General features: G+C 51.9%; 6 protein-coding genes across 10 annotated transcripts; 3 read left to right on the forward strand and 3 right to left on the reverse strand.

The window, feature by feature from the left end:
• Positions 1–12,590: 12,590 nt before the first annotated feature.
• On the forward strand, positions 12,591–26,767 carry HROB (homologous recombination factor with OB-fold; the record flags this gene model as incomplete). The annotated part of the gene is given in 11 exon segments (XM_079725489.1): positions 12,591–12,692; positions 14,371–14,421; positions 17,627–18,225; positions 18,227–18,794; positions 20,022–20,105; positions 21,109–21,249; positions 21,851–21,959; positions 22,148–22,233; positions 22,611–22,736; positions 24,594–24,711; positions 26,676–26,767. Coding segments are annotated over 11 exon segments (2,076 nt in total).
• A 4,649-nt stretch (positions 26,768–31,416) lies between these two features.
• On the forward strand, positions 31,417–39,378 carry ASB16 (ankyrin repeat and SOCS box containing 16; the record flags this gene model as incomplete). Its single annotated transcript, XM_079726136.1, has 5 exons — positions 31,417–31,717; positions 33,746–34,013; positions 37,319–37,811; positions 38,560–38,673; positions 39,193–39,378. The coding sequence occupies 5 exons, from the start codon at positions 31,417–31,419 to the stop codon at positions 39,376–39,378; spliced, it is 1,362 nt and encodes a 453-aa protein (XP_079582262.1).
• Positions 39,379–48,433: 9,055 nt separating this feature from the next.
• On the forward strand, positions 48,434–51,415 carry TMUB2 (transmembrane and ubiquitin like domain containing 2; the record flags this gene model as incomplete). 4 transcript variants are annotated; one of them, XM_079726377.1, is made up of 3 exons in its annotated part: positions 48,434–48,528; positions 50,244–50,792; positions 51,049–51,415. In XM_079726377.1, the coding sequence occupies 2 exons, from the start codon at positions 50,269–50,271 to the stop codon at positions 51,413–51,415; spliced, it is 891 nt and encodes a 296-aa protein (XP_079582503.1). The 4 variants fall into 4 exon arrangements, with proteins under 4 accessions (XP_079582503.1, XP_079582504.1, XP_079582505.1 ...); XM_079726378.1 differs by lacking the exon at positions 48,434–48,528 and adding an exon at positions 48,898–48,932; XM_079726379.1 differs by lacking the exon at positions 48,434–48,528 and adding an exon at positions 48,898–48,932 and having other exon boundaries at positions 50,244–50,521; positions 51,049–51,080.
• Positions 51,416–54,854: 3,439 nt separating this feature from the next.
• On the reverse strand, positions 54,855–59,864 carry ATXN7L3 (ataxin 7 like 3; the record flags this gene model as incomplete). 2 transcript variants are annotated; one of them, XM_079725110.1, is made up of 13 exons in its annotated part: positions 59,799–59,864; positions 58,332–58,442; positions 57,901–58,033; positions 57,526–57,697; positions 57,237–57,334; positions 57,029–57,051; positions 56,657–56,702; positions 56,419–56,447; positions 56,028–56,096; positions 55,715–55,758; positions 55,370–55,441; positions 55,119–55,276; positions 54,855–55,003 (listed from the first exon to the last, which is right to left on the reverse strand). In XM_079725110.1, exons 2-13 carry the CDS (start codon positions 58,380–58,382, stop codon positions 54,855–54,857), a joined length of 1,044 nt encoding a protein of 347 aa, XP_079581236.1. In that variant the 5' UTR covers positions 58,383–58,442; positions 59,799–59,864. The 2 variants fall into 2 exon arrangements, with proteins under 2 accessions (XP_079581236.1, XP_079581235.1); XM_079725109.1 differs by lacking the exon at positions 59,799–59,864 and having other exon boundaries at positions 56,419–56,504; positions 56,657–56,723; positions 58,332–58,542.
• Positions 59,865–67,900: 8,036 nt separating this feature from the next.
• On the reverse strand, positions 67,901–82,110 carry UBTF (upstream binding transcription factor). The gene is made up of 21 exons (XM_079724791.1): positions 81,566–82,110; positions 78,463–78,587; positions 76,939–77,114; positions 76,289–76,372; positions 76,036–76,191; positions 73,595–73,659; positions 73,197–73,317; positions 72,712–72,822; positions 72,236–72,369; positions 71,940–72,081; positions 71,604–71,645; positions 71,359–71,472; positions 71,101–71,256; positions 70,620–70,754; positions 70,244–70,354; positions 69,739–69,827; positions 69,446–69,635; positions 68,657–68,704; positions 68,475–68,546; positions 68,235–68,378; positions 67,901–68,149 (listed from the first exon to the last, which is right to left on the reverse strand). Exons 2-21 carry the CDS (start codon positions 78,518–78,520, stop codon positions 68,024–68,026), a joined length of 2,274 nt encoding a protein of 757 aa, XP_079580917.1. The 5' UTR covers positions 78,521–78,587; positions 81,566–82,110; the 3' UTR covers positions 67,901–68,023.
• Positions 82,111–99,446: 17,336 nt separating this feature from the next.
• On the reverse strand, positions 99,447–111,506 carry SLC4A1 (solute carrier family 4 member 1 (Diego blood group); the record flags this gene model as incomplete). Its single annotated transcript, XM_079725490.1, has 21 exons — positions 99,447–99,527; positions 100,223–100,399; positions 100,495–100,664; positions 101,702–101,955; positions 102,449–102,615; positions 103,114–103,203; positions 103,649–103,822; positions 104,828–105,022; positions 105,137–105,285; positions 105,461–105,667; positions 105,914–106,124; positions 106,627–106,823; positions 106,974–107,058; positions 107,214–107,337; positions 107,786–107,921; positions 108,030–108,210; positions 109,071–109,138; positions 110,124–110,238; positions 110,314–110,396; positions 110,674–110,799; positions 111,488–111,506. 21 exons carry the CDS (start codon positions 111,504–111,506, stop codon positions 99,447–99,449), a joined length of 3,009 nt encoding a protein of 1,002 aa, XP_079581616.1.
• Between the last annotated feature and the right edge of the window lie 28,401 nt (positions 111,507–139,907).

Here is a 139,907-nt window from a genome sequence, read left to right on the forward strand (position 1 = left end):
GAACCCAGTGGTGAATTTGGCCTCTTGGTAGAAGGATATCAATCTCGGAGGAGAGCCAGGTGTTTAACCTATAGCCTGACAGGTTGGCAGCACCGTTGGACTGTGAGAAGGAGGCATCAGGGCTGGGGAGAAAAACGAGGAGTGGTGAGCAGCAGTGCCAGGGGCTCTGGGTGCGGCTACTCCTATCTAAAATCATGAGAAATGTCCTGGCCAGTTCTTGGAGCAGGACAGAGAGCAACCTTCCTCCCTGCTCGGTGAATGCTGCGGAACTAACAGCTACACCCATCTCCCTCCACATCCCTCTCACTCACACAGCATCTAAAGTTAGCATTAGGGACTTCCTTGGTGGCGCAGTGGTTGGGAGTCCGCCTGCCAATGCAGGGGACACGGGTTCAATCCCTGGACCGGGAGGATCCCGCATGCCGCGGAGCAACTAAGCCCGTGTGCCACACTACTGAGCCCACGCGCCACAACTACTGAGCCCGCGCGCCTAGAGCCCGTGCTCCACAGCAGGAGAAGCCACCGCAATGAGAAGCCCACGCACTGCAACGAAGAGTGGCCCCTGCTCGCCGCAACTAGAGAGAGCCCACGTGCAGCAATGAAGACCCAATGAAGCCAAAAATAGATAAATAAATGAATTTTAAAAATAAATAAATAAATAAAGTTAGCATTACCTGGGGAACAGACAGGGCACCCAGTGCCAATGTGCCCTTACCTGCAAACTCTCACCCAGAATCTCTCCTGGGGTAGAAAGCCTCAGATCCATGGATAGAATTCCAGAGGCTCTGGGGTGGCCCTTGTCAGAGTGGTCCAGCCCACAGCTCTGGTCCCCGGTGGAGCAACACTTTTTAGGTGGCCCTGCCGGCCTCCAAAGGGTGCCTGGTGTGGAAATAGTCCAGCTGTGCCTAAATACAGCCTCGGGTGGAAAATATTTAATATAGAACAAGGAAGAACTGAGCTGATAAACTCATGCAACACGGATTTACTGGATATTTATCAAAGGAAATACGCATTCTTTAAAGCCTTTATCAATTACCAAGGGCAACTTGTACCTAGAGGCATGTTGTTTCTAGTCCATTCAGCAAGAATTTATCAAGCTCATTGAAAAATGATCAGGCTAGCACAATACTAGGTACTTTGGGGACTGCAAAATAAATAAATAAATGAATGAATGAATGAATGAATGAATGAATAAGAAAACAGGACAGGAGATGAGAAAACCTATGTCCTAGGATCAGCTCCATCCTGGTGTGCTATTGGATGAGTCCATCTGGGCCTTGGTGTCCTTATCTGGGGAACAGGACTGGACTTCTGTTCTCCAAGGTTCCTTTCAGTTCTGACCCTCTGAGAATCCCAAATTAGATGTGATGACAACATCCGGTGTAGTGCTAGGCTTCAGAGTTCAGGCCGGACCTTCATTCCTTCAGCGTGCTCTAAGGTCCAGTCCTGCCCATGGGCGGTTTACAATACATTCAAGAGTCAAGAGAGTTTATTTCAGGGCAAATAATTCATGTGCCCCAAGGCACAAAGCAAAGGAGGTCACTGAGGACTGAGCTATGCAGAGGGTAATGAAAACTGCCCCTGGGATGCCTGAGTTTGGCCAGGCCTCCCAGCGTGACCCTGGACAAGTCCCTTCCTCTCTGTGGGCCTCTGTTTCTTTACCTGTAGGATGAGAGGGTTGGACTGGATTTTCTCCCTTCCAGCTGGAGACATTTCTGGAGGGTCCAACAGGTGAAGTTGAAAAGGAAAGATGGAAAAACAGTTTCCTCCTCCCCTCCCTCTCCTGCCTTCCTCCCAGGACCCCCTCCTCCAGGCTTGGGGCAGAAGGAAACCTGTTTCAGGCCAGCATCCAGGATAGAGTCATGCTTGACTATTTGAGATGTTTGGAGGAAGAGCAACATACAGGTGCCTGGGAAGGCTGCTACCCGCTGGACCTCACTTTCCTCATCTGTAAAATGGTATAATTGAACGGATGACTTCTGAGGATTTTTCCAGCTCTGTGAGCTAACAATTCTACAGCTGTAGCTCTAAAAAACCAAAAACAAAACAAGTGGCTAGAGGTGAGGGCCTCAGTCATGGCTCACTTGAAAGCCTTACCTAGCCCTCGACACTTTCTGTCCTTTCCCATGCCTCCTACCTCCTACCTTCCTGGCCCAGAGATTGGAAGCGGGTCACTGTCTCTTCACTCGGCAGTGGCCGAGCCTTGAGAAAGCCAGCACTGTGGCCCCTGGAATAAGCTGTGAATTTGTTTAAAAACAAAGACAATTCTGGGTGCAGCTACCACCATTTGTCATGGTACCTTTAATATATATGTTATGTAGAGAGAGAAAGCAGAAAAAAGCTGCCAGTATATCAACCAAGAGCCTCGCATAGCAGCTAGCTACCTGCTAAAGGACAGCTGGTGACCAGGAGGCCTGGGACAGAGGTGGGAAAAAGCTTCTCAGCCTAACTCCACCCCCCCTACCCGCCAGGACCCAGAGTGACCCACACTGAGGCTTCTTACCCCTCTAGCAGCAAAAAGAGCAGGAGGCCCAGGGCACTGTAGCTGGAAAGGAAACCTACCCTCTCCCCCACCGCCCTGCCGGGACCTGGAAGTGAGGCCCAGGGTTTCCTGGACTATACGGGGTTCCTGTCTGCCCGCTCAGGAGTCAAGGCCACACGAGCACAACAGTGCAAGGGCGGTTATGGCCAGTCACATTCCGAATGTCTGCAGGTCCCTCCAGGGTATCTTCTCTGGGCGGGGCATGTATGTCGGGAAGAGGACAGAGGGTGCAAACGTGCCTTCCCTCTGGGAGCTTATGATCCTGTGGAAACAACAGAGCCCCAAGAAGCAGAGTGAAGCAGTGGTGAAGGAGGGAACCTGGGAGACACAGGCCAGCTCTGCCTATAGAAGCTCAGGCAAATCATTTGCCCTCTCTGAGCCTCAGTTTCCCCTCTGTGATCGGAGGATTGGACACTGTGATTTTGGAAGGCCCTCTTGGCCCTGAGGTCATGAAACCATAGAGAACAAGACACAGTGGACTGATGCTACACGGAGGGGCATGGGCCACAGCCACACCAAACTGGCCCAGTTTGTGTCCCTCCAGCAAGTTGTCTTCGGTTGACAAACTTTTTTGTTGTTGTTGTTGGCTGCATTGGGTCTTTGTGCTGCACACAGGCCTTCTCTAGTTGCGGTGAACAGGGGCTACTCTTCATTGTGGTGCATGGGCTTCTCATTGAGGTGGCTTCTCTTGTTGTGGAGCACGGGCTCTAGGTATGTGGGCTTCAGTAGTTGTGGCATGTGGGCTCTACAGCACAGGCTCAGGAGTTGGTGGCACGCAGGCTAAATTGCTCCGTGGCATGTGGGATCTTCCCGGACAAGGGATCGAACCCGTGTCCCCTGCATTGGTAGGCAGGTTCTTAACCACTGAGCCACCAGGGAAGTCCTGACATACATTTAGCCCCCTTTCTGCTAAACATTTATTGAGCAACTTCCTTTTGACAGGCCCCATCACATGTATTACCATTCTCACAATTCTACAAGGTAGATGCTATGTATTCCATCTTATAGATAAGGAGACAGAGGCCCAGTGAGGTTAAGCAATCAGTAAGTGTCAGGACCAGGGCAGAACCCAGGCTCTGTGGGTACAGTGCCAGGTGAGGTCTCCCCAGGTTTGAAGGGTCATCCCGGTGTCATCTTTCTCCTGGGAACTCCTTGTGGACCCAGGACAACCCAATGAGAAGGCCTTGATTTACATGTCTGGAAAGGACATTCCATCATCCTCAAGCAGTAGGGCCTCTCTAGCACACCCACTGAGGACTCGTCCTGCCCAGCAGACAGACAGAGCAGCAGGCAACAGACTTTACCTGCACCATTTCACTTCATCCTCCCAACTCCACAAATGAGTGTCGTGTTGCTATTATTATTATTGTTGTTATTATTATTATTGCCCCCACTTTATTACTTTATTTTATTTTTGCGGTACGCGGGCCTCTCACTGTTGTGGCCTCTCCCGTTGTGGAGCACAGGCTCCGGACGCACAGGCTCAGCAGGCATGGCTCACGGGCCTAGCCGTTCCACAGCATGTGGGATCTTCCCGGACCGGGGCACGAACCCGTGTCCCCTGCATCAGCAGGCGGACTCTCAACCACTGCGCCACCAGGGAAGCCCTGCCCCCCACTTTAAAGATGAAGGATCTGAGGCTCAGGAGACTTAAGGAACTTGCCGAAAGCGACAGACTCAGTAAGTAAGGATACAGGGATCTGACCCCAGGTTCTCAGAGCCCAGAGCACGATCAGTTTAACCACTGGACCCAGCCCCAATGAAAGGGTAAAGACCTAGACCTGAACTGACGCTCTGCCACTTACCAGCTATGTGAACTTGGAAATTTACTTTATCTCTTAGAATTTCCTCACTCATAAGAAAGGACAATGACCTCCTCCTCCCTGGGTTGCTAGAGCAGGACGTGGGGTACCTGTGTGAAGAGCTAGCACAGGGCATGGCAAAGGGTAAGCCCGACCCTCACCTCCAGCCTGGTGTTACCACCCCTTGGTTCAGGGCCAGCTGTAATGCTACTGCCACTCCCATTCCCTGAGCAAGGAACTCACCTTCTACACTGGAAATGACCTCTGCCCCACCCTCTCTCACCCTGCCATTTCCAACTCCTGAGATCCCCATCCCACTCTCCCAGACTCAGTATCTACAGAATTGCCCTAGGGGTGGGTGGAGGTGCAAGCCCAGATGTCCACCCCAGGTCTGCTTCTCTGCCCCAGGGATGCTGTAGGAACAAGGATTCCAGACCAAGGTTGCCAGAATTGGATTGGGGGGTGGGGAGGATTCCCAGTTAAATTTACATTTCAGATAAACAAGGAATAATTTTGTATACTTACATAAAGAGCTCCTGACTTTTCATAACTTATTTATTTTTATACTTATATTTTAAAATTATTCCTTATCTGACACTCAAATTTAAGTGGCTGTCCTATGTCCTATATTTTATCTGGCATCCCTACTCCTAGACCTCAAGTTCAGGTTGGAAGACAGCCCAGCAAATGGCTTTTGTTAAGAGTTTTTAAACAAAAAGTTACCCGGGCTTCCCTGGTGGCACAGTGGTTGGGAGTCTGCCTGCCGATGCAGGGGACACGGGTTCGTGCCCCGGTCTGGGAGGATCCCACGTGCTGCGGAGCGGCTGGGTCCATGAGCTGTGGCCGCTGGGCCTGCACGTCCGGAGCCTGTGTTCCGCAACGGGAGAGGCCACAGCAGTGAGAGGCCCGCGTACCGAGGGGAAAAAAAAAAAAAAGTTACCCATTTAAGTATACAATTCAACTTTTTTTTTAGTAAATTTACCAATTTGTACAACCATCACATAATCCAATTTTAAAACATTTTCGTCACCCAATAAAATGCCCATTTACAGTTAATTCCCATTACCACCCTCACAAATGGCTTTTTAAAATATTGAATAATTATTTTTTTCTGTTGTAAAATGTCACAAACTCTTTTTTTCTTCTTTAACTTTTTTTTTTTTTTTTTTTTTTTTTTTTTTGGCCGCGTGGAGCAGCATACAGGATCTTAGTTCCCCGACCAGGGATCGAACCCATGTCCCCTTGCAGTGGAAGCACAGAGTCTTAACCACGGGACCGCCAGGGAGGTCCCAAAAATCACAAACTCTTAATGTAGAGGGAGATTAGAGAAGTACAAAGAAGAAAATAAAATCACTCCTAAGTGCATAATTCAATGAGAACAATTATTAGTAATTGGGTAAATGCTTTTCTAATCTTTTTCCTATGTTCATATTTTTTCAAGAAATGGGCTTCCCTGATGGCGCAGTTGTTAAGAATCCACCTGCCAATGTAGGGCACATGAGTTCGAGAAGATCCCATATGCCGCCAAGCAACTAAGCCCGTGTGCCACAACTACTGAGCCTGCCCTCTAGAGCCCGCGAGCCACAACTACTGAAGCCCGTGCGCCTAGAGCCCGTGCTCTGCAACAAGAGAAGCCACCACAATGAGAAGCCTGCGCACCGCAGTGAAGAGTAGCCCCCGCTCGCCACAACTACAGAAAGCCTGCGCGCAGCAACGAAGAGCCAACGCAGCCAAAAATAAATAAATAAAGTAAATAAATAAATTCAAAAAAAAGAAAAATTATATCACACAATATACAATATCTTTTTTTTTTTTTTTTTTTTGTGGTACGCGGGCCTCTCACTGTTGTGGCCTCTCCCGTTGCGGAGCACAGGCTCCGGATGCGCAGGCTCAGCAACCATGGCTCACGGGCCCAGCCGCTCCGCGGCATATGGGATCCTCCCAGACCGGGGCACGAACCCGTATCCCCTGCATCGGCAGGCGGACTCTCAACCACTGCGCCACCAGGGAGGCCCTACAATATCTTACTATCTAATTTTTTTATGTAATACATCATGAAAATATTCCCATGGCGTCAAATCTTCTTCCACAACATCATTTTTTTTTTTTTTTTTGGTACGCGGGCCTCTCACTGTTGTGGCCTCTCCCATTGCGGAGCACAGGCTCCGGATGCGCAGGCTCAGTGGCCATGGCTCACGGGCCCAGCCGCTCCGCGGCATGTGGGATCTTCCCGGACCGGGGCACGAACCCGTGTCCCCTGCATCGGCAGGCGGACTCTCAACCACTGCGCCACCAGGGAAGCCCCGCAACATCATTTTTAAAGGTTGCACAGCATTCCATTGTGTTGTTTTACCAGTTTCTTTATTCAATCCTTTTTTGATGGAAATTTGGGTTGTTTCAAATTTTTCACCATTTTAAATAATGCTGTGATGCACCTTCTTGTAGCTAAATCCTTGCACACGTCAGTTTTTATTTTCTTAGGATAAATTCTTAGAGGTAGAGCTGTTTTGTCAAAGGGTCTACACATTTTTAAGGTGTTTGATGATTTATTTCCGACCCTGTAAGGGACACCACCGTGGGACCAAGTTGTCCAAGCCCAGGTGACATTCAGCCCAAGAGAAGAAGGCTGATTGATGCTGGGTGGTGGGGTTCAGGCTGGGGGTTGGGGGAACAGGTAGAGGAGGGCAGATGAGAGAATCTACCAGGTTCTGAAGATTGTCAGGTACTGGGGAGACACTATGTGGGACCTCCCTGGAAACCAGAGGAATGTTGCTGCCCCTGCCCCATCCCCTCCTGACCACCAGCCACAGGTGCTCCAGGCAGCAAGCTTCACCAACTCCTTCCCTGCTGACCCCTGTGGGTCTTGATGCTCCAGGCAAGCTGGATGTCGGCTCGCAGAGACCCAGCCGGCTGCAGCCTGCCCTGAGCCCCGCCCACCCCCACGGTTCGGAGAGAGTCAGCCTCCCGTCCAAAGCCAGACCTTGGCGCCCCACCAGGTGTCCAGCCTCCTTGCCCCCACCTCCTCCCAACCTTGGAAGAAGACCGTCCACGAGAGGCTTGGGGGAGGTGGGTGTTGGACTGGATCTTGTGATGATTCACATGCCACCGGAGGGGAGAAAGGGGCTGGAGGATGAATGGATTGCAAACCAAAGGGAGGGGCCAAGGAGATGAGCTTTAGTGCCTTGATCCGCCCGCGTCAGTCTCTTCAACATCTGCAGTGCGTGGGGTTGAGCGATCCCACCGGGGGGTTGGGGGGTAGGACTGGGAGGCTGGCTGACGTTAGCTTCCCGCCTGCTGGGTCGGCCAGAGCGGTTCATGAATGACTCACCTCATTGTCAGGCTGATTCACTGCTCGCCTGGGGACTTGCGGGGGGTGGAAGGGGGAGCTGGCTGGGGGGAGGCGGTAGCAGCCCCCTCTGTACGTCTCACACGCGCGCACACGCGCATACACGCGCGGGCGGGGCTCCAGCGGGTCTATTTCCCTGCTGGGGTCGGGACACGATGGATGGGTTTCCATGATAAGAGGGAGGGGGAAGCACATCACTTGGTCATTGGAGAATAAGTTTGAGGTTTCTGTCAATAGTCTACCTGTGACTATTTACATTTAAATTAATTAAAATTAAATCCACTTAAAGCTTCAGTTCCTCAGTCTCACCAGCCACACTTTAAGTGTTCAATAGCCACATGTGCTCTTATTAATAGCTACTCTATTGGACAAGGCAGAAAGTTCTATGCGACAGTGCTGGTCTACACAGCCTTCACACACATAATGCCACACAAACAGACCAGCCCTTCCCCCACTCCCATACACTCAGACCCCCACCCTCGTAGGTAGCACACAACACACACTTAATTCCACACACATTCCACACACTCATTCAACATGCAACACCCACCCACCAACACAGCCACGCAAAGCTCTCAGTGTGTGTACACACTTCCAGTGTATGCCACTGTCCATACCAAGACAAACGTAAACACATAAACGCACATCATCACCCTGAATTGCATACAACTGTTCATATGATCAAAATACAAATTAGGAAGAAATGCATTTGCAAATATGCTGAAATAGATACAAACTCAAGCCATGTGGTTCCCATAACAAATCTCAGCACAGGTTTGCAAACTGAAGTAAGGGGGGAAGGGAACCCACATTGTTTAACCCCTGCCAATGTGCCAGGCATGGAGTTAGCCATTTCAATGCATTAATTCCTTTAATCTCACAGCAACCCTGTGAGGAAGATGCATTATTCCATTTTCATAGAGGGGACAACTAAGGTTCAGAGAGGGAAAGCAACTTAGTCAAGGTCACACAGGCAGTTAGCAGCAGGGTCAAATATGAACCAACATTTGCCTAACTCCATAGGCAGTGCGGCATGCTGTCTCCAAACACACACACATACACACACACACACACATACACACACACCACACCACACACACAAATACAGGTGTTCTCTCTCTTGTGTCTAAGAAGCTGAGGCTCCTCTTCCAGTAAGTACAGGTACTATACAGGGAAATGAGCATGGAGTTACCTAGACTCCTTTGCACGCCCTTCTGACAAAGGGCATTAGGTCCATTCAACAAACGCTTACTGAGTGTCTTCTGTGTGCCAGGTCCTATGCCAAGTGCTGGCTCACAAAAGTGAAACCCTATGGTCAATTGCCCTGAAAGAGTTCAAAGGCCAGCAGGGAGGTGTCAGGGAAATTTGAAGGCAATACAGGGCATACAAGGGACCTAAGCTATCATGGAGGTAGCGCCCAAGTGCAGAGAACCAAGAAGGAAACCTGGGTCTGCCTGGGGCAGTCAAGGAAGGCTTCTTGGGGGAGGCAGCATGTGACATGAGGCATGAAGAATGAGTGGGGTGGAGAGGGATTGGTATTGATTGGGATATTGGATGAGAGATGAGATAGGGCAGGGAATCAGATGCCAGGGCATTGCAGTCCCTGGGGGTTTTATATGTCATCCTCAGGTGACTGGGAGAGATTGAAGAATTTTTACGGTGGAAAAATAGTATGCCATTTGCATGTTCAAAGAGTGGGCAGAAAGGAGGAGAGCTTGGACTAGGGAGACCATGCAGGAGGCTATGGTGATAGTCCAGGCAGGAGATGGTGAGGTCTGATGTAGAGTGTAAGGCATCCAGACAAGATAAGGGATGGAGGGAGATGAGGGGTTAGGGTGTATCCTGGTCCTGAGACAGTGCAAGGCAAAGCCTTCTCACCCATGAAAATGTAATAAAAGCCATGATTTTCTTTCAGAACAAGGCATATGTGCATAGGCACATGATGTTTTGGGCAATTATAAGGGATTCATATTCCCTGAATCCCCAGGTTAAGAACCTAGTTCGTTGGAATTCTAAAAGGCAAAACAACATAGTGGGGACTTCCCTGGTGGTCCAGTGGTAAAGAATCCGCCTTCCAGTGCAGGGGATGCGGGTTCATCTCTGGTCGGGGAAATAAGATCCCACATGCCTCAGGGCAACTTGGCCCACGCACTGCAACTACTGAGCCCGTGTGCTCTAGAGCCTGTGGGTCACAACTAGAGAGAAGCCCCTGCGCGGCAACAAAAGATTGCACATGCTGCAGCAAAGATCCCGCATGCTGCAACTAAGATCCAGTGCAGCCAAACAAATAAATAAAAATAAAATCAGGGGCTTCCCTGATGGAGCAGTGGTTAAGAATCCACCTGCCAATGCAGGGGACACGGGTTCCAGCCCTGGTCCAGGAAGATCCTACATGCTGCGGAGCAACTAAGCCCGTGTGCCACAACTACTGAGCCTGCACTCTAGAGCCCATGAGCCACAACTACTGAGCCCACATGCCACGACTACTGAAGTCCACGCGCCGAGACCCCATGCTCCACAACAAGAGAAGCCACTGCAATGAGAAGCCCGCACACCACAACGAAGAGTAGCCCCCGCTCGCCACAACTAGAGAAAGCCCGCGGGCAGCAACGAAGACCCAACGCAGCCAAAAATAAATTAATTAAAATAAACAAATAAATAAAATAAAATTGGAAGATGGAAATTACGGTGTGAGTAGGAGTTGATATTATTCCTTTTGGCTTTTTGGGCTCTGTGGTGTCCCTTCAACTGGAGCTGACAGAGCCCAGATCCACAGGGAGCTCTGTAACTGGGTCTCTAGGACTATCGACAGTTGGGCACAGGGTGAGCTGTGCCTGGGATTCCTGGGAGGAGAGGGAGTCTGTAAATGGGAGGGTTGGGGTTTTGTCCTCTAGCTCAGAAGCACAGAGACCTTGAAGGAATTCCTAACTTGAATGAGAATTAGAGGTCCAGGTTTCCTCTCTCATCACCATTCTGGCCTCCATTCTGACATATGACAGGTTAGTTGGTCCACATGGAGTAATGATGGAAGCCATAGGCTGCCCAGAGGTCAGGCCAGACCAAGCAGGATACCCTAGGGAAGATCCATGGCTGGTTCAGATCAGATTGTTAAGAACTCGAGTCAGCTACCTTCCTCCTGCCTTCTGAGTCGTCAAAACTATGCAACCCTTGTGTTTCTGACTATCTCTCTTGTGACAAGCAAAAAGGGAAACTGAGGTTGGGCTGAATCAGTAACCACAGTAGGCTTTAGTGGTAAGAGCTGGCCTTCCCAGATCTCTGGGCCCCTGCCCATCTGTCTGCACAGCTCTCCTGGACTCTATCTTTTGATCTGTATCTCCCTGACTTGTTCATATTTTATTTATTTATTTTATATATTTTTTGGCCACAGCGCGGCTTGTGGGATCTTAGCTCCCGAACCAGGGACTGAACCCATGCCCATGGCAGTGAAAGCACATAGTCCTAACCACTGGACCGCCAGGGAATTCCCTCCCTGACTTGTTCATGAACTTGAGAGCACAAGGAGTCATTCATTTCTTTATCTCCAGTGTCAAGCACTGTGCCTGTTAAATAGTAGTCACCGTGTCATTCATTCAATAACTCTATGGGTCATTGTTCTAAGTGCTGGGATACAAAGTTGAACAAGCCAGACAAGGTCCCTACCCTCATGGTGCTCATACTCTAGTGAGGAAGACAGACAGTAAAGATGTAAATAATGGGACTTCCCTGGTGGTCCAGTGGTTAAGAATCTGCCCTGCAATGCACGGGACGCCGGTTCTATCCCTGGTTGGGGAATTAAGATCCCACATGCCACGGGGCAACTAAGCTTGTGCACGGCAACTACTGAGCCTGCGCCACAACTAGAGAGAGAAGCCCGTGCGACGCAATGAAGAGCCCATTGCACCACAACGAAAGATCCCGGGTGCCGCAACTAAGACCCAGTTCAGCCAAAAATGAATAAATAAGTATTTTGGGGCTTCCCTGGTGGCGCAGTGGTGGAGAGTCCACCTGCCGATGCAGGGGATGCGGGTTCGTGCCCCGGTCCAGGAAGATCCCACATGCCGCGGAGCGGCTGGGCCCTTGAGCCATGGCCGCTGAGCCTGCGCGTCCGGAGCCTGTGCTCCGCAACGGGAGAGACCACAGCAGTGAGAGGCCCAAGTACCGCAAAAATAAATAAATAAATAAATAAATATTTTTTAAAAGATGTAAACCATGACAATTATAAATAATGAAAAATGCAATGAAGGAAATTAAGCGTTGTGATGGGGGGAGGGATGTTACTTGAGAGATAAGGTGACAAGGAAGATCTGAGATCTAAGCTGAAACATGAAGGATGAAAAGAGCCCGACGGAGAATACCTTGCTTAATATACGCGTGGCAAGAATAGATGGATGGACGGATGGAGAGATGAACAGACAGACAAACCAACAGGGTAGATTCTGGTGTGAATGAGAGTCACGCTGTAGTACTCAGTCCCTAGTATGCTTAACACAAGAGAGGAGGGTGGGCAGGATGGGATGCAATGGGCCCCAAATTCCCAACCTTGCTCTCACCTGAGAGCGCATTGAACAAGCGGATTGGGCCCTAGGGGCCGCTGGGGGGCGACCGAGAGCTCATCCGTTTCCCTGTAAGGCCGGGGCGGAAGACTGCGGTGAAGGGCCTTTGTGTCGGCGGGATAGAAATAGACCTGCCCCTTTAAGAGGGCGGAGACGCTGAGTGGCGGCGGCTTCGAAAGCGGCCTAGGACGCCAGCGGTCAGCTTCCCGACCACCCACCTTCGGCCGCCATCTGGGTTGCAAAGACGCCTCTCTCCGAGCTCGCACCAGAGACTCTGTCGCCCGGACTCTGACACTGCCACCTTGGCCCCGGTGACCCCTAGAGTCGGGAGACTACCGGCCGTCGCCATGGTAATGGCCTGCATGGGACCACCCGGCCGCCCGGTCTCCAGGCCGCAAGGACCTGCCTTCCGGGTTCCAGCCCCTCCCCCGTGCGAGCTTCAGGGCCGGGTTAGGGTTTAGGGGAGAGCTTGGTGGGGTCGGGAGGCCTGGGCCCTAGTCAGGACTCGACATGGACACGCTCGGACCCCCAGGGAAGGTCTCTCCACTCACCTCCCTCTGGGCCTCAGTTTCCTGCCTCTTGCTTTCCTTTTTTTTTAATTTATTTATTTATTTTTGGCTGTGTTGGGTCTTCATTGCTGCGCGGGCTTATCTCTAGTTGCATCCAGCGGGGGCTACTCTGTGTTGCGGTGAGCAAGCTTCTTATTGCGGTGGCTTCTCTTGTTGAGGAGCACAGGCTCTAGGCGCGCAGGCTTCAGTAGTTGCTCCACAGCATGTGGCATCTTCCCGGACCAGGGCTCGAACCCATATCCCCTGCATTGGCAGGCGGATTCTTAACCACTGCGCCACCAGGGAAGCCCCCACTTCATCTTGGAGGACTCCTGTTCATCCTTCCCGGTGTGCTCAAACGTCACGCTTCTTGGGCCCTCCTTCTCCCCCTAACCCTTCCAGTCTGATCCTTGACGTTCCGGGATAGGTCTCCCTAACTATAGCTCTTGCTGCTCTGGCGTCTGAGTTTAGGCACAGCCCTTGACTCTAGGAGTGACACACTTTGTTTTTTGTTTTTTTTTTTTGCGGTACGCGGGCCTCTCACCGCCGTGGCCTCTCCCTCTGCGGAGCACAGGCTCCGGATGCGCAGGCCCAGCGGCCACGGCCCACGGGTCCAGCCGCTCCGCGGCATGCGGGATCCTCCCGGACCAGGGCACGAACCCGCGCCCCCTGCATCGGCAGGCGGACTCCCAACCACTGCACCACCAGGGAAGCCCAGAGTGACACACTTTTAATGTTGACCACAGCAGCCCTGCTGCCCAGAAAGAAGGAACTGAACTGTGGACTGGGAGGCACCCCACCCTTCTGGGACCCTAGCTTTTGGGTGTTGGATTAGATAAAAACCACTGGCTTGACTTTCAGAATCAAGGCCACTAGGCTGGGCATGCTTGGATTTATGGGAGTGTCCCTTATGTTTGACAAAGTTTCCAAACGCCAAACTTTTGGGATGTTGCAAAATCCTTAGGCCCACTGCACAGTGCTGGGTCTAAAGAATGACCAGGCTCCCGTGGGCAGTCTTCTCTTTGCTTCCTCCCTCTTATTACAAGATTATGCAGGGCTTCCCTGATGGTGCAGTGGTTAGGAATCCGCCTGCCAATGCAGAGGACACAGGTTCGAGCCCTGGTCTGGTAAGATCTCACGTGCCGCGGAGCAACTAAGCCCGCGTGCCACAACTACTGGAGCCCGCGTGCCTAGAGCCCGCGCTCCGCAACAAGAGAAGCCACCACAATGAGAAACCCGCGCACTGCAACGAAGAGTAGCCCCTGCTCGCCACAACTGGAGAAAGCCCATGCACAGCAATGAAGACCCAACACAGCCAAAAAAAAAAAAAAAAAGATTAATGCAAATGGACCTGAGTGAATTATTTTACAAGAAAGGATTCTAAGTCATCTAAGTCTTTAAGTAAATCCCATCTCTTCTCTCCTCATCCCTTATTCCTCCCCCCAACACTAGCAGAAAAACAAACAGAAAACAGTAAACCTGATGGTCTTGTTAGAATTGGGAAAAAGCAGAGAGAGGACAGAATGTACTTGCAAACGGTATTTCTCCTCCAACGTCAACTGCTTTGTTTTCCTTTCAGGCATGCAGTCTGCAGAAGCTGTTTGCTGTGGAAGAGGAGTTTGAAGATGAGGTAAGGAAGTGTTGGTGAACAGAGATGGCAGAGAAGGTCTTAAGATGTCAACACCCAGGCCCAGAACCCAAGTTTCCTTTTACTTGGCATGTATATCTTTTTTTGTCTGTGAGAGGCTGAGAAATGATGAGAAATGTAAACAACCCACTTAACTGTCTTAGAAACAAATGAAAAACCAGAAAGATGAGCTGCTTAATTGTCATACCTTTAAATTATAAGGGCCCTTGCCTGGAAGCTGTGTCACGTGGATGATTGGATTCACCTTCACGATGACATACTTTTTTTTTATATAAATTTGTTTATTTATTCATTTATTTTTTGGCTGCGTTGGGTCTTTGTTGCTGCAGGCGGGCTTTCTCTAGTTGCAGCGAACGGGGGCTGCTCTTTGTTGGGGTGTGTGGGCTTCTCATTGCGGTTGCTTCTCTTTGTTGTGGAGCACAGGCTCTAGGCATGCGGGCTCAGTAGTGGTGGCTCGCGGGCTCTAGAGCGCAGGCTCAGTAGTTGTGGCACCTGGGCTTAGTTGCTCCGCTGCATGTGGGATCTTCCTGGACCAGGGCTCGAACCCGTGTCCCCTGCATTGGCAGGCGGATTCTTAACCACTGAGCCACCAGGGAAGCCCCACGATGACGTACTTGATGTGGGAAGAAAGTTTAGGGAGAGTCAGAGACAGCACAGTTACTGGACAGCCGGAGGCGCGGGGTCACCAACTGGCTACCTGAGCCAGGGCAAAGTACTGCATTCTGTGGCCTTCCATTTTCTCTCCTATGACATGATGGCTGTTCTTCTGCCATAAACATTCTTCCCTTCCCCCTCTCTCCTCAGAAGATGACACGTTAGGCTAGATCTGAAGCTGGCATGTTAGAATCACCTCTGCCGAGGCCCTACCACACACCAGTTACATCAGAATTTCTGGGAATGGGCCCAGGCAGGGGTATTTCTAATCTCTGGGTGCAGCCAGAGACCACTGAAGTAGTGATCTGCACAGCTGTCTTCCCACTCAAATCTAACAGATATAGTTTCATCTAGGAGGCCCAAAATTGCTATCTCAAATCCTTTTCAGAAAGAAACAGGATTTAAGTGAGTAAATCTCCAAAAGGTAAATTAAATTGCTTAAGAATACAGCACCAGGGACTTCCCTGGGGGTGCAGTGGTTAAGAACCCACCTGCCAATGCAGGGGACACGGGTTCCATCCCTGGTCCAGGAAGATCCCACATGCCGCAGAGCAACTAAGCCCATGCGCCACAACTACTGAGCCTGCTCTCTGGAGCCCACGAGCCACAACTACTGAGCCTGCGTGCCACAAATACTGAAGCCCACGTGCCTAAAGCCCGAGCTCCGCAACAAGAGAAACCACTGCAATGAGAAGCCCGCGCACTGCAACGAAGAGTAGCCCCTGCTCAATGCAACCAGAGAAAGCCCGTGTGCAGCAACGAAGACCCAATGCAGCCAAATAAATAAATAAATAAAAAAGAAAGAATACAACAACAGCAGCCAGGATGGCCTCCTGACTCCAGTCTAATGTACATGGAAGCTATTAAACTACATTTATAGAATAGAGTCGCTCTAGTTTATCAGTGACAAGCCATTCAAATCTACTTTTTTGTCTCCCAGTGATTTGCTTTAAAAACCACGTTTAGAATTTGTCCGGCTGCCTAATTGGTGCCTAGTGAGATGGTGAATGCTGCACCAGGGACCCTTCTGGCAGCCACAGCCCCACGCTTCCCTTCCTTTGAGGCTTTTGGAACCCGAGGTTTGAAGGGAAAAACAGACCTTCCTCAGACCTCTTAAAATTCCATCTCTGGCTTGTCTCATTCATTGAGGCCCCAAGACATAGTGACAAAGGCACTTATGGGTTCCAGTCCTGGTTCTGTGAAGTTACTTAACCTCTCTGAGTCTCCGTTTCTGTATCCATAAAACAGGGACAATAACAGTACCTATTCATAGGGTCATCATGAGAACTCATGGAGAGAATTCTGGTAAAATGTTTACATGGTACCTGGCACCGAGTGAGGTTTTTCAAATGTTAGTTGTTTTGTTATCACTTGGGGACTTGATTTTTGTTTTTACAGATAATTCAAAACTGCCAGCTTTGTCAAGGAGATGTGCGTCCTTGTCTTTGTCTTTCAGCTTCGGAGATGTGTAATTACGGGCTGAAAAAAATGACCCTCCTGGGTCTTACCAGGTCATGGTAGGACTGCTAGGCTAGTAATGGAATTAAGAGTGAAGAACTCTGACAGCTCAAGTTTCTGTTCCATGACCAGTCCCTTTCCCCCTTCCCAAGACAGATGACATCATGTCTGAGAGTGAGCTCTCCAGCGGAAAAGGGCTCCATCAACTCCCAGGGTCATCAGGATTTTATTGCTGCTGTAATTACAATATTATTATTACTAAGTCCTAAGGTAGTCCTGTTAAGAGTATGCTACTCTCCTGATAATACACGAAGCAAGAAAGATCCTTTCTCTAGCCTGGACAGTCCAGTGCAGCAGCGGGGGGTGGGGATGGAGGGGGCCTTCCTGTCAGTTAAATCAGCAGTTCTGACACCTTCGGAGCAGGTCTGTTGCTCTTGAAGGTGTCAATCTCACCTTGCTTCCCAACCGGAATCCATACTTAATTTACCTTGCCTGAAAAGCTATATTTAACTTCTGTCTATTTTGCAGGCTCCAAGGACTCTCTGGCTTACTGAAGACTAAGCATGTGCGTGTGCGTGCGTGTGTGCGTGCATGTGTGTGTGTGTGTGTGTGTGTGTGTGTGTGTGTGTGTGGTGGGGGTGAGGAGTGGGTGGAGGACAGGCAGCAGGACCAGATGGTTAGATGCCTGGTGCACAGGCTCGACACCACAAAGCTAGTTTCCTTGAGATGGGTGTGTGACCTTGGATGATTTGTTTAACTCCTGGGTGACCTGGTTCCTTTGCTTCTCCTACTGCTCCCCCAACTGCCGCCACCACCCCTCCCCACCCCCCACCTGACACTGAAGAAAGAGAGAAGCTACCTGAAGACTTAGCCTTAGAATGCGTCTGGTAGAAGCCTCGTTATGGGCTCCTGGGCAAGGTCAAAGGTGGTGAGAGAGTCCACCACTGCCTTTCACACCTTGGTTTCTTGTTTGCGAGTATCTGCACACACAGACACACCACGTGCCCGAAACAGTAAAATCAGAGTGTTTCTTGATTTCCAGATGCCAAGACCCGCTGTCTCTGCTTCTTTGTAGGATTTCTTGTCGGCTGTGGAGGATGCAGAGAACCAGTTTGCTGGCTCACGGCCTGTAAATGCTGGGTGCCTGAGACCTGTCTCTTCCCGGCCACAGGAGGCCCAGCTACTGCCATGCCCCACTGCTCCTTCAGAGGCTGCGGGCCTGCCAGCCCTGCGACTCCGCCTTTCTACCTCCAGCATGCCCAGGGCCGTTGGAGGTCCACCTTCCACAGGAACAGCTCCCCTAAGGCCTGTCTCAACGTCCAGCAGCTGGACTGGCAATCAGGGAAGAGTGACACTGACAGAAGTGCTCAGTGAGACCCCAGTGAGACCCCAGTCCTCAGTCTCCCACCCCCAGCTCACCTTCAAGAGCAAACAGCAGGTGATTGGTGGCTTTGAGGGGCCTGAACAAGATGAATTTGATAAGGTCCTGGCAAGCATGGAGCTGGAGGGCCCCGTCATGGAGCTGGAACTTGGAGTTAGCGGTGAGGCCACAGGAATCCTGCCCACCTGGCGGCGGGAGGACTCAACCTTGGCTAAAAAGGCCCGGGCAGCTGATCTGAGCAGACCTTGCCAAAAGGGGCCCATGCCTGCAACCCACATAACTGGTGTCCTCAGCCCGGGATGTGCCCCCGGATCCTGTTGTCCGCTGTGGGACTCCACAGTCCCACTTGAGGCCTGGTGCCACAGGTAACCTTCCTGTCCCAACTGCCTCAATGGTTCGCGGTCAGCAGCCCCATTGGGGAGTCTCTCCCGGTGGTCCCCCTCCTCAAGCACCCCAGCCTCTCCAAGCTGCTGGCAGGCTCATTCAGAGCAGCCCTCAAAATCATTTCCCTGGTCGGCCATTCCAGTCTCCAAATGCCTGCTTAACTGGCAAACCTCATTTTCTTACACCACGAACTCCCAACTCAAGCTGTGCTACTCCCTCAAGGGCTATCTCTGGATTATTTCCTCGGGGGCCCTTCCAGCCCCGAGCTCCAGCATCTTCTGTCGAGTCTCCTGTCAGCACCCTGAAGGGCCCCCGTCCTTCCCCAGTCCCTCAAGCCGCTCTGCAGACGCCCATCGTCACGAACCACCTGGTGCAGCTCGTCACTGCTGCCAACCGGACACCCCAGCAGCCCACTTGCACCTCCACCCGTGCCAAAACGCGCCGCTTCCCCGGCCCAGCTGGGCTCCTGCCTCACCAGGTGAGTGACAGCTTCTCTCTGGCCAGAGCCGGAGCTCCCCAGGCTGCTGTGGGCCCAGGAGAGCAGCAGAGTCCCAGAGGATCTTCACGCCCCCCAGGAAGGAGAGGAAGGAAGTGCAGAGAGGGAGCGTTTCCAAAGCTGTGGAGGAAGTCAGAAGAAGTGGGAAGAATTGAATGCTCGAAAACCCACATGTGAGATGCTTAAGGCTTGAGAATGTCACAATTTCCATACATTCGTTGAACATCTACTGTTTCCTAGCACCAGGGCAGGAAGATTCATTCATTTATATTTGCTAAGGACTGGTATGTGTTGGGCATTGTGCTTGGACCTGAGAATACATAGATTAACATAGAAATAATTCCCGTCCTAAGGAGCTCCCAGGAGAGTGGAAGAAGCAGACACAAACAAACGATTACACATAAAAGGCACAGGGAGAGTAGAGGTCATTCCCTGGGTGCTGGGGAGACTCTGGGCTCCTTGGGCTTGCTGCGTGGGCTCTGGAGGGATGAGTAGGAGGTTTACGGAGGTGTGTGTCGGAAGGCTGTGTCCTGGAGGACATTTCAGCAGTGGAAAGACGGGAGAGCGTGTGCAAAGGCACAGATGCTCTGGGAGATCCACAGAATCACTCATAGCTGGTGTGGGGTCAACGTGGGGGAGTTGGGGCTGAGCTGCGTGTGTAGATTTCGGCATCAGTGGAGAGACAGGGTCCAGCAAACTACTCTTGGATCAGATCCCAGCTAATTGGACTCCGAGGATCTGGTCTGGTTGTGATAGGTTACCCCCTTTCCTCACATTTGAAGGGTGTTTGAAACGATTCCTACCTGTTAACTTGCTCTTCCCTGGCACTTTTAAGAGAAATCCAAGGAGATCATGTACATTCCTCCTGGGATGGATCTCTGTAGGGAAGGATGAGGTCCCTGAGCAGGGGTTTGGGGAAAGCTGCCTTTTACTCATCTCAGGCCTCTCTATTCGTCATCGCCCCCTTCAGGAAGCCCTGGGGTTTGTTCCTGGGCCAGCTCTAGCTTCCTCACACTCCCAAAACGATCCCCAAAGCATCTTTTTTGAGCTGCCAACTAGGCTCCTGAGACTTCGTTAGGAGAGATGTACTATGTGTTAATTGTCCCTGATAGTTTCCTGAACTCATTATGTAGCCCAGACAAGAAGCTGTACTTGTAAATAACAGCTGCTGAGCTTGCTCTCGCCTTCTCCTCCTCTCTCCCCTTGTAGCACAGTGGGAAAAATCTGGACGACATCATGGTTTCCACGCCCCAGACTCCGACTCATGGTGCTCTGGCTAAATTCCGGGCAGAGGTAACTAATTCCATGCAAATGTTAACTTCCTGGGGATCATTTAAGAGTGAGGGACATCCCTACATGTTTCAGTAGCTGAGAATCAGAGTCTGTGCTGCTCGGCCTGTTCCCTGGGGTCACACACCACAGGGCATATGGGGAGGTGGCAATTTTCCTGGCATAAAGTGAAGCCTATCCTGATGCCAGAGGGGTGTGTACCGATACCATGAGCCCAGCTTTCTTTCCCAGCTAAGAAAGAAAGGCCCAGCTAACTCCATCTTCCCTCAGAGGAGGAGAGTGCAATAGCTGTCGAAATTGTATCTCAGGAACCCTGCCTTTCAGGTTTCTGGGAATCAAGCTGGGAAGGATCTGGCTTCATCTTGCCTCTGGTGGGTTCCCTCTTGGTGGGTGAGACCCAGCCTCCCTCCTCCCTGGGATTCTGGTTGGCCTGCTCCGCTCCCAGACCCACTTTTGCTTTTAATTCTCTCTAGAAGTTTTTCTCTTTCTCTTTGCTGTAGCTCTGCAGATCCACCAGTCCATTTCAGCTCCAAAGCAATAAATACTCACCTGGATTCAAAGCACTTTTTAATATAAGAAGGTGAATAGTTAAAGCCAGAGGCATCCCAAATAAAATATAATTGGTTTCAAACTTGCCTGGAAGCCTATAAATGTATGTGGGGGCTCCCTAGCCCTAAGACTTTGCAAGTCCATTGTAAGAGACAAGCATAGATAGCCTTTTGCATTAATGTAATTAAAATCAGGGCCTGATTTAAAGTAAACAAATGCCTCAGTGAAAGTACCTTTGTTAGTGTACCTTTGCTATTGCTTCTCAGTGAAAGATGTGATATGCCACAAGGTTTCACACACCATTTTCTGAACTTGGAGATGCATAAAGGGAGAGAGTGTGGCCACCGTGCTGCAGGGAATTCGCCCTTGCTCTCCCACCCCTCCATCCCAGCTCAGTCAAGGCCTCTAGCAAAGCGGACCTGTTAATGCAGGCTCCCCTTGTGCTCTGTTGTGCCAGATCGTTACTAGTTCTCAGGCATCGGTGGAGGAGGACTTTGGACGAGGGCCCTGGCTGACCATGAAATCGGCTCTGGGCCTGGATGAGAGAGACCCTACCTGTTTCCTCTGTACCTACAGCATCATCATGGTGCTGCGGAAGGTAAGGATCCTGGGTGCTGAGACCCAAAGGGAAGACCATTTTTATCCCTTTCACCAACCTCCTGCCCTGTTCCACCTTAGGAAAGGGGCTCTCTGTTTGCTCCCTGCTACCCCAGGCCTGTCTCTGAGTGGCAACATGAAGCCCCTTTGGTCGTATCTTCCACTCACCTGCCTTTTCACAGTATCTGGCATAGGTGGAGGTGGGTTATGGGCATGTCTCTGCACATCTGGGCCCTGAATGGGGTAAGGTAAACACACTGCTACCCCTAGAGCTCCCTAGAGGTCAAAGGTCACGTGCAGACTCATGTTAGTCCACGTGCTGACGTATTCCTGCCTGTGGCCTGTGTGATGGAGCTCTATATGAATACATACACATAAACACACAAAAGAAAGGAGGCAGGGGAGACAGACGAAAGGCCCGCCAGCTTCGGGTCTGCCAGAGGGAGGTGGGATGAGCCCTTTAGACTGCCCCTGTGCCCTCTGAAAAGGAAGATCATCACCACACCAGTGGTCTGCCCCCACTCCCTGCGTGGCCCTGGCACACTTGGGAGCCTTACAGGTGGGACGTGGCTGGCTCAGCAAATGCCTCTCCTTGTAACCAGGCAGCCCTGAAGCAGCTGCCCAGGAACAAAGTCCCCAACATGGCAGTGATGATCAAGTCCCTGACTCGGAGCACAGTGGACGCCAGTGCGGTTTTCAAGGACCCCACGGGTGAGGAGTTAAGTCCTGGGAGTGTCTGACGAGTGGCCGCATTGAGGTCAGGAGATGAGGAGGAGCCACCCTCTCCATTTGCAGTTAGGAAAATTGAGGCAGTCTACAACCCCCTTCCCAGCCAGGGCCCAAACCAGTCGCTGTGCTGCCCTTGACCCTGATACTGATGGGCGGTGTGGTGTTTGCAGGAGAGATGCAGGGCACGGTGCACAGGTTGCTGCTGGAGACACGCCAGAATGAGCTGAAGCCTGGCTCAGTGCTGCTGCTAAAGCAGGTACGGGAGCTCCAGGTGGGGACCTGCTCTCCCGCCTCCTGCCCTGGAGAAAGCCCGGGGGTTGTCTCTCTGGCTCCCTGTCCTCCCAGGGCCCAGGCAGAGAGTGGCTGCCCTAGTGGAAGACCCTGGCTCACTGGAGCCGAGTAAAGACCTGACTGCCATCCTTCAGGGGGCAGATGGGGGTGGGGGTCGTGCTGTGAGGGGCCGAGGATGGGGTGCGCGGTTCTACTCTGGCAGCAGGGCTGCGGCAGGAGTGATTTCTGTGACCCTGGTGCAGAGGCTAGCAAGGGTGAGGCAGGCGGGACTGGGTGGCCGTCCGGCAGCACCTAGCGCTCTGTCAGGACACTGGACACCTTCCCCCCCTTTCTCTACTCCAGATTGGAGTGTTCTCTCCTTCACTCCGAAATCACTACCTCAACGTGACGCCCAACAACCTGGTCCACGTTTATAGCCCAGATTCTGGGGATGGGAACTTCCTCAAGCCATCTCAGCCCTTCCCCAAGGTAAGAGGAGCAAGATGGAGTGGGGGTGGGTAGAGCCGCTTTCCGCCTGGGTCTTCTGATCTCTTCCCCTCCTCTATCCTGGGGAGCAGGGATGTGAAGTGGACAGTTGCCCTGAGGTGAAAAGATGCCCTTTGGGGACAGGGCCATCTCCTCCTGTCCCTGGTCCAGCCACCTGCCAGATGGCACAGTAACAGGACCTAGAGGAGCAGCTGGCTTCTGGGTGGATCCCTGAGTGTCTGATGGCAGACCTGAACGTCGGAGAGCACGGGAGTCACTTGAGAACTAACCGAGTTGAGGGTGCACGATGGGGTGGGGCCCTCAGTGAGTGGCTGAGGGCTGGATTTGCCGCAGGTGGCCGTGCGGAGAGCAGACAGCTACAGGTGGTCTCAGGTGAGCCAGCGCTCGCTCTGCATCTTCCCTCCTGGTTCCCACCTCTGCTAGGTGAGGGGGCGCCGGCCCAGAACTCCTTTGGGAACCAAGGGAGGCTGGGTCCCAGGCAGCTCCACTCCAGGGTGAGGGTGCAGGGCCCGGCCTTGACTTGGCACACAGTGTCTGTGCCGTCTGTGGCCACCCCCACCTTCCTGGGATCCTGGGTTGTCGTCATGACCTGGCCTGGGGGTCAGGAGACCTAGGTCACGGCCCTGCTCTGCTGGAAATTTGTAACATGACCTTGGGCGAGTCCTGTCCCCTCCCCTGCTGTTGCTTTGTCTATAAAATGAGTGGGTTAGACGTGATGACATCTAGTCAAGTTACATGTTTAGTTCTAACTTGCTGCTTCTCATCTTTCTCCCTAACCTTCTTCATTCTCTCAATATCACCCCACTTCTAAAAAAAGCATCTTGATTTCCTTTTTTTATTTAAATTATTTTTTTGGCTGCGTTGGATCTTCGTTGCTGCACGTGGCTTTCTCTAGTTGCGGCGAGCAGGGACTACTCTTCACTGCAGTGCGCAGGCTTCTCATTGCAGTGGCTTCTAGTTGCGGAGCGCGGGCTCTAGGGCGCACGGGCTTCAGTAGTTGCAGCGCGTAGGCTCAGTAGTTGTGGCTCGCAGGCTCAGTAGTTGTGGCGCACGGGCTTAGTTGCTCCACGGCACGTGGGATCTTCCCCGACCAGGGCTCGAACCTGTGTCCCCTGCATTGGCAGGTGGATTCTTAACCACTGTGCCACCAGCGAAGTCCCATCTTGATTTCCTTTTAAATTTCAAGTCACCCCAGGTATTCCCTGGTGGTCCAGTGGTTAGGACTCTGTGCTTCCACTGCAGGGGGCATGGGTTCGATCCCTGGTCAGGGAACTAAGATCCCGCTCGCTGCAAGGTGCAGCCAAAAAAAAAAAAAAAAAAATTTTTTTCTAAGTCATCCATACTTGTTGAAAAAAATTGAAATAGTACAGAATAAAGCAATATGAAACTGACCCTTCTCCACTTCCATTCCCTAGGGCTAACCATGGTTAACAGCTTTAATTACTAATTTTAATTACCTGTTCATATATTAGCTAGTTTGGGGATTGTTAACAGCTCATTTTTAATTCCAGGCTAACTCCTCAGCATAATTCTGAATGGCGTCTTCACTCTCTGCTCCAGTTATAGAGATTCCCTAAAACATCAGATACCAGCAGAATTAGAAAAGAAAATCAGCCAGAAGTTTTCTGGTTTTCTTTTATTTTTTTAACTGTCTGCTGTTTGGCGTGTTTGGCGTTTCAGCTCCCTCCCCACAGCATGGGCCTGGGGGACTGGCCGCTGCCACGTTCCTCTCTCCCGTCTTTCCTGAGCCCCCACCTATTCCTCTGAGGTTGTTTGGGCAGAACTGTCCAGAGGGATTTCAGGGGCACAGGTATTGGTAACCAGATCCTCTGTCCCCAGGATCCAGGAAGCTTCCATGAAAGCCTCCAGCATGAGACCGAGAAGCCTGGGAAAGGCCTCAGAATAGCACAGAACCCAGAGGCAGGGGCATCACCTGAGAAAGAACTCCCAGAAGCAGGTAAGGCCGTCAGCCCACCCAGGAGCAAAAGAGATTCTCCTTCTATTTCCTCTTGAATAGCTCAGCCAGATTGTTCTGGCTGCGTCTTGTTCCTCCTCCTGTGAATCTTTGGATCTTACAGAATCTTAACAGAAATCAAATGTGGTGTGTTCTCTGGCGAGGCTGCAGGCCACAAACTAATTAACACAAAGAATGTGAACCGAAGCTCCCCATTTTCCAGGCCGTGTGCTGTTAGCCACAGGGGGAGATAGACTGGCACCATCCTTGAGTCTTCTGTGGGCTGATGGCCAGACCTCAGAGGCAGAATTCCCCATAGTGACTAAGCTCCAAGGCCCTCCAGGTGGTGCTGAGGGGTCAGACATCCATGTGGTTAGGGTGGGACCAGGATACAGACCTGAGAGGCCCAAATACAGACCTTTTAGGGCAGGGCCAGCTTGTTCCTCTGGAGGGAGCCTTACCCAGGTGAAGCTAAACACAGTCCAGGTCTGGTCCTTAGCTCTTTGATTCCATAAATTCAACCCTGTTTGGCCCCAGAGTTCGTGGGATTATGAATAGGTGTCTCGACGTTAACCAAATTCACAGTAGACCAATGGATACACCACAAAGCCCATTTCTTTATATTGTATGAAATAGCATCTACCCTGTATGCTGGAATCTTCTCTAGAATCTTGCGCTGTCTCCTTGTAAGTCAGCTTGATGACAAGCCGAACCATCATCAGAAGGTTGCTGGTGGTCATAGTATAAGAGTGAGGCAAGTTGCCTGTAGAAGGTGTGGTTGGTGTCATATCTCCACTGTAGGGACAGACCTGCCAGGCAGGCAGCTGCTGGTGGTGGCCGGGCGGCGCTAGGAGACACAAATGCGGATTCCTTCTATGATTCCCATTTTCCTAGGGTCACGCTGGCTGGCTCACTCCATTTAACCTAGTGTTTCTTCCGACGGTCACAGTGTAGCTAGTGAGAGGCAGCTTTTTTCGTTAGAATCAAATTCCAGTCCTGCTTCCCTGAGTACAGTGCTGGTCTCCCTAATTGAATCTGAATGCCCCAAACTGACGTCTGTCCTTCCAGCAGCAGTGTTTATTTTATCGGGTGCTCTGTGCCAGACTGGGAGCTGGGCTCTGCAGGTATCGTTTCCAGCCTGACTGACTCTGGGGCTGCCTGATCCCGTCCATTCAGCGGGCGTTTTCTAGTTGGAAGCTATGGCTGTGGTGTCAAAGGGATGCTACTTGGGGAAGTTGTTGACCTCTTTAAACCCTGTTCTCTCAGGTAAAGTGGGGATTATAACACGAACTACCACGAGATGCCCTCGAAAGGGGCCCGGTGAGCCCGAAATGAAGTGATGAGTATAATGTGTGCAGCCCTGTGCTGGCACCCAGCACGCCCCCGGCACGTGTTAGCTGCCCTTGTTAGCAGTCAGAGGAGCTTACTGAGGTCAGCTCTGTTTCCAAGTTCTCAGACAGAAGCACCCCATCCAAGAACTGTAGTCGGGGACAGTTACTTTTGTCCCCTCTGCCCACAAGGCACTTTGGGGGAGGGGACGATGATGTCTCCCACTCTGCAGATGAGAAACCAGGTTAATGAACTGTGTGATTCTGAACACATGTAATGACTCTTCTGGCCTTCTTTCTCCCTCTGTCCAGCGCAGAGGTTGCACTAGGGGACCTCTGAAGCCTTTCTGCTCGGGCACTGTACCTCTGGATGGAAAGAGGAGCCATGAAGGCCCCGGGGAGCCTCTTGCTTAGCAAAGTGGCCCGGGCGTTTGCCTCTGCCTTTGTTGTGTGTGGGTATGTGGGGGGCAGAGGGGAGGTGGAAGGCGGGCCGGCCTCAGGCCTGTCAGTGTGGGTGCTGGCGGTCGGGCGAGCCACCTTCCTGACAGCCCTCCCGAGGGGCGGGAGCCTTGGCTCTGAGTCACGTGGAGCCCTAATATTATCACTAAGTCTCCCCGCCCTCTCTTTCCCCCTCCGCAGATGACCTAGATGGACTCCTGAGCGAGCTCCCTGAGGACTTCTTCCGTGGCACCAGCAGTTGGGACTTCCCCAAGGCAGGGCACCCACCATGAGCCGGCAGCCTCTCAGCACCCAGGCAAAGCTCTGGTTGTGTCTGATCACGTCCGGGGAGAGAGGAAGACCAACACAATTGGAAAACAAGGTTCCGGGACTTCTCCTGCTTCTCCCACCCTGGACACTTACCCTGAGAACACCCTCATCCCTCGGATTCTTCAGTGCCGTCACTTTGGGTCTTCCTTTGGCAACCGGAACTCTGCCCAGGATCAACTCTCCAGCTCTACTGCCCTCCAAGCCCTCGGGTGCATATTCCTTCTCCTCCTCCAACAGGGAAGGTGTGCCATTCTCCCACCTCAGCTTGAATTTAGAGGATGCTGGGCCTGGTCCCTTTACTCCCTAGTCCGCGGGCAGCTGAGGAGCTAAGAGGAGCCGCACCACAGCAGTGGCGACCTGTCCCTCTGGACAAGGAAGGAACACTCAGACTTCCCTCTGCTTCGTCTCTTGAGGCCTGTAGCTGGCCAGCTCGCCTGTGCCCAGGGCTCCCAGGAGCGGGGGCAGGAGTATGGCTGAGGTGCCTTATTCTGAAATAAAGCAGCCGCCTGCTTCACCCACCTCCCTCTCGTTTCCAGCCTCGCCGCTCCTTGTTCGGTCGGCCCTGCCGGTGGTACCTTGGCCAGGGCAGAGCCAAGCCACTCGTTTTCTCTCTCTCTGCTTTTTTTTTTTTAACCATAAACTTTTTCTTGTAGACAGTTTTAGATTTATAGAATTGTTGCAAAGATGTTACAGGGAGTTCTCATATACCCCACACCCAGTCTCCCCTGTTGCTGCCATCTTACATTAGTGTGGTAGGTTTGTTGCAACTAAATAACCAGTATTGGTACATTACTGTTAACTGAATTCCATACTTTATTCACATTTCTCAGTTTCCCCCTGATGTCCTTTTTCTCTTCCAGGATCTCACATTACATTTAGTCATCATGTCCCTTTAGGTTCTTCTTGGCTGTGGTAGTTTCTCCAACTCTCCTTCTTTCTTAATGACCTTGACGGCTTCGAGGAGTGCAGGTTCGGCACGTTGTCGGATGTCCCTCTATGGGAATTTGTCTGGTGTGCCTCCATGATTAGACTGGGGAAGACCTCAGAGGTAAGGTGCTTTTCTCATCACATCATATCAAGGGTTGGTGTGGACCTTGATCACCTGGCTGACGTAGGGTTTGTCAGATTTGCCACATTTCTCCACTGTCAGGTTACTCTTTTTCCCCCTTTACGCACGATACCCTTTGGAAGGAATTCACTCTGCTGCCCACACTTAAGGGATGAGGAGTTATGTTCTACCTTCTTAAGGGCAGAATATCTACATGGATTATTTGGAATTCTTCTGCATGGGAGATCAGTCTGTTTTCCCTTATCTTTTGTTCAACCACCCATTTATATCAGTGTGGACTCATGGATATTTATTTTATACTTTGGGTTAGAGTCCACTACTACTTTATTTATTTTGTTGCCAAGCAACTCTTCACCTCTGTAGCTTCTCTGTACCGCTTTTCAGGCAAGAATTGGACAAGGGTCATGGGTGGGGTGTAAAAGGTCTAATTATACCAAGTTGCCAACCAACCTTGTTTTCCTTTCTGGAATGAAGGGAGGAAAGGAAGATTCTCTCAACACGTGGTGGAGGGGGTGTGGGTTAAAGACCCCAGTTTGACAGCCAGCCTCACCTGCCTCTGCCTCAGCCTTCACCAGGCAGCCGTGAGTCAGGACCTCCAATGGGCTTGGTACGGCTCTGGGAGAAGGTGTTAGTCTCCCTTTTTCCAAAGAAAAGCTGATCCCACGGATCCCAGTCTCAAAGCTGAAGTGAACAAATGGTTTAGGAACTCCATGTTCAGCTGGCTGCTGGTGGCAGTGGGGCTCTGTTCTAGAAGTCTTTTGTGGCCCAAGCCCAGGAACAAGAAGGGGCTAATTCACCAGCACGGCCCTTTCACACTCTCACTGGGTCTTCCTACCTGAGCACACCACACACTTCTTTCTCTTCCCCGTGCTGCTAACTCCCCAGCTCCGCCTCTGTAGCTTAGATCTGGGCCAGAGCCACCCATCTATGCCGGGTGGTCTTCCTGCACCTAAACCACCCCTGCCCCTGGCCTGCGGTGCCCATCTGCACTCAGCCCCCTTGAGCTCTGGTCTCTACTGCTCACGATCCTGACAGATGCCCTGGTTTCTTGTGTGCTTCATCCCCCCGACAGGCTCTGAGCTCCCAGAAGGCAGGCTGGGTATCCAGTTGCCTGGCACTGTTCCTGCCAGTAAAACTGGGCTCCCTGTGGGTTCATGTGCGGGTTGAAGTAAAGGCCTCAGGAAGTTAATGCTGAGGATAGTTTTTCTGCCCTCAGGAAGTTAAGGCTAAGGATAGGGGACAACATACGGTACCTCTGAGGACTGATCTGTAGTCAGAGCACCTTCAGGCCTGTGACAAGAAGGCTGCAGAGAGGCTGGGGAGGTCAGAACAGCCTCAGGCCCCACTGACCACGACTACCGTGGGCCTCGGGAGAAGGCCCCTCTTGGCCCCTCGCATTTTGCCAGCTCCCAACCCTGGGAACCCAGCTCTGGGTGCTCAGCTGGGCTGTGGGCAGGGCAGTTAAAACATCGAATGGGTGCCATTCTCTGAGGATAGAGGCGCCTTTCTCTGAGGATCTCCAAGCCCTCGCTGGGCATGATCTCATTCCTCCTCTGGGATCCCGCACCCTGGAATACCACCAAGAGGCTGGGGCCAGAGTGGGTGAACAGCAGGGTAAGGGCAGAGCTGGAAACAGCCCAGGCTGCTGCCACCCACTCGGGCAGGCAGATGAGTGTCTGCTCGGGCGGAGAACAGGGGCCCTCAGTCAACGTGCTACACATAAGAGGCCGGCCCACGACAAGCCAAGGGCTCCTCAGCACCACGACAAAATCTACTGTGCGCCAGGCCCCGCTGGGCACCAGAACCCCAACTGAATCCGTTCAGGTCCTGCTCTGGAGCCCACGTCCAGCGCAGCAGGCTGTGGTCCACGGTACATGGGGACAGGGGCTTGACAAAGCACACGGGAGGTCCTCCAGGAGCACGGATTGGGGAGCGGCTGGAACCGCAGGGGTGGGCGACCTGAGCAGGTGTCTCCCACCGCAGGTGATCTTTGAGGGATGAGTCAGAAGGGAATTCCAAGCAGAGGGAGCGGCAGGTAAAGGCGAGGATCCGTGCGGGGACAGCTGCCTGATGGGAGGCCAAACCAGGGCATGGGGCTTAGCGGGAAAGGGCAGGGCTTGGAAGTCAGCAGACGTTTTCAAGCTAGGAAATGAACTGTTTAGATAGATCCTTCCCTTTGGGCAGTGGAGCAGAGGGATTGTGGCCAGAGGAGGGAACGCCAGGTAGGAGGCAGGGCTGGTCCGGGTTAAAGGCCTTGAGATGGTAACTGAAAATGGGAGAATGGGAGCTGGAAAGAGTGTGTGTGTGTGTGTGTGTGTGCGTGCGTGTGTGGACCGGGGCAGCCATGGCCTGCAGCCAGGGCGGGATGGGGACAGGCGGACCCTGAGGGGCCAAGGGGCTGCCCGCCACCCCCCACTGGCTGAGGAGAGCTCGTGGGGCCAGGGCTGGCCCCCCTCTCCCGCCCTCCCCTTCGCTGCTCGCCAGCCACAGCGCCCAGTGCTGTTTCACGGGCTCATTCTCCCCCCTAGAGGCTCGTGGAAGCACAGCCACTTTGAGTGAGTGGGTTTGTGGCTTGCAGGTCTCCTTGGTCCCCAGAGTTGGGAGGTCAAGCCCTTGGTCCTCCTCGGGCAGGCATGTAAGCCCTTTTAGGAGCTGCGGGAAAAAAACAAAACAAAACCCCTAACCAAGACTCATGAAAGGCAGTGTTAGGGACCGTGCTGTCCTGCTTGGAAGGTGGGGAGAGGCTCTCTCACCAAAGTGCACCATCTACAGAGTCAGACCCACTGTGGTCCTCGTCTGGCTCCCCCGTCACGAGCTGTGACCTTGAGCAAGTGGTTTCACCTTGCTAAGCCTTAAGCTCCTCATCAGTAAAACAGAAATAAGACCACCCATCTCAGAGGTGTTCGAACTGTGATACTGAGCCTGATCGTACAATTTATTGTCAAAATCAAGCTTGCTGTTTACCCGGGCAAGCCAGAAAATATGTATGGTCACCTGAGTAAAGATGGATATAAAAGTGATTTAAGTACTGTTAAGCCCTGTGCCTATATGTGCAGAGTTATTGCTGTTAGTACAGATGCCAAGAAGAGGTGTTCAAACTCTGACTTGACCTGCCCTTATTTCCTGGGCAGCGGTCTGCCCTCCAGCCAACATCAGAGAGACCCTGCCCTGTCCATTTCCCTGATTGACTGTTTCACTCACCTCGGACCCTGCCAACCCAAGATGCTCACTCCAGAGAAGTGGGAGGATGTGGACCTGGAGCTCAGCTGAGGGCCGGCTCCCCAACTGGAGGGTATCTGCAGGGGCAGGGGCTGTCCCTAGCCGCGGGCTGGGGGTTGACCCAACACTTTCTCTGCACCAAGATCATGACTCTGGGCAAACTGTGTTTACCAGAACAGCAAAGGGCCTATTTATAGCCTCAGCTGCTCCTTCCTCTGGGTCATGGGTTGGGGGCAGGGTGGCTCCTCAGAGCACGGGTGGCAGTCGGGCCGAGGGAACCTGCTCTGCCCAGCTGCCACTGCCCAGACCCCTGGATCCCTCCCCATGGCAAGGGAGACCTTCCCCTTCACCTCCTCCACCCTGCGCTCTCTCCGCCTGCAGCGGGAGTGGCTGGAATGGGAGGACCGGCGGCGGGCCGCAGCCCAGCAGTGCCAGAGCCAAAGGTGCCCCCCAAGTTCCCGGGCCCAACTCACTAGGCCGCGCCGCTCCTGCCGGGACCCAGCTGTGCACAATGCCCTGTTCTCCGGTGACCTGCAACAGATCCAAGCCCTGTTCCAAGATGAAGACGCTGCCAACATGATTGTGGAGACAGTGAGCAACCAGCTGGCCTGGTCAGCTGAACAGGGTAGGGAGCACCCGGTGGGGGCAGAAGAGGAGGGAGAGGGAGGAGGGGAGGGTGGGGAGGGAGCCTGGGCCCCATCGCCCCCCTCCAGACCATAGACTAGACCATCCCTTCCCACTGCCGATTCTAACTCCGTCCTAAACAGAGGTGAGGCATACTTAGTGCTTTGTATGTCTTTTCAGAATTAAAGTTATAGTAACATGTTATATGACTTACACAGGAACACAGTTGTATTCGAATGCAGTTGTTTCTCTGGATGTATATCCACACGTGAATATTTTTTCTTTCATAGGATGAAATTATACTCCAGATGCTATTTATAGCCTGTTTTTTTCATGTAACATCTTTCTATGTCAATAACCATAAGTCCACATAATTTTTTTTTTTTTTTTGGCCATGCCGCACGGCTTGCGGGATCTTAGTTCCCCAACCAAGGACTGAACCTGGGCCCTTGGCACTGGACGCTCAGGGTCCTAACCACTGAACCGCCAGGGAATTCCCCACGTAATAATTTAAACAGGTGCATAAATTCTATTGTATGGGTGTGCCATGATTTATATAACTAGCCCCCAAATAGATTGGTTAGATTAGGCTTCTTTTTTGTTTTATTTATTTATTGTAAAGAATATTTATTTATTTATTATTTATCTATTAAGCCTGCACCGGGTCTTAGTTTCAGCATACAGACTTCTTAGCTGAGGCATCCGAACTCTTAGTTGCGACATGCGTGCAGGATCTAGTTCCCCATCGAGGGATCGAACCTAGGCCCCCTGCATTGGGAGCGTGGAGTCTTACCCCCTGGACCACCAGGGAAATCCCTAGGTTTCTTTTTTTAAAAAAAAACTCTTTTAAATAACAGTATGACCAACATCTTTGTGTACTTGTTGGATGATCTTCCTTAGGATCTATTCTGACCAGAAGGTTTGTCCATGTAAACCAAATGATTGCCCTGTTCTTAGGCAGGAGAAAAGAAACCACCCCCGCAAAAAAAAAAAAAAAAGATTGACAGGAGATTGCCTCAAACCCCACCCATGGATATGGGGGTTCACAATCCTTGGAGAGCTTATGCTCTCACGGTCACCACCGGGCCAAATTCCTTCAACTGTTAGAGATGTGACCCCACCCAGGGCACCCTGGTCTCCTCTTCCAGCATGTCCACCATCTCCATCTCCCAAATGGAACTTGGCCTTAATTTCAATCCTAATAAAAAACAAAACATGCTTTACCCAAGATTTAGGAAACCCGGGGATTTACTTAGCTACAATGCAAACAACTGACAGCAGGATGTTAGCCATCTGTGTCCTTCAAACAAGACCTTGGCTATTTCTACAATTCGGATTCAACACCAGTCCCATGATCGACCCCTCTTCCCACTCTTCTTTTCTCTACCTCCATCTCTTATCCACCCTCTCCGCCCTTCCCCCCATTTCCATGCCACCCTCCCCACCCCAGGAGCATCCTAGGACTTCTTCAGCTCTGCTCTGGCCACTCCCTGAGTCAGTTCCAGGCCCTCCTGTGTGTAACTCCCTCCCCTCCCCAACACCAGAGCGCCCAAGTTAACAAAAAGAGCCAAGGACTGCACCAGCAGCTCAAAGACCCAGAGGTTTCCCTAACAGAATTCACCCTCCTTAGCTGCCCTTGTGGTTTTAAAGAGCAATTAAGGGAATTCCCTGGCAGTCCAGTGGCTAGGACTCGGCGCTCTCACTGCCGGGGCCAGCGTTCGGTCCCTGGTCGAGGAGCTAAGATCCCACAAGCCTCTCAGTGTGGCCAAAAAAAAAAGAGCAATTAAATGTTTTTCCTATGACCCACGTATTACGTTTTGTTATAGACTGACAAGCTGTTCTAAAAGGCTGTTCCAATTTACACTCTCAGTTGGGGGCTTGAGCAAGCCCCTCTCCACAGGTACAGACGAGCACAGGGTTTGTGCTCAGCCAGGCGTACAGAGGGCAGGGCAGCGTCCGTTGTACGTGACAGCCTGCCCTGCCTGCCAGCCTCATACCCACCCCCCTTAACACTGCCTGCTCCCCCCAGGGTTCTGGGTGCTGACCCCCAAAGCCAAGCATACGGCACCGCTCACCATCGCTGCTGCCCGAGGCTACACCGACTGCGCCCGCTACCTGATCCGGCAGGGAGCTGAGCTGGACGCCCGGGTTGGGGGCCGGGCCGCCTTGCACGAGGCCTGTGCCCGGGCCCAGTCCGACTGTGTGCAGTTGCTGCTGACCTTTGGCGCCAAGGTCAATGTGTTGTCTGAGGAAGGCACGACCCCCTTGCACCTCTGCACAACCCCTGAGTCCTTACAGTAGGTGCCCAGGGGCTGAGATGGTTTGGGGAAGGGGTGTGTGTGTATGTGTGTGTGTTTCCAGCTCACATGCCAGAAACACATGTCCTCACAACATCATGGGAGACAGGTCTCATTCTCTTATTTTTCTTTGAATTTTATTTTAGTTATTTTTTTATACAGCAGGTTCTTATTAGTTATCTATTTTATACATATTAGTGTATACATGTCAATCCCAATCTCCCAATTCACCCCACCACCACCACCCCCGTCCCAGCCACTTTCCCCCCTTGGTATCCATACGTTTGTTCTCTACATCTGTGTCTCTATTTCTGCCCTGCAGACCGGTTCATCTGTACCATTTTTCTAGGTTCCACATATATGCGTTAATATACGATATTTGTTCTTCTCTTTCTGACTTACTTCACTCTGTATGACAGTCTCTAGATCCATCCACGTCTCTACAAATGACCCAATTTCGTTCCTTTTTATGGCTGAGTAATATTCCATTGTATATATGTACCACATCTTTATCCATTCGTCTGTCAATGGGCATTTAGGTTGCTTCCATGACCTGGCTATTGTATATAGAGCTGCTGCAGTGAACGTTGGGGTGCATGTGTCTTTCTTTATTTTTTGCATGTGTCTTTTTGAATTATGGTTTTCTCAGGGTATATGCCGAGTAGTGGTATTGCTGGGTCACGTGGTTATTCTATTTTTAGTTATTTAAGGAACCTCCATACTGTTCTCCATAGTGGCTGTATCAATTTACATTCCCACCAACAGTGCAAGAGGGTTCCCTTTTCTCCACACCCTCTCCAGCATTTGTTGTTTGTAGATTTTCTGATGATGCCCATTCTAACTGGTGTGAGGTGATACATCATTGTAGTTTTGATTTGCGTTTCTCTAATAATTAGTGATGTTGAGCAGCTTTTCATGTGCTTCTTGGCCATCTGTATGTCTTCTTTGGAGAAATGTCTATTTAGGTCTTCTGCCCATTTTTGGATTGGGTTGTTTGTTTTTTTAATATTGAGCTGCATGAGCTGTTTATATGTTTTGGAGATTAATCCTTTGTGCATTGATTTGTTTGCAAATATTTTCTCCCATTCTGAGGGTTGTCTTTTTGTCTTGTAGTTTCCTTTGCTTTGCAAAAGCTTTTAAGTTTCATTAGGTCCCATTTGTTTATTTTTGTTTTTATTTCCATTACTCTAGGAGGTGGATTAAAAAAGATCTTGCTGTGATTTATGTCAAAGAGTGTTCTTCCTATGTTTTCCTCTAAGAGTTTTATAGTGTCCGGTCTTACATTTAGGTCTCTAATCCATTTTGAGTTTATTTTTGTGTATGGTGTTAGGGAGTGTTCTAATTTCATTCTTTTACATGTAGCTGTCCAGTTTTCCCAGCGCCACTCATTGAAGAGACTGTCTTTTCTCCATTGTATACCCTTGCCTCCTTTGTCATAGATAAGTTGACCACAGGTACATGGGTTTATCTCTGGGCTTTCTATCCTGAGACAGGTCTCATTCTATGGTGATAAAACTGAGACTCAGAAAGGTTTAGTGACTTGTCCAAGGTCACATCAGCTAAGCACAGTAGGCAGAAGCCCTGTTGCTTTTTGGAAAAACCCTGTCCCAACTGCAGTCTCCTATTCCCTGGGAACCCTGTGCAGCCACATTCCTAGCTATTTTGAGGTAGGCATCAAGAAAGATTTAGCCCAGTGTTTCCCAATCTTAGTATGAAGCACACGTCCTCTTCCCACCTTTTTAAGGTCAACAGTTTCTTGGCCACCCCCTACATGAAGGTATTTGCACTTTGACAAGTCAGGTCCACAGACAAGGCTGGCGGGGGCAAGGAATCAAGGGCTCTTGAAAGGCATTCCAGAGCCCACGTGCTGGGAACATCTACCCGTGTAGATCTAGATCAGTGATGGACCCAGAAATGATCCAAAATTTCCAGTCCTTTCTTGAGGTCTTATGGGCATGTGGTGCACCTTCCAGCACACTTGATCCTTTTAAGTGAACTGAGAATGGTTTCACTTACTGGAACCCTACTGAGCGAGCTTCTTGGAGTTATTTAAATTTAGTATATAGAAACAGAAATTAGCCTATGATTAGAACTTACCAAGGTAATAAATTAAGTAGTTTGTGGCTGGCTGGCTGCTACTCAAAGCTTGGCCACTGAGCAAAGTGCCTACCGGACATGCGCACTGAAGGGAGCTGGAATGCTGGCCATTTTGGGGAAGGATATTTTTTCATCAGGGTTTCGATGGGGTTGATGGATCTGCTCCTGAGTTTCCAGTGGCTACTGTTCTGGCTTTTTTTTTTTTTTGCGGTACGTGGGCCTCTCACTGCTGTGGCCTCTCCCGTCGTGCAGCACAGGCTCCGGACGCGCAGGCCCAGCGGCCACGGCTCACAGGCCCAGCCTCTCCGTGGCACGTGGGATCTTCCCAGACCGGGGCACAAACCCGTGTCCCCTGCATCATCAGGCGGACTCTCAACCACTGCGCCCCCAGGGAAGCCCTTCTGGCTTTTTAAATTACTGTTAGTTTAGTGCCATCATTAATTTAGTTTGCAGCGTGTTTGGTTTACCCCGAGGTGGTTAATGATGCATATTTGCCTCAACAGTGTTCTGACCTATGAAACACCTGTGAAACACATGCTCCCTAAAATCTGGTTTTTGTTGTTTGGTTTTGTTTGTTTTCTCCAGGGGAAAGTGAAGTAAGCGGGACCCAAGTGCCTTCCTTTGCTGGAGTGGGTGTGGCTGGCTGAGAAATGTGGTCTTCATGTTTGGAGACAGGAAGAAAATACTAATTACGACTGGGTTTTTTTGGTTTTTTTTTTTTTTTACTAATTAGGACTTCTATTTCTGTTTTCTTTGGGGGTCATACCCCTTAATTTTCTGTGCTTCACAGTGTACACATTAATGGGTTTTCAAAACTTTTTGTGCTATCAAAATGTTAGGAGACCACTGACAAGTGATTCAGAACAAGGCCTTGGGGTCCCTATCTGATGGGGGAGTCAGGTTCGACTCTGGGAGGGACGGTCTGAGGCAGTGAGTATTAATTCCTCCGCAGTCACTAACTTGCTGTATGTCCTGGGCTGCACCACAACCTTTCTGGGCTGAAAACTGCAGTGCTCCCAGTGACTTGGATGGGCCTTCCAGCTCTGCTGTCTGTCATGGGGCTTCTGTGAGTCTGGCGGTGGGCACCAGGCTCGCTTGAGCCAAGAGAGGTGGGAAGAAGGGGTCAGGGATGACAGCAGGCTGAGGGGTTTCCAGGCCAGGCCTGGTCCCTCAGGATTTACCTCAGGGGCCTTGTACCCTGCCTCCAGGTGCGCCAAGCAGCTGCTGGAGGCGGGAGCAACCGTGAACTTGGCGGTGCAGGACAGCGAGGTGACGCCCCTGCACGTGGCGGCGGCACGAGGCCTGGAGCAGCACGTGGCTCTCTACCTGGAGCACGGCGCCGACGTGAACCTGCGCACCAGCCAGGGCGAGACGGCCTTGAACGCCGCGTGCGCGGGGGCCGAGGGCCCGGGCAGCAGTCGGAAGCACCAGGCCGCCGCGCGCCGGCTCCTGAAAGCCGGGGCAGATGCCCGGGCGGCAGGGCGCAAGCGCCACACGCCGCTGCACAACGCCTGTGCCAACGGCTGCGGGGGCCTGGCCGAGCTGCTGCTGCACCACGGGGCCTGCGCTGCAGTTCCCAACGGGGCGGGCCACACGCCCATGGACTGCGCGCTGCAGGCCGTCCAGGACGCCCCCAACTGGGAGCCCGAGATCCTCTTTGCTGCGCTGCTGGACTATGGGGCCCAGCCTGTGCGCCCTGAGGTGCGTAGGGAGGGCCTGTGAGAGAAGACTCCTGACGGGAGGGGGATGCCTGGAGCTGGAATTGCCCAGCCTCCGCGAATAGAGGCTAAGAGACAGAGAGCCCGCTCTCTGGGCCAGAGATCTGTCCCCGTCTTGGGAAGGACCAGTGAGGGCTATGGGAGAGGGTGTCTAAGGGAGAAAAACAGCCCCCAGGAAACTGGCTGGGGCCAGGAGGTTGGAGCACACTTGAAGGTGGGGTAAACTGAGGCTAGAAAAGGATGAGGAGAGACTCAGATCTTGGCCTCTCAAATTTGGATGTGGGACTTCCGTAGGAGTCTAGTGGTTAAGCCACTGCGCTTCCACTGCAGGGGTCACGGATTCGATTCCTGGTCGGGGAACTAAGATCCTGCATGGCACGTGGGCGGGCAAAAAAAAACACATTTGGATGTGAGTGGGGCTTTGGCCCGGGATGGTTGGTAGAGGCATGGTACCCCTGAGACCCTCTTGTTTTCTAGTCTGAGACTCTCTCTTTTTTTTTTTTTTTTTTTTTTTTGTGGTACACGGGCCTCTTACTGTTGTGGCCTCTCCCGTTGCGGAGCACAGGCTCCGGATGCGCAGGCTCAGTGGCCATGGCTCACGGGCCCAGCCACTCCGCGGCATGTGGGATCTTCCTGGACCGGGGCACGAACCCGTGTCCCCTGCATGGGCAGGCGGACTCTCAACCACTTGGGCCACCAGGGAAGCCCTGAGACTCTCTTTTGATTTCTAGATGCTGAGACACTGTGCCAACTTCCCTCGAGCCTTGGAAGTCCTGCTTAATGCCTACCCTTGTGTTCCATCCTGTGATACCTGGGTTGAGGCAGTGCTTCCAGAGCTGTGGCAGGTAAGTCCGCCCCATGAGCACAGCTCCTTCCTGGGCTGTGGGGGAGATAGAGAGGAAGGATGAGCCCCAGGCCTGTCCCTCCAGGGTGGGCTTCCTGGAGGCAGGAGCAAGAGGGACCCTGGGCTGGAGGAGGACGGGCAGAGTGAAACCTCTGGGTTCCAGGGTAACCCTGCCCCCGGAAGCTCAGAACAACCTTTAATTGCAAACAACTCTCTAGCCTCTCTCTTACCTGCATCAGTATAGACATTTATCAGGCATCTCTGACTGAGTGGGCACTGTGCCAGTATCTTTGGAGTCAGGGTGGGTGCAGACATGGCTGAGACCCTGCTCTGCAGTGTGGTCCCAGCTCCCATGACCCCTGCAGGGCCTTTGCTTCTGAATCTGATTCCTTCAAGATGAGCCAAACGCCCAGGTGGGTGCAGGTTGCAAAATCCCAGGGCCCCACCACTAGGTCACCCCCAGATGGAAGGGCAAAGTCAGGGCGTTGGGCCATCTGACCCTGTTCCACTCCCAATCTAGGAGCACGAAGCCTTCTACAGCTCGGCCCTGTGCATGGTGAATCAGCCGAGGCGGCTGCAGCACCTGGCCCGGCTGGCCGTACGTGCTCAGCTGGGTAGCCGCTGCCGACTGGCTGCCGCCCGCCTCCCCCTGCCCCCGCTCCTCAGGGACTACCTGCTGCTGCGTGTGGACGGGTGTATCCAGTGAGCCCCGTGCCCAGCTGCTCCCAGAGCTTGTCCTGCCCCCTCCATCAGTTGTCCCCCGCAACCCTGGAGGACCAGTCCCTGGCTTCTTATCCACACTCTGCATGTCCTCTGGGGCCAGCTCATCCCTCTACTGGCTTCTTAAGCCACCTGCTGACCTCCAGCTCGACCTGAACTTCAGCTCCTCTCCCCCGTGGGAAGGTCTGCAGACACCGCCTTTGCCCGCATCCTCCTCCTGTGCCTAAGTGGATGATGGCCCCTCCATCCAGGCAGGCCCCAAGCCAGGAGGAAGTGATCCTTGTTGTCCCCTCTCCCCTGCTGCCCATGTACCTGTTCAGACTCCTAAAGAGTGACAGACTCTGCCTCTAGCTGCACTGCCAATGCCCATCCTGCTTTTGTCACTTCAAGGGAGGATTTCATTGACTGGTCTTGAAACCCACACCCTGCAAGGATGTTGCAACGATCTTTGGAAATCAGAACTCTGATGATGCCCATCAGTGGCTCCACGCCACCTTCAGGCTAAAATAAAAACTTAACAAGGCAGACACACCTTCTAGCCCCTGCCTGCGCCAAGCTCTCTGGCATCCGGATCCTCCTCCTCCCTTCTGAGATGCCTGTAACTCAGCCTTAGCAAACTAGTTACCCATTGCTGGATATGACCTGCTCCCCTTTGCTTCCAGGCATCTGCATGTGCCGTTCCCTCTGCTTGGTCTACCCTTCCCACATTTTTTTGCCCTGGTTGAAGCTGATTTGATCCTCAAGACTTGGCCTAATAGCCCTCTCTCTGCAGAGCCTTCTCTGCACTGGCTGGTTGTTCCTCACCCCTCAGTGATGCACACTATCTTAAACTGTGGTCACCGCACTCATGGTCTTTGAGGGTCTGTGACAGGAGGACCAGCCACCAGCTTTCCCTTCTTTCCCTCTCACTTCCTCCTCTGGTCCCGGAGTCAAAAGTACCACCATTCACCTTTAAGAGGAAGCTTTTTAGGCCAAGCCAGTTTTTATGAACGCAAATAAATGATTTGTGCACAGAACCAAAGTGTGACTCTTAGGTTGAAATGTGGCTGAGATACCTATCGCTCCATGTTTATTCCTCCTCTTTGTACTCTTCGGTGGTTCCCAGGTTTTCTGCACTGAGCAGTTGTCACTCTTGTGATAGGAGAAAGAGTATAAGAACAACACAGGAACTCTCCCAGACCCTGAGCTTGTAGTACCCCCTGGAGGAGATGGCTCCCAGCAGCCTGTTTTCCTGTCCCTTTGCTGAGGTGAGGGACCCTGGGCTCTCCACTGTAATTACCACTTGGAGTCACATGGTAGAGATGTATCAGCAGTCCTGGGTCGGCCTCCTGCAGTTGTTGCCCAGCCTCCCCTCCTCTGTGGAAAGTTGTCTCTGCGGGTATTTCCTTTCACCAACATGAAGACAGTCTTTTACCTCGTTATGCAGAGCAGCACCATCTCCTTTCTAGGTGAAATTTTTGCTTTAATTTCACAGATCCAAAAAGCCCGAGAAAAGAGAAGGAAATCCTCTCTAGTCCTGGGGCCAAGCCAGGAGCCTCACTCTCAGGGGAGGATGTCAAGCTGTCTCCCCCTTTACAGCAGGCAGACCCTAGCGAGCATGGCCTTTTCTGTTATATTTACAATGATAAATATCTGCTTAAAGAAAACCCAAAAGATGCATGTGATTATGTATCTGATTTTGGGATAAGAGAAGATTTTCCAGGATAAAAGCATAAAAGAAAAGACTCATCGGTGTGGATACAGAAAAAATTTAAATTTGGTTATAAAAGCACCGAATCAAAAACACAAGTAAAAGGCAAAATGTTGAAAAAGTATCTGCCACTAAAAGATTTCACTTCTTTGATTTGTAAGGGCAGGAATGACATCTGTTTTATTCACCATTGCTGACTTGGTGCTTGTACAATGCCTTGCAGAGAGTGGACACTCAAATATCTGTCAAAGCAATGAATGGTCATGCTCAACCTCACCAGTCATTAGGGAAATGCAAATTAAAACAACAGTAAGATATAATTCTCCTACTAGATTGAGGGACATTTTGGCGGCTTGCAGGATCTTAGTTCCCTGACCAGGGATTGAACCCGGGCCACCGCAGTGAAAGCACCAAGTCCTAACCACTGGACTGCCAGGGAATTCCCAGGGGACATTTTAAAGATTGATAATATGCAGTGCCTGTGAAGATATGGAGACATAAGTTCTTGCTCATCCTGTGGGTCATAAAGGAAATTGCCTCTTCAGTGGGCAATAGCAGTGCCCTTAAATTGCTCCCCAGTTACACAAAAGGCTGGTACACACAGGAATATTCATCCCAGCCTTGCTAGCAACAACTCAACATGTGGGAAATGTCAAACAAATTCACACTATGGAATACAATTCAGTCCTTACAAAGGGTAGTACCCACAGCAGGAGAAAACGGGGGAGGGATTCCAAGTGACCAGCATATGTACTGCCTTGGAAAGATTACCAAGACTGTTACCAAGGTTGGAATACAACATGTACAGCAAACAAAACCAAGCCCCATGATTAGAGATGAATAGAAAAAGGCCTGGAAGGCAGGTTCCCAAATATTCCCCTCTGGGGAGGGGAAAGGGACTGTGCCAGTGGGGCTTTTTATGGTCTGCATTTAATTTTTTTACTAAGAGGTGTCCCCATGGATCCTTGTGAAATTAAAAAAAAAAAAAATTGAAGGGAAGAAAAGGCATGAGGCCTAAACTATTAATTTACAAGGTGGGTGACAGAACATGACAGATGTGCAAAAACTCACTAGTAATCCAATGAATGCAAATTAAAGGAACAGACACCTTTTTGCCTAGCAAATAGGCAAACATGAAACAAATAGCATCTAGCGGTTAGGGAAAGAGCACTTTTTGATTTTTTACAGGACGGATTTACTATAAACATTTAGTTAAGGCAACATCCAGGATTTACAGATACATTCACCACTCTATAGCCATCATAATTGCGCATAAAGGTATAAAAATACCCAAGTTCAATAGTTTAGGAAAAATAAACAGATAGGGAGCTAAGATCCCTTAAAATCCTCTGTTAATTTTAAATTATTATTATATGTAAGAGACCAGCTTTGGGCAGTGATATAGTCCCAGCTGCAGGCTTCTTTCTTTCCTCTCTTTTCCTCTCATAATTCCTCCACCCTCAAAAACCTAACCCTGAAGGCCCCTCTTTCAAAACACTTTTAACTCGACTGCATCCTGTCCTTTGCTGTACATACTCACAAAACGCATCCTTGTCAGACTCAGCCTCCACTTTTTCCACCCCTTCATCCCAGCTGCTGAGCATTCCAAGGATATTCCAAGCATATCCGCATCCCCAGCCAATTCTTCCTTCTTCCCTTCTATCCATTTTCCTCACTGCCATGGCTATCTTAAGACTTCACCTCTGGTGAGCTAACTAAACTTAAAAGCTTTTGCACAGAAAAGGAAACCATTGACAAAACGAAAAGACAAGCTACTGAATGGGAGAAAATATTTGCAAATGATTATGACTGATAAGGAGTTAATATCCAAAATATATAAACAGCTCATACAACTCAACATCAAAAAAAAAAAGAAAGAAACAACCTGATTAAAAAATGGGCAGAAGGGGCTTCCCTGGTGGCGCAGTGGTTGGGAGTCCGCCTGCCGATGCAGGGGACACGGGTTCGTGTCCCGGTCCGGGAAGATCCCACATGCCACGGAGCGGCTGGGCCCGTGAGCCATGGCCGCTGAGCCTGCGCGTCCGGAGCCTGTGCTTCGCAACGGGAGAGGCCACAACAGTGAGAGGCCCGCGTACCGCAAAAAAAAAAAAAAAAAAAAAATGGGCAGAAGACCTGAATAGACATTTTTCCAAAGAAGACATACAGACTGCCAACAGGCACATGAAAACATGCTCAACATCATTAATAATCAGAGAAATGTGAATCAGAACTACAGTGAGGTATCATCTCACACCTGTCAGAATGGCCATCATCAAAAAGATCAAAATAATAAATGTTGCTGAGGGTGTGGAGAAAAGGGAACCCTTGTGCACTGTTGGTGGGAATGTAAATTGGTGCTGCAGCTGTGGGAAACAGTATGGAGGGTCCTCAAAATTAAATATAGAACTGCCATATGATCCAGCAATTACACTTCTGGGTATATATCCAAAGAAAAGGAAAACACTAATTCAAGAGGATACATGCACCCCAGTGTTCACAGCAACATTATTTACAATAGCCGAGATAGGGAAGCAACCTGTGTCCATCAATAGATGAATGGATAAAGAAAATGTGATATATATATATATATATATATATATATATATATATATATATGGTATCAATTGTGTATATATATATTCAATCGTATATATACACAATTGAATATTCAATTGTACAGATATATATATATATTCAATTGTACATGTATACAATTGAATACTATTCAGCTGTAAAAAAGAATGAAATTTTGTCATTTGCAATAACATGGATGGACTTGGAGGGTATTATGCTTAGTGAAATAAGTCAGACAGAAAAAGACAAATACTGTACGATATCATTTATATGTGGAATCTAAAAAATAAAACAAACTAGTGAATATAGCAAAAAAGAAACAGACTCACAGATATAGAGAACAAACTAGTGGTCACCAGTGGGAAGAAGGGAAGGGGGAGTGGGGAGATAGGTGCAGGGGATTAAGAGGTACAAACTTCTGGGTATAAAATAAAAAAGCTACAAGGATATATTGTACAGCACAGGGATATAGCAAATATTTTATAGTAACTATAAATGGAATATAACCTTTAAAAATTGTGAAATGGGGCTTCCCTGCTGGCGCAGTTTTTAAGAATCCGCCTGCCAATGCAGGGGACATGGGTTCGAACCCTGGTCTGGGAAGATCCCACATGCTGCGGAGCAACTAAGCCTGTGCGCCACAACTACTGAGCCTGCACTCTAGAGCCTGCGAGCCACAGCTACTTAGCCTGTGCTCTAGAGCCCCTGTGAGCCACAACTACTGAGCCTGCATGCCACAACTACTGAGCCTGCGTGCTGCAACTACTGCAGCCTGCACGCCTAGAGCTCGTGCTCCGCAACAAGAGAAGCCACTGCACTGAGAAGTCTGTGCACTGCAACAAAGTGTAGCCCCCGCTCCCTGCAACTAGCCAAAGCCCACGCAGCAATGAAGACCTAAAGCAGCCAAAAATAAAAAAAATAATAAAATAAAAATTGTGAGTCACTATGTTGTACACCTGAAACATATAATAAATCAGCTATATCTCAATTAAAAAAAAAAAAAAAGACTTCACCTCTGGCCAGAAGACAACTCTCTCAAATTCCCTATCTCTTCCCCCAACTTCTCTGAATGCATCTATCATTCATTTAATAAATTTTTATCAAGTACTCGCTGCATGCAGGCATTGGATAGACTTTGGGAATACTGGAATAAAAACAAACAAAACACAGTTCCTGACTTCAAAGAATTTGGTAAGACAGAAAAATGAAAAATGACATGTAATATGGTAAATGTTATGGTAGAAGTCAATCCATGCAGCCTTGGGAACACAGAGTGTATGTTCCTAACCCCAGATGGATGGATCGGTACCTGGGGCAGGGGGCAAGCCAGATTTCCCACATCCTCTGCAGGGCAAGCCCAGCCCTCCCTGGCTCCAGAGGCCACTGCTCAGTCATTTTCCCTTCTCAGATTGCATTTATCTTCACTTCTCCCCTTCTCCTCTCCTCTTTCCTCTTGGCTTATAAACATCTTCAGGAGTCTCACACCTCTCAAGCTGCAGGGCCCCCCCCCAAATATTCCCTGCTCCTCTCTAGCCTCTACCCTGTTTTTGGGGAAGAGAACAGTAAGGGGTGCTCTTCACGCTGCTGATGGGAATGAAAATAGGTACAACGTTCTAGAGGACAATGTGGCACCGTGTACCAAAAATCTTAAAAATGTGAACATCCTTTGACCCAGTAATTCCAGTTTCTGGAATTTACCCTAGGGGAAAAAAAATCATGGATGTGTACAAATAACTGTCATAAAGATGTTTATTAAAATGTGGTTTAAAAACAAAGTACTGAAAACAATCTAAATGTCTATCCAAGTGAGATGATTAATTTTAAAAAGTATAGTGCAACATGGAAGGTAATACTGTTGAGCAGCTATTTAAAACTGTGCTCTGATGCTACAAAAATATTCACCAACATGTGAAATGCTTTATGGTAATAGCTAAGTGAAAATAGTAAGGGACCAAATATTGACAATAAGATTATATTATATTATATATATATATATTATATATATATAATACATAGAGAGGAGAAGAGAGAGAGAGGGAGGGAGAACTGGATAACTTTAGCTATACCACTAACTGCATAATTTGGACAATTATTTAGTCTCTCTGAGCCTCAGTTTCCAAATCTGTAAAGTGGATACAATATGAGGTACTTGGTAGGGCTCCATGAGATAATGTATGTGAAGTGCTTAGCACAGTACCTGGCATATAACAAACTCTCAAAAGCATTAACAGTGGTTCAACTCAGTGCTTTTTCATTCCCTCAAATATTTATTGAGAGCCCTTGAGCCTGCTGTTCTCTCTATTTGGAACTTCACTTGGTAAATCTGTACTCTTTCTTCAAAACTTTCTTTAACTGTACTATGATGCCCTGCCTTCTGTGTTCATCACAATAAAAACACTAAACTTTAAATCCAAAACATACATTTATGCAGAAATTGAAACAGTACCTTTTATCTCACAAACATAATGTTGATCAAAAGAAGTCAGACAAAAGAATTGAAAGCAGGGACTCAAACAGATACTTGTGCATCAGTGCTCACGGCAACATTATTTATAATACCCCAAAGGTGGAAACAACACAAATGTCCACTGATAGATAAATGGATAAAGAAAATGTGGTATATACACACAATGGAATATTACTCAGCCTTAAAAAGGAATGAAATGATATGGTCTATAACGTGGCTGATCCTTGAAAACATGCTAAGTGAAATAAACCAGACAAAAAAGGACAAATATTGTATGAGCCCACTTACATGAGATACCTAGAATAGGCAAATTCATAGAGACAGAAAGTAGAAATAAAGGGGGGAGGAGGGAAAGGAAATGGATAAATAAAGGAAATGGATAGTGGTGATGGGTGCACAACATTGTGAATTAATGCCACTGAATTAGCCACTTAAAAATGGTTAAAGTGGTAAATTTCATGTATATTTTACCACAATAAGAAAAGACTGAAAAAGAAGAAAAGAAGCCGGACACCAAAGAGTACATACTGTTTGATTCCACTTATACAAAATACAAAGACAGAAAACTATGGTGACAGAAATCATAGTAGTGACCACTCTTTGGAAGTTAGTGGCGAAGAGGACTGAAGGGCAGTTCTGGGGTCATTTTCTATTTCTTCCTTTATTTATTTTTGGCTGCGTTGGGTCTTTGTTGCTGTGCGTGGGCTTTCTCTAGTTGTGGCGAGCGGGGGCTACTCTTTGTTGTGGTGCGTGGGCTTCTCATTGCAGTGATTTCTCTTGTTGGGGAGCACGGGCTCTAGGCGCACGGGCTTCTGTAGTTGTGGCACTTGGGCTCTAGAGCACAGGCTCAGTAGTTGTGGCGCACGGGCTTAGTTGCTCCGCGGCAAGAGGCATCTTCCTGGACCAGGGCTCGAATCCGTGTCGCCTGCATTGGCAGGCGAATTCTTAACCACTGTGCCACCAGGGAAGCCCTCATTTTCTATTTCTTGATGTGAGTCCTGTTTCCACCGATGTGTTCAGTTGGTGAAAACTAACGAGCTCTTCGCTTCTGAGTTTTCCCGTCAGCATTATTTACACTTCAATCACTAGTTCACTGGGAGACAACAGCAAAACCCCCAGAACGTCTTTAGAACAATTTTTAATTTCAAAAATCCGGGTAAATTCTTGTAAGCTGAACCTTTTTTCCCTGTCTTTCTTGGGGCTCCTGCTTTTCCTGTGTCCTAAGCCTGCAATGAATCTGTGCCTTCTTTTTTTTTTTTTTTTTTTTTTTTTTTTGCGGTATGCGGGCCTCTCACTGTTGCGGCCTCTCCCGTTGCGGAGCACAGGCTCCGGACGCGCAGGCCCAGCGGCCATGGCTCGCGGGCCCAGCCGCTCCGTGGCACGTGGCATCTTCCCGGACCGGGGCACGCACGAACCCGTGTCCCCTGCATCGGCAGGCGGACTCTCAACCACTGCGCCACCAGGGAAGCCCTGTGCTTTCTTTTGAAATGCTTTCTTGCCTTATTTACCAAGGTTCCACACTACCTGGGGCCGCATTCTCGGAGCACCGGCTGGTGACTAAATTGTCTCCTTGTCTGTCATCTCGACTAGCCCTGAGTTGAACTCTTTGAGATCAGAAAGACCAGTCCCGGCTGATTCCGCTAACCCGGAGCTCAGTGCGCGTTGCAGAGCAGTAATAAATCCAATCAGCCCGGGAGGCTGGGAGCAAGGCCGGAAGAAAAAGGCTGCGAAGAGGAAAGCGCCGCTCTGGTCTGCCCAGCGGTGCCAGCCCGCTCGGACATCCAGACGCGAAGTCACACCCCTTGCCCAAGCACCTCCCCTAACTCCCTCCTGGGCCCGCCCCTCACCCATGGGCTCCTTAGGCTCCGCCCACCAGGCGTGGCCCTGCCCCGGGAGGGCCAGGATCCCGCCAACAATAACTCCGCCCCTCCTTCCGCTGAGAAACCTGTCCCTTTTATTTAAAGAATACGTTTACGTCAGCCCGCTTTACGTAGCTTGTCTTCATCAGTGCAAGGCGCGGAGGTGGAACTTCCTGTCTCTGGTTCTAACAGCTTCCGGTTGAAGCCGGAAGAGACCGGACCCTGGACAGAATCAGGGCTAGCCAGCCCCTCCCCCGGCCCCTACAGAAAGGTGAGTGCACGGGCCGTCTTGGCGAAGTCAAAACATTTAGTCTGGCCGTTTCAGGTGAGGATCTCCTTCCTTATCCAGGCACAGTACCGGTCCAGATCCCCTTTAATTTCCCATGTTCCCCCGCGTACTCAAGCCCCGCCCCCAGTCTCCCGGCCCCGCCCCGAAGTGTGAGGGGTGTGGATGGTTTGTGAACCCCTCACCTGAGTCCACCCGTCGCGGGCTGGGAGAAGCGGGTTTGGCCACGGCGGCCGGAACTAGGCAGCGTTTCGGCTTGGGTGGACCCACGGACTCCTCTCCAGCGCCGCGAGAATAGGACCGCCCAAACGCGGAGCCTTCGCGTCAGAAAAGGCAGGATCGGGGACCCGTCCTCACCGCGCCGTCAGGGTCGCTCACAGGTTGAGGAGCGAGCAAAGGCCTCTGAGAAGGGAGACCTGGGGTCCTGCCCAGTCCCTCCCCTCGAAAGTTCCCTGTGCCTGTGCCAATCGTTTTTGCCTCTGTTCGCCGCAGTTTCCTTTTCTTTAAATCAGGGTTAATGACGTTAACCTTACCATTAGGGGTTAGCTGTGGGAGTGATAAATAACTGCTGCTGTTTGTTTACTGAACAGTTGCAATGTGCCAGGCACTGTGCTAAGTATTTTGCTTCGATGATTTCCCGTCATCTTCAAAACAACCTTATGAGGTAGGTACTATTTTTAACCCCATTTTACCGATGAGAAAGCTGAGTCTCTGAGAAAATTGTTTGAGGTTACTGAGCTAGTAAGAGGCAAAGGGGGTTATAGTTAGTTTTGGGTTTTTTTGTTTTGGTTTTTTTCCTGATTCCAGGGCCCATGTACTAAATAAGGATGTGAAAAGTATTCAAATGTTGATATGTTCCGCAGTATTCTTTGAGCCGCTACTGTGGGGTTATGCTGGGCACTACGGTGCATAGAGAAATACACGTGAACCTTATCTTCCAGGAGTCTTAGTAGAGAGATGGACTGGTAGATAAGTATAATGAAGTTTTATAGGTGCTGTGAGAATAGTCTGGTAATGATAATCATCAGACTGGATTTGCCCAGGGACAGCTTTGAAAGCAGCAGATTCTCCAAGGGAAAGGGTAGGTACTCCAAGGAGCAAGCAGATATCCTTCCTACCTTTCTAAGAAACTGCCGAGGGAGAACACAGGACAAGAGGGGAGACTGCGATATGGATTGTGAGAGCCATTTTGGAATCTTGTCCGAATCAGTTCCATGGAGGTAGTGGTTTTGCATTTGTGAGCCTACAGTGACCCAGGAGGGTGGTGCTTCTGGTGTCTGTTCTGCTTTGCTGCCAGAAGAATTTCGGAGGAGGCGGACACAATGTCCGCTGCATAGTGTCTGTTGATGGCCCCTACTGAGCTGTCCCTTTGGGGTGGTCTGACTTTGCTTTTGATAAATTAATTTTCTTTGGCTCTTGACATCTGGACCTAGATCCATGACCATGAAAGAGACTGAGTTCAAATGACACAATCTGGCAAGAGTGGCTGCCCTGTGCCTCCAAAGGGGCCCCAAATAAAATATAAAATATTCCGGGCTTTTTTGGTTTCTCTGAAGCCACCTTAGAGGCATCTCAGGGGGGACATAGTTGCTTTACCAATAGATAAAAATCCTAGAGAAACTCAGGGCTCACAGAAGCAAATGTTTTCCCCACCACCTGCCAAAAAAGCAACGAACAGTAACAGCAGCAGCAGCAGCAACAAAGCTGTAAGGTTTTCCTGATGATCCATGCTTACTGGGGGGGTTGGAATGTGAGAGAGGAAGGGCGTGGAACCTGAAAGCCAGCGTTTCAGGTTAGAGGCAAGGGCTAAGTCCTTAGCTGTAGATCGGGGGTCCAGAGTTCGGAAGGTTTGTGTCTCTACAGGACACTGAACTCCATTTTCTTTCAGGGCTGGGTCAGTTAGAGCCTAAACAAACAGGACACCTGGTTGCCACCCCTCATGCCCTGCTGATGCTATCCCCCTTTGTTCCTGCAGTGTGGACCCAGTCAGCAGTCAGGCCATGGAGCTCTCTGATGTCACCCTTATTGAGGGTGTGGGTAATGAGGTGACTGTGGTGGCAGGTGTGGCGGTGCTGATTCTAGCCTTGGTCCTAGCTTGGCTCTCTACCTACGTAGCCGACAGCGGTAGCAGCCAGCTCCTGGGCACTATTGTGTCAGCTGGCGACACATCCGTCCTCCACCTGGGGCATGTGGACCATCTGGTGGCGGGCCAAGGCACCCCAGAGCCAACCGAACTCCCGCATCCATCAGAGGGTAATGATGAGAAGGCTGAAGAGGCTGGCGAAGGTGGGGGAGACTCCACAGGGGAACCCGGAGCTGGGGGTGGTATTGAGCCCAGCCTTGAGCATCTGCTTGACATCCAAGGCCTGCCCAAAAGACAAGCGGGCCCGGGGAGCAGCGGTCCAGAGGTGCCCCAGACATCTGAGGATAGCACCTGCCTCATCAATGTGCGGCTCAAATTCCTCAATGACACCGAGGAGCTGGCTGTGGCCAGGCCAGAGGATACTGTGGGTGCTCTGAAGAGGTAAGTGGGCTGGGAAGTGGGAGGTTGCTCGTACCCCATGCCCCCATCCCTTGGTCTTCTCGGAGGAGGCTGATACAGACGTGGGAGCAGCAGGGAAGCGTCAGGTGCGGCCCTTACAGGGCGGGTGGGGGAACACTTCCTTAGAAAGCCACCCTGCAGTTTCCCCCTCCCCGGTGCCTTGCTTTGTTGGTCCAGGCCTTTCGGCCTTCTCATACCTTGCCCTCTGTCTTTCCTTCTGTCTCTCTCATCCTTACAGTAAATACTTCCCTGGACAAGAAAGCCAGATGAAACTGATCTACCAGGGCCGCCTGCTCCAGGACCCAGGCCGCACACTGCGTTCCCTGAACATTACCGACAACTGTGTGATTCACTGTCACCACTCACCCCCTGGGTCAGCTGTTCCAGGCCCCTCGGCCTCCCTGGCCCCCTCTTCAGCCACTGAGCCGCCCAGCCTCGGCGTCAGTGTGGGCAGCCTCATGGTGCCTGTGTTTGTGGTGCTGTTGGGTGTGGTCTGGTACTTCCGTATCAATTACCGCCAGTTCTTCACAGCACCTGCCACTGTCTCCCTAGTGGGGGTCACTGTCTTCTTCAGCTTCCTAGTATTTGGGATGTATGGACGATAAGGACCGTAGAGAGAAAATGAAAGGCGTGGTCTTCCTCCTTTATGGCCTCCCCCCTTTCCTGGCCAGAGCTGGGCCCAAGGGCCTGGGAGGGAAGGGTGGAAAGGATGTGGTGGGTCCCCCTCCAGAGGGCCCAGGAGGCAGGCACGGGGCCTCCCCTTCACGTCCACGAGGGTACAGACAGCCCCTCTGTGCAAGCACAACTCAGGTAGAAATGAGGATGTCATCTTCCTTCACTTTTAAGGTCCTGAAGTTCAGAGCTGAGCTGGTGTTCCAGCTCAGTGGGGAGCCTGGGCTCTGAGGATTCCCTCCCAGCTGTGGCCCTAGCTCTTTGCATTACCCTGCATGTCTGCTCCTCAGCCCCCAGGGCTGCCTGTCAGGGCAGCTCAGCATGGCCCCAGCATACATCTATAGGGAGCCTGGAGTACCTTTCGGTTCCCTAGTGGAATATCCATCTTTTGAGACTGAAATCACGCGGGCAGGAGTCAAGTTTGTGTCAGCCTTCCCCGTAGGCACCTGGCCACCTCCACCTTCTCCCTCCACCCCGTAGCAGGAATAGGGTGTTCTCTGTGTTCTGGACGGTTTCCAGTGTTCTTTTTTTCAAAGCACTTTGCTTATATTCTTAAAAAAAAAAAAAAAAAAAGTCCCTCATAGAGCTCAGTCAGGAAGGGGATTGGGGCACAAAGCCAAGCCCCCAGCATTGGGAGAGGCCGGGCCACAGCTGCTGCTACCCTAGGCCTAAGGCCGTAAGCAAGAGGCAGCTCTGGCCCTCAGCCAGTGTCCTACTCTGCCCAGCTCCAAGGACGAGCTCTGGGTATGGAGCACTGGGCCCCAGGCCCTTGCCTCTGGGGCTCTTGGATGGAGGGCCAGTATCTGTGACTGAATAAAGTTCCATTTCGTGGCCGTGGCGTCTCCTGTGACATTAAGAGAATGCCGCTGCTCTGCCCCCAGCAACATGGGAATGAGGGTGGGTAGGCCGGGCTACCAACGGGAGATGCAGTTTATTTACACCAGCAGCCATGGGGGCAGGGGGAGTACACAGCGTTTACAAAGTTAGCTACCTGTACAGGATGGATTACATATGCAAAAATAAAAATCTCAAGACCACAGGACAGCGTGAGCCCCACCCCCCTCCCCCAATGACCCCAGCATGCGGTAATGCCAGGCGGGTGGCCCCTGGGCATGCGGGGGGGAGTGATGCATGGAAGGAAAAGCCACCGGCCATGGAAATTAGTACAGAACCCCCCCACACACACTCAGACACATGATAGAATACAGGGTGGACGACACCTAGCCGGGGTGGGAAGGATGGGAATTGAAACCCACACAGCCTGCTGTTAGAGGGAAGGGAGTGGGGAGCTCCTAGCCCCTGTTCAACTACATGGTAGGGGGGGGCACGCTCTCCCCGGAAGGAAAGGGGTTTGCTCCCTCAGGGTCTCTGCTGGACCAAGCCCATCTCTTACCCAGCCTGGGCAGGGGGCTCTGCCCTGAGGGCGGGCCAGGGAACAATGGGGAAGTGGATGTGGACAAACCAGTTCCCAAACTACTTCCCACTTCTCCCTCCTCCAACCAGAAGGGGGAAAGGGAGAGGCCAGAGGTGCAAGGGTGCGTTTCTTAGGGCCTGAGCTGCAGCTGCCTCTCAGGAGGAAGGGTGGCCGGCGGCCTTCCTCCCTTCACCTTCAACCTACTCCCAAGTCTTCGTTCGGGAGCAGGCTGGAGGCTGGCTGAGATCCTCCTTTCCCTCTGGCTTCCCTTGGAGGGAGAAGGCTGTGGAAGAGCGAGAACAGAGGAGCCCAGGCCCCAGGATTTATTCTAACTCCTGCCAAAATTTGGCTTTTTAAAAAATAATCAACAATTCTTGGGTTAAAAACCAGTTTGTAACCAGGCGTCAGCCACACTCAGAGCCACCCCAGGGGGAGACTGGGGTTCCAGACAGGGTACTACAGCCCTCTCTCTTGTTCCCTTAACCCTCTAGGGTCCCTAACCCAAATCAGTCCAACCAGTCCTGGGTACTAGCTACCCAAATGTGGGATGGCTCCTCCTGGGAGGAGGACGGGGGACACGTCCTGCAAGTGCCGGAGAACATGGCTCAGGGTCAACTCCCTGCCCAGACTGCAGTCCCCCAGCTCGGCTCCTGAGAGCGGTGGTGCCCGCGTGGACGTGGGACGATACATCTCTTCAGGATGTAGACCAGGCAGGTGGGCACACGGGCACCACAGTCCCACAGAGGGGCACTGTCTAGGCATGGCACCCCTTCCCCCTCCGCTGACAGCCCAGAGCACAGCGACCACCCTCTCTTCCTGCCGCACTCCTAGCGAGGGGGGAGAAGTGAAAGAGCAGGGTTTTCCTCAGAGCCCCAAACCACAAGTACAGAATAAATAACTTAAAAGCGGCCAAGGAAGAGGAAACAGGGCAGGCTTCGGAGGCAGGAGCATCGAGAGAGGAACTGGAGCTGGTCAAGGTGAAGGAGGGGGTGGCAAGCAGCAGTTGGGAGCTTGGGCTGCCCTGGTAGGGCAGGGGGGCAGGGTAGGCAGGAGGAACATGGGGCCACCCCAGGAGGGCGAGGCTGGGCCCCTTCCTGGGGCAGGGAATGAGGTAAGAAAACATTTCAAATAAAGCAGCACCGTTCCCTCTCACCTTGGGGCCCCACTCCTCGCCAGCCCTGGGTCAGGGAGGAGAGGTAGGGGGGAGTCATTTTGATACACAGCTCCCTCTTCCTACCCTCCCCCTGCCCTTGAAGCTGTAGAGGCTGGAGGCCCTTTCCTGGCACCCAACAAAAGGACAGCTCCTGCTGCCAAGGAGGCCCATGGGGACTGAGGGGAAAGGGCTGCCCCTGTGAGGGGCAGGGAAGGCGGCGGCAGTTCTGGACGCCTACCTCGGCAGACAGCTCGCTGTGCCTGCCTCCCCCTGGGATGGGGGCGTTCGATAGGCTGCTTCTGCACACACACAGGACACGCCCAGCCCTGCGCCTCAGCTGCAAGCACCGGACCCATTCACATTGCTGAGGGCAGCTGGGGGAGGCCCCCTCCAGGCTCAGCTTCCAACCCACCGCCTCCCGGGTAGCCACGATGCTCCTCGGCAGGGCTTAGTCCAGTTCCTGGGGTGGGGGGCGGCAGTGCCCTGGCACAGTGCCCAGGTCAGGCCCCTGGCCTAGCTGGACATCCAGTAACTCACAGAATAAATAGGAAAACCACCTCCCCACCGAACTTATGTCCAAGGCATAATATGTCCAGGTCTGAGTCCTGCACACCGAGGGCTCGTGCTCTATCGCAGAAGACCCTGACACCCCCCAGGGGTGCATAATTGGATCCTCTGCCTGCCTGGCCCACCAAACTTCCCAAGCCCAAACCCCCAGCAGCCGTCCATTTGCCAGGCTATGCCACCTGGGTGGGGGTCGGGAGGGAGGGCTCTGCTCAGCCAAAGGCTATCCCTTGCACCCAAGTCAGTTGATGTCATCGTAGATGCTGGGCGTCGGGGGTGCCGGAGGCTTTGGCTTTTTCTTCTTGTTGGAGCCCAGGCCAGAGGCAGTCCCTACCAGGCTCAGATGGGATTTCTTTTTCTTGGTTTTCCGTGACTCGGAGCTGTTGGTACCTGAAGAGAAAGAGGCGCGAGGGTTGAGGGGAAGGTCGTGGCAGGGGAACGCAACGTTCCCCGTTGAGGGTCGGCTTCGGGCAGAGAGCCCCTGGGGCCCAGCTGTATCACCTACCTAGACCCCATCCCTGATTCTCACTCGTCTTGGAGGAACCTGAATCAGAGGGTGAGAGATCAGAGGAGCCATCCCACTGAAGCCGGCTGATCAGGGCCTGGCTGTCAGTCATGTCAAAGCTGTCATTATCCAGGGAACTCTCGACCTCTGGAAGGACGCTGGAAAGGGAAGAGGCCAGAGAAGGGTTTCAAGGATACCAATCATCATCCTTATCCTCCACAACCCACCACCTTTCCTGGAGGGTCACTCACGCTGAGGGTCCAAGGAAATAAATCCGCACGGCTCGCCGCTGCTCATCCGTGTGCTGGGGGCAGCGCAGGGACCTGGTGGGGAGAGGATTATCAGACCCTGACAAGGCAGGAAGGGTCTGAGGAATACAGGTGAAGCCCCTCCCCTCAGCAGAGGTGGGAGGGATGGACACAGGCAGGGAAGGGATGAACGGAGAGCCCCCAGATTGTGGCCTAAGGCCTGACCATTAGAAGAGGGGAGGGGAAGGGTGGGAGTCCCGCTGCTCAAGTCCAGGGGTACTCCCGACCCGTGCCCAGGGTGAGTGTGCAGGAGGGACCCCTGGCCCTGCTCCTAGGTTCTGAGCTCACCTTGTGCACATCTTCTTGGTGTGTTCAGAAATCACCCCACATTGCTGGAAGAGGAATATAAGCTGAAAGGAGGGATGGAGGAAAGCCTACTCTAGACACTAGACATTCTCTTCTGTACAAACGCTAGACTGTGAGCAGAAATGGCCCCAGGGTGTCCACAGCAGACGGCCCCAGACCACCAATGGCCAGGAAACCTGATTCCAGAGAGAGACCTAGGCGCCCTCACTGCTACGTCAGCAGCCTCTTTCAGGGCCTCAACCACTGCCTGTGGCTCAGCTCGCTCCCGAGGGCCTCCCCTTCCCTGGTCCCTCACCGTGGTGAGCAGGCTACGCAGCTCCTCCGGCCCCAGGGTCTCGTAGCTGATCCCAGTTGAGTTGTTATACTGGGCAAGAACCAGAGGTACAGGTTAGAGAAGGGGCAGCCAACGGGAGGTTGGGGGGGTGCGGGGGCAGAATCAGTCCCTCTCATCCCCTCCTAAGCGAGACGGCCTTAAGACTGCCCAGCGGTTTTCCAACAATCCCTTCCATCCCACCTGCACAGGGGTTAAGGGGTTGGGACCTACAAAGAACAACATACACATGCAAGACCTAAATGCCCCATCTAGTGCTTCTGGCTGCCAGCATTCTGATCCCCACTGGTCCAATCCCACCCAACTCACGACAAGGACAATGAGAGGGAACCTACAAGGGGCAGCCCCTACTCACCTTAAAAGGATCCGAATTGCTAAGTTCCCCTGAAGAAGAAAAAAGAAGGGGAAGGGTGTTTGATGCAGAGGTACAGACAGAGAACCCTGAAAATAACCAGAGAGGAAGTGGGGGTGACAGAAGGATCACAGGCCCTCCCTCGATACCCCGGCCCGCCCCCCGCGCCCCCCTCTGCCCTCCAGCAATGAGTCCCAGAAGACACAGCTAGAATCACTCCCGTTGTTCCAGCCCCACTTACCATTTTTGTGTTTTAAAGACTTGGATCTTCGAGGGGAATTGGGGTTCTGGAATGGGAGATACCATAGCTTTGGGGAAAGGGTAACGATAAGGGGGAGCCGAGAACCCAGGGAAGGAAAAAAGATTTGACAAAGAAACATCCTCAAATTCCTACTCTTCCCCATCAGTAAGAGGCCCGTCTACCCATATTCCCTCCTCCCACCTTCCCCCACGGCCTCTGCTGCCCTCCTGCCCACCAGACACCCTCATCCCAGAACCCAGAGAGGTACCCAACGACCTCAGACTTGAGTCAAGACACCCGAGGACTCCCTACCCAAAGGGGAGGGTATGTGTCCTTCGCCCAAATCTCCCTCATGCTTGTCCCCGCTCTCACCTTGTCTGATTTCCTCTTCTTGGCTGTGTAGGACAAAAGGATAAAAGGTAGGGTCACTTTAAGTTCCCAAGCTAAGGGCACCTAAAGCAAAGTACAAAGCTACACTCTCCCCCCTCATCCAGGATATCAACTCGTGACCGTTCCATACCCAACTCCTGCGTGCCCGCCTCACCCCAATGGCCCCCAAGTTCCCCAGATCCCCAAACACCTTTCTTCTCTGAGCCATAGGACCAGTCGTTGTCATTGATGTCATCGTTATCCTCTTGGTCACTCTCAGACTTGTTCATGTTGTTGCTATTGGCAATCCTGCCAAGGGTAGGGAAGAGGAAGGGTCAAGGCTGCCACCTCTCTGCCCCTGACTTCACAGGTATAGTGGAGCATCTGGGGCCAAGCATGACCCACCCTCTGTCCCCTACAAATGCCCCTGGGGGGCTACACCATGGGACGGGCTGCAAAACATGAGCCGCTCTGGTTCTAGCAGGGGGAGAAGCCCTCACCGGCGGTTGGCGATTCGACTGCTGTTCCGACCCATTCCCAGGCACTTCTCCAGATGGGGAGCAAAACGGGAGGCGGCAATGCTGCGGCTGCAATTAGGGCAAACGCACTCCTTGCTCTTCCACTGGTTGAAAACCTGTCCAAAGATGTCCAACCCCGGCTGGTCCACGATCTCTGGGGACAGGAGAGGCGTGTCGATCAGGGCGGGCAGGGGACCCTCACCTCTCGTTCCCACCCATGGCGCCATGGCCGCTTCAAAGCCCCTGCCTAAGCTCACAGGAGCTCCACGTTCTACATGTGGTGCGGTTGCCAGAGAAGGACCCTCCAAGCACTCCCAGGACAGGGCTAGACTGCTCTCCTTCAACCCTGAAGCTCACCAAAATCCTTCATGCTATCAGGGTCCGTGTCGTCCAGGAAGAAATAGCCACACTTGACAGCCCGGTGTACCTCAAAGCAGAATCCCAAACAAGAATCCTCGACCAGGTCCGCGTATATCTCCTGAGCGATGGCCTGGGCCCAGGGGAGAACATCCAGGGTCACAAGAGTCATAGTCCCATGGACTGAGAGCAACTCTCACCAACCAAATCTCCTGCCAATTCGCCCTGGTCAAAAACAATGCTTTCCTTGCCATTTTCCCCATCTTGACTTCGAGTTCTTTCTTCTTCTGGATCCTCGGGCCTTCTTAGCTGGCTATTCCCTTTAAGGAACAAGGCTGACTACCCAAATTCCTCTCTGGTACGGATGCCAGAGAAAGTGACGAAGAAACATCAAGGGAAAGAACTGGAGGCACACGTGGGGGAGCCCTCACCTCTAGTTTGCTGTTATCCAGGCCAGACAAAGACATTTCCTCCATTTTCATTTGTAAACTCTTGTGGAGACGGCGCTCTGACTGCTCATAGCACAGCGGGCGGCAACACGGCTGCACACATGGGGGTGGGGGTGTTGGTGTGAGTCCAAGGCACCTCTGATGACTGCCACCTCCCCTCCGCACCTCGCTGCCCAGAGCTCAGTGGTGGCATCAGGATCTACCTCTCCCTAAAGCCTAGGCTCACTAAGTCTGGATGGTCCTTCAGGGCCTGAAACCCAAGGGCGGCCTAGTCCTTTCCAAGCCTGAACTCGGGCCCTGGACTCTACTGCCAATCAGAGTCTGGGTCTACAGGAGGCAGCAGCTCCCCCCAGGTCCCCAAAACTCAAACCCCTCTTCGATACCCATGGTGCAATGCAGCAGGGGGAGGAGAAGGAACTCTAAGGCCTCAAAGCAAACCCACAGGGTGTGGCAAAGAACTGCACAGACTCCTGAATACACTCCCCTCCCTTCGCTAGGCTCTCCTCAGAGCCACCTCTGCTTTCAGCCAGGATGTCCACTTGGGGGGGTACTGCTACCAGAAGTAGAAATGGCCCTAGGACCCTTCAACCTTCACCCCACTCTATCTTCCCTTGAAATGAGCCTGCCACTACAGAAGGGGAGCACGGCCCACAGAAATCTAGAGCTAAAGGGGCACTGCTAGCCACCATGAGCAAGAGGAGGTACAGTCCGGTGGGATGGCAGGCCAAGAGTGGGCACTGCCCTTACCTGTTCTTCTTTTACATACCCACCCTCCCTCCCTCAGGACCAGCCCGGAAGTCTCTCCAAGAGCCCCAAAGTCCAGGAATCCCCACCAAAGGATTCAGAAACAGCGCCCACAGTCCGGGGCCCCTCTGTACGGTGGGTACGAGTTTAAGGAGCTGCCGGCCTAGAGTGGGGTGGGGACTGACAAATGAGCCGGGGGCACTGGGGAGGGTAGGAGGCCGGGCCTCGGCTCTTCCCCCGTCCCTGCGGCACTGCTGCTGCATCATACCAACTGGGGGGAGGAGAGCCGAGCCGCCGGAGGCCGGCGCCGGTCCGGGACAGACCGACCCCTAGAGAGTGGGCAGAGTGGGACGCGTCCCGGCCCCTCTTCTTCCCCGCCCGCCGACAGCCCCGGCCGGCCGGGGAGAGGAGTCCGGGAGGGTGTCTCTATTGTCCCGGGGGCTGGGGCCTGGCTCCCTAACAAAGGCCCCGCGCCCCCTCCCCGGCCGGCCCTGCCCCGCCCAGGGGGGACCCAGACAGGGGGAGAGCGGGGGGCCCCGGCCGGGCCGGGAAGCCGGGGGAAGCCGGGCGTTTCCGCGTCGGCCCGGGGGGAGGGGAAGGGGCGCTGACCCAGACCTGGGGGGAGGGGGCCCAAGCCCCGCCTCGGGCCCCGCCCCCCGCCCCCCGCAGGCCCCTCCCCCGTCCCCGTCTCCGTCCCGTACTCACCCCGCCCGGGGGGCCGCGCCGGGGCCCGGCGGCCTCTCAGGGCCGCGTCCTCCGGCGGCGGCGGCGGCGGCGGCTGCTCCGGAGCCCCATGTCCGTCGGTCCGTCCTCGCCTCTCCCCGGGGCCCAGGGCCCGGGGCCGGGGGGTCGGGCCGCCCCCCCGCCTCGCCGCCTCACCGGGCGGCCATGGCCCCTTCCCCTCCCTTCTCGTCCCGTCGCCGCCTCCTCCTCCTCACCTCACCCCGCCCGCGCGCAGTCCGCGCGCCGTCCGCGCGCCCCTCCCCCCGCCCCCCACTCCAGCCCGCCTCTCCCGGGCGGGGGGTGCGGCGCGAGCCCGGAGCGCGCGCGCGTGCCGCGACCGGAGGATGGATGGATGGAGCGAGCGAGAACGCGAGCGTGCGCGCGCGCGCCCCTCTCCCCCCTCCCTTCGCGCGGGCGCGAGGCCAAGCGCGAGCGCGCTCCAACCTCCTCCTCTTCCTCCTCCCGCCCCTCCTCAACACCCCGCCCCCGCCCTCCCTTCCTCTTCCTTCTTTCGCTTTCGCGCGCCCAGCGACTGCTCGCGCCTGCTAGAAGGGCCCGAGCGCGTGCATCTGCCCCGCGGCCGCAGCTCGGCAGCATTTGCTCCAGGGGGCGGGGACCGGGCGGGGAGGAGGGGCGCCACGCCGCCGTCCAAAGTACCGGCGGACGGGGACGGGGGCGGGGAGATGGGCGGGGCCTTCGGGAGTCACCTCGGCCAATTGCCGTCTCGCCTCGGCCCGGCCGGCCCAATAGGATGGCGGTGGGTGGAGCGGCGTTCAAGGTGAGGTGCGCGGTGCGCTGGGGGCGGAGACGTTGTGCCGTCCCGGCCGGCTCCGGGGCGGGGGCAGCGGGTGGCGTCGAAAGAGAGCGCCGGCTCCCAGCCGAGCCTGGGACGCCTTCCGGCCCAGGCTCCCCCGCCCTTCCCTCCGGGCTCCCGGCTCTTTTTCCCCCCAGCGCCCCCACCCCGGAGTTCACCCCGAAGCGTGCAGCCGCTTCTGTGAAGAGGCCAGAGTTGAAGTGGGACTCAGCAACTCAGGCCAGAAAACCTCAAGGGGGCTCTTCCGAGCCTCGGTTCCCCGTGTTCCTGGGCGGGTCCCAGCCCACTCCAGGCCTGAGGACCAACAGACGCCCGAGATGAGGGTCCTCCGCTGAGGGCGGAGGCCGAGCTGTGCCAGTCTGAGCGGAGCGCCCTCCCCGCCCTCATCCTAATTTAGATCCCACACCTGCTCGCCTTTCCTGCTTCCGGAACCCACGCTGGACCCCCCCCCCCCCCACAGACACACACACACCTCTCTCCACAGCTTGCCAGTCAGTGGCCAGACCCTTACTCCGACCCAGTTCTGCTCCCCGGTGTGTGCCCATATCCGCGCGCTCTCACAGTTCCTCTTCTGGAGCAAAGGGCCTTTCCCAGCCGCAGTAGATGCTTAGACTGGCGCTTCCATCTCAGTTACTCTCTGTGTCTGGAGTCCTGGAACGGGTATATGACAGCCCTCTTCAGAAGATGAGATTAAATGAGGAAAGTCTTAAATCATGTACTTTGGGATCATCACTGGTTCTTTAGTCTTCAGCAAGCATTTATAGAGGCAGTAGTCCTAAGTGGTTAAGACCAGGAATCATCTGAATTTAAATCTGTGGACTTGACAAACGAACTTGAGCAAACGAGCTCTCTGTTGCCCCAGTTTACACTGTTGTCACCGGCTATAATGATAGTACCTATCTCATTAGGGGATTGACAAGTCAGTGCCTGAGAAAGTCAGCTCAGTATGTTTGATAAATCTTAGCTGTTACTCTTACGGTGCGCTGTAAGAATTCTTATGGTTCATCCGTGCTGGGATGCAAAAATAAAATAAGACAGTTATACTTCCTCAAGAAGTTCACAATTTGTGGGGTAAACAGACCTGTAGGAAAATAATTGCCAGTGTAATAAGAATAAGAGAGCTAGGGACTTCCTGGCGGTCCAGTGGTTAAGACTCTGCGCTTCCACTGCAGGGGCACGGGTTCCACCCGTGGTTGGAGCTAACCATAGGGGACAGAGGTGGCCAGGCGAAGGAATCAAATGATGTAAAAGGGTTGGTCAGGAAAGGCTGCTTTTAGTGGGAGAGGAGCCAGGTCAAGGCAGGCCAGGAAGGCACTAGATATCTCACACAGAAGCTTCAGAAGTGAAGTGCCCAGGGACTTCCCTGGTGGCACAGTGGTTAAGAATCCGCCTGCCAATGCAGGGGACACAGCTTCGAGCCCTGGTCCGGGAAGATTTCACATGCTGTGGAGCAACTAAGCCCGTGCGCCACAACTACTGAGCCTGTGCTCTAGAGCCCGCGAGCCACAACTACTGAAGCCCGCCCGCCTAGAGCCCGTGCTCCGCAACAAGAGAGAAGCCCGCGCACTGCAACTAGAGAAAGCCTGCGTGCAGCAACGAAGACCCAACGCATCCAAAAATAAATAAATAAACAAATTTATTAAAAAAAAAAAAAAAAAAAAGTGAAGTGCCCAGAAGTCTGGACACTGGCTGGAACATAGGAATGGATGGGGAAATAGCAGGAAGTAAGCAGGGCAGACCATGCAGGACTAAGGGTGTGCTGAGCATTCTGTGGGCTTTAACCCTACAGGCTGTGAGGAGTCCTCAAGGGGAACTGTTTGACTTGCATTTTAAGTAGATCACTCTGGAATGTGGAGTCTGGATAGCTTAGAAGTAGTAGGTTTTTGTTATAGCTTGAGATGTGTGGGGTAAAGGAGAGAGAGACCCTGAATACATCATTAACCAAGATGGGGAACTCTGAGGAGGAGATGTGAGGATACAGGACAATGACAAGTTCAGTTTGAGATATGTTGGAGTTACTGTGGAATCAGCTGGTGGAGACTCTCAGAAGGTGTTTGAACTTGAGTCTAGAGCAAATTAGTGAGGCCAGGACTTCAGGTGTCTCCACAGTGTGAATCAGGAATTCTCCACTCCGATGACTGATCTGTTTCTTAGTCTCGGAATATGTGCAATACGTCCTGCCCTAAGGAATTTACATATGCCCAGGAAGCCTCCCTATCTCCTCCCTGTTTACCTAAATCCTTCCTCACTTCTCCACCCCTGGCCACCCTCACAAGAAACTCCTTTAAAACTGGATTGTACTATTCATTTGGCACTTGGCCTGAGCAGTCTGTGGTGGTGACCTCTTTGGGCACGTGCCCGGTCTCCACAGTTAGCACCAGTCAATAAACACTAAGGACTACACTGGTCCAGGCTCTGGGCGAAGTGCAGTGAGCCAGAGAGACACACAGACCTTGTCCTAGTGGGGCTTACAGCCCAGCAAAGCCTGATGTGGAAGAAAGATTGAATGTGAAGGCATCCAGGCTGCCGAAGAAACAAATACATAGAGATCTTTTAGTCAGGGGGTCAGGGGAGGCTCCCTGGAGGAAGTGGTCTTTTAAGTGGAGCCCTGAATTAACTAGGAAGAGAGGTGAAGAGGAGCATTCTAGGCAGAGGGAACGGTTATGTGTACAGGCAGATTGTGTAGAGGCCTGGGGAGAGAGTATGGTGTGTTTGAATCTTGGAGGGCTTGTGTAGCTGGAGTTGGGCAGAGAGGCCAGCAAGGGCACCAGATCCCCCAGGGCATTGTGGGCCCTATTTATTCCCTCATTCAACAAATATTTCCTTTTTTTTTTTTTTTCTTTTGGCTGCATTGCACAGCATGTGAGATCTTAGTTCCCGGACCAGAGATTGAACCTGCGTCCCCTGCAGTACAAGCACAGAATCTTAACCACTGGACCACCAGGGGAGTCCCTCAACAAATAATTCTTGACTGTAAAATGTATGCCAGGCACTTTTAGGTGCTGGGATTACTGTAATGAATGAACAGATACGTTGCCTTCTACTTGGAGAGATAGACAATGAACAAGTAAACAGATACAGAAACAAGGAGATGTAGAAGAAGGCCTCTCTAGAGAGGGTGGTCAGGGAAGGCCTGTGAGGTGACATTTGAGCTTAAGTCTGAAGGATGGGAAAAACAAGCTATCTGTAGTGTTGGGGGAATTGCATTTTGGGCAGAGAAAACAAGTGCAAAGGTCCTATGGTAGGCATATTTGAGTAACAAAAGACAGATCCCTTGGCTCGATCCTTGTGAGTGATTAGGAAGAGTGGAGTGAGAGAAGAGAGGGGGGAAACAAGGGGTAGGCCTTTTAGGGTCATTGTAAGACAAGGAGTCGTAAGTGTAAGGTCATCAGGTTTGTTTTAAAAAGATAGTTTTGGTTGCTGTGTGCAGAATGGACTGTAGGGGGCGAGAGAGCAAGCAGGAAGACCAGTTTTAGGTCTTTGCAGAAGTTGAGCAATGGTGATGGCCTGAAGAGGATGGGGATGGAAGCAGGTAGACAGATTTGAGAGAGATACGGGAAATGGAATGGACGGGTCTAGGTGAGCGAATTTCACCTCCTTTCACTAAGAGATGAAATAGGGAGCGAGGACTTAAGGATGATACGCTGATTTCTAGATTGAATGACCAGATAGTTAGTGATCATCTGGCGTCTTGAGGTATGAGGTGCCTGCAAGATATCCCAAAGGATACATTGAAGTCTGTACGGGTCTGTAGCTTGGAAGAGCAGTCTCTATAGAGACCACCTTTTGGAATGGTTACTATGGGTGATAACTGGGGGTTCATAGAGTGACTTGAACACCTAGGATAGAATGAGTAGGAGGTGGGACTTCCCCTGGTGGCACAGTGGATAAGACTCCATGCTCCCAATGCAGGGGGCCTGGGTTCGATCCCTGGTTAGGGAACTGGATCCCACATGCATGCTGCAGCTAAGTGTTCACATGCCTCAACTAAGGAGCCCATGTGTCACAACGAAGGAGCCCATGTGCTGCAACTAAAGAGCCCACGTGTCACAACGAAGGAGCCCATGTGCTGCAACTAAGGAGCCCACGTGCCTCAACTAAGCAGCCCATGAGCGGCAACTAAGGAGCCCACCTGCCGCAGCTAAGACCCCACACAACCAAATAAGTAAATAAAATAAATATTTTAAAAAAGAAATAAAATCAATCCCTTATTTATTAAAAAAAAAAAAGGAGGAGGAGCGGATGCCAGCAGAATAGACCAAGAAGTCAAGAGACAGACAAGTGGGACTTCCCTGGTGGTCCAGTGGTTAAGGCTCCACACTCCCAATGCACGGGGCCCAGGTTCAATCCCTGGTCAGGGAACTAGATCCCACATGCCGCAACTAAGAATCCACGTGCCACAACTAAAAGATCCCTTGTGCCGCACCTAAGACCCAGAGCAGCCAAATTAATTTTTAAAAAAGAGAGACAGACAAGTGTCCACTGGGTGTAACTGATGAACATGTTGGTGACCTCAGCGAGTCACCTCAGAGGAATAGTGGGTGGGAGGTGAGGAAATAGGAGACCACGAGGGGCAAGGAGCTTTTCAGAAGTTTGGCCAAGAGTGAGAGGGGTGTGGGGTGAAGGGAGAGGTCTTAGATGGCCCTGGGTCGTTAGCCCTTGGTGGTTGCAGGAACCCAGCCAAGGCTTGTGGAGGGAAGGCTCTCTTCCTTAACATCAGCGAGCAAGTCACCTCAGCCCAGCCCACTTCCCATCAGAGGTCTGGATCATTAGGAAAGTCATTCCTAACCCTGGTGAGGCTGAGGGCTCAAGGTGGGAGGGTTACCCCAACTCCCAAAGATAAGCCCTTGCATGACCATGGTGAACACCCCTGACCCTAATGGTTCATTCATCACCTCCGTTTTTCAAGGCAGTGCATTCCGGGAGAAAATAATGTATCTGTTTCCCAAATTCTCAGGCCTTAGTGGTCTGACAACCCGAGGTGAACAAACTGAATTGAGAAAGTGCAAGAACAGTAGCACGAAACAATGTGAAGGCAGGTTGCCTACGGAATCGTCAGGAATGAGGAAGATGGTTCTAGAAAGAAGGGGCAAACAAGCTGGCTTCAAGGGTCTTTCCACATTGAGACTGTCCGGTCACCCCTGTCATTGAGTCCAGTGATCAGACAGCAGTCAAACCTTTTTTACTTTATTGTACAAAAAAAGGGAAAACAAAACTTCCACAGTTGGCCTTCAGCTTAGGCAGACACCTCTAAGCCATTCCCTCCCACCTCCCATGATGCAAATTCAAGTTGCAGTTGTTGAAACCTACAAAAACACTTCTTAAATATTAGGGAAAAAAACTGGGGGGGGGGGGGAGTGAGGGTCCTCCCACCCCAGCCGTCCAATCCCAGTGCCAAAATGCACCGAGTCACCTCTCACAGCACTAACTCCCCCACCACCACAGCCCTGTTCGTACTGTAAGAATTTTTCAATTTTTAAAACAGGAAAAAAAAAGTGCCCCATTCAAAGTTGTTTTTAAATGAAAACACATTCCGCTAAAACACAACAGCGCAGGGGCACTCAGGGTAATGGGGTTCTTTGCAGGGGCTCTTGGGAAGAAATAGAACCTACGGACCCCAGTACCTAATTCCAGGATCAGGACAAAGGGGAGTAGGAGTGGGGAGTGTCCCTCCCTAGCCGCACCCCCCCTCCCCAGCACCATGGCTAAGGCAAAGCAGATGGTCTGCCTTCCTCTGGGAAGGGGACCTACCTTTCCTATCCCACCTCCTAGGTAGAGTTCCCATTCTTCCCCATCCCTTGGCTTTCATTCAGAGGGGAAGGTGGAAATGCACAAAGCCCCAATTAAATAGGTCACTGACGTGATTGTTTTTTTTTTTTTAAAAAAGAGAGAAGCCAAAATTTAATAAAAAACAAACCAACAAAAATTAAACCCAGAGAGGCAAGGTGGCTTGGCTTATGAAGAATCTAGGAATCAAGGTACCAAAATGAGGGGCATGGCTGGGAAGGTTTAGGACAGCTTGCAAAAGCAGCTTTTGCAGACCTCTTCCCCAGCTGTGGATTTGGGGAGGTGGGGTGGGGAAGGGAGCACACCTGAGAAATCAAAGGAAACAGGCGTGGGGTACCTGGAGGATATGCGGGGGGAAAGACAGGACGGATGTGTAAGTTAAGAGCTTCCAACACATTTCTTGAAGGCCAGGTTCAGAGCCCAGGGTGGCTGGGTGACCCCTCAGATGAGCTGCAGGGGCCTTTCCCACCAAATCAAAGCTTTAAGCTTCACCTGGTCTGTTCCCCCTCCCCACAGTCCTGCTGGATATTGGAGACTAGCAGTAGCTCCAATGACCCTGACAGAGGGAAACCAGTATAGGAAACATCGGAGTGGCTTCAGTACACCCCCCAAATTGAATTAGAGACGAAGCAAAGCAGAAGATATGGAGAAAGGGGCCACCCCGGCCTATCCCCACCAGGATCAATGTCTCCCTGGCCCTCACCAACCCTTTTACCAGCTTCACAGACTGAGGTGGGCGCCCCCTTCTCTCTTACACGCACAAATGCACATGTGTCTTTGCACACATCCACAGGTGCACCCATGCTATGTACAGGCCACACACGCGCGCGCACGCGCACACACACACACACGTGCGCACATACACTGTTCCATACACATCAAGACCGTTTTAGAAAAGTCCCAAACCTACCCTCTAAACCCTCCCTCTCCCAGAAATGACAACAGAGACGGCAGCCGAGGTCGGTAGGAAACGTCTCGTTGACAGCTCAGAGCTTAAAAAAAAAAAATATATACACATATATAAAAAAGACATCTGCCCCTCCCCCCCGCGCGTGGGTCCAGGCAGCTCCTTCCCGCAGGGGGCAGGAGAGGGCCATGGGGCAGCGCCTATGTTCCCATAGGCGCCCCCCCTCCTCTCCCATGTTCCCTGCCTCCAGTTCCAATGTAGGGGTCCAGGTCGCAAGCCCCTCTGGAAAGAAAGGGGTCTTCCCCAAGCTTCCACCCTCCCTTGGGTCGGGCTGCAGGTGTAGGGGGCCTCACTGAACTCTTTGGGACCCCCACCCCATCCCACTCCCAGGTCCATTGTCCATGCCGGAACCGCAAGTGCAGAGGGGGGTGGGCTGGGCCGGTCCAGTGGTGGCTCAGTCTGAAGGTTGTGCTCCCTGGAGGGTCCCCCAGGGCTGATGTCTCTGAGGCCGAAGAGTTCTGGCCTGGGCGCCTCCAGTGCCTCCCCCCACCGTATTTTGTTTAAAAAAAAAAAAAAAAGAAGAAGAAGAAAAAAAAAAGGAAAGAAAGAAAGTGGGGGAGGCCAAGGGGCAGGGGACAGAACATGGGGGAGAAACAAAGGTGGTGAGTCGGGGAGGGGAGCCCCGGGTGGGGCTGAGCCTCAGTTGGAGTCAGAGTCCGAGGAGTCCCCCGAGGAGGAGGAGCTGGAGCTGCTGCCCTCGGACTCGTTGTCCTCGTCCTCGTCATCGTCCTCGTCCTCGTCCTCGTCGTCGTCATCCTCCTCATTCTGCGAGGCAAGGAATGTGCCGTCACCGGGTGGCCGTCCCGGCAGGGCCTCGCTCGCCCCTCCCACCGGGCGCCATCCATCCCACCTCATCCCCATCCTCGCTCTCATCCTCGCTGCTGGATTCGGAGGAGTCCCCGCCGTCCTCAGAGGAGTCCCCGTTCTCATCATCTTCCTCCTCATCATCCTCGTCATCCTCATCTTCATCCTCTTCATCGTCATCCTCAGACTCCTGGGAGGGATGGAAGCACATGAGTGGTCCCTGCCACACCACTCCAGGCACCTCGGACCCCCGCTCCTGGTCCCCCTTCTGAGAGGGGCTCCTTACCGACTTAGACTGCAGGGTAGTCCGGCTGGACTTGGGGTTCGGGCCTCGCAGCTTGGTCATGCTCTTACGTTTCTGTAGGAGAGGGTGGGGACGTGGGCAAAGGGAGCAGCCATGAGTTCCAAACATCCCCCCCGACCCCAAGTTCCCTCCTTATCCCAACACCAGCCCGCTCCCAGACTCACATTAGAGATATACTCTTTATATGCTGCACGGTCCTGGGGAGACAGACTCTGGGGGAGACAGAGAAGGAGGTGAGGGTTGGAACACGACCCAAACCACTGCTGACTGAGCATGCTGGCCAAGTGCCAGGCAGTGGGCTGAGCACTGACCGCCATCCCACCTTCGCCCGTCCCAGTCTCCCCATACCTTGGGTCTCTGCAGAGAACCCCAGGGACCTGAGACCACAGCTCAGTGTTTTCTGCTTAAGATGTCCTGAAGCCTTTTCCAAATGGAGGCTCCAGATTCAGGGCCTTCCTCAACTCAGAGAAGCCCCACACGATGACTTCCATAGCCTGGCTGCATCACTCCTCCCCGGAAGCCAAGTCCAGAGCCACTGCCAACGCAGTGAGGCTCACCAAACTTCTGAAACACTTAAACCCTGCTCATTCCCTAGGTCCTTGGCCAACCTGCCTGGGTGGCTGGGGAGGACATCAGTGACTCTCCCCGCTTTACAGATCTGACTGCTCAAGCAAGGCACAGAAAGGAAGCTCAGAGGCTAGGGGCTGAGCCAGAGTCTAGGAGAGGTCCCCTGGTCCCAGCTGGAGGGAGGAAAAGGCAGTCTGATTTGGATTTTCCCACTCACTAGCTGTGCGACCTTGGCTAAGTTACTTAACCCCTCTGAGCCTTGGTTTCCTTATCTTTGATAGTAATCATTACCCTGAAGGGCTGCTGGGACACTGAATGAAATCATGAATGCAGACCAGCCACCACGATGTTTCCGTCGTCCTTCCTAGGGTCCCCGGCCCTCTCACCTTGACCCAGAGGTCCAGGTGCACTTTGTACTGCTTCTGCTGCTCCTCGGCCTGCTTTTTGTAGTGCTCCTTCTGGCTCTGGGAGATGCGCTGCCAGCGGCTGCCAATCTCCACCATGCGCTCCTTCAGTGGCAGGTGGTTCAGCTGCCCGTTGGACAGAAGCTCCTGGGAGAACTTCTGGTAACCGTTCCTGGGAGGCGGGGGTGTTGCAGGGAAGGTCAGGAGACCAACCAAGCAGCCGTCCTGCCCTGACCCTCCCCATCCCTAGGGTGAACTCCAGCCCCCAGACTCACATGGGAGGCTTCTTGGGTTCTCCCTGGAACTTCATCTTCTTGGATGAGTTTGCAGCAGCCGGGGGTGCCCGCCTCTCACTCAGCTCTCTCTATGGGGACACCCGGAAAGGTCACACTCATCCTCCCGCCTGCCCCATGCCGTCAGTCCTTAGCTGACTCTCCTTTTATGTACCAGGAAGGAGGAAGAAACTGAGGCACAGCCAGGGAGCAACTTCCTAACAACTCACACCTGTGTCAGACAGGCACTGCCGTCTGAAAGTGCTCTCATAATTGCACTCACACGACTAGTATCATTGCCCTCGTTTTAGTGATGCATCACTGAGGCTCACAGAAGGAAGTTAAGAGACTTACTTAGGGTCACACAACCCAAGCTGGGACTTCTGGCTCCAAGTCCCACGCAGTGAGGAAAGCTGCCCACCCAGGAGGGTGCTCCTGAGTTTTAAGTGGAGAGAGGTGGCCCCAGCTCCATCCTGCCCCACCGTGCTAACCAGAAGCCCTTTTCTACCTCATATCGCTTTTGGTCTTCGGCCGCCTTCTTAATCCACATTAGTTTCTCCTTCTTTTCCATGTTGTTCCAAGTCATCTCCATGGCTTTCAAGGCCTTCTCCCGGTCGTTCTGGGGACAGACAGGGGTGTCAGCTGTGGGAAGGGTCACCTGGGGCTGGAGCGGGTCTGCATGGGCGGTGGCAGAACCACCCCTTTCCTATGAAATTAATAATAAAGCAACTACTTATCGAGAAAAAGAAGAGAAACAAAAAGGAAACGGAAAAATAAAGCAGAAAAACAACAACAACACACACACACACACAAACCAAAAGAAAGAAAAAGAAAAGAAAGAAAGAAAAAAAAAACCAAACAACCCCTTTCCCACTGCCTGCCACCTTGAAGCGGGCCAGGTAGTCGCCGATGACACTCTGTTGCCAGATCTCCTCGGCTCTTTTGGGCGACTCCGGCAGCTTGCCTGGCTTCCTCTCTGACTGGGCCTTCAGTGCGGCCTCCCGGGCCTTGTACTTGGCCTGCAGAGGGGCGGCAGAGGCGTCAGCCTTCCGGCCACCCCCAGGGGGCGCACGTGGCTCGTCCAGCAGTTGAAGGCGGCAAGGGTGGGGTGAGCAGCGGCGTGGGCCGGTGCGGCCAGGGGCTCAAGCTGCCCAGCGGCCCTGCTCCCCAGGGAGCCCACAGCCCACAGCTGACAGCTTCCCGCCTTCCGGCTCGCTGGGTTCCCAGCCCCACCATCTGCGCCCAGGCACCCTTGCGGCTCACACCCCACACACACCTGGGGCAGGGTGAGGAAGTACAGCTAGCCCCCAGGGGAGAAGCAGCCCAGACCCTGCCCGGCAGCCCCTCCGGTCTGGCAGGCCTGACCTTTTTCTTCTCTGACAGGTCATTCCACATGCGGGCCAGCAGGCGGGTCAGCTCGCTCTCTGAAAGCTCAGGCCGCTCTTCCTGCAGCTGCCGCCGCTTTTCTTCCGAGAAGATGAACATGGCTGACACGGGCCTCTTGGGCTTCTCCGAGCCACCCTTGTAGATGTGCAAAGAGGGTCGGCGTCCACGGGGTGCTCACGGGGAGGAGCCCCGCCTCCCCCCGCCCCCAGGACCTGCCTGGTCGTGCCCCCTGCCCACCTTGCCCCCTTCCTGGGAGGGCTTCTTGGAGGCTGGGCTGGTGGCTTGCTTCTTGTTGATGTTCAACATCTTCTCCTCGCCCAGGACCCGCTGCTGCTCCTCCTCAGGCAGGCTCTGGTTGGGGAGAAGGGCCAGCACAGGGCTGAAGGTCTGGTCCCCAGGCTGCTTCCTGGCTGTCTTAAGGGCGTTGCTCACCAATGCCCCGGCCTCCCTCTGCCCACTGCCCTCCCGAAAGGAACACTCACCTCTAGAAAACGGAGCAGTTCTACCTCATAATCTTTCTTTTTCTGGGAAAGGAAGCAGAGTCAGGGTCAGCACGGGGGCAGCCTCACTGGAGACCCTCCCGTGCTCGGGGGACAAACAGTAGCCCTCAGCAGACCTTCCAGAGCCTGGACAGGGCCTAGTCTCCCTCCACAGATGGTAAGCGCGAGGCCCGAGAATCTGCCTGCATCAGCCCAGATGCTAAACCTAGTACAACACCGTGTCTGAAGCAGGTGCCCAGGGGTCAGACCTCATGCTTCAAAACCCCAAGGCTCTCCAGGAGTCCTCCCTCTCCAGGGCTGGCTCCTGCCGCGGCTCACCTGGTCGCACTTCTTGTGGTAGGCATCCTTCTCCTTCTGGGAGAGCAGCTTCCACTGCTGGCTGCACAGCACCATGCGCTCTGTGCTGGGCACGTCCTTCATGTTGGCCATCAGCTCTGCGCAGTACAGCGAGTAGCTGTTCCTGTCACAACCGGCAGCAAGGGAGGAGCGGCCCTGTGAGCGACCTGGGAGGCCCAGGGCGGCAGCCCCCTCACTTCCAGAGCCTGGGCTGAGGCCCTTCCCCAGCCCGGCTCCCTAGCTGCCCGCTCGCCCACCCGCCCCAGGGCAGCGCTCACGGAGGTGGCTTGGTGGGTCGCCCGTCAAACTTGTCCTTGAGCTGGCGCTCGGCCTTGGTGAGGGTGGACTTGGTGATGCCCTCCTCGCTGATGTTGAGCTCGGGGTGCTTCTGGATATAGTCACGCATAATCTCCTGCAGAGTGAGGCGGGGGGGATGGAGGGCAACGGGGTGTGGGGTTAGCCGGGGCCGGGGGGGTGGGGGAGAGCCGCTGGGAAGGGGAGGCAGGGAGCAAAGCTGGGGGGTGGCCGTGTGTCTGCTGTGTCACACGAGACGTGGTGCCCTGCCCTGCCCTAGCCTGAGATCTCATGGGGGGGCGGGGCGGGGAAGGTAGGGGCAGAGGTGAGGGGCCCAGAAGGCCCCTCCCTCAGCGGTAGGACGGGGAGAGACTGCCTGCCGCAGAGTGCGGAGGCCGCAGAGTCAGAGGGCAGAGGCTCGTGAAGAGCCGGGCGGGGAGGAGCGCAGCGGAAGCCTAACCTCGTACTCCTTCCGCTGCTCCAGGGCCTTATGAATCCATTTCAGCCTCTTTTTGTCCGAGAGCTGAGACCACTGCTTCCCCAGGGAGTCCTTCACCTCCTTCGTAGTGGCCTGCAAACCAAAAGCCGTCAGACACACGCAGGCAGCCAGGGGCAGGGGGGGGAGGGGAAGGGGAGGGGGACACAGAGGCCCCCGCCCCCTCAGGCCACAGGAGGTCACGAGAGTGTCCCCCACAGGCCAGGAGGGGAAGGCAGAGAGGCGGCGGGGGGGCGGGGGGCGGGGCCCGCCTGGGTGCAAGGGGACAGGCTCACACACGCACACATGCACACACTCGCACGCCAGCTGGCCCAGGCCCTGTCCATGCAGCCCACCCCTGGGGAGGGGCCTCCTCTCCTGCACCCCTGCACCGTGCCCGGCCGATCTGGCGCGGCTCCCCCTTGCCACTACCGTGCGCCCTCCCTGCCACCCCTTGGCCGGACACTCACATCTGGCCGCACTTTGAGGTACACCTTCTTCTCGTGGGTGTACCACAGCTGCTGGGGGGTTTTGGGCTTCTCAGGGATGTCCGACTTCTTGGCATTCTGGATTAGGTCTGGGTGATCCTCCCTAGCCGGGGCACGGGGAGCAACAGTCAATGGGGGGAGGGGGACCCTGCCAGGGCAGACCCAAGCTAGCTGCCCCACCCACCACGGCTCCTTGGCCTATCAGCTGGGGCCTAGTGGGACAGCGGTTGCCTGCCGGTCCCTCCCCTTGAGCCTAAGCCACTAGGGTCTACAGGTGACCCATCCATCTTCCGTGCCTCAAGTGCCAGGCTCTGGTCATTGCTACCCTCTCCTGCCGCACCCAGCGCCCTGTGGCCCTCCTCTGGGCTCCACTGCCTTACCTGAATCGGGCGAGGTTTCGCTCAAACTCCTGTTTCTCCCTCTGGAAGTCCTGAATATATTTCATCTGGGGGGAGGAGGTGACGGGTCATCCACAACCCAAGGCCTGAGCTACAAAACCCACCAAGCCCTCCTTGCTAGCTCTTTTGCCTCCCAGTTGGTGACGTATACAGAGGAGGTTGTGAGCAGGAAAGGGACGGCGTCTGCCTTCCAGTGGGCTGGGGGTGGGGGACTCAACCGTAGCCCAGACAGTGGGAGCTACAGGGGTCTCCCAGAACACATCCTGCATCCTATCCCCTCCCTTTAAGAAAGGGAAAGAGTCCCAGGAAGGGGACAGGGCATTATCCAGTCACGCAGTAAGCGGCGACAGGGCTGGGACTCCCCGCAACACTACCCCTCTGCCTTTCCCCAACGCCACGACACTCCCAGTGAGAGCCAGGAGAAGATGTAGGCCTTGCTCCTGTCGCGCTCTCCTCCTGTGTCTGTGGCAGCTAATACTAATCTGCCCCCTCAGAGGTGGCCCACAGGGCAAGTGGCAGGCCGAGTCCTGCTTCCAAAGGGAGATCGCATTGGAGGGAACCCAGAGTGAATTCTTGTATCTGGATTTTTCCCCCCATCTGCTACCTTTGGGTCCCTGTCTGTCCTTGGCGATCCTGACACCATCCCCGCTCCCTCCCCCTTCCTCGGCCATTGCCACCTTCCCTGCCTCTGATCCCTTCTTCCAGGCTCTTGGCTCTTTGGCTCCTTGAGCCCTCCCTCCCCCAGCCCCGTCATTCTCCTTTGCTGTTTGGCTTCCCTTCCTTCGACTGCACCGGCTTCTATCAGCCTGGTCCTCCCTTCCCACCATCCCACCTCCATCCCGGTATCCTTCCAGCCTCTCCACACCCCTCACTCTGACTTCCCTTCCAGCCTGTCTCTTTCCCTTCCTCATCTACATCCTGTCCTGGCTCCCACTCAATGTCCGTCTTTCCTTTATCCCTCTTCTTCCCAGATTCACAAATGAGTTAGCACTGGAGGAGGCCAGGGGCTCAAGCTGATTGAGCCCAACCCCTGCCTCTCATCAGGCGCAAGAAGCGAGGCAGCTCCACTTCCCTCCGAGGTTCCCGCAGAAAACCGGGAGCAGAACCCAGCCTGCTCAGCCCCAGTCGCAGCCCTCCTCACACAAAACAGCAGCTTTTAGAGCCGGAAGGCACCACCCAGATCAGGCTCACCCCCCACACCTCAGATCAAGACCAGGCCCGAAGGACTGAAGGAACTTACCGAAGGGCACATACACAGTGATTCAGTGGTAGCCAGAACAGGCCCAAGGCCTGTGTCCCCTAGGCCGGCACTCTGTCCACTCTACCACGGAGTTTCTTCTATCCCTCCCTGAACCTGAGACCCTTTGCCTCTCCCTCCCACCCTGCGGAAATGTCTCGGTGTTATGTGTACAGTCAGTTCTGTGACGGCCCCATCGTAGGGGTCAAGAATAGCTCCAGCGATTCATACTCCGGCTTGGCTCAAGCAGTAGTTGCAGACAGCCGGATCTACCCAGCCAAGCTAGCTCCTTTTCTGGGTACAGAACCAGGCCACGTGAGCCCAAAGCCAGGGTGTGCAGACCAGGAAGAGGGCTACCCCCAGTGCTGGTGCCCTCCCGAGAGCTGGCTGCCTGCAACTCTGTGTCCTCTCCCAGCAAATCAATGTGCCCCCTTGTCTCTCCTGCTGCCCCCTGCCAACATCTGTCCCTGGCTCCATCTCACCGTGTAGCATCTCCTGTGTGTGTGTGTGTGTGTCTCTCCCCACCCCACCTCACTCGTGTCCCAGCTGCAGTGCTTTGCTGTCTATCTCTGCAAGGTACCGCGTGATCTCACTGTGCTGTGTCCACCCCTGCCTGGCAGGCTGGGCAGCCCCTGCCCAAGGTTAACGGGCTTGAGGGTCTGGGAGAGCGTAAGGCCACAAGGGACAATGTGTGCAAGGGGAAGCCCACCCATGTAACCTGTGGACGTGGCAGTGAGAAAAGCACTAGGCGGGGAGCCTGAGCACTAAACCGGAGTCCTGGGACACGATACCGTCCTGCACCCCAGTTCGTTGCCCACAAAATCAGGATAAACCAGTCTCCCGGGGTTACCTCTACAAGCATCAAACGAGACCATGTGGGGAAATATCAGAAGTCAACAGCTCTGCAGGCCTAACAGTGAGGACGTGTGTGTGAAAGAACACTACGGGTTTTGGCTGCCTCAGTCAGGGTTACACCTGCAGCAGTGCCCACGCCGGACAGTGTGTGGGCCTGGGAGAGGGTGATCAGGTGTGGCTGCCCAAGGCCCTACTCTGCTCAGCTGACCCACCCACGCCCCTGATGCCAGGTCCCTTTGTCTAAGCCCTCACCACCCCTGACAGATGAGCTACACCATACCAGCTGCTCCCGGCCTTTTCCCTCCCCGCACCTTAGTCCCCCTCCCCCCACCTTCTTCTTCTCCGGCAGCTCTTTGTATTTCTTGGACAGAATCTTGGTCAGGTCCAGGTTGCTCATCTCGGGGTGGAGTTTTGCGTACTTGGCCCGCTTCTCCATGAAAAAGCGGAAATAAGGGGTCAGGGGCTTCTTTGGGAAGTCCGGGTGTTTCTGGAAGGAGGAACAAGGACATGGTCAAGGTGAGACACTGTCCGTTCTTTGGACCTTGTCTCTCCAAACCTTTGTGCTCCTCCTCCTGGCAACTCACCTTGAGTTTTTTGCCTTTGTAAGGATTTTTAACATGTTCCTGAGCATCGAGGATCAGTTCTGTCAACGTACGGAACTTCCTCACCTGGAGGAAGAAGGGAGGTGAGTGGAAGGGGAAGTTCCGAAAAGGGGGACACCACCCAGGCACGAAGCCTTGCTTCCCAATGGGCCTTCTCTACTTTCCACTAGACTGAAATTATCGAAGGAGGGGGGCAGGGGCCAACAGTGACACAACTCAGGCAGCCCTGACACCCAGGCAGACACCCAGGCACTGGTCTGTGCTTACTGCAGAGGCCCAGGCAGTCAGTACACAGCACAGGACAGCAACACGGCGACCACCTGACCTCGAAATGGTTGTCCATGTCAGCACCTCATTCAATCCCCAGAACAGCTCAGGCAACAGACGCTCTAAGACGGTAAGTATTCAAGGCCACACAGCTAGAAAGTGGCAAAACTGAGAAGTCTTGGCCAGTGCTGTCAACCGTGCCACCTCCCAAAATGCACAAGGGCGACCACAAGAGCACCTTGCCTAGTCTCTTTCCTTCCTGTTTATAGACTTCTGTTCCATCTCCTCCACCAGGAAGGTTGAGGCAAGGGTAAGTGTAGATGTGTGTTTGAATGTGTCAGGAAGCGGGTGGGGGGATCCGTTACCTCGTTAGAAATCTCCACCCATTTGAGCTTGCACATGTCTCCAGAAAAGTCTTTAAATGCTACTTTTTCCCAGTCCATATGTGACTCGGTGGTTTTGAACTTGGAGCTGTCATTGGATGGAAGGTTGTTCTTCATGCATTCCAGCAAAGTCAGCATGTCTTCCTGGGACCAGCGGTCTGGGGAAGGGTAAGAAAAGCCATCATGCCTGGCTCATGCCAGCCCCCATCTGCTCCCCAGTCCTTAAGCACTCAACCCTTCCTTCCCAGAGCATCCCAGACCCTGATTATTTCCCATCTGAAGGCAGCCTGACATGGGTTACAATTTACTGTAGCCAAGTGGGGGGAAAGGAGGCTACGGTGATTTGGGATACTGCTGGAGAACAGCTAGCTTATCGGAGAAGGAAGGCAAGGAGGGAGGCAACACATCTACACGTGAAGCTAAATTCAATCCAAGTTCTAGGTGGCTACCCTAAATGTGCAGACTGAGGAAGGGGTGTGGGCAGGAAGGAGAACCCATGCTGATGTCTCTCTCCAGCACAGCTAGAAACTAACATTAGAGGCATGAGTATTCCACCATCTTACCCCTCCTCTCAAAGAGGACCAAAGGAGAATTTGGGGTAAGTAAAACAATGGTAGAACCATATAGGGCAGCTGTGAGGCAAGGCAGGCAGGTGGGCAAACACTCCCAGGGCCCTGCTGCAGGGAGACACCCGCCCCCTCCCCTAGAATTCTGAGTTGTCTTCTCAGCCCAACTCCCCATGCAGGCAAAAAACGGAGTCTGGACCAGCTATTTCCAGCCACTGAAAGGTAGCTCCAGTGAGGCCTCTCTGGAGGGTGGCTTCCCTGGAAAGTGAGCTGGGAGGACAGCTATCCAAGGCTAGGAGTCAAAAGGGCTCTTGTATTTACATCTGGTAACCTGGGCCAGGGTTTCCACAGATGGGTCACATGAACCCATAATCCTCTCTCCTCTCAATGTCCCACAGGCATTGCCAGATGCTCAGATTCATCCTACCCCCTGCCACCCTACACACTGGATCCCCACTGGGTGGGGTAGGGTGTAGTTATTTATCTTTGAGGCCTCAAGCCATCAAAACACCCTTTCTCTCCAACCTGCCTCACCAAAAACTGTCCTCTTAATAACAATAAAGAACCTGAAAAGCCTCCCCAATCCCTCTTATCTCCCCCTTCCTCCACGTTCCTCATCTTCCCTCCCGTTCCAGGACACTGTTGGGGACACACTAGAGCTGACTGGGAACCCCAGAAGGAAGACTTGCATCCGCCTCCTACTCCCCCTCTGACGTGGGGGTAATGGAGTGTGAAAAATACAGTTTATAGGTTCAAGGCCAAATAATTTGGGTTTAGCCAAACCCCCAGTGTAAGGGATGTTTGACACTCAAGCCGCTCCCTCCCATATCATTTCAGAGAATGCAGACTGCAGAAAACCTTTAGAAGGGGAGTGGGCCTTGCAGACCTACGTGAGAAAAGAGGATTTAAGTTAAAGAGGCCTGAGGGTCGGGGCTCCTACCTTGGCCTTTGGGGGCGGCCATTTCCAGGTCTGTGGGGCAGTCGGCTTCTCCGTTCATTCTCCAGCCGTCCAGCCACCTCCTCGGTCGTGCTGGCCAGGCAAGCCGGGGTCAAAGCCACCTCACCCTTTAGAAGAGACACCAGTCCCCACTCAGGAGGGCTGAGAGGTGGGGGACTGTCTATCCCTCCCTCCCCCAAAGGGGAGGGGGACACAAGCCCACACTCTCAGAGAGATCCAGCCAAGACTCTAGGAGGCTTAATGAGTTGGTGGGGGTGGGAGTGCGCTCTTCCTCTACCTCCTAACCACACACACCCCCGCCCCCCAGCCCCTACAGCCCCGCTCCTCGGCGTGCGCCCTCCCCTGCCCACGCGAGAGACTGCTCCCCGCTCCCGCGTGCAGCTATAGCACCCGCCCTCCGCCCTCCGCCCTCCTTCCCCAACCCCGGCCAAAAAAAAAAAAAAAACACAAAACTCCTCCTCTTCTGTACGCCCCGCCCCGGGGAGGCCCCAGGCTGGAGGGCGGGGGAGGAGGAAGGGCGGGTAAAGGGCGCGCGCGGCCGCGGAAGCGGGCACGCGCTGCAGTCTCCTCCTCCCGCTCCCCCCCGGCCGGTTCCCCCCGCCTCCGCAACCCGGCGGGGACCCGGACGCAGCGCAGCCGCCGCCGGCCCCGGAGCGCAGCGGCCGCATCGCCCCCGGGGACCGGATCCGGATTCCCGCCGCCCTCCCCCTCGGGCTCCCGACGCCGTCCCCGCCCGCCTGGGCGGGCGAGCAGCCGGAGAGAAGCGGCCTGGCCTGCCCCCCGCCCCCGAGCCACCCACCCCGGCCAGAGGCGCCGCCACCGCCCAGCCACCCCGACGCGCACGGAGGAGCCCGGCGCAGAGGCGCGACCACGGCGGGAACCGCCGCCTCCTCCCCCGAGCCTGCGGCCCAGCCCCGCCGGCGCCCCCGCCCCGGCCTCCGGGGAGCCGAGCCAAGGAGAGGGCGGGAGGACGGCGGCCGGGAGGCGGGGGAGCAGCGCTCACCGGCCCCGCCGCCCCCTCCGGCGGCCGGAGAGAACTGCGCCTGCCGGCTCGGAGAAGCGCGGGCTCCTCCGCCTGCGGCCGGGGCTCGGCTCGGGCCTCGCTTCCTGCCCTCCCCTCCCCCGGTTCTCGGCGTCCTCTCCAGTGCCCTGGTCCTCTCTCGCCCAGTCCCCTGCCCGGAGGTCGCCCCGGGTCTCCTCCGGGTGTCCACCGCACCCACGGCTCGCTCCCCGCCGCCCGGCCCCGACCCCGGCGCGCGTCCTCAGCCGCCTCGGTTACCCGGCGCAGCGCGGCCTCCGGGCTTCCCGCTCCGGCGGCTCCCTCCCCGGCTCTGAGCGGCGGCGCCCTCCCCCGCTCGGCCGGGCACAGCCGCAGCTCCCTCCCGCGGCGGCAGCGGCTCCTCCTCCGGGCGCGGCGGCGGCGGCGGCGGCTGTGGGGCGGCGGCTGCTGCTGCTGCTGTGGCGGCGGCGGCTGTGGCTGCTGCCTGCTGCTCCTCGCGGCGAAAAGCACAAAGCACAGCGCCCTCCGCCTGCAGGCAGCCCGCCCGCCGCCCGCCCGCCGGCCCCGGCCTCAGCTCGCACACCCCCCGCCGCCGCCGCAGCCTCCGCCGCCGGAGCGGGGAGGAGGAGGGAGAAAGGAGGAGGAGCGGGAGGGGGGGCGGGAGAAGCGGGGCAGCGAGCGCGTCCTTCCCCGTAGAGCGCACACCGACCCCCGGGGAGCGAGCGCCAGCCCGCCCGCCTCGCCGGCTCCGCTCCCTCCCACAGCCTGCCCGGGCGGGCTCCGCGGGGGGCAGCTGGGAGGAGGGGCGGGAGCTGGGGGGACCCGGGCGGCCGAGGCGGAGGGAAGGAAGGAGGGGAGGGGGGTGGTGGTGGTGGTGGTGGTGGTGGTGGTGGTGGTGGTAGTGGTGGTGGTGGTGGCGGCGGCGGTGGCTGCCGCCGGGGAGGGGGGGGGCCGGGGCAGGGAGACACGCAGCCGCCCGGATGGCGGCGGGGCTCGGAGCCGAGGCAGGCGGGCGGGCGGGCGCCGAGAGCGACCTCGCCAGACCCGCGGGGGAACTAGCAGGCTCGGCCGGCGCGGGAGGGAGGGCGCGAGGTGCGGCCGCAGAGAGGGTGCCCGGAGGGCCCCCAGGCGGCCGTGGAGGCTCAGGGGTCGGCTGCAGCCCTGCTCCGGAGCTCTCTCCCCACTCTCCCCAGCTCAGATTCGGGCTTCCACTCCAGCCCTCATACACTCCCCTCGCCCGCCTCGCTGAGCGGGCGGTCCGCGCCCACCCTTATCCCCGGAGCGTAGCCACCGGCTCGGGGCGCACGCACGCCGATCGCGGCGCCAGGCTTCGGCGCCTGCCTCGCGGTCGCCTAGCTGCCTCGCAGCACACACACGAAACTTTCAAAAAAATTATCCCTACAAAATATCCTTCTTGCAAATTAAAAAAAAAAAGTCTCCTTTGCTTCTTAAACCCCGCATACGGCGAGGGGGCGACGGGCTCCGGCGGAGGAGCCTCTCTGGGAGCTGGTTCAATCCAGCCCGGCATGGCTCCCCAGGCCTGCCCGGGCGCATGGAGATCAGCGCCGCCGCCACTCTCAGCAACCCCTCTCCCCCGAAATCGGCGGCGCCGGGGCTCACTTACCGAGCGTGTGAATGGGAGCGCGGGCCAGGGGCACCTTAGGGGTGCGGCGGGCCGAAGAGCCGAGCTGCAGCTCCGCCGCAGCCGACGCCGGGGCAGCAAGTCGCCAGACAAAGCCCGAGATGGCGAAGCGGAGCGACGGCTAATGGCGAGCCCCACGCGCCGCGCTCCGCCCGCCCCGCTCCGCCCGCCCGCCCGCCCGCCTCGGCGCAGCGCAGCGCCGCTCCGAGCGCTCGCCCGTCAGAGCCGCCTCGGCGCCGCCGCGCCTCCCGGGCCACCCGGGCCTCGCCTGGCCCCTCCGCCTCCTCCGGGCGGCTTAGCCTCACCCCTTCCCTCCCACCGCGCTGGGGGCTGCACGAAAATAAAAAAAAAAAGGAAAAGAAAAATGCTTTTTTTTTTTTTTTCCTTTGGTAGGGCGGGCGTGTTGAGACTTTCGGATCTTTTTGCCCCCAGCTCGCACTCACCTGCGGAACCGCCGGGAGGGCTGGGGGTGGGGGCGCGCGGGGCTGGAGCCGGCAAGCGCGGGTTGAAAGCTAGCCAAGCTCTGCAGCGCCCGACCCGGGCGTATACGCCGCCGCCAGTCCCCGCAGAGAAATCGTCCTCCTTCCCCCGCCTCCATCGCTCTGCGTTTCTCTTCCAATCAGCCGATCGCTTGGCGGCTCCTCCATTCTCCGGCCAAGCCCGCTGCCTAGAGCGAGCTCCACTCCTCCATCTGCTCGCCCGGCTCCTCGCTCCCCTGCCGCGGCCGGCGAGACGACGTGGGGACGGAGGGGGATTTGCGAGGGAACCTGCGGCTTCCCGGTCCCATTGCTCCCTCCCCGCTGCCTCCTGCCTCCTGCTTCTCTCCTGCGTCTTTCCAACTCTCCCCTGTCGCCACTGGTGTGTGTCTGAGTGTGTGCGCGCTTTTTTTTTTTTTTTTATTGCTCTTTGCTTTTGCAACCCTGGAGCCAAGTGGGGGGGGGATAGAAAGGGGGGGGGGTGTTACCAAAAAGAAAAAAAAAGAAAAAGCAAGCAAGAAGCTCTTCGGTTTGTAACACATTGGAAAACCGGGGGAGTACCCCGCCTCGTCCGATCTCGGTGCCCCGCGAGGGCCTTCCGGGTTTTAGAGCGAGCCTCACGCTACTCTCAATGCCCCTCACCTCCTTCGGGTTTAGGGTCCGAGGAGTCCGAGCAAATAATTCTCCCCCTGGGCCGTAGCAAGGGGGTGTCAGGGTGAGAGTTGGGGGTATTTCTCAAGAAGCAAAACCATCCCTCCCACCCCGGCTTCGGTAGCTGGGCCGGAGTACGGGTTGAGAGCAAAAATCCCGGTTGGTTTAGGCGAAGAGGATTCCGGGGCAAAGTCGGAGCCGCGAGACCGCGCTTCGAGCATCTCCCCTTCGGTCTCTGCTTCCTGTCCCCTGCCTGCTCCCCGTTTAATTTTTTTTTTTCCCCCTCTCCTTTAATCTAATTTCTTCCAACTCCACCTTTGTTGTTAACCGGCGTCACGCCCGGACTAGCCAATCCCCGCCACGCAATCAGCTTGTCAAAAAGGCTCGGCCAGCCCTGGGAAAACAGGCCGTGGGCACTGCCCCCCCAACCCTACCCCCCGCCCCCCGCACGGCGTCGGCGGCGGCGGCGGGGAGCCGCGAGGGGAGCCTTGCACCCGGGCCTCGCCACCCGAGCCGCAGCGGGGAAGCCTCCTCGTAGGTTTCCGCTCTCCACCATCCTGAGGGCCAGGGATTTTAGGGCCTGGGCGGGGATCGAAAGGCCTGGGCGGGACCACCATCTACCCTCCCACTGCCGTCGGCTGTGGTTGTCTGTCTCTGCCTCTCCTCCTCCGAGGAAGGTTCATCTGGACGCAGGAAACCAGAATACAGTCTGAAGAACGCCTGCTTCCAATAGGCGAGCCTACGGTTTGGGCCATCGCTCCGGGGGCAGAGCCATTGCTCCCGGGTCTCGGAATGCCAGTCTACCACACCAACACTGCTACGGCCCACATCTCGACCAGCTGGGTCACCGGCCCCTTTGGACTCTCCCCTGGCACACAGCCTTCTCCATCCTCACACAGCAGCCTCGCTGCTGCTGTAATTCCTCTTGTCTCCTGGGAGAAATGAGATTCCTTTCCCAGGACTTCCATAGCCCACATCTGCCACGTTTCACAAACAAGGAGGAAAATCCTGTCAAGATCTGGTGTGTCCGGATTTTTCAGTGGGTAGGGCATGTAGGAGGGGCCGATTTACCTTGATGCTAATGAAGCTTAAGCTTCAGGGCTCCTCATCGCAGGGCCTGTTCAAGGCCCTGTCCTTAATTTTGATTCATCATTTGGTATTATTTTTGAGTCTCCCCCTCCCCTCCAATTGTACAAGTTTCAGCCCCACAAACCCAGCTCTACCCTTGGAACCTACAGAGGGCATTTTGTGTAGGACCAAGACATCTCACACTGCACTTGGAGCCTGCAGGGACTGACTTTCTTGTTTTGACTGGGAAACAGCAAAGGGTTTGGAGTCAGAAGTCCCAGCTTCCGAGCTTCTCGGCTTCCCAAACTTCTTAACAGTGTGAGTTTGATTGAATCTCTTAACTTCATCTGATCCTGGTTTCCTTGTCTATAAAATTAAAATAGCAATCCTATGTTCTCTGCTTTCCTCGCCAGGGGCTGGAGGGTCGAGTGAGATGATGTATGTAAAACTGTAAAATACTCCACAATGTCACTTGCGATGTTTACAATGAGACTTAGACCCCAAGAAAGTTCCAAGTCTTCCACACACAGATCTGGAGTCCAGGTGTCCTGGCTCCTGGCCCTGAACTTCTTGGCTGGGCCAAGGGGCCTTTCGGTAAAGGGCTTTGGAATAAAACAGGATGAACATGAATCATAAGAATGATAATAATTATTTTTTTTAAATTAATTAATTAATTTTTTTATTTTGGCTGCATTGGGTGTTTGTTGCTGTGTGTGGGGCTTTCTCTAGTTGCGGTGAGTGGGGGCTACTCTTCGTTGCGTTGAGCGGGCTTCTCATTGCAGTGGCTTCTCTTGTTGCGTGCAGAGCACAGGCTCTAGGCACGCGGGCTTCAGTAGTTGTGACATGTGGGCTCAGTAGTTGTGGCTCGCGGGCTCTAGAGCACAGTCTCAGTAGTTGTGGCCCATGGGCTTAGTTGCTCCGAGGCATGTGGGATCTTCCCGGACCAGGGCTCGAACCCGTGTCCCCTGCATTGGCAGGCGAATTCTTAACCACTGCACCACCAGGGAAGCCCAAGAATGATAATTATTGATTTTTCATTTCTTGGGCAGCAAAAATCATAGCTGGCACGTTTCCCACTTGGAAACCAATTGGCTTGTTTTACATCTATTGTGTCTCTGGTGAGGTCAGGAGTCTAGGACTTGGGCTATGGGCCAGAGCATGAGGGAAGCTACCCTTGGTCTTTTTTCTATGCCGCCTCTCCCAATTCACTCCCCCCTCCCTCCCAGTTTTCTGCCCTGTGCCTTGAAACGGAGCCTCAGCATTCCACAACCTCAGCCAGGCTGGTGACAAGGCATAATCCTAGTTACTCATTCTCCACTTGGCCCCAGCCTTTCCTTGGGCTGCCAGTATCCCAGCACTAGCTCATATAAAACCCCTACTGTGCCTGGAATGCATTAACCAAAGTGTGGCACTTAAATGCCTAGTGTACATGGAGTAATTTTAGATAGTGTACAGATGAATATATTGTTTTCAAAGTTATGTATTATAATGTGTATTTGGAAATGCTTTTTTTTTTTTTAATTTAAGATAGTGACATAAACCTGCTTCTTTTTTGGGGGGGAGCTACTGTCCCTCATTTATTTTTTTCTTTTTTATTGAAGATAAAAGATATTTCTTTTTTATTTTCTTTTTTATTTTTCTTTTATATTATTCATTACAGATAATGAAGTGTACACATCTTAAGAGTACAGCTTGATGCATTTTTACCTATGTATACATAGTATACATGTTACATATATGTATGTATATATATACATACATACATATACATATATATATATAATGTAACTACCACCCTGATCAAGATATTGAATATTTCTAGCATTGAGCAAGCTCACTCAAAGTCAATATTCCCCTCCAAATGTCACCAGTATTCTGAGCTATTGCCATAAGATAAGTTTAGCCTGTTTTTGGAGTTCGTATGCATGGAATCATTCAGTATGTATTGTTTTACATCTAACCTCTTTCACTCAACATTATGTCTAAGATTAATTTATGATGTTGCACATAATACTGGTTCATGCCTTTTCATTGCTATGTAGTATTCCACTGTATAAATATACCACAATTTATTCTTTCTACTTCTAATGGGCATATGGGTTGTTTCCAGTTTTTGACTACTATGAATAAAGCAGCTTCAGACCTTCTTGTGCCTATATTTTGGTGGATATATGCATTCATTCCTCCTGGGTGTATTTCAAGGAGTGGATTCCTATATCATAGGATATAAATATATTGGACATTATTTGATACTGCCAAGTAGTGTTGTCAGTGTTTTTGGATTTTGGTCATTCTAATAAGTGTGTAGTGATATCTCATTGTTTTAATTTGCAATTCCTTAATGGCATATGATGTTGGATATCTTCTCATATGCTTAGTTGCCATCTGTATATCTTTTTTTGGTGAGATGTCTGTTCAGATCTTTTGCCCAGTTTTTCAATCAAGTTGCTTTCTTTTTTTTTTGGCTTGCCATGCAGCATGTGGGACCTTAGTTCCCCGACCAGGGATTGAACTGCCAGGGAAGTCCTGAGTTTGTTTGTTTTCTTATTGTTGGGTTTTAAGAGTTCTTTGTATATTTTGGCTAACAGTCCTTTATCAGAGGTGTCTTTTGCAAATATTTTCTCCCAGTTTGTGGCTTGTCTTCTCATCCTCTTGACATCGTCTTTCTCAGAGCAGAAGTTTTTTATTTTAATAAATTCCAGTCTATCAGTGATGTCTTTCATGCCTTTGGTGTTGTATCTGAAAAGCCACCACCATACCCAAGGTCACCTAGGTTTTTTTCCTGTGTTATCTTCTGGGAGTTTTATAGTTTTGTGATTTAGATTTAGGTATATGATCCATTTGGGGTTAATTTTTTGTGAAGGATATAAGATCTATATATAGATTGATTTTAAAATTTTTTGCATGTGGATGTCCAGTTGTTCCAGCAACTTTTTTTTTTTTTTTTTTTGGCTGTGCCACGCAGCTTGTGGGACCTTAGTTCCCCCGACCAGGCATTGAACCTGGGCCCACGGCAGAGAAGGTGCCCAGTCTTAACCACTGGACCACTAGGGAATTCCCCAGCACCATTTGTTGAAAAGACTGTCTTTGCCACATTGTATTGCCTTTGCTCCTGTGTCGAAGATCAGTTGATTATATGTATGTGGATCTATTTCTGGGCTCTCTATTATATTCCATTGATCTATTTGTCTATTCTGTCACCCATACCACACTGTCTTGATTACTGTAGCTTTATACACATCTTGAAGTTGAGTAGTGTCTTTCCTTGAACTTTGTTCTTCTCCTTCAATATTGTATTGCCTATTCTGGATCTTTTGCCTCTCCACGTAAACTTTAGAATCAGTTTGTTGATATCTACAAAATAACTTGATGGAATTTTGATTGGGATTGCTTTGAATCTGTAGATCAAAATGACAAGAACTGATGTCTTTTTTTTTTTTTTTTTTGGCTGCGTCGGGTCTCCGTTGCTACATGCGGGCTTTCTCTAGTTGCGGCGAGTGGTGCACGGGCTTCTCGTTGCAGTGGCTTCTCTTGTTGCGGAGCATGGGCTCTAGGCATGCGGGCTTCGGTAGTTGTGGCATGCGAGCTCAGTTGCTCCTTGGCATGTGGGATCTTCCTGGCCCAGGGATCGAACCTGTGTCCCCTGCATTGGCAGGCGGATTCTTAACCACTGCGCCACCAGGGAAGTCCAGAACTAATGCCCTGAAAATATTAAGTTTTCCTATTCATGAACATGGACATTTCTCCATTTATTTAGTTCTTCTTTGATATTTTTCATCAGAGTTTTGTAATGTTCCTCATATAGTTCTTATACATATTTTGTTAGATTTATACTTAAGTATTTCTTTTTTTTTTTTGAGTGCTAATGTAAATAACACTGTGTTTTTTATTTCAAATTCCTCTTGTTCATTGCTGATATATAGGAAAGCAATTGACCTTTGTACATTAACCTTGTGACCTCTAACCTTGCTATAATCATTTATTAATTCCAGGAGTGTTTTTTGGTTGATTCTTTCAGATTCTCTACATAGATGATTGCATCATCTGCAAAAAAAGACAGCCTTATTTCTTTCCTCCTAATCTGTGTTTCTTTCCTCCTAATCTTTCCTTTTCTTTTCCTTTCTTTTCTCCTTATTGTATTAGCTAGGATTTCCAGTACGAGGTTGAAAAGCAGTGGTGAGAGAGAACATACCTACCATGTTCCTGATCTTAGTGGGAAAGTGTCAAGATACTCACCATTAAGTATGTTAGCTGTACCTTGTTTGTTGATGTTCTTTATCAAATTGAGGAGCATACTCTATTCCTAGTATGCTGAGAGTTTTTATGATGAATGGGTATTGAATTTCGTCAAATGCTTTTTCTGCCTCGATTGATATAATCATGTGATTTTTCTTCTTTAGCCAGTTGATGTGATGGTTTACGTTAATTGATTTTCAAATATTGAACCAGCTTTGCATATCTGGAATAAATCCTACTTGGTTGTGGTGTAGAGTTCTTTTAATACGTTGTTGAATTTGATTAGCTAATATTTTGTTGAGAATTTTTGCATCTATATTCATGAGAGATATTGATCTGTAGTTTTTTTTTTCTTGTAATGTCTTTGGTTTTGGTATTAGGGTAATGCTGCTGGCCTCATAGAATTAGTTAGGAAGTACAGTTATCCCTTGGTAACCACAGGGGCTTGGTTCCAAGACCCCTGCAGATACCAAAATCCACAGATACCCAAGTCCCTTATATAAAATGGCTTAGTATTTGCATATATCCTATGTACATCCTCCCATATACTTTAAATCACCTCTAGATTACTTATAATACCTAATACAATGTAGCCGCTATGTAAATAGTTGAAAATACAATGTAAATGCTACATAAATATTTGCCAGCACACAGCAAATTCAAGTTTTGGTTTTGGGAGCTTTCTGGAGAAAAATTTTTTGGAATATTTTCGATCCACAGTTAGTTGAATCTGCAGATGTGGAACCTGAGGATACAAAGAGTTGACTGCTTCTATCTTCTGGAAGAGATTGTAGAGAATTGTTATAATTTCTTTCTTAAATGTTTGATAGAAATCGCCAGTGACCCATCTGGGCCTGGTGCTTCTTGTTTTGGGAGGTTACTAATTATCGATTCAATTTCTTTAATAGATAAAGACCCATACAGATTTCTTCTTGTGTGGATTTAGGCAGATTGTATTTTTTAAGGAATTGGTCCATTTCATCTAGGTTATCAAATTTGTAGGCATAGAGCTGTTTATAATATTTCTGTATTATCCTTTTAATGTATATGAGAGCTATAGTGATGTTCCCTCTTTTATTTCTGATATTAGCAATTTGTGTCTTCTCTCTTTTTCTTAGTTACCCTGGCTAGAAGCTTATCAATTTTGTTGATCTTTTCAAACAGCCCGCTTTTGGTTTTGTTGATTTTCTCTATTGATTTCCTGTTTTCAACTTCATTGATTTCAGCTCTGATTTTTATTATTTCTTTTCTTCTGTTTAATTTGCGTTTAATTTGCTCTTTTTGTTCTCGTTTCCTAAAGTGGAAGTTTAGATTATTGATTTAGATCTTTCTTCTTTCTGATACTATATGCACGCGGTGATATAAATTTCCCTGCAAGCAATGTTTCTGCTACATCTTACAAATTTTTTTTTTTTTTTTTTTTTTTTTTTTTTTTTTTTTGCGGTATGCGGGCCTCTCACTGTCGCGGCCTCTCCCGTTGCGAAGCACAGGCTCCGGGTGCGCAGGCTCAGCGGCCACGGCTCACGGGCCCAGCCGCCCCGCGGCACATGGGATCCTCCCGGACCGGGGCACGAACCCGTATCCCCTGCATCGGCAGGCGGACTCTCAACCACTGCGCCACCAGGGAGGCCCCCATCTTACAAATTTTGATAAGTAGTATTTTTGTTTTCATTTATTTCAAAATATTTTTAAATTTCTCTTGACATTTCTTCTTTGACCCATGTGTTATTTAGAAGTGTGCTGCTTTATTTCCAAGTATTTGGGGATTTTCAAGCTATCTTTCTGTTGTTGACTTTTACTTTAATTCCATTGTGTTCTGAGTGTAGACATTGTATGATTTCGTTTTTTTATTATAAATTTATTTATTTATTTTTTGTTTATTTTTGGCTGCATTGGGTCTTCGTTGCTGTGCGAGGGCTTTTTCTAGTTGTGGTGAGTGGGGGCTACTCTTTGTTGTGGTGCACGGGCTTCTCATTGTGGTGGCTTCTCTTGTTGCGGAGCACGGGCTCTAGGCGTGCAGGCTTCAGTAGTTGTGGCACGTGGGCTCAGTAGTTGTGGCTCAAGGGCTCTAGAGCGCAGGCTCGGTAGTTGTGGTGCATGAGCTTAGTTCCTCCGCGGCATGTGGGATCTTCCTGGACCAGGGCTCGAACCCGTGTCCCTTGCATTGGCAGGTGGATTCTTAACCACTGAGCCACCACGGAAGCCCCATTGTATGATTTCTAATCCTCTAAATTTGTTAAAGTGTGCTTTATGGCCCAGAATGTGGTATATCTTGGTAACTGTTCCACATGAGTTTGAGAAGAATGTGTTGTTGGATGAGTAGTCTATAGATGTCAATCATTTACAGTTTATTCACAGTGCTGTCGAGTTCAACCATGTTCTTACTGATTTTCTGCCTGCTGGATCTGTCCATTTCTGAGAGAGAGGTGTTGAAGTCTCCACTGTATGGAACTTCCCTGATGGAGCAGTGGTTAAGATTCCGCGCTCCCAGTGCAGGGGGCCTGGGTTCGATCCCTGGTCAGAGAATTAGATCCCACATGCATGCCACAACTAAGAGTTTGCATGCCACAACTAAGGAGGCTGCATGCTGCAACTAAGGAGCTCTCGAGCCTCAACTAAGGAGCCCATGTGCAGCAACTAAGCAGCCAGCGAGCCACAATAAGACCCAGCACAGGGGCTTCCCTGGTGGTGCAGTGGTTGAGAATCTGCCTGCCGGTGCAGGGGACACGGGTTCGAGCCCTGGTCTGGGAAGATCCCACATGCCACGGAGCGACTGGGCCCGTGAGCCACAACTACTGAGCCTGCACGTCTGGAGCCCGTGCTCCGCAGCAGGAGAGGCCGCGACGGTGAGAGGTCCACGCAGAGCGATGAAGAGTGGCCCCCGCTCGCTGCAACTAGAGAAAGCCCTCGCACAGAAACGAAGACCCAACGCAGCCAAATAAATAAATTAAATAAATTTATTAAAAAAAAAAAAAAAAAAGACCCGGCACAACCAAAAAAAAAAAAAAAGTCTCCAACTGTAATAGTGGAATCATCTATTTCTCCCTGCAGATCTATCAGTTTTTGCCTCATGTACTTTGACACTCTGTTGCTAGGCCCATACACATTAAGGATTGTTATGTCTTCTTGGAGTATTGACCTCTTTATCATTAAATAATGCCCTTTTTACCCCTGATTACTTTTCTTGCTCTGAAGTTGCCTTTGTCTGAAATTAATATATCTATCCCCACTTTTTTTGTGGGGGCCGTACTGTGTAGCTTGTGGAATCTCAGTTCCCCGACCAGGGATTGAACCCAGGCCACAGCAGTGAAAGCACTGAATCCTAACCACTAGACCTCCAGGGAACTGCCCCCACTTTCTTTTTTTTTTTTTTTTTTTTTTTTGCGGTACGCGGGTCTCTCACTGTTGTCGCCTCTCCCATTGCGGAGCACAGGCTCCGAACGCGCAGGCTCAGAGGCCATGGCTCACGGGCCCAGCCGCTCCGCGGCATGTGGGATCTTCCCGGACCGGGGCATGAACCCGCGTCCCCTGCATCGGCAGGCGGACTCTCAACCACTGTGCCACCAGGGAAGCCCCATCTTAACTATTTTTAAGTGTGCACTTCAGTGATATTAAGTACGTTCATAATATTGTGCTGCCGTCACTACCATCCATCTTTATAACTCTTTTCACTGTGTAAAACTGAAACTCTCTACCCATTAAACAGTTACTCCTTGTTCCTCCTCCCTCCAGCTTCTGGCAACCACCATTCCACTTTCAGTCTCCATGATTTTTTTTTTTTGAAATATAGTTGATTTACAATGTTGTGTTAATTTCAGGTGTACAGTAAAATGATTCAATTAGTCTTTATGTTTTTTGACTACTCTAAATACCTCATACATTTGTCTTTTTTGTGATCAGCTTATTTCACTCAGCATAATGTCCTCAAGGTTCATTCATTTTGTAGCATACGTCAGAATTTCCTTCCTTTTTTTTTTAAGATTTTTTTTGATGTGGACCATTTTAAAAGTCTTTATTGAATTTGTTACAATATTGCTTCTGTTTTATGTTTTGGTTTTTTGGCTGCGAGGCGTGTGGGATCTTAGCTCCCTGACCACAGGTCAAACCCACACCCCCTGCATCGGAAGGCGACATCTTAACCACCGGACCACCAGTGAAGTCCCAGAATTTCCTTCTTTTTTAAGGCTAAATAATATTCTGTTGTGCATGTGCATATATATATATATAGTCACATACCACATTTTGCTTATCAATCTACCCCATTGATGGACACTTGAGTTGCTTCCATGTTTTTAACACGAATAATGCTGCTATAAACATGGGTGTATAAATATCTCTTCACGATGTGGCTTTCAATTCTTTTGGGTATATATCCAGAAATGGAATTGCTAGATCATAAGGTAATTCTATTTTTCATTTTTTGAGGAACCACCATACTGTTTTCCATAGCATCAGTACCATTTTACGTTCCTACCAACAGTGCAAAAGGTCTAATTTTTCCACATCCTTACTAACACTTACTGTTTTCTGGGTTTTTTAAAAAAATAAATTTATTTATTTATTTTTGGCTGCATTGGGTCTTTGTTGCTGAGTGCAGGCTTTCTCTAGTTGGAGCAAGTGGAGGCTACTCTTCCTTGCAGTGCAGAGGCTTCTCATTGCAGTGGCTTCTCTTGTTGCGAAGCACAGGTTCTAGGCGCGTGGGCTTCAGTAGTTGTGGCGCACGTGTTTAGTTGTTCTGCAGCAGGTGGGATCAGGGCTCGAACCCGTGTCCCCTGCATTGGCAGGCAGATTCTTAACCACTGCGCCACCAAGGAAGTCCCTTTTTTTTTAAAATATCTATACAAGATGATGGATGCTCACTAAATTTATTGTGGTAATCATTTCATGATGGGGCTTCCCTGGTGGCGCAGTGGTTGAGAGTCTGCCTGCCGATGCAGGGGACACGGGTTCGTGCCCCGGTCCGGGAAGATCCCACATGCCGCGGAGCGGCTGGGCCCGTGAGCCATGGCCGCTGAGCCTGCGCGTCCGGAGCCTGTGCTCCAAAACGGGAGAGGCCACAACAGTGAGAGGCCTGCGTACCGCCAAAAAAAAAAAAAAAAAAAAAAAAAAAAATCATTTCATGATGCATGTAAGTCAAATCATTATACTGTACACTTCATCTTTGATATACGAGTTATTTAATTCTGTTACGGACATAAGTTATACTCTGTATGATTTCAGTTTTTTCCATTTGTTAAGGTTTTTTTATGGCTTAGAATATGATCTGTTTTGGTGAGTTATCCATGTGCAGTTGAAGAGAATGTGTATTTTGCTATTGTTGCTTGGAATGTTCTACAACTGTAAACTAGGTCAAGTAAGTTGATGGTGCTCTTCAGGGGTTCTGCATCCTTGATAATTTTCTCTCTACCTGTTCTGTGGATTATTGAGAGAGTAGTTGTAGTTTCCTACTGTAACTGAGGATTTATCTGTTTCTCCTTTCAGTCCCATCAGTTTTTGCTTCATGTATTTGAAGCTCTGTTAAAAAATTATATATGCTCTATTAAAAAAATTATATATGTGGAAACGAGTGTTCACATATATCTGGAGGAAAATACTCTAAATTATTAACAATGGTTACTGGGGTGGGGGGGTATTGGAGGCTTTTATTCTCTATGTTAAATAGTTCTGTAATTTTAAGTGTTTTATAGTATACATGTATTATTTTTGAAATTTGAAAATATACAGACATGTTTTAAGGGAAAGAGAAAGGTGATTGCATGCCTTCAAATGTGTCCCCCTAGCCTGGGCTATCTTGGAAAAAAGTCAGCTGGGTGCTCTCTGTCCCATTCCTGCCAAGCTCCCAGACCATGGCTTCTACCTCCTGCTTCTGCTTGCTTACCAGCCCTTCCTTCTCACTTCCTGTCATCTGGCTTTGGGCCCAGGTGCCTGGGAAAGAAACAATTTTTTGAGGTCACCATGTGGCCTGCCAACCCAGCAGGCTTTCCACCATGTGACTTGACTTTGCTGAGCAAATTTCACCCACTTTATCTTCAGATTATTTCTCAATGTTTTCCATTTTCCAGACTCTTATTCTCTCAAGATATTCCCCCTTTCTCATCACTGGGCCAGCTCTTACTTTTCCCTCAGGAATCAGAGTAAACGTCTCCAGGAATCCTTGCCAAACCTCAGCCGGCCTCTGCTCCCAGCATTCCCTGCAGAATACGCATCACTCTTGTTGAACGCCTGGCTCCCATGCAGACCGGAAGTCCTATGAGAATTGGGGCTATGTCCACCTGCCTCTGCTATTGACTCACCTACATAGAAAGATTCCCAAATTGCCTCTTTGCAGCCAACCTCTCCTGTATATAGCTCCCAAGTGAATCACTTTAATCATGTCATCCCCAGTTCTAGAACCTGCAGTGACTTGCTGGTGCCTATTGAATCAAATCCAAACTCTTCCTCTTGTGTATATTTAATTACATCAACTTTAAAGATTTCTGTTCAATGAGGTGGACAAAGTTAAGAGAGAGATGACAAAATGGGAGAATATTTTTGCAACGTCCAAAACCAACATAGATTCTTCCAGATCTCTTGCAAATCAACCTCCAAAAAAGCAACAATAGAAATATGATCCAATGATATAAAAAGACTTTATATAAGAGGAAACGTTAAAGACTAATCACCAAGTGCAGTGACGCTCAAACTCTTTGATGATCAGACAAATGCAAATAAAACAACAGTGAGATAATGCCTCAGTCGGGGTAGGAAAAATCAGACAGCTGGATAATATCAATCATATGGGAATATAGGAGCCTCCTGCTCTGCGTGTGGGAGTGTGGCCTGGTGCAGACATTGCGGAGAAAAATATGGCTGTACTTAGTCAAATGAAGACAGATATATTTATACCCTATGACCTAGCAAGTCCACTCCTGGCTTCTACATTTATAACCCAGAGAGATTCTCACTAGATCCATAAGAGGACAAGGCTGAGGATGTGCGTTGCAGCATTGCTTACTGGAGGGGAGTTGGGTGCAGTCGGATGTCCCTCCCTGGGAGAGTGGAGAGGCCAAAGGTGGGGGATGCCCCCATGGAGCACCCCACAGCAATTAAAGCAACTCAGTGTTCACAGGGCAACCTGGCTGGATCTTAAAGCCACAGTGCTGGGTGCAAAGAGGATGAACAGAGCCAGGCCTGGAACATAGTGCTGCTAATGTATAGAAACACACACACACTGTATGGTCAGGCCATTCAAGATGGCTGTTCTCTTGCTCTGTGTACACCCCTGCCCGACCAGTGCCTGCTTCACCTATACCCTACGCACATGACTGACCTTCCTATGTACTTGCCCCAGGCCCAGCTAGTGATAGCTTATCAAAGGGGTGGTGAGGGGCATGCCTCTCTGCTGCTTTCCTTGGTAACTAATGAGCCAACCTGATGTCAGTTCCCCCTATATGTGGCAGTCTCCCGTTCCCTTAGGGAGTGAAGACTGCCACCACGTCCTGTCTGCCGTATGTGGTGAGGCGTCACTCCAGGACCTTGCTTCACACATGTAAGCTCCCCCATCCATTAAACCATTGATGTGTCTATTGCTGACTCTGGGCTCTTTCTTCGGTCTCGAAGCTGGGCAAGCACAGGGCTTGTAGGCCTGTGGGGTACAGCCCAACACACACATAACCCCTGAAACCAACCAAAAAGAGACATTCTGAGAAAGTTGGTTATGGATTGAACGTTAGGTATTTTTTTTTGCTAATTTTGTTGGGTGTGACAATGGCACTGCCGTTGGGTTCAAAAATGATCAGTGCTGGGGGGGACGCATAGCTGAAAAGTATAAGGGTGAAATGGCATGACGTATGAAATTTACTTTCAAGTATTTAGTTCAGCAGAGGGGAAAAAAGAGAAATGTATTTTAGGCAAAGATTTAAGCAAGATTTTAAGGCAAAATCTTGGTAAGTTCTGCGTCTGGGAGATGAGTGTATGGTGGTTTGTTGTACTATTGTCTCTACTTTTGTGTATGTATTAAAATTCATAATAAAAGTTAAAACAATATCAATGATACATATTTTCAAGACTATGTTCACACAAAAAGATACACATTAAACATGTGAGAGTGACCGCCTATGGAGGGGAAAGAAAATAGGAGGGAATAGAAAATGAGGCCAAAGGGGAAGGAAGGAAATAAGAAGTCAACGAAAATCCACTCTGAACTCAGGAGGATGATTAACTTAACCCTTGGCACCTAAAGTCCAAAAGAAGGAGGAAAGAAATTGATATCCCCTATACCTCTACCACCGTGGCCTTTTAATTTTTTCCATCTAAGCCTCTAACCTTCATTCCTGTGCCCACCGTACTTTTCCACAAGGCTGTTACCATGACAGTCACATCACTGCATGCTTCCCTTAGGAATAAGAATGCACTTTTTCTTTTTTAATTAATTAATTAATTTACTTATTTTTAAATTTTTGGGGGGGCTGTGTTGGGTCTCGTTGCCGCGCAAGGGCTTTCTTTTTCTAGTTGGGGCAAGCAGGGGCTACTCTTCACTGTGGTGCCCAGGCTTCTCATTGCGGTGGCTTCTCTTGTTGCGAAGCACGGGCTCTAGGCGTGCAGGCTTCAGTAGTTGTGACACACAGGCTCAGTAGTTGTGGCGCACGGGCTTAGTTGCTCTGCGGCACGTGGGATCTTCCCGGACCAGGGATCAAACCCTTGTCCCCTGCATTGGCAGGTGGATTCTTAACCACTGCGCCACTAGGGAAATCCTAGGAATGCACTTTTGCTTACTCAGTGCCAGCACTGGGCTAGGACCCACTGGTGTGTGATCTCAATCCATCCTCTCAGTAATGTTATGAGGTAAGTACCGTGTCCTGATCTCCATTTTACAGATGCAGAAAACTGAGCTCAGGAATGTGGTTCTTAGCTGGAATTTCAAATATCTCGGCCTCAGATGCCCAGGATCAGGTGATTGCACCAAGCTGATCCAATCACTTCTTCATCATCATCATCATCATTTTTAGGGCCTGCCTAATGGTCCATTATGTTGGTGTCGGGTAATTCACTGTAATTACTAACTGCTCTCCTATTGCTGAGTATTTGGACTCTTTCTAGCTTTTTGCTTTCATAGACAGTCCTGCAAAGAATAGTTTCAGGTATAGAGATTTTTGATTCTGTTGAATTATTCCCTTACCAGGAGTGGGTTAGGGTTAGGTTGCTTTGTGTTCACACAAAAGGGTGTACCTCATTATGGCAGTGAATTCACGTTGAGGTAGTTTTCCTGACAGGAAATGTGGACGTCGGGGGCAGGGCATCTGCGAGGAGACAGGTCAGGAAATGTCGGGAGAGTAAGGTCTCGGGCCAGGCGGGAAGCTGGATCCTGATTGATTTTTGTGGTCTTCACATTTCCTTAACGCCTTCCCTGCTGGCTTAGGGTGTCCCTCTGTCAAGTCCTGGGGACTGGGACAACTCTGTGGGACATGAAGCTGCTGTGTGGGAGGTGAGTGGCTGAGACTACTATCCTGGGGCCACAGTAGCTCTCTGGCCCTTTGGCGGCCGCCCTGGCCAGCCTGGGAGGGGTCAGCTGGGGATAGGCAGCATGTAAATATAGATGCAGGGAAGGAAGCCAGGCGGCCCAACCCTGCACTGACCTCTCTTTGGAAGGTTGGGGTGGTGAGGGATGATGTCCTGCCACCTTCCTCACCAGGGTGGGTGACACCTGGCCCAGCAGCCCCCTAGAGTTGCTGGAAGTGGCTGGGGCTGGGAGTGGGGGGCAGGGCCTCCAAGGGCGTCGCAGTGGGGGCTGGTGGAAAGCTGGTCAAGAGATGCTGTTCCCGTGTGACCGATGGCAAATCGCCTTTTCTCTCTGACAACTTCTGTTAGCGGTGCTGCCCAGCCTGAGGTGTCCAGGCTAAGGGGCTAACTGGTCCTAAGGGATGTGGGGTTCACTGTGCAAGGGGCAGGGGGCGCCCCTCTCCCCACCTCCATGGGTCTTGCTTATTTTGGAGAGGAGGGATGTCCGGGGCATAAACTTGTCTTGCCTTGCTCTCCCACCCCCTCACTGGGTGCTGGCCCACTCCACCCTAGGGCTCTGGGCCACCAGCCCTGCCTCTCCCCCAACTCTAGTGCCACTCCCCTCCCCCAGCCTGACCCTTCCTGACCCCTAGGGCCGCAGCCCTGCACCAGCTCCACACCATACATTCCTTCTCCACCTGGTCCAGCCCAGACCCCTTGGACCCGCGACCCTGGGAAGGGAATTCCAGCCTGGTACTCACTCCACCACAGATGCATTTATTAGTAAAACCTATTCCCAAGCATCAAGGGGAAGGGTGCTAGCAGGGTGAGTGACTTTTTCCACTTGGCAGTGTTCACGGAGCAGAGGGTAGGAATGGGCAGGGGCATCCCAGTCAGAATGACGATACCAGCAGCTAACTTTATTGAACTCTTCTGAAGGGGTCTGAGGCCAGGCGCTGTGCTAAGCAATCACTTTATAGGCAATGTCTCCTTTAATCCTTGTAACAAACCTACGAAGTAGGTACCATTATCGTCCCCATTTTACAGATGAGGAAACTGAGGCATAGAACAGTGAAGTGGTGGGAAGCAGCTGTGAGCCTTCAGCAGGTACCCGAGAACCCTCTCTCTGCCTCCTTTTTTTCTGTCACACCCTGATTCTCAGTTTCAACCATCTCTCACCACTTCCAGTTCTTTCAACTCTTTTTATATTTTTCTTTTGTAAAAAAATAGATTTTGCCCATATTCTGCAGCTCCCACTGTCTCCTACCCCAACTGGTCAAATCTGGGTTCTCCCCAAGATTTGGTTCAAGTGGAGTTGAGGACAGTGTGTCTCTAATTGGGGCTCGCATGCGCGAGTGTGCCTGCGTGTAGCTGAAGTACAATGAAAGCTCTGAGGATACACAAGGTATAAATTACAAACTTCTCTCCCTCCCCCTCCCCATCTCCTCCCTATCTTCCCACCCTCCCCTACCCCCCATCCAAATCAAGAACAGACTGTACACTGCCCCCCGCTCCCAACCCCAAGGCAAGGTCTTGTCTCAGTCACCTCTGTGTCCACGGGGTCCAGGGCCTTAGATAAATGTTTGTGGAATGAATGGATGAGTGAATGAATGAGAGCATGGGGGAGGGAGCAGCACTTAGGAGTCCTGAGTCCCAGCACTGATTTTGTCCTCACCTGCACCTCGCCCTCACCAGGACACCTTCCTCCGCCCCAGAGAAGAGGGTCCCCAGTGGGAGCAGAGAGGGGGAAGAGAGGGGCCAGCAGGGGCATCTCTAAGCATGGAAAGGTGGGTGACTGAAGTAGACTCTGGCCTCAGAGGTCAAATCCCAGCTGTATGGCTCAGGAGCTATGTGACTTTGGGCAGGCTTGAAGAACAATGATTACTGTATAATAGTCCTTTCAGATTTTACGAAGCCCTTTTTTCACATTTATCTTTGGTCCTCAGAAACCATCCTGTAATGTGGGTGTGATTATCAATATACCCATTTTACAGACGAGGAAGCAGAGGCTGGAGAGATCCAGGGACTTGCCCAAGGTCACACAGAAAGCAGGAATTTGAATCCCCCCCACCCAACTCCCATCCTCTTCACTTCCCCTGTCTGTGTCATGAGGAGGTAGGGCTTGAATCTAAGTCTTCCAGGGCTGGACCCCCAGGTGGCAGTGTGGCCACAGGAGGGACTGCACAGCGAATCCCCTACTGTGGGCCCCACTGGCCTTTTCCATCCAGAAAAGCCAGTCTACCCTTCATACAAGGTTTCCTAGACACCTTTTCCTTCCCCCACCCGTGGCCCCAGGGCCTCGACTGCTGCCCCAGGAGGGACCTGGGAGTCCATAGGGTGCCCATGAACTTCTGCTTTTCCTGGGAGAGTGGGGAAGTCGAATGATGGAGGGGGCTCTGGGGCCTAGGCCCTCCCCTCACACAGGCATGGCCACCTCATCATATTCATCCTGACCATTCTCCTCATCGAAGTTCGGCTTGGAATTGTCAGCATCCAGCTGGTGGGGGGGGCAGGAAGGACATAGGGTGAGTGGCTGAGGGCCCAGGCGAGCCCTCCCCCCAGCGCTGAGGCACCTCCGGGGTCAGGAGAGCCTGTCTCTCTTTGAAGCTTGGACAAGTCTTGTCCTGTCCCTGCATCTCCTAGGGTTGGTCTAGATGAGAGGTTTCCTCAGGGTGGGGAGCCTGCAGGAATCTGGTGCCCTGGTAGGAGAGGGCCTCCCGAGGGCAGGCAGGAGACCCCTTCACCGGGGCAGCGCCACAGTGACCTGTGTCACATCGTGGAAAAATTCTACTGGAAGAGCCACTCTCCGGATGGTTTATAAGACCACAGGACTAGCCGCTCAGGGGTGGGGACCACCCACGTGGAACACACCTCAGTGAGCCTCTCAGTCCTCTCACCAACCCTGTCATTATTCCTCTCTTTACAGGTGAGGAAACCCGAGGCACAGAGAAACGAGGCCGCCAGCTCCAGGGCACACACTGGGGTGCGGCAGTGCCGGGATTTGGACGCAGGCCCCAACCTAGACCTTCATCACCAGGCTCTTCTGCCCTCCTTCGTTCCCAGACACACCTCTCACATTCTCTGAGCCCCACTGATGACCCCTCGCTGCCCTCTGCTCGGGAGTTGTGCCCTCTGGCCATAGGAAATGGGCGGGGGAGGGGCGCGGGCTGGGCGGTGGGAGAAGCAACTCACACACTGGAGCTCCAGGTTCTGGAAGATGAGTGGCAGCAGCAAGTGGCGTAGGGGCACCGTGAGGATGAGGACGAATGGCAGGGCCAGCGAGATGGTTTTGATGCTTCTCACCACCCACAGCACTACCAGGCAGATGATCTGAGTGCCCGTGAACAAGTGCATTCGCCAGGTTCTCACCTGCGGGCGGAGGCTGGGGTCATGGCCTGCCCTGCCCAGGCACCCAGCGACCCGCCCCCCCGCCCCTGACCTGGGCAGCCGGGAGGGCCCCGTACCTGCTTGGCGTAGGGCACATCCGGGTGGTACTTGCGCGGCTTGAACAGAAGCAAGATGCGGTCAAAAAGCTGGATGCCACTGAGGGATGTGACCCCCATGTAGAGGAAGATGCCAAACAGCACAGCCAAGGGGATGTGGGACAGGATGGGCCCCATGAGGATGGACAAGCCTGTGGGGAGAACCACGCCGTCTTAGCCCCAGCTGCCCCAGAGGATCGGCACAAGAAGAGGCTGGGGAATGAAGTCACAGGGACTATATGGAACTCTTTTTGTGGATCCTCTTTTTTTTTTTTTTTTTTCTGGCCGTGCCAGGAAACTTCTGGGATCTTATTTCCCCAACCAGGGATGGAGCCCGGGCCCACAGCAGTGCAAGCACCAAGTCTTAACCACTGGACCACCAGGGAATTCCCTGGATCCTCTTAGTAGATCTTACCCCCATTTTGCAGATGAGGAAGCAGACTCAGAGAGGTGAAGCAACTAACGTAAGGCCACACAGCTAGTAAGTGGCAGAGCAGGGAGTCAGACTCTTGCCTGCCTGACTTCAAAGCCTACTCCTCTAACCTAGGGAGTCACAGAGGGCAGAGAAGCCCACCTTTCCTCTTACCCTGGTCCAGAATGCCTCCACCTACCCAAATCCCAGCCCTCCTCCAGCTAGCATCAGCTTCGCCTCCTTTAGGAAACTTCCCTGGCCTCTCCATCAGCGACCATGGCACTGCCCTCACCAAGCCCAGCTGGACTCTCAGCTGCTCTGGAACTCAGATGAGTCTTCACCTCACACCCCCACCTAGGAGCACTGCCCTTTGTACGAGTCACAGAGCAGCTGAGCTAGAGAGAGCTCAGGCATCTAATGAACCCTCTAATGGTGCAGAGAGGGAAACTTGAGGTCCAGAGACAAGGTGGGATACCTAGTCAGCAGCGGGGCAGGGCTGGAACCCACAGCTCACTGAACTGTTGGGGAAGCTCAGAGTACAGGGTCTTGTCTAGAGAAGCTTCCAGTAATGGGGTGCCCCCCCATCCCCCTCAGATCCCATTTCAGTGCCTTGGGTATTTCCTCCAGAATTCCTTCATGTGAATAACTGACACTGGGGAGATGTGGGCAGTGGGTGTTTGGGGAGCCCTGGCTGCAGGGTGGGCAGGGCTGGAGGGGCACTGGATCCTGAGGGGCAGGGGCTGAGGGTGCTGGAAAGTGTGGCCAATCCTCACTCACCCACGAGCACAGAGACCAGGAGCCCGCTGATCCGCTGTTCCTTGACTTCCTGAATCTGGGCTGCAGCCCCTGGGGTGCTGGCCTTGCTCATGACCGTAAGGGCATTGGCGTGGGTGACAGAACGCACAGTGGTGGCACTGAGCCAGGGCAGCCCAAAGAGGGTGGCCAGCCCGCCCATGCCCATGACCAGCAGCAGGTCCAGGTGGAAGCCAGAGCCCTTGACCACCTTGCGCTCCGGTTTGCTGATGATCAGCCTGGGGGTGTGGAAGGTCAGGAGTAACCAGGGCTCTCCTTCACCCCAACCCCCTTTACCCTCTCTTTCCTGTCCTAGACTTGGCCCCTCTGTACTTTCGTTTATCCCTCTTTGCCCATCTCCCTTAGAGTTCCTTTCTCCCCTCCCCCCTGCACCATCTTGAGAATCGAGACTCTAAGAGCAGAAGTGTCTTCATCATCACCTAGAACACCCACCGGCAGATCTACACTGAAGCTAAAGAAGCATAAGCTTCAGGGAACCTCACGGGTACAGGCCCTTTCCAAGATCTAGCACCTAATTTTATAGTTCTCATTTTATATTCTTTTTATTCAAAAGGGCTCCCCAAAGAGTACCATGTCATGTCCCACAAAACCTGGACCTCCTGCCTGTCCATCATTCCTACTAGCGCTCAGTCCCCGGTGTCCTGCCTGCCTGGAACCTGTCCCTTTCTCTGCCTCGGACCCTCCCAGGCCCAGTGCCACCCTGGCTCTTACGTGGTGATCTGGGACTCAAGGAAAATGAGGATGAAGACCAGCAGGGCAGGCAGGACGGAGGCAAACATCATCCAGATGGGAAATGGCTTATATAAGCCCAGCGGGTGGATGAGCCAGCCTCGGGCCGAGGTGTTGGATACGGTGAGGCCTGTAGGTACACTGAGTTTCTGTGGGAGGGGGATGCTGGTGAGAACACCTGGGGGCAGGGGGATGGGGAAAGGTGGGGACAGGGAGAACCAGGGTCCTGGGCACTTGGGAACTTACTTATACTGAGCATCTACTTTGTACTCAGTCACTGCACTGAGCCCTTTACATACATTTTCTCATTCCCTACTTTATAGATGAGGAAACAGGATCAGGGAAGTTACGTAGCTGGCTCTGCATTGCACGGCTATTTGGTAGCAAAACTGAGATTCATACTCAGATCAACCCGGCTTCAAAGCGGATTCTTTCCTACTGCCCTGGATTAAGGAGTAAAAGGGGGCAAACTGACCCAGGCCCTTTCTTCAGCCAGAGGGGTCCTGAAGGGCTGTGGGAAGAACATGGGGCTGCTTGGAGAGACAGGACTGGGGAAGGGGTAGTTCTAGCTGGTTTCAGGTTTGGGAAGGCAGTTTGGGGGAGGGTGCACGCTGGGGGAATGAAATAAGGGTGGGGGAGAGGGTTACCTGGGTGTAGGTGTCCTGGATGAGGGCATCCACCATGACCATGATCAGGATAGAGATGGGAACCCCAAAGTCCCCAATGACTCGTCGCAGCTGAGGGCAGGTGAAGGGACCAATGGTCAGTGCCCAGTTGCTTCCCGCCTCTCACCTGCCATTTGCCCCCACTCCTGCCCCAACTTCACCAGGGGGTCCCACTCTCCCCAGGGGGAACATCTAATGCCCTGTCCTGCTTCTCAACATACCTGCCTCCTTTCTTGTTCACCTGGCCCAGCCCCACCCCCGGCCCCACAGCTTCTCCACTCCCTTCCAAGAACTGTCCTTGGTTCCCCACTGGGTTCTCAGCCTGGACGTGCCGAGAAAGGGAGATGCGCTTGTCTCAAGAGTAAAATCCTGCATGATGACGGGGGAGGGAGGCTTGGAATCGGAAATGGGAATCTAGGGTAAGAAAGGGAACTAATGGCACTGGGAAAGCTGAGGGGAGTGCTGGAGACTGGGATAGGGCAGTGTAGGCAAGGACAGGTTGGGGGGACGTGCTGACCTTGCCAGGGAAGTAGGAGCTGTTCTTGAACTTGCGCAGCATCATGGCGAACAAGAAGGTGCCAGCCATGAGCACAAGAGAGAGGAGGGCTGTGTTGGGCAGGGGGGCCTGAGGTTTGGGTATTCTTGTCACATTGTGGTCATAGTTCTCCAGCAGTGGGTGGTCCTGGAAGATCTGCAGCAGAAAACCAAGGCATCCTCTTCCCTCCCATCCATCCATCCTCCAGCCATCATGATACGTGCATCATGTATCATCTATCTATGCATCGTCCACCCATCCATTATCCATCTCTCTATTCAGCATCTCTCTCTCTATTCATCATCCATTCATCCATCCATTAGCCATCCATTCATCCATCCATCTGTCTATGCATCATCCATGCATCATGCATCTACCTATCTTCTTCCTCAGCTGACATAGTAACAGAGAGGCAATGGGATTCCACAGCTTGGTTTTCAGGACTGAGGACCAGGCTAGGCTTGGGCGGGGCAGGCCATGGAGGAAATGAGTGTGTGTGTGTGTGTGTGTGTGTGTGTGTGTGTGTGTGTGTGCACGCGCACACGAGCTTCCAGGGCCTGGGAGCCATGAGAAGGCTGGAGGGCAGGAAACAAATGCCAAGGAGGTTCCTAAAAAGACTTAGGCTCCAGAGACTTGGAAAACAGAGAAAGACCCACTGACCAACAGAATCAGGGGTGATGTACAGTATCCACCCTTCCTCCGTATAAAATGCAGACACAGAGGTAGGCATAGTTTAAGGTGACAGAGCTGAGGAGGCAGGGCATGCCCTCTGCAGGCCCTGCAGTTCCTAAGGGCAACTGCAGGAGAAGGAGTGGGGGACTTCAGAGTCTCCAGGACCCCTGCTACCCCGCCATGCCTGCAGTTTCCCGCATTCAGTCTCACACGTGCCCACTGGTTACTGCGTGTGGTTATACACACGGGCCTGTGCGGGCAGAGGGGAGCTCTCATGCACCGTCACCCCGCACAGCCATGGTGAGAATACCGGCCCACAGACAGGCGGCATCAACATGTATGTGGTCACAGTCCCATACCGTGAAAACACGGCCACATAAATGCTGTACAGACACATGTTCAATGACACCCGCAGTCACACAGCTTGTGCACAGTCACACACACACACATGCACGCACATGTGCCTCTTAACACTCCCACGGCCCTCACCTTGATCAGCTTGGAGAAGGTCTCATAGATGAAGATGAGGGAGATGAGGAAGGAGAAGATCTCCTGGGTGTAGCGGGAGATGAAGCGGACCAGGAAGCTGCCCTCGAAGGCCACCACCAGCACCACCAGCAGGATGAGCCAGAAGCCAATCCACACGCGGCCCACGATGTACTCCAGGCCGTTACTCTTGCAGAACTGTAGGGTGGTCAGAGGGAGCTGGGGTCAGATAAATGGTCCCAGGCCCCGTGCATTGAGCAGGTTGGGCCAGGGGCCAGTTACGGGGCGACAGTGGGGCCAGAACAGAGCTACCGAGAAGAAGGCTTCCTCAAACACGAGCAGGGGTCCTGAGAAGCCCACCACGAGCAGGGGCTGAGCCCCCAGCAGGGAGAAGAGGATGCCCTGTACTGCGGTGGAGATAAGCAGTTCCGACACACCCATCAGGTTATGGGTCTTTTCTCCTGTGGATGGAAGTGACAGTGCGATCAAGGTCAAGATCATTTCCAGAGGCCGATAAAGCATTTCATGGAAAAGGTGATGTAGGGGTCCAGAGTGTCAGATCGGGGCAAAGTCAGGGCTAATACAGAGGCCAGAGGGTCAGAGGTGAGGGTTAGTGGGACACACAGAGGCACTGACCCAGGAGGCCACCGAAGGTGATGGCGGGTGACAGGGCGGCAAAGTAGATGAAGATGATGGCAGACAGGACCTGGGGGTTCAATGCGTCTGTGATGTCACTCAAGTAGCGGGGGTAGCGGCGCCGGATGTCACGTACCATTCCCCCAAAGAGCCTGCCTGTCCGCTGCAGAGGGTCATCCTGGGTGTCCTCTAGACCCCCATTCAAATCTGTAGTGAAGGACAGGACCACCGTCACGGGGGGTGGAAGGGGGAAGTGTGGGGAAAAGGGAATCAAGAAGGGAATTGTCTGATGGGAATGGGGTGGTCCAGGAGGCTGGGAGGCATGAGGACAGGGAGAGGGGACATGGGAGATTTAATGGGAAGAGGGGAGGTAGGGGCTCACAGGGCTGTGCTGGGCTGTCTGAAGGTCTGGGGGCTCAGCAAGCCTAGGGCTGGGCAGGGCAGGGCAAGTACCTAGGCCCTTGAGGAAGCTGGGCTCTGGCTTGGCAGAGCTGGGCAGGTAGCGTCTTTTCAGCAGCTCTTTCTGCACGGGCACCAGACTGAGCAGGGCATCCTCAGAGGGCGTGTCCATGGGAGGCAACACCAGACTGCAGTCTAGGAAGCCCTCTAGGGAATGCACCAGCATCTCCTTGTTCTGGGCCAAGTATGCATCAGTGCGGAACACCTGGGAGCAGGAAGGAAGGTGAGAGCCACAAGGACCTGCTCAACAAAAGGATCCAAGAGGCCACAGCCAGGGCCTCTGGGGCCCGTCTCCCCCAGCTCCTGCTTGCTGGGAACTGCTTTTCCTTCCCCCCTGACCTTCCACCTTCTACTCTGAAAGGGCTTTGGGGAGGCAGACAGGGCCCTGAGTCGGGAAAGCAGAAAGAACTAAAGTGAACCAGGTGGCTTATAGCAAACCAGACGGAACGGGAGCAGATCAGGCCAGACCAGGCCAACCCTAACCAGACAGAACCAGAGCAGAGTGGGCCAGGCTAGACCAGGCCTGATCAGGCAGTGCTCGGCCAGACTACACGGGCCTGGACTCCCCCTGGCCAGACAGGACGGAAGCAGCTAGATCAGACTGAATGGGCCAAACTAGTGAAGTTAAAGTAACCGGGGCTGGGGACGAGGCCTCAGCTGCCACCCAGCCCCCTGGGCTCCCCCAGCCCTCGCCGGGCCCTCCTCACCCTCTCTGACATGAGGGTGGCAGCAGCCCGGCCCAGCTGGTTGTAGTCGATGTTGGGGGCCTCAGGTCCCAGCAACACAATGAGGAAGCGCACAGGGACTGCCGGCCCCTCTGGCTCCTGTGGCTTCTGCTCCATCTCCATAGGCTCCTTTAGTCGCACAAAGCCCAGCACTGGCCGCTCCAGGAACCTGGCACAGCCTGTTGGGGACAGATGAAGTGAAGTGGTCGGGCCAGGCCAAGGGGGGCGCGCTGCTGGGGTCCAGGGTTAGGGAGAGGCAGGCTGGGCCAGGGCAGGAGGCGGGAGCAGGGGACGTGCAGGGGTGAGGGATGGACGCTCTGCCCACTTACCCACCAGCACCAGGGTGGCCTCCCGGTCCTGGGGACTCTTTCCCAGCATTCCAGATGACGAGTGCCCTTCCGCGCTCCCCTCTGCCTGTCGGAAGGAGGGTGGTGAGGGGAGTCCTCCAGCCACTCTGGACCCTGGACACTGGAGTAGCCCACCCCGTCTGCCCTACCCATTCTCATTTCGAACCATGTTCAGGTTGGGAGCTTTCCGGGTCTCCTCACACATCCCTGGTACAGCCTCACCTGTTCACAGAAGAGCTCTGTCTCCAGCGAGGGATGCTGTGGGAGCAGAGGCTGTGAAGGGTCCCCAGAATGTGTCAGGACTGCAGGCTTCACACTCCCCAGGGCCTCCACATCTCTGGCGTGGCTGCAGGACGACACACAGGGGACATGGTCTGAGTAGGCTGCTCAGCCTGGGCTGTCAGCAGAGTGGAGACCGGTGGTGGGAGGGACATGGGACTTGCCAGTGACCAGACTAGAGAGGCCCAGGGCGGAAGGAGAATCAGCCTCCTCTGAAGGACACTGTGGATGGAAGTGGGTGGCCTCTGTCTGGAATGACTAGGTGGAGCCAGAAGAATGGATGGAGAGAGGGACCTTGAGAGTCCGCCCTCCTGGGGACCAGCGGCCCCCAACCCTGAGCGTGGAGACATGGTTACTGCTCGAGAGGTGCTGGAAGCACGAGACATTGTGGAAGAAAAGTGGGACCCAGCCTGGTAGGGAGGGACCATTTGGACCCGCAGGGAGAGCTTGGGGCAGGCGGGCCGGGGAGATGGGCCCTGTGGGTGTGGAATCCAGTGCCTGGCAGGGAGGGGCACCTGTGTTTGAGCAGCAGGACCCGGAACAGATTTTCTCGGTCCTCAGGCTGGATCTGCCACTCGAAGATAAACCTGTCCAGCAGCTGGCTGACCACCCCGGCCAGGGATTTCTCTGGCAGGTCCAGGAGGACAGTACCTGCAGGCAGGGGAGGGGTGAATGGGCTGGCTGGCCCTGGTCCTCCTCCTCCCTAGCAGCTTCACATGCAGGGGTCACACACAGAGGGGCACAGAGGGGCTCACTCACCCTTGGCAAAGGCTTTCTGCAGCTCCAAGAGGCTCCAGAAGGTGAGGTAAGACAGGTGTGGGCGGCCCCAGGTGCCGTCCTTCCCCAGGTTCTCCTCTAGCCGCACCCAGCGTGCTGTCTCCATCCATTGTAGCTCCTGGTTCTTTTCATCCATCACCAGTTCCCGCAGCTCCACGAGGACCTGCAGCCCCACAGGCCTGAATGAGTCCCTCGGGCCCCGGGCAGGGCTATGGGGAGGCTGGAAGCCCAGGGCACGGTGGGCACTTAGCAGGCTCTGAGAGATGTCTGTCCGAGGGCCAGGGGTCCTGGAGCACTCAGGGCAGAGCCTGAGCTCAGAAGGCACCGTCAGGAGCTACATCCTCAGGGTGTAGAGTGAGGTGTGACATGTGAGGAGATGATTGGGGGTCCCCCACCTCTGGCTCTGTTCCCCAACCTCCTGACCAGGCCCCTCACCCCATTTCAGAGGCATTTGAAGAAACTCTGGGCCAAAAGGGCTGCTAGAGTGGGCAGGAAAGGAAAGGAGAGGGAAGCCTTCGGGGTCACTGGGTCAGCCTCCTGCCTCCAAGATTGTCGTGTGGGCTCAGCATGCCCTTGGGGTTCCTTGGGGCCAGATGGCCAGTCCCAGGGATCTAGCTGAGGGCAGACCCGATTTTCTAACCAGCTAGACCATCTGGAGTCCAGCAAGGATGTGGGGGGCCTTGGGGGACCGGGCTGAGGAGAGCACGTATTTAATTCTGTGCTTCCCCAGGGAGTAACTGACAGCCCAGCCAGGGCCAACGGACCGGGTGGCTCAGACCTCCAGCTGTCAATTTATCTCTGTCCAGGGAGCTCCCCCATCAGTGGAAGGGGGCCCCGGGTCTCCCCCCTCACTGGGAGCTGTCCTTTCCCTATTTCCCAGGATGCCCATTCCTTCTCTCCCTGTCTGTGGGGTCTCCCCACTCTGAAGCTGTAGCTTTCCCTCTGCTGCTCTCCTCCCCTGGTAGAATGATGGATCCCAAGGGCAGCACAGGAAAGAGAATTGGGGGAGGCTGGGGTGCTCACCTCGAGGACGTCTGGGGGGCGGTGCGACGCGGTGTGGTAGTCTGTGGCTGTCGGCTCGGTGAGTTGAGCTGAAAATCAAGAGGCCGGTTTAGCACTGGCCCCAGAAAATTCCCGCAAGACTTTCCTCCACCACCCAGCATGAGCCTCGGACACCACACGGGATGATGCCGCTCTCCCTCTCCTTGCCCCTGGCTGGGACCCTGCCCCTGCTGCTCAGTGGGCTGTGGGCCCCCACACTTGTTCTTGGCCGCCCAGCCTGGCACTGTCACTCCCCATCTGAACGCTGTGGAGGACCCCTCAGAGGTGACGAGGAGAGTCATCTCCAAAGGGGTTGGGGGGTCCTGAGTGGCAATTCTCTTCGCTCTCCTTCTACCTTCTGGGACCAGATTCCCTTCTTTCTTCCCACCTGCCTCAACAATCCCACCAGCCAGTAGCTTCTTGCTGCCTCCAAGTGGAGCTTGGGTGCCCCGTGGGGTCTGCCCTTATATTATTGGCCCCTACACCCCCAGCCCTCATTTCCCAGAGGGGCCTCTTATCTCCAATACCAATTGCCAGCACTTAAGTCCTGTTGACAGTAAACAGGTCCCTTCCCCGGGCTCCCCACCCGAGACCTTGGGCAGGCCCAGGAAGGTTTCCTGATGTTTCTCCGCCCTGAGGGTCCCCACGGCCCCCCCATTTCTCAGGACTTCTGGACCCCCAAACAGAATGATGTTCCCAGAACAGGCCTAGTGCCTGGCCTGGAAGCTGGCATTGGATGGGCACGGGTGGCATGCGGGCTCATGCCCTCGTCCCCGACAGGCCTGGCTGCCCTCTTACAAATCTAAGGGGCACAGTGTTGGGTGACTGGTCCTGCCTCCAGCCCCCACCCCCAGTCCCCTCCTGTGATCATTTCAAACAAAACTCTGTTTATCCTTCAATCAGCCAGGATTGTGGGAGAACTGGCCCTGGGGCTGGGCCGGTGGGGAGCGCGGAGAAGGGGAGGACAAGTTCCCCACCTGTGTCTGATGGGGCTCAGCAGCTCATCCCAGCAGGACAGAGGGAGATGGGGCTCACCTTCTGCTTCCTCCACCTGGAGCGTGGGGAATCCAAGGTCTTCATATTCCTTCTGCTCTAGAAACTCCTCCAGCTTATCTTCATTCTCCTGTGAGAAGTTGCCATCAGGGCTGGGCTGTGGAGGGGGCTCCACAAACCTCCGTGAAGGTTGGAGTCCAGGGTTAGGAGCCCTATGCCACCCAAGACTCACCTGTGAATCCCCCATGGCGCTGTCCTGATTGTTCAATTGTCTGCAGCGATCTGAGCCCCCAGCATAACCCACACTGCAGGTCCCTGCAGGGGAAAGGCACAGGGCAGCCTGGGGTCTCCCATTCGTCCCCACAGGGGGCTGTATTTGAGCGAAGGGGGATCCCAGGTGTTGGGAGACAACGGGGTCAGAGGAAAGAAGTGTGAGTCGGGGGTTGGATTTGTAGGTCTGAGGGCAGGTGTGCAGGGGCCAGAGAGACAGGGCAGAGCAGGGAAGATGAAACTTAGCTGGCACCAGTTTGGGAGGATGGGAGGGGGGGGAGTTCTTCCAATCCGACTCCTTCCTCCATCCACCCGTCCTCACCTGGCTTCCTTTTCTGCCCGTCCCCAGGAATCACCAACTCCAGGAGCGTGAACTGTCCCTCCTTCAGGGAGCTTAGCTGAGAGTCTCCACAGAATACCCTCTTCTCCCAGAAATGGCTGCCTCCTCCTGGGCATGGGGCTGCAGTATCCTTAGGAGTGGCTCACAGGTCCTGGATGATATGGCCTTGCTTCTCTCCCCTTGAACTCCATCTTGAACTCCCTCTCTCTTGCTCTCTCACCACCTATTCCATTGGCCTCCTTACCAAGCCCTTTCCTGCCCCAGGGCCTTTGCACAGGTAGTTGGCCACATCCTGGATGCCCCTACTCCCACACTTCAGCCCTTCCCGCATCTCAGCTCATATGCTACCTCTTCAGAGTCCCTTCTTGACCACCCGAACAGTCACTAACCCAATCTGTCATTTTCTGGTTTCTTAATTCATTTGTGGATATAGGGTCTGAGGATGCCTCTAGAAAGGAAGCCACACGAGGGCTAAGATCCTGCGCGTCTCAATCCTCACTGGATCTCCCACTCCTAGCAGAGTGGTTGCCACATAGTAGGCGCTCAATAAATATGTGTTGAAAGAATGTAAGAATGGCTCCCCCTTGCAGGCTTGGGGCTCTGGGGCTGGGGAGCCAGGATGACTAGGAGCCAGCCAGGAGGCAGTGGAGCCCTGCGCCTCCGTTTTCTCAGTTGTGTCTCTAGTGGAGAGGAAGGATGCCCACCGCAGGAATGTGAGGACCAGCCCAAGGAGAGCACAGGGGTGCCCTGGCGTGGCTCCAGGCTGGGTGTGGAGGGACATCCTTCTCCACCTTACCCACAGCTGCAGAGCGCATTGTAGCAACAAGGCTTTGGGTCAGGTTGACAAACGTGCCCACTCTGTGCCTGGCAAGGAGCCTGGGAAACTGAGATGAACAAGAGACGGTTCTACTCTCCAGAAGCTCGCAACCTTGACTGGGGAGACAAGCTGGGAACACGTGACAGGCTAAGGCGTTCAGGAGAAAACACATGCCCCAGACAAACACAAGCAGTGAGCAGACCATGCTGGGTGCTGAGGATGCCTGTGGCAGGGGGAAGCAGCACTCGCGGTGGGGCCGCAGGCGGAGTGTCTCTGGCGGAGGGGACACTGGTGCTGGGTCCAGAAGCACCGGTGGGATGTGAAGGGCTGAGAGGTGGGGAGGGCTAGCCCGGGTGCCAGGAATGGTGGGCAAGATGCAGAGAGAGGACCATGCAAGACAGGGCTGGGCGCTGTGGGAGGGAACCGGGCAGGGAGCATATACGGAAAGAGCCATTCTGAGGAATGGATGGCCCTGAAGCCCTTAGAGATAGAGAGAGGGGTGTGAGTGAGCCCCTGACCTACACTGAGAAAGGCAGGGCTCCCTGCCTTGGGGGGTTGTAGGGCAAGTGACGGCCGTGGGGGGGGGCGGTTTCCAAAGCCTGAGGATGGGGTGTCCCTCCTGCAGGGGACTTGCCCTTTGAAGAGTCTGGTCATGCACCCTTTTTCTCTCCCTCTTCTGTCTCTCCGTGTCCCCGTCTCCCCAGGTTCCCCTGCCTTCCTCTTCTCCCATTTTGATTCTCTTTCTCCCTTCTCTGGCCTTGTTGCCTGAGGTGCTAAACATACGCCACGCCCCCCACCACGCCCTATGGGCTGGGACTGTGGTCTTAGTTTCCCATTTGAGAGGGGAGAGGGTCAGAAGGTCCCTTCGGAGCCCGAGAACCCGGACATCCAGGCTGCCTCTCTGCCACTGACTGGCAGCTCCCCGCCTCTCTCTAGGGCTCAGTCACCCCGTCTGTACAATGGGACGCCTTCCTACTGGGGTTCTGAGACATCAGTGAGAGAGGAGAGGGGAGAACAGAGGTGTCTCGAGCTCCGCTGGGGCCTCAGAGGGTGCACCCATGACCCAGATTGTAGCCGCCACCAGGCCCAGCCGCCCCCCCAGCTGCAGGCCTTGCTCTGCTGGCACTGATAAGGGCCTGGACCCTGATGGCACCGAACACCTGGAAGCGCACCAAACACCTGGCCAGCCCGCCAGCCAGGGCCAGGCAGATAAGGGGGAGCGGGGCATCTGGGGCCCAGGAAGTGGAGCACAGCTGGAAGAGGCTGGTGGGGGGGGTGTGTGGACCAGAAGGCAGGGAGGGCTCCCTGGTGGCACAGCACCAACTTTGTGTAATCGTCTCGACACCATACATGGCTGTGCCGTTTTATCTCTCCCCAAACCACTCTGTGAGGCGGGCGATGTCATTAGCCTCGCTTTACAGATGAGAAAGCTGAGGTTCAGAGAGGTTTACGGCTTCGGTGCCCTGGCAGGTAGGTAGCAGAGGCAGGATTAAACCCTGCCCTGTCTGACTCCAGCTACACCTCTAACCATTGCCCTGAGTTGTCTCCCAGAAGAGAAAATAGCTATTAGCTGGTTTTGTATCAGTGACTAAGAGCATGGACCCTGCAATCCGGCTGCCTGGCTTCAAATCCCAGCCCTGCCACTTACTGTGTGACCTTAGGCAAGTGACTCAACCTCTCTGTGCCTCAGTTTTCTCATCTGTAACATGGGGGTAATCATAATGACATCTACCTCATAGACCTGTCGTAGCGTTAAGTAAGTTCACGTATATAAAGCACTTAGACTAATGCCTGGCACAAAAGAGCTCTATGTAAAAGTCTGCTATCGTTATCACTGCTACTGGGTATCAAGTACAGACTTGCTATCTTCATACCCCTCTGATTTTCTTTCAATTCCCATGGAATTAACCTAAGTGTTTTTGAGATCCTCAGGTGGTGGGGGACTCCTCCTTTCCCTCCAAACACCCCCTAGGATGGGGACAGTGCCAGGTCTCCCTGGTTAGATTCCCTGGAAGTGTTTCAAAATGAGAAGCAGTGCCAGCCGAAAATTATTCTCTTAGGAGGGAGATGGGGTGGCCTGGGGATCCCCATACGCAGAGGCAAGAGGAGGCTGGGGGTTGAGACCCAAGCCTGTTCGATTCAGGGGCTGGTAAATAGGAGCCTGACAAGGACCCACACCTGGAGGGGAATCAGATTTGCCCCTCCACACACGCTCACCCGGCCAGCTCACCCACGTCTGCTGCCACGTGCCAGCCTTTCCTTCCTAATACCTGCCGCCCCATTCTTCCCAGCTGCAGGGGCCAGTGGGCCTGTGCCCTTAGGGGCAATAACACACATTGTAACGCTCTCATCCCACCCACCAGCACCCCTCTCGCAGGTCCAGCACCCATGCCCATGGGCACAGATTCAGGTTGGGCACCTGCAGAAACCCTCAGGACAGGCATCTCAGGGTCACCCCAGCCCCTCCCCGCCCTGCTCACCTGCTCACGAGCCTTCAGGTCCCTCGGCGAACTCCTGCAGCCGCTGGTGGCCTCTACGACCAGCTGAGCTCACACCCGCTCTAACCGCACTCGGTCCTCGCTCCCGCGCCCCTGGGGCAGCTCCCAAACCCCTGACTCATGCCCCCGCCTCCTAATCTGCCCGCCCCATGGGTCCTGGGAGCCCCTTCCACCCCCCTGCCCCGCTCCCGCTGGATGCCCAGTAAACAGAGTTATCTCTCACCCACATCTGGACAGCTGTGAGTCTGGCCCACCCCACCCAACCCCGGATGGCCAGCCTCCAAGGCCTCCCAAGGCCCTCCTGTCCCCTACGAGTCTCCTGGGGCTTCCTTCGTGGACTAACATTCGATGGCTGGGTTCCTGGAGCTCCCAGCCTCCCAGCGGGTCTGTCCCAACATCTGGATGCTCCTGTCCTGCCTCTGTCCATCCTATTCTGGCCAGGCCCCTCTGCTCAGGTCCCAAGATGCACGGGCGCTTGCTTTCTCCTGGTGCCGTCCCTCGGGACTCGCTCACTCTTCCTCTGTAGCCTTGCCCTCGGGGACCGGTGTTCATGGAGTGGGGGCACCCAGGCAGCCACTGCCCTTTCTTGCCCCAGACTAGGGCACCCCCTCCATCCTCTCCTCAAGACCCCAACCGGCTCCAAAGAACTGGCACCTGGGCGCTAAGACGCGGCCCTCCAGTCAACCTGAAACAATCTCAGGTCAACGAAAACAACGTCCCCACACGGAGCTCTGAGCTCACAAAGTCCCAATGTCTGGGCACACTGGCTTTTCTGTCGCCAGCCCGACCCAGGCCCCGGGGCCAGAGCAGCCGGCATTCTCAGCTCCCATCGCCACCCCCCAGCAGGGCAGTCTCTGCTCTTGGCGGGCACTGGGGCTGGTCGCCGGTTCCTGGGCTCTGGTTGCTAAAGAGGCAGAGACTGAAAGAGGAGTTCCGATGGGCACGAGTGAACAGAGGTTGGAAAGCGGACAGAAAGGGGCTTTTGTGGACACTGCATGGAGGAAGGAAGCCATCCCGGCCCAGCTCCGACCCTGCCTGGCTGCAGGACGCAGGGCAAGCGCTTGCCCCTCTCCGGGCTTCCGTGACCTCATCTGTAAAGGGAGAGTGTAGGTTCTGCGGCCGCCAGCTTGGGGATTTCCTGCTTCAGACTCAAACAATACAAACACAGAGACAAGGACAGAGAGGTGGCATATCCAGTAATTCCACAACCATTTCCCGGGGCTCACCACAAGCCCGCACGTGCCGAGCCCCGGCAGAGAGAGAAAGGGCATCCATCCATTCAGACCCGGAGCTGGAATCCTCCAGTTTGCGGAGGGTCTGTTCCAGGCACTGCGCTGGGGGCTTCACCTGATGGTCACACTTAATCCTTATAGCCTCCCCACTTTACAGAGGAGGAAACTATCACGGCAGAGAGGTAAAGTGGCTTCCCAGTAAAAAGAATAACCAATGAATGGGCACCGGCTCTGTGCCGGGTGCCATGCCCGGCGCTTCACATGCATCATGTCTCTGAGCTCTGCAAGCCCCTCTGAGGAAGGCGCTGTTTACTATTGCTCTTCCCCTCTTACAGATGAGGAAGCTGAGGGTGGAGAGGTAGGCGACTCCCCTCAGCTGGTGTCCTGCCTGAGGCCAAGCCCTGGGCTCCCTCCTGCCACCCTTGGCCTCCGTGTCAGTCAGGAGCAGAGGGCCGTGGCGAAGGGGGATGGGGACGCCTCCAGTGCTCCGCGTTGGTGCTCAGTCTCCCAGCTGCTGGCGTCTGTTCCAGGCCCTGGTTCAGACTGGACTCTTTTCTGCAGCTTGCGGCAGCGAATGCCAGATGCAGGCCCTGCCTTCCCACCACAGCCCAGAGGTCCCAGGCACCTTGCCCTCTGCCTGTCCCAGTGGCCGAGAGGCAGCTGAGTGCAGGAGACTGCCACACAGCACCTCTCCCAGGGCCCAGAAAGGACTGGCAGCCAGCTAGGTGAGAGGCGGGGAGAAGGGGGGATGACAAAGGAACATCTGGCTTAGAAGGAGAATCTACCCAGCTGTTCGGCTCTTCTGCAGGGGCCAGCCCCTGCCAGCCCACCAGTCACCCAAGCAGCAGCAGAGCGGATCGGCCTCTGGTCCTTCTGCTCACACCACGTGCTCTTGGTCATTCTTGTCACCTTGACTGGGTGTGGCTGTTTCCCCAAATCCACCCAATGTCGCACTTGGCTTGTTTATGATTCTCCAGGAGGAAGTGATGGCTCCTTTCACTCGTTTGATCCCAATTTGGACTTGGGTCAGTTCAATTTATTTGAAGGCTCCAGTGCCTCGCACTGCACAGGGCTCTGGGGAAATCAGACAAGAGAGGCCTGCCTCCCCTTAGCCATGCCCCTGGACTGGATGGAGATGGTCAGAAAGCCTGGGCTTTGGGGGAATTGAGCAGGGCCCCAGGATGCCCTGAGAGGGTATCCTGATTGGTCCTCCAGGGCCACACTCCCCCGCCCCCCCACCCCCTCATCCTCTTCACTTAGAGCCCCTCTTGCCATCCAGACCCCGCCATTTCCTAGAGCACTAGGGAGGCGCCTACCTGGTCCCCTCTCCAAGGTCCACGGATGCCCCTGTCCAAGTTCATGCTTGTAGAAGTTTGGGTGCCAAGTTCAAATGTCGGCAGGAACAAGGTGAGCCGAGGGTGGAGCCCCAAGCTGGGCCTGCGGAAACCCACCCTGAACTGGGATTTGGTTGCACCCCCATCTGATGTTATTCCAGACCACACAGCCCAGATCATGGGTTGGGACTGGTTGTCCCCGAGGGAGACCCTGTGGGCTAGGTGTGAAGTTGTCCTGAAGGGAGGAAACGTTTGTATTTTCAGTCAGCCTGGGACACGGTCAGTCCTCAATGAGAAGTGAGGATTTGGCAGTAGACCTTGAAAGGGAAGGCTGCCTTCTTTCTCTTGGCCTGAGGGAGCTGAGGGGGGTGGGGTCATGGTGAGTTGCCCCTTGCAATGGGCTTGACAGTGAAGTGTTAGGTGGGCTGGTGACCACTGAAGGTAGACCCATCTGGCAGTCTCACACCTACTCTTTGGTGCCCAGTGGGTGATCCTCTTCTGCTCTTCCCAGACCCTTAGCAAAGCCTTGCTGGACAGTTCCCTTGTGGGAACGGAAGGGAGGGTCTGGGCCCAAGTTCAGTGCAAAGTGGTCCACAGTGTGCAGTGGCAGCTAAGGTGAGTGGAGGTCCAGATAGCATGGGATGACCCATCAAAGGGAGCCAGGAGCCTGGCAGAGGGGACCGGGTCTGGCCAGGTGATCTGGAGAGACCCATGGGTATTCCTTGTGAAGATGTGACTTACTGTGCCCTCCTGGACTGGGGACTCAAACCACTGGGATTTTGCACTAAAGGCACGCGCGCCACAGCTGGGGCATTTAGGTTCAGTGTGAACTGCTGGGGCAGGTGGCTCTCCCCTTCGCTAGGTGATCTTGAGCTGGCCACATCCTCTCTCCGGTGTCGATTTTCCTCTCTGGGCCAATGTACGCACCAAATGGGATGACAGATGGAAAGGAGCTTGAGAAGATAATCTGCTCTGGACGCAGGTAAGGGACTGAGTCGTGAATGGGGAAATAGACCATGGAGACTGAAGGTCACCTGTGTCTCAGGTGACCAGGGCCACACAGCATCCATCCTCAAGGAATTCGTGTCCAATGGAGATAGCAGGTGTCAGCACATAACAACCAGAGTGTGAGGACAGCAAGGGGTGTGAACAAAGAATGGGGAGCCCGAGGGACGAGTAATTTGGGGAGTGAAGATGTCTCCAGGGAGTCCTCTGAGCCAAGTCTTAGAAAAGTCCATCAGGAAACGTAGGAGCAGGACCTCCCAGGTGGAGGGACCAGAGGTGTAAAGGCGCAGCACGGGCTGGGGACAGAGTGGGGGTGAATGGAATTGGGCAGCAATTCCTCTACGTTGTGGATGGACCAGTCTTCCTTATAGCAGGGGTGAGGGGTGAGGGGTGAGGGGTGGGAGAGCAGGGAAGCAGGGGGGGGACGGGAACCGGAAAGGCATTCAGGGATGAGCCCGTCCAGCCCTCCTCTCCTGGAATCCTGTACCCCTTGACTCGCATCCCCGCACCTTTGGCTGGTCCTGGGGGGCATCCTGAGAGCAAGGAGGCTTCTGCCTCTCTGGGGGAAGCAAGGTCAGATCTTGCAAAGATAAGTCACTCCGAGATACAAACCGGGCGTCGGCAGGATCCCCTGAGAACTGGGTGCTCACAGAAGAGGGGGAGGAGGGTTCCAGGGGTTTCTCCAGGAGGGGAGGAGGGAGGTCAAACGGCAGCCTTGGAGAGCTGTGAGGGCAGCCCGGCTCTCCAGAGGGCGCAGGGAGGTGGGGTGTCCTGGTAGGTAGGATCTGCTCAAGGGGCCTCAAGGCAAGGCTGAGAGCTCTCCCAGAGGGTTTTTTTTTTTTTTAATTTATTTATTTATTTAGTTATTTTTGGCTGCGTTGGGTCTTCGTTGCTGCGCGCTGTGCTCAGGCTTTCTCTAGTTGCGGGAAGCAGGGGCCACTCTTCATTGTGGTGCACAGGCTTCTCATTGCAGTGGCTTCTCTTGTTGCAGAGCACAGGCTCTAGGTGTGTGGGCCTCAGTAGTTGTGGCAGGTGGGCTCAGCAGTTGTGCCTCGTGGGCTCTAGAGCGCAGGCTCAGTAGTTGTGGCGCATGGGCTTTGTTGCTCCGTGGCACGTGGGACCTTCCCCGACCAGGGCTCGAACCCGTGTCCCCTGCATTGGCAGGCAGATTTCCCAACCACTGCGCCACCAGGGAAGCTTTTTTTTTTTTTTAATATTTATTTGTTTGGCTGCGCGGGGTCTTTGTTGCTGCTCGTGGGATCTTTAATTGCGGCTCTAGTTACCTGATCAGGGATAGAACCCGGGCCCCCTGCATTGGGAGCATATGGAGTCTTAACCACTGGACCACCAGGAAGTCCCTCTCTCAGAGTTTTGACACTTGCTCTTCTCTGAAGGTTCTGTGTTCTCTGGGCTTCTGGGTTGTTTTTTTTTTTTTTTTTGGCTGCGCTGTCCTACTTATAGGATCTCAGTTCCCTGACCAGGGATTGAACCCAGGCCATGGCAGTGAAAGCCCGGAACCCTAACCACTAGGCCACCAGGGAACTCCTTGGGCTTCTGGGTTTTTAGACATGCTGTTCCCTTGTCCTGAGACACCCTTCCTTTCTATATCTGCTGAACTGAAGCTTCAGGTTTCAGCTCTTGCATCCCCAACTCTGTGAAGCCTCCCTCCCCTCATGCTCCCCCACCCCTGGAGGACTGAAACGGCTCAGCCCAAGCCCACCTGTGTCATCGCCCATCTGTGCTCTACTGGGATGGTCCATGGCCCTTTCTCCTCCACAGACCATGAACCTCAAGGACAGGGACCATTGTTCAGTCCCTTAAACCTGGCCCAGAGCTCTGTCCGTAGTTGATAGTTCATACGTGTTTGTTGACTCTGAATGCAGTCAATGCAAAAATCGGTTCCCTAGCTCACTGCTGAAAGCACGCATGAGGCAATTACTATTTGAGAAAGGCAATACAGGTGACACAGGTTAACAGTTTTGTTTAATTCTGACCTTTCCCCCTAAACACAAATAAGCAAAGAAACAAACTCTGGGCCTCCTCCAGTTTTCACCCACTTGGTTCCTCATGCCCCAAATCAACGGACTGCCTTGATTCTTCTCTTTCCCTAGCTCCACATCCAGCCGCGGCTCATTCTCTCGTCTCCGTCTCCACTCTTCCATCCTCTTCCCTCCCTCTCTACTGTTTCCCCCCAGGCCCACCGTCCTGCTCCTCCAACATCCCAGGAGCCTCCCACCTGGCCTCCTGACCTCACAATACAGGGGCCACCCAGTACTCAGACTCACCTTTTTTTTTTTTTTTTTTTTTTTTGCGGTACGCGGGCCTCTCACTGTTGTGGCCTCTCCCGTTGCGGAGCACAGGCTCCGGACGCGCAGGCTCAGCGGCCATGGCTCACGGGCCCAGCCGCTCCGCGGCATGTGGGATCTTCCCAGACCGGGGCACGAACCCGTGTCCCCTGCATCGGCAGGCGGACTCTCAATCACTGCGCCACCAGGGAAGCCCTCAGACTCACCTCTGAGAAACAGAAAACAGAAGACATTACTCCCCTGTGTAAAATCCTTCATGACTTCCCCACACCCATTCCCTACTCTGGGCTACTCCTGCCCTCTGCTCACCCCCTTTTTCTGCTCTGCCAAGGCACCAGCGCCATTCCTGCCTGTGTCTCCCCACCCTGCCTGGATGCTCCTCCCCAATCTCCCCCTGGCTGGCTCTTTCTCACCATTCAGGTTTCAGATCAGATGTTACCCCTGCATCTTTTTTATTTTTATTTTTTGCGGTACGCGGGCCTCTCACTGCTGTGGCCTCTCCCGTTGCGGAACACAGGCTCCGGACGTGCAGGCTCATCGGCCATGGCTCACGGGCCCAGCCGCTCCGCGGCACATGGGATCCTCCCGGACCGGGGCACAAACCCGTGTCCCCTGCATCGGCAGGCAGACTCTCAACCACTGCGCCACCAGGGAAACCCTACCCCTGCATCTTTGATCACCCATTTACAGATAACCCCATGGACTCTATCATCATGTCAAGGAAAATCAGGGTGGGCTGTGTATGAGAGAAACCCCGAATCGTATTGGCTTAAGCAAGACAGAAGTTTATTTCTCTTTGATGTGGAAGTCTGGAGGTAGGAGGTCTCAGGCTGGTCCTCCGTGGTGTCAGGGACCCCACCCACATACCTTCTTTTTTATTATTTATTTATTTATTTATTTATTTATCTTGGGCTGAGTTGGGTCTTTGTTGCTGCGCATGGGCTTTCCCTAGTTGCAGCGAGTGGGGCTACTCTTCATCGTGGTGTGCGGGCTTCTCACTGTGGTGGCTTCCCTTGTTGCGGAGCATGGGCTCTAGGCACGCGGGCTCAGTAGTTGTGGTGCATGGGCTTAGTTGCTCCGCGGCATGTGGGATCTTCCTGGACCCGGGCTCGAACACGTGTCCCCTGTGTTGGCAGGCGGATTCTTAACCACTGCGTCACCAGGGAAGCCCCCACATACCTTCTATCTGTGGCATCTTCAGCGGGTGCTTTCTCCTCTTGGTCAAATATGGCTGCTTGAGCTTCAGCCATCACCTCTGCATTCCAGCAGGTAGGAAAGAGGAAGGGGTAAAGAAAGATGTGCCCCTTGCTTTAAGGACATTTCCCAGAGGTGGCTTCTGCTTATATCCCTTTAGTCAGGACTTAATCACATGGCTACGCTAAGCTTCAAGGGAGCCTGGGAAGCCATGTGTCCAGAGTTACACAAGAAGAAGAGGAGGGGAATTCCCAGGTGGTCCAGTGGTTAGGACTCCACACTTTCACTGCCAAGGGCCCAGGTTCAATCCCTGGTCAGGGAACTAAGATCCTACAGCCAAAAAAAAAAAAAAAAAATAGAGGATGAAAATGAGAGGACACCCAGTAATCTCAGCCAGGATCACATCACCTGCTTTTTCCTATCAGCTGATAATTTCCCATTTTATTTATTGTTTATTGTTCTCTCTCTCCACTAGACCATAAACTCCATGAAGACAAGTTCTTTTTATTTTTATATTAAAAAATTTTTTTTAATTGAGGTATAATTAACTTACAGTAAGATATAAGTTTCAGGTGTACAACATATTGATTCATAATTTTTAAAGATTATACTCCATTTATAGTTATTATAAAATATTGGCTATATCCTCTGTGCTGTACAATATATCCTTGTGGCCTATTTATTTTATACATAGTAGTTTGTTGAAGACCAGTTCTTTACTAGGCTTGTCCATCACTGTGCCTGGCACAGGGTAGGCTCTGAATTTTTACTGAATGAATGATTGAATGATTCTCCACAATAACTGTATGAGAGATGCATTCTCATTCCCATTTTACCGATGGTGAAAATGAGTCTCAGAGACATTAAGTAACCCGCCTAAGGTCACACAGTAGGCAATAGGGCCAAGATTTGAATCTTGCTCTCTGTGGCTCCAGTGTTCTTTCAACTTTCACCTCACACACTGGCTTCTCTGATCTCTCAGCTCCACCCTGGATTAGTTAGAAGCCAGGACACAATCACGTGGATTCTGTAAATGCCATTTCCCTGTGAAATTCTCAAGCTCTAATGGGATTAACATCAGAAATGGTTGGGACAAGTTTCTGTAACCTTTCTGTTACTCACTAGGTGAGGATGTTACTAGAATCCATGAGATAAATTCCTCCTGGGAGTAAGCACATTTCATCCTTCCCTCCCAGGGCTGTTAGGAGGATTAAATGAGCTAATACATGGGAAAGCTCTTTTTTAAAAAAGAATATTTATTTATTTATTTGGTTGTGTTGGGTCTTATTTGCAGCAGGTGGGCTCCTGAGTTGTGGCTTACGGGCTACAACTCTTTCCCGTACCAGGGATCGAACCCGGGCCCCCTACATTGGGAGCGTGGAGTTTTAACCACTGTGCGCCACCAGGGAAGTCCTGGGAAAGCTCTTTAAAAAAGACTCGGTGATGAATAAATGGTGGACCCCTATCACATGCAGTAACAGGGAACACTTAGTTCACCAAGGCTAAGCTGCAGCTTCTCAGGCCCCAGGAATTCTCCAGTAAGAGAATGAAGTGGTCAGAGAAGGCTTCAAGGAGGAGGGAGGAGGCATCTTTTTTGGGGGGCTGTGCTGCGCGGCTTGTGGGATCTCAGTTCCCCGACCAGGGATCGAACCTGGGCCCTCATCATTGAAAGCGTGGAGTCTTAACCACTGGACCACCAGGGAATTCCCAAGGAAGAGGCACCTTGAAAGACGGAGTTGGGGCGGTGGGGTGGGGGCGTTGGGGAATCCTCTGGTGTAGAACATTTGACAGTATTATCTCTGTCCCCTGCTGTGTTGATCCCCGAGGTCCCTGCCATTTTCCAACCTGGTCTGCACTAGCCTGCATCTTCCCACCCTTTCCGGTACTATCTCATCCATCACTAATCCCACCATCTAGCCTCCGTCCTCAGGGTGTAAAAGCACAGCCCACAGGTGGAGACAGCATGGCTCACAAGTCCCCAGAGACCCCAGGGCTTCAAAATGAGGACTAGTCTTGGAGCAAGCCTCAGCCCACAGTGGGATGCTGAACTCCAGGCCCCTCCACCTCACCTCTTCCGCATTAAGTAGCAACCCCTGACCCTCTGCTTCCTCATCCAGACAAACAGACTTGATCACGTGGCGCGAAGACCACCCTCCATAAGGTAAGCTGTCTTTACTCACAGCCTGTTCTCCGTTAATCCTCACAATACTTGAAGAAAGGGGGGCACAGAAAGGTGGTGTAACTTCCCAGGGGTCACCCAGCTCATAGGCAGCCAGCTGGAGCCGGGTGTGCTCAGAGACAGCCAGGGTCTAAAGCTTGGGATGGGGACGGGGAGAGAAAACCCTCAAGGAAATGGCTCTTCTGGGTCAGTGAGAGTTCAAGGTCACACCGACCAGGCCCAGGGAGCAGCGCTGGGGCGGGGCTGCAGCAGACCGGAAACCGCTGCCCACTAGACTGACTCAGGCCTGGAGGGCGGGCTGGCCAGTGGGGGACAGTCACTCGGTTCCTGTCCTGGATCCACTCTGCGGGAGAGGCTCAAGACCCCTGCTCTGCCCACTTAGGGCCCAGGCGGCCTGGACGCAGGCCTGCTTGGGGAGCTTTACACCTGAAGGACCTGCAGGGAGCAGCAGAGAACCTGAGGGTGGGGGAGAACCTGCGGCGGGGGGGGGCTGGGGGGGGGTGGGGACGGAGGGGGAGGGGACTGTGCGGGAAGAGGACCCATCCCTGGGGGCCTCTGTGCGTGGGAGGAGGGATCCAGGCCTGAGGAGCCCTGAGCAGGCGGAGAGCCCGTGGAAAGCGGTTCCCTCTCCCTTCCCAAAGCGGGTGGGGCACGTAGGGGGTCCGCATGTGCTCCAGGGGCCCACTGATCCCGCCCACCTCACCCGCTCCTGCCCTTCTAACCACTCCTGCTGGCTGCCAGCTGCTCCTGGCGCCCGAGGATAAAATCCAAATTCTTCCTTCTGACCCGATTTTTGCTGACCTCCCAGCCTGGCCTTCCTGTCTGTGAACTTGCTCTTGATCCCAGGTCCTGCCCTACTGGTCCTAGCTTCCGTGCTCTCCTCTGAACTGGTTAAGTGTTCAAATTGAGCTCAGTCCCTTCTCCAGTCCAGCCACACCCGCCTCTGTTGACTGGCTACCCAGCACGCATGACCACTGGTCCTCCTGCCGAGACCTCCTCCCTTTCCTGAGGGGGCCCTTGCGATTGTCATCCTCTGCTTTCAGGGCAGGCCTGCACCCAGGAGGGAGCTCAGAACTAGGTGTGTCAGGGGCTGACCATGGAACCCACTGGGAAGCTGCCTCTGTCCTACCTCCCTTCCTGACCCTTTGAAATACTCAGAAGTGTGGAGCAGCCGCTTTGCTGGGGGGCGGGTGGTATTTGTGCCTGCCATGTCGGTGTTCACTGGTGAGTTCTGTGTGGCAAGACAGCTGTTGGTGGACCCGAGGGGTGGGGGAAATCCCCTTCCACCCTCCCTCTGTCTTGTCCCTGGCTTGTCTCTCACTGCATCCCCTGGGATCTCTCTCCGTGGCTGACCCACCCCTCCCCGGGGTAGGTGGGTCTCTCTGTGAGTCTGGCCCTCCCCTGCCTCTCAGCCCAAGAGAGCCTCTTCTCTCTCCATCCCTGCTGGAGGAGGGGTCAGATGGCTCCTCCAGAAAAGAGCCCAGCCTGACCTGAGGGACGGCCCCTCCCTCGGGGAGCAGCTCCATCCCTTCTTGGTCCTCCCTATCTGCTGAGCCAGATGTGTGGGGCCTCTGCCTGACAGCTGATGGCAGAGTCTGTCTCAGGGCCTGGGCCTATGGGTGTGTCCCCCACTGTGTATGTGTGTGTGGGGGGGTGCGGGGGTGGGGGGGGAGTGGGCGGGAGGAGTTGTGGTTAAACCAGTGGCTTTGGAGTCAAACCAACTGGCTCTGGCCTCTTACTAGCTGTGTGACCTTGAGTAAGTTTCCAGATGTCTTCAAAGTCTCAGATTCTTCACCCATAACATCCAGCCTCCCAGAGAGGTTGTGCATGTAGAATGAGATACTGTCCGGGAAGCCCTTAGCACAGCTTCAGGCACGTAGTAAAGTTTGATAAATAGTCGGTTTTGCCATGGTTAGGAGAAAACCCCAGTCAGCCCGAGGGTCCCTCCATACGTTGGACCCTGAGGTCTGATCATCCTGGCAGGGGAGGGTACATACCCAAAGACCTGGCTGATGGGGAAGGGGAAAAGCAAGGCCTCTGGGTCCCAAAACCCCTGACCCTAGCTTCTCCTCCTTCGTGAACTATCCCTATCAGGAGACATTGAGATGCCCACCCCGACTCCCAGCAGGAAGGTTGAGCTCTGGGAAGACCTCCTGAGGGAAACCTCAGAAACCTCTATTCCTCTCAGGAGCCTCTGTCTTCCTCGGGGGGAAGCCAACCAGGCTCCAGAAGACTCAGCTTAATAACTGTCTCTCCAGGAGCCTGGAGGAGGGCAGGGAGCCCCAAAGTCCAAACGGCTTCTTGTTTCTTTTTTTTTCAAGTAGCACGTTTTTATTTTATTTCAATTTAATTTATTTTTGACCACACCGCAGGGCATGTGGGATCTTAGCTCCCCCACCAGGGATCGAACCTGCGCCCCCTGCATTGGAGGCAAGGAGTCTTAACCACTGAACTGCCAGGGAAGTCCCTTTAGTTTTTATTTTTATTTTATATTAGGGTATCGTTGATTTACGATGTTGTGTAAGTTTCTGCTGTACAGCAAAGTGACTCAGTTATACATATATCCATTCTTTTTCAGATTCTTTTCCCATATAGGTTATTACAGAATATTGAGTAGAGTTCCCTGTGCTGTACAGTAGGTCCTTACTGATTCCCTATTTTATATATAGTAGTGTGCATATGTTAATCCGAAACTCCTAGTTTATCCGCCCCTCCTTGTTCCTTTTTGAATAGACCTGGAGCAGCCAATCAGGACCCAGAGCATCAGCTCTACCCTTACACTGGTTAATTTCAAATGGGGCTTGACCAGTGGTGCTAAAGGGGATTGGGTGGGACAGGGTGGGGAGTAGAAAGCTGTGTCTCAGCACCCAGGCCCCTATCTCAGGATCCAGCGCTGTCAGCTGGGAGATTTGGGAGGCCACTACATTAACCCATCTTGTCTGGGAGAAAAAAATACTGAGTCTCATACCCGAGGGGAGAGGAGGATGGGGGAAGGGTCTCCAGTCTGTCCTTCAGTTTACCTTCGGATACCTGGAGGAAATGGGATTTTCTAAGCCTCAACTTTGAGAAGATGGGGAAGTTAGTTCATTTATTCACCAAAGAATAGGTCCACAACATTTATTTTGCATCTATTAATGTGTCAGGCACCCTGCTAGGTGCTCGGGGATGCAAAAACCCAGGCGGATGGGCCTGGGAGCCTGAGTCTGAGGGAAAGTAAACACTGCAGTCCTGGGACTGTGCAGAGAGAGGCAGAGCTCAGAACCAATGGGAGCCTCCTGTACACCAAGTTACACATCAGTTTGGCCGGTAAACCCCAGGAGGGAGCAGGGATTTCCTCTTGTGGTTTAGCAGAGAGGTAAACAGATGCGCTCAAAGCAGTGTAGCAAGTGTGTCCGTGAAGGAATGAGCCAAGAGCTTGGTGGATCTGCCATCTCTTCTCCATCTCAGATGGGAAGCCTTGGAAGGCAGATGCTAAGACGGACTGCCAGGGCTTCCCTGGTGGCGCAGTGGTTAAGAATCCGCCTGCCAATGCAGGGGACACGGGTTCGAGCCCTGGCCCGGGAAAATCCCACATGCCATGGAGCAACTAAGCCCGTGCACCACAACTACTGAGCTTGAGCTCTAGAGCCCGCGAGCCACAACTACTGAGCCCACGTGCCATAACTACTGAAGCCTGCACACCTAGAGCCCATGCTCCACAACAAGAGAAGCCACGGCAATGAGAAGGCCGCGCACTGCAACGAAGAGTAAGCCCACGCACAGCAACGAAGACGCAACGCAGCCAAAAATAAATAAATAAAATAATTAAAGAAATTTATTAAAAAAAAAAAGAGACGGACTGCCAGTATCTGCAATGTATAGACACCCTCATCCTTCTGCATCATCTGCCCAGCAGATCCGAAACCTTGCCTGACCAGCGGGTGTCCTCTCACACCCCGAACTCTGCTGCTGGAGGACATTGCTCAAACCAAACATGGCCTGACTCCCGTATTTACCTCTCGAATCAGTTCTTCCACCAAAGGAAATACAATTCCCAGGATGATAGTGGCTTCCGTATCCTGGGGTGGCAAGAAAACTTTCAAGGATGTCAAGGGGCTGTGCTGAGGAGTCCTTCTGTCGGGCAGGGACAGTGCGAGCGTCAGAAGGAGGATAGTCAGGTTAACCTGAAATAAGCCAGGTGTGAAACGCAGCAAGGCACTGCAGACAGGATGTCCCGACGGTCAAAACATGCTTCTGACAGTGGACAGGCCAGTGCAGGAGAAGTGGCCCTCCATGTGCCAAGGGGGCAGAAAATGAAGGCAAAAAATGAGTAAGGACATAAGAGATGCCTCTGCCTGCTGGCTTTAAGTTCCCTCTCCTCATTTTGTACTTTTTTTGCGGTACACAGGCCTCTCACTGTTGTGGCCTCTCCCGTTGCGAAGCACAGGCTCCGGATGCGCAGGCTCAGCGGCCATGGCTCACGGGCCCAGCCGCTCCGGGGCATGTGGGATCTTCCCGGACCGGGGCACGAACCTGTGTCGCCTGCATCGGCAGGCGGACTCTCAACCACTGCGCCACCAGGGAAGCCCTCCTCATTTTGTACTTTAAAACCAGAGTTTAAAGGACTTCCCTGGCGGTCCAGTGGTTAAGACTGCGCTCCCACTGCAGGGGATGCAGGTTCCATCCCTGGTTGGGGAAGTAAGATCCCACAAGCTGCACCGCGCGGTCAAAGAAAAACACAAAAGACAGAGTTTAGACCGTTGGGAAATGACCATTGCAAACAGAAGCCTCAATTCGCCTGATAGCCAGACATAATACTTTTGGAAATAATCATATTTGTGTATGTTTTGACAATTGTTTAAGTGTTCAGAAAAATCAGCCATGTTTTCATTACAGTGTGTAATTGTAGTAGAGTCTCCATGGCCCAGGTGACTGAGTACAAATCCCAAGTGTAACACTTACCAGCTGTGTGACCTTGGGCAAGTTACTTCACGTCTCTGGGCTTCAGCCACCTCAGCTGAAAAATGGGAACCAGGTGATAAACATAGCACCTTCCTTGAAGGGTTGTTGTTAGTATTAATGAAGTAATACATGTAAGGCACTTCAAACAGTGCTTGGAGCATATAGTAAAGGCTAATATTAAGTGTTATCAATTTTTATTGTCATTCATGTTTAAAATGTTAGGAGACATTTAATTTGTCAGATTCCTAAGTGTTAATTTGTGCTCGCATGATTATCAGAGAGATGTTGATTGTTTATTTTTATTTATTTTATTTTTATCTATTTATTTGGCCGTGCTGTGTGGCTTGCGGGACATTAGTTCCCTGACCAGGGATTTAACCCTGGGGCCACGGCAGTCAAGGTGCCAAGTCCTAACCACTGGATCGCCAGAGAATTTCCTTTTTTATTTTACTTATTTTATTTTATTTATTTAATTTATTTGATTATTTAAAGTAATGTCAATTATTCAGTAGATTCAGAAGGTTAATAAACTAGACATGAGGGGAGGGGGAAGGGTAAGCTGGGACGAAGTGAGAGAGAGGCATGGACATATACACACTACCAAATGTAAAATAGATAGCTAGTGAGAAGCAGCCGCATAGCACAGGGAGATCAGCTCGGTGCTTTGTGACCACCTAGAGGGGTGGGATAGGGAGGGTGGGAGGGAGACGCAAGAGGGAGGGAATATGGGGATATATGTATATGTATAGGTGATTCACTTTGTTATACAGCAGAAACTAACACACACCATTGTAAAGCAATTATACTCCCATAACGATGTTGAAAATAAAAAAATAAATAAACTGGACATGAAACCAAGTTCAGGTAGTAGTGAGGATTCCCCTCCGTCAGTAAAGACCCTTGAAGGCTGAAGAATTTAATAAATAACCTCTCCTCCCGCAACTCCGGTAAACTTGTCTGTAGTGTTAGCACCCGTCCTCTAGGGGGCTCAGGTTGTTCCATGGGACACCCTACCTCTCTGGAGCACTCCACCCCACCCTGAGGCACAGGCCACTCTGGACTTCCTCCCTCCGTTCTTCCCCACTCTCCCTCTCTCTCTCCGCTCGCTCCTTCCCCACGGCCCTAAAGAGCTCAAGTCTATCCATTGAAATAACCAGACGAGCTTCTCTTGACGCTACAGAGGTTGCCCTGCTGTTCTCCTCCCCTTCACAATGCCTAACACCCTCTCTCTCTCACCTCTCATTCCCTCCTCTGCCCGACAGCTCAGCTTCTCCTCTATCTCCCCTTTCCACTAATAACCTATAAGTTGCCAAGTCTAATGAACACTACCCAGCTCCCCAGGTGGATTTCTCCGTAGCATTTGACATGTGCAGCCCCTCCCTTCTTGGAGGTATCTGCTCTCAGTTCCCCTCCTATCTATTTGATGGTTTCTCCTCTATCTTCTTGGCTGGCTCATCTTCCTCCTATCATCTCACCCCCATGTTGATGCTCCCCCGAGTTCATCTTTCCTGAGCTATCTTACCTCCACGGTGCACACTCTTGTGACTTGGCCCTCATTCAAGGTGCCCTATCTCAGCCAATGACACCCCAGTCTACCCAATGCTCAAGCCAGAAACCTGGAAGTGACTGCAAAACTTCCACCTTATTTGGCCAATCATCAAGGAACCATCCACTGACTTTCCTATAACTGATGACCTTGCTAAAGCCCAAATTGGAGCCTGTCACTCCTTGGTAATGTTCAAATTCTGATGTTCAGAACTTATGGTTGGCGGGGTGGAGGTGGGGGAAGGGATACTTAGGGAGTTTGGGATTGACATGTACACACTGCTGTATTTAAAATGGATAACCAGGGACTTCCCTGGTGGTCCAGTGGTAAAGAATCTGCCTTCCAATGCAGGGGACGAGGGTTCAATCCGTGGTTGGGGAACTAAGATCCCACATGCTGCGGGGCAACTAAAACCTGCGTGCCACAACTACTGAGCCCGAGTGTTGCAAGCTACAGAGTCCACGTGCTCTGGACCCCGCGTGCCACAACTAGAAAGAGAAAGCCCGCACGCCACAACTAGAGAGAAGCCTGCGCTGCAACGAAAGATCCTGCACACTTCAGCGAAGACCCCGCGTGCCACAACTAAGACCCGAGGCAGCCAGAAAATAAATAAATAAATAAATAAATAAAATTTTTAAATAAAATAAAATGGATAACCATCAAGGACTTACTGTATAGCACAGGGAACTCTGCTCAATATTATGTAACAACCTAAATGGGAAAAGAATTTGAAAGAGAATAGATACATGTATATGTATAACTGAATCACTTTGCTGTACACCTGAAACTATCACAACACCGTTAATTAACTATACTCCAATATAAAATAAAAAGTTAAAAAAATGTTAATGTTCAAATCCTGTAGCTCTGTCTAACCTTGAGTTTCATTCTTCCTCTTCATTCTCTCCCCTTATATACTAAACTACATGCAGATCCTATATGATTAGCACAGGGCAAGGCAAACAGTAGGTGCTCAATAAATGTTTGTTGAACATGCATGCTGAAAGGTAAAGGTAAGAAGATGGGAAATATATATACCATGCAGTTTCCAGTGGCCAAAGCTAGAACAATTTGAACAACAAAATAAAGAAGTATTGGATTACAACCCAAAGTATAAAACAAATATCCATGAGTCCATATTGATATGTTTAAGTAATTGAATAGATTAATAATGGAGCAGAAGCGACACTAGCTCAGCCAACAAGCAGGGTCAACATCATCAATCACACATTATGTTGATAGTACATACACTTGAGATGATGGGATGAAGATGGGACTCTGTGATCTTCCTCCCCAAAACTCATTACCTGAGTCTAATCATGAGAGAAGCATCAGACAGACAGTGGTGTGTTCCATGTGTCAACTTGGCTAGTCCACAGTACCCAGTTATTCAATCAAACACTAATCTAGGTGTCGCTGTGAAGGTATTTTGTACATGAGATTAATATCTACAATCTGTTGACTTTAAGTAAAGGATATTCTGGACGGTCCTCATCCAATCAGTTGAAAGGCCTTAAGAGCAAAATTAAGGGTTCCCTGAGGAAGAAGAAATTCTACCTGTGAACTACAGTGTCAGCGCCTGCCCTACAGATTTCAGATTTGTCTAACCAACCCTCACAATTGACTAAGCCAATTCTTTGGCAATAAAACAGTAAATCAATTTCTCTCTCTCTGTAAATATTTATCTATAAATATAGCTAGAAATACACAAATATATCTGCATATAAATATCTATATTTATATATGTATGTCTATAAATATATATAGAGATGTTTATATATCTGTACCTATATGTCTCTACATATTTGTCCTATTGGTTTTCATGGGTTAAAGGAGAAACCATAATGGAAGTTATAAAATGTTTTGAATTGAATGAAAAAAAATTTGTGGGATATGGCTAAAACAATACTCATAGAAAAATTTACAGCCTTAAATGTGTATATTGGAAAATAAGCTTATAATGAACAATCTAAGTTACTCATCTCTTTTTTTAAATATTTATTTGGGATTATCCCTTTGGAGGAACCAGACGCCAGCGTGCTCTTTCTTGTATCCTCAGGCTTTGCGGGATCTTAGTTCTCTGACCAGGGTTCGAACCTATGCCCCTGGCAATGGGGGGTGCAGAGTCCTAACCACTGGCCAGCCAGGGAATTCCCTAAGTTACCCATTTCTTAGTAGAAGAACAAAATGAGTCCCTTAAAAGAAGAAAGAAGAAAAACAATAATAAAAATACATAAAATACAAAATAAAGCATCAATAAAGGGAATCAATAAAGACAAAGGTAGTTCTTTAAGAAGATTAATAAAAGTTAAAAATCTCTAGTGAGATTTATCATTGGAAAAAAAAGATCGCATACTGCAAATATCACAAATGAAAAGGTGAGTTTCACTACCAAATTTAAGGACATTTTAAAAAATGAGAGGATATTACAGATACATTTATTTTATGCCAAAGAATTTAAAATTTTCAATAAAATAGACCATGTCCTAGAAAATATGACACCACAAACCAACTCAAGAAGAAATAAGAGAATTCTATCTCATCATGATGGAGTTATAGGGACTGGAATTGCTGTCTAGCTGTAAACAACAAGAAAACTAGATAAAATATATGAAACAATTGTTTTAATCATTGGATAGGCAGTGCAGGTCTGTGATCTTTAGGAGAAAGGGAACCAAGTGAGCCCTGTGATTACCCCAGCTTCTGCCCGGAGGCACTCTCTAGACCACAGTGCCAGGAAGGGGTCCCAAAGCAGTGGATTTGCTGGGTTGGGATGAGAAATCAGAGTTTCAGGAGGCTGTAACACTTGGAATTTACAAAGTGGAATACTAAAGAAAAGGGAGCTGTGTAGAGAGAGAGCTCCAGCAATATGCATCAGAGTGTACTTGAGAGAGTCTTTGAATACTAAGCCACACATGTAAGGGTGAAACGCCACACATCTGAGAGATCAGATGTGCTGTGAGCTACAGAATTCCCAGAGCTTACAGAAGGCTAGGATATAGTCAAGTTCTGACCACCCAGAGTGGAGAACGCTTGTTAAAAAAACCAGGGCATTCAGTAGAGACCCCAGAAAGGTAACACTTTAGTAGTTAATGAGGGCTGTTTTAGCCTTAGGCAAATTTAGACCTTCCCTAATACCTTAAAAATAAACTTCAAATGAATTAAGTTAATCATGAATAAGTTTGTGAATTGCCTGTTAGAACAAAGTCCAGCGTTTTGGAAAACAACAAAATCCAGCACCTTGATCCTTAGAGAGAGTGTCACAGACTGGGCAAAAATGTTTGCAATACATTTATCTGACAAAAGCCTTGTATCTAGAATATATAAAGAATTCCTGCAACTCAATTATGAAAACAAACAATTCAATTAAAATTTTGATGAAAGACTTGGACACTTTGCAAAAGAAAATACACAATGAACTAATAAGCTCATGAAAAAAATTAACATCATTAGTCATCAGAGACGTGCAAATTAAGTCCACAATGAGATACCACTACATACCCACCCAATGACTAAAATGCAAAAAGACTGGGATTTCCCTAGAGGTGCAGTGGTTAGAACTCAGTGCTTTTATTGCCGTGGACCCAGGTTCAATCCCTGGTCGGGGAACTAAGATACCACAAGCCTCGTGGCATGGCCAAAAAAAAAAAAAAGAGAGAGAGAGATTGAGAGCACCAAGTGTTAGAAAGGAGATGGAGCACTGGCAACCTTACATTTTTGTACATTGTACAAGGGGTAAAACCACTTTGGAAAAGAGTTTGGCAGTAAAAGTTAATTATACACTTATCCTATGATTCATTCATGTGCTCCTAGATATTTATCTAAGAGAAATGAAATATATGTCGACTAAAACCTTCAATGAGAATGTTCATGGAAGTTTTCTTCATAGTAGCCCAAACTGGAAACAGCTCAAATGTCTATCAACAGGTTAATGAATAGACATCTGTGGTATATTTCTCATCAATAAAAATAAACAAATTACTTTTACATGGCTACAACATTAATGAATCTCAAAAACATTACACTGAAGGAAAAAAGCCAGTGCCAAAGAATATTTATTGTATGATTCTATTTGTAGAAAGTTCTAGAATAGGGAAAACAGATCTATGGTTCAGATCAGTGGTTGTTTTGGTGTTGGTGGGGATTGACTGAGAAGAGGCAGAGGAGACCTTCTGGGGGTGATGGAAATGTTCTGTGTCCTAATAGGTGTGTAGGATACATGAGTGAATGTATCTATTAAATTATTGAATGGCAGTGCTTAAAATCAAAACATTTTGCTCTATGTATGTAAATTACACCTCAATAATGAAGAACCACACTGAGGTACTGGAATGACTACAATTAAAAAGAATAATAGAATGGATCAACAACAAGGTCCTACTGTATAGCACAGGGAACTATATTCAATATCCTGTGATAAACCATAATGGAAAAGAATATGAAAAAGAATGTATATATGTATAACTGAATCATTTTGTTGTACAGCAGAAATTAACATAACATTGTAAATCAACTATACTTCAATAAACTAAATTTTAAAAAAGGAATAAAGATGCTGAATATTGGTGAGTATGTGCAGCAACTAGACCTCTCATACATTGATGATGAGGATGTAAAATGGTACAACCACTTTGCAAGTTTGGAGGTTTCTTACAAACATAAACACATACTTCTCATATGATCCAGAAATTCTACTGGTAGGTATTTACCCACCAGGAATGGAAACGCTTCATTACAGAAAAATTTATACAATACCATTTTTAGCAGCTTTGGTCATACTGGTGAAAAGAACTGAAAAAATCCTAAATGCCATCAACAAGTGAATGGACAAATAAATTGTCCATTTATACACTGGAATATTACACAGCACTGATAAGTAATGCATTAACAACACTTGCAACAACTGGAATGAGTTTACAAAATGTTATGCTGAGTATGAGAAGCCAGACACAATGCAGTAAATCTTATATGATTCCATTTAGGTGAAATTCTAAAAAAGACTAGTTCACAGTGACAGCAAGTAGATAAATGGTTGCCTGGGGTTGGGGCAGAGGATTGACTGGGAAGAGGCACGAAAGAACTTTTCCAGTGATGGAAATATCCTCTATCTTGATTGTGGGTATATATGTTTGTCAAAACTCATTGACTGGTACAATTAACATGGGTGCATTTCTTGTGTGTAAATTATACTTCAGTAATGTTGATTTTTTTAAATGGAGAAATTAATTGATGAAATAAAAATAAAAACCTTCTAGGAATAAAAAAAGAATACAATATCTACATAGTCTACAATCATAAAATAAATTGAATTAGCAGTCAAAAATATTCCCACAAAGCAAGTTCCATGACCAGAGAGTTTCATCATTAAATTCAATCACATAATCAAGAAGCAAATACTTCCAAAGAGTCACAAATTATTCCAGATTATAGAAAAAGAGGGGGCACTTGTTCACTCATTTAGTAGCATTATCTTAATACCAAAACCTGGCATGGATAGTACAAGGAAGAAAAATAACATGTCAATCTTGCTCATGAACATAAATTCAAAAGTCCTAAATAAATAAAACATTAGCAAACTGAAACCAGTAATAAAAGAAAAAAGTAATACATCATGACCAAGCTGGGCTATCCCAGACATCGAGTTTAGTAACATTAGAAAAATCAATTAAATGTAATCCTCCACATGAACATGAAAAGAATGAAAACCATATATTCATCTCAGAAACGAAAAAAGCATTTGATAAAATTTGCCACTCATTAATGATTAACGCTTTGAGCAAATTAAGAATAGACGTGAACTTCTATAACCTGATAAGGGATATCTATAAAAAACACCTATAGAAAACACCACACCTAATATTGAAATCTTTCCTCCTGATGTCAGAAACAGGACAAGGATGCTTGTTACTTGGCGAGGAAGAAAAAAACCTGTTATTTGCAAATAATTTAATTGTGTAGCAAGAAAATTGCTACAGTAAATTATTTCAATTTATAGAAGTGTTTAATAAATTAAAAGAATCAACTTAAAAATTAATTGCACAAAGACAAACAACCCAATTAAAAAATGGTCAAAGGAGGGAAGGGATGGGGGAACAGATGTATATGTATGACGGATTCACTTTGTTATAAAGCAGAAACTAATAAAAAAAAATGGTCAAAGGACTTGAATAGACATTTCTCCAAAGAAGGTATACAAATGGCCAATAAACATATGAAAAAATACTCAACGTCATTAGGCATTAGGGAAATGGAAATCAGAACCACAATGAGATACCACTTCACAACTACTAGGAGACCTATTATGAAAAGTGAAAGTAAGCACTGGTGAGGCTGTGGAGAAATTTGAACCCTCGTACGTTAAGGTGGGGATGTAGAATGGTTCATCCACTGTGGAAACGGTTTGGCTGCTCCTCAAAATGTTAAACATAGAATTACCATATGACACAGCAATTCAGAAGAATTGAAAACAGGGACTCAAACACATACTGTACCCAAATGTTCATAACTGTATGATGAAGGGTGATGGAAATATTTTGGAAATAGATACTGGCAATGGTTACACAACATTGTGAGTGTAATTAATGCTACTGAATTGTACACTGAAAAACGATTAAAGTAGAAAATTTCATGTTATATATATTTTAACACAATAAAAAGTCAGTTGCTTATCTACACCAGCAACAATTAGAAAATAAAATTTTAACAAGGTACTTTTAAAATACATAACACTTATAAATAACCTTGGATAAACCTAACAAGGTATGTATAAGACTTCTTTGAAGAAAATGTGAAAATTTTATTAACAAATTTTTGAGACAAGCTAAATAAAAATATACTGTATCCAATGATCCGAAGACTCAGAATTGTAAAGATGTCAGCTTTGTAGAAATTAAGCTATAGATTCAATACAATCACAATTCCAATGTAAATCCTAAGGTCAGTTTTTTTATATGTAATTTTTTATTTGTCAATCATACCTCAATAAAGTTCATTTTTGTTGCACATGTCAAGCTAATTCTAAAATTATTTTGGAAACACAAGGGTCCAAGAAAAGAAACAAGACACTCTTAAAGAAGAATAAATAAGATAGTAGGACTTGCCCTACCAGTCATCCAGACTTATTATAAAGTTTTAATAAGTAAGGCATTATGATTTGGTGCAAGGACAGACAAAGAGACAACTAAAGCGGAACACAGAGCTGAGAAACAGACCCACACATGTACGGACACTTGATTTGAGACAGAAAAGCAGTGGGGAAAGTACTTTAAAAAAATAATGAGGGACTTTCCTTGTGGTCCAGTGTTTAAGACTCCATACTTCCAATGCAGGGGTTGCCGGTTTCATCCTTGGTTGGGGAACTAAGATCCCATATGCTGCGCAGCATGGACACCCCGCCCCCACCACCACCAAAAAAAGAGAGAGAGAGAGAGAAAATAACTAATGGAGCTGGATCAAACTGAAATTGGACCCCCACCTCACACCATACACAAAATTTATTCCAGGTGAATTATAGACTTCAAAGTAAAATAACACTATAAAACTTTTGTAAGGTAATGTAAGAAAAAACATCATAACCTCAAGATAGGGAAGATTTCTTAAGAGACAAAAAACACCTGTCATAAAGAAAAAATGATATATTTGGTTATATTACAATTAAGAATTTTTGTTCATGAAAATATACCATAAAGAGGACTAAAGGACAAGCCACAGAATATGAGAAGATATTTGTAGTACATACAAGTGACCAAAGATTCATATTTAGAGTATATAAAGAACTACTACAAAGCAGTGAAAAAATAATCCAGGAGAAATTGAGCAAAATACTTGGAGCAGGAGCTTCAGAGTAGAGAAAACCCAGATGACCAATAAGCATGTGAAAAAGTGCTTGAACTCATTAACAATCCTGGAAATAAATGCCAACTAAAATAAAATGTATAACAATATTCAAAGTCAGGGAGAGAGGAATGGAAGTATACTTTTATAAGTTTCTAATACCCTTTCCTTCACCAAATTAATAGGCACATACTAACTATCAGGGACTATGTTGATATGCTCTAGGATAATCTGTCAGATCATCTGGCACAGCAGCTAAATTGGGGCTACCACTTGGTTATGTTCTCATCATCTACAATTATTCACCTGGTTTTTGCAAGGGCCAGATTGATGTGTTAAATGGAGATGTAACAGGGACCACCACTCCTGCATCCTTTGTGGGTGACTATAATCACTGTCATTTCACCTGGGATGAGGTATTTCTTCTGATTTAATATCTTGGCAGGGATAGGGGGCAGTTCCCACTTGGTCTTTCCTACTCTGATGGCTATTGTTTCAGGAAACCAATGTGAGAGTTCTGCTATCTGCTAAGTACATCTATTTAATTATGTATTTAGGGACCAGGGAAATAACCACCAGGTGGGTCTGTGGACCTATTGGACCCACTGTGGGATGGACTTGGCCAGGTCTCCTTTTATCACTTGGCCTCTGTATGCCCCACTCTAACACATGTCCATGGTGGCATTTTGATCCCTTAATATCTGTCAGCTCAGATCCTGTACCCAAAAGCCTTGAAAGATCTGAGTATTCCCCTTTCCTTAGTTGCTCTGAGAAATGACTTTGGAGGAGTGAGATAATTATTATGATGTAAGTTTACTGTGGCATTGCAAGATTCTTCCTGAAGGGCACCGGCCTCTGCTTTAATCAGTGGGTTCTGTAGCTGAAAAATGGTTGGGGTCTGGAAATTGGGTGATGAATCATGATTTTCCTTTGCAGTGGCCGACATCAGCCTTCTACTCTCACATTCTTGCTTGTTTTTGGTTATATAAGTCAAGAAGTACTCTCATTGGCTGTCCACCTACCTAGGAAGACCATGTTCTTCCATGTTGAAGACCACTGGCGATCACAGTAGATCCCAGCTTGCCATTTTGGTCTTTCTGCCCATTATGGTAATTACGTCCACCTTAACACTGATGACTAAGTGCCATCACCTGGCCTCTGTTCTGGGTTCGTGTCATACCCACTGACTTTACAAAGCCCAGTTCCATAGATATGTCCACTACCATCAACTTTGGCCTGCAGAGAATAACCCCTACTGAACTGTAAATGATGCCAGTGCCTCTCCGACAACTAGCCCATTTCTTATCACTATTTAAGCGAGCGTCTCTGGGTCCTCATGAGGAACACAGGAAGCTGGAGCGTTCTCTGGTCTTATACAATAATAATAGGTCTTATACAATAATTTCATTCTGGTGAGCTCATCTCCCTAAGCCTTTTGACCCTTCCCTAGCACTCAGCCAAGGAAATTCTAGCATCTCCACCTCATTTGCTGCAACATACGGTTTCCTCCAAACTTTGAAGCTCTATCCCAGTAGCATATTGAAACTGGTTCCAGATGTCCTTGCTAAGGCTTTAAAATGTTAAATCCTTAGTCATGGTAGAGTATCCCAGATCAATATAGACTCTCCACTATCCAGCCTTATATTCTACTCCCTGACCCCAGTCCGGCACCCTCAAGATCTGTTCTCAAGCATGTTCTCCCAGTTTCTGCTGCTACATTAGCCAGATCCTGCAGCATTTTTGATGAACAATCCCTTTCTTTCTATAGCTGGGATAGTACTTCCTCACTTGTTCCAGGATGAGACTTGCCCATGGTCTAGAATCGTGGAGTGGGGTCAGGGTCAGATCTTGAAGAGAGCAAGTATCATCTTGTGAGGCATCTGCCTCAGGTGAGGACTTTGCATGTTATCCAGGCAAGGAGAAACTGCTCTCTTCTACCAAGGGGGAGAGGTCACTTCTCCTTGCCCAGTGGGTTCAGGATAATATGGGGATTCCAGAACAGATGTTTTCATACCAGGTCTCAGTGTCCTCCTCCTTCCTTATCAGGGCCCTGACTTGGTGGGGCTTTGAATAAATAATCCTGCTATTCTTACAGCATTATGGGATTGATTTTCAGCCCAGTCAGCCCTACACAGGCTGCAGATAAGAGTTTCCTTGAGTGCTGCCCTAAAGGACTTCTGGGTTTTACACTGTACCCTGAGTTGATAACTGATGTGAGTCTGTCATTTTTTTTTCTTTTAGCAATTTGAAGGCATTTACCAACAACTGACCAACTCCACAATCTTTATAATTCCCATTTCCCTCCCATATCACAAATACTAGAGATACTCA

The sequence above is a fragment of the Hyperoodon ampullatus genome, assembly GCF_949752795.1.
Source record: "Hyperoodon ampullatus genome assembly, chromosome: 19".
Lineage (NCBI taxonomy): Eukaryota > Metazoa > Chordata > Mammalia > Artiodactyla > Ziphiidae > Hyperoodon > Hyperoodon ampullatus.

What these genes read in the sequence shown, in the direction of transcription:
- UBTF (XM_079724791.1), bottom strand. Translation starts at nt 78,520, where the DNA reads ATGAACGGAGAAGCCGACTGCCCCACAGACCTGGAAATGGCCGCCCCC. An exon ending in CGACCCACCAAGCCACCTCC is followed by an intron (nt 72,082 to 72,235) that starts GTGAGCGCTGCC and finishes CGGTTGTGACAG; the next exon opens with GAACAGCTACTCGCTGTACT. An exon ending in CCTCCCAGGAAGGGGGCAAG is followed by an intron (nt 71,257 to 71,358) that starts GTGGGCAGGGGG and finishes CACATCTACAAG; the next exon opens with GGTGGCTCGGAGAAGCCCAA.